The 140,534-nt window shown below is 48.6% G+C and overlaps 6 protein-coding genes across 23 annotated transcripts in view; 2 read left to right on the top strand and 4 right to left on the bottom strand.

Annotated features, from left to right (window-relative positions):
• The window catches only part of Bcan (brevican), an 11,999-nt gene extending 11,032 nt beyond the window's left edge, over positions 1-967 (bottom strand). For both annotated transcript variants that reach the window (XM_075978639.1, XM_075978638.1), the window contains exon 1: positions 696-967. The gene's annotated coding sequence lies outside the window, so the exon portion shown is untranslated. The remainder of the gene's footprint in view (positions 1-695) is intronic.
• Positions 968-28,136: 27,169 nt separating this feature from the next.
• Positions 28,137-34,373, bottom strand: Hapln2 (hyaluronan and proteoglycan link protein 2). 12 transcript variants are annotated; one of them, XM_075978635.1, is made up of 8 exons: positions 34,241-34,372; positions 33,756-34,050; positions 31,121-31,229; positions 30,542-30,895; positions 30,321-30,437; positions 30,025-30,207; positions 29,337-29,633; positions 28,137-29,299 (listed from the first exon to the last, which is right to left on the bottom strand). In XM_075978635.1, the coding sequence occupies exons 3-7, from the start codon at positions 31,206-31,208 to the stop codon at positions 29,350-29,352; spliced, it is 1,026 nt and encodes a 341-aa protein (XP_075834750.1). In that variant the 5' UTR covers positions 31,209-31,229; positions 33,756-34,050; positions 34,241-34,372; the 3' UTR covers positions 28,137-29,299; positions 29,337-29,349. The 12 variants fall into 12 exon arrangements, with proteins under 12 accessions (XP_075834750.1, XP_075834743.1, XP_075834744.1 ...); XM_075978628.1 differs by having other exon boundaries at positions 28,603-29,633; positions 30,542-30,934; positions 33,756-33,810; positions 33,941-34,050; positions 34,241-34,373; XM_075978629.1 differs by having other exon boundaries at positions 28,603-29,633; positions 30,542-30,934; positions 33,756-33,813; positions 33,975-34,050; positions 34,241-34,373.
• A 3,476-nt stretch (positions 34,374-37,849) lies between these two features.
• Positions 37,850-55,681, top strand: Gpatch4 (G-patch domain containing 4). 3 transcript variants are annotated; one of them, XM_075978618.1, is made up of 8 exons: positions 37,850-38,020; positions 47,551-47,899; positions 50,105-50,236; positions 50,836-51,002; positions 51,097-51,183; positions 53,697-53,779; positions 54,037-54,087; positions 54,275-55,681. In XM_075978618.1, the coding sequence occupies exons 3-8, from the start codon at positions 50,158-50,160 to the stop codon at positions 55,074-55,076; spliced, it is 1,269 nt and encodes a 422-aa protein (XP_075834733.1). In that variant the 5' UTR covers positions 37,850-38,020; positions 47,551-47,899; positions 50,105-50,157; the 3' UTR covers positions 55,077-55,681. The 3 variants fall into 3 exon arrangements, with proteins under 3 accessions (XP_075834733.1, XP_075834734.1, XP_075834732.1); XM_075978619.1 differs by having other exon boundaries at positions 47,815-47,899; positions 54,275-55,514; XM_075978617.1 differs by having other exon boundaries at positions 37,913-38,020; positions 47,815-47,899; positions 53,980-54,087; positions 54,275-55,224.
• Positions 55,682-55,784: 103 nt separating this feature from the next.
• Naxe (NAD(P)HX epimerase) lies at positions 55,785-57,847 on the bottom strand. 2 transcript variants are annotated; one of them, XM_075978620.1, is made up of 6 exons: positions 57,636-57,845; positions 57,439-57,547; positions 57,225-57,335; positions 57,029-57,142; positions 56,256-56,403; positions 55,785-56,040 (listed from the first exon to the last, which is right to left on the bottom strand). In XM_075978620.1, exons 1-6 carry the CDS (start codon positions 57,797-57,799, stop codon positions 55,838-55,840), a joined length of 849 nt encoding a protein of 282 aa, XP_075834735.1. In that variant the 5' UTR covers positions 57,800-57,845; the 3' UTR covers positions 55,785-55,837. The 2 variants fall into 2 exon arrangements, with proteins under 2 accessions (XP_075834735.1, XP_075834736.1); XM_075978621.1 differs by lacking the exon at positions 57,029-57,142 and having other exon boundaries at positions 57,636-57,847.
• Positions 57,848-58,498: 651 nt separating this feature from the next.
• Positions 58,499-72,507, bottom strand: Ttc24 (tetratricopeptide repeat domain 24). The gene is given in 14 exon segments (XM_075979211.1): positions 58,499-58,632; positions 62,545-62,609; positions 66,720-66,816; positions 67,769-67,792; positions 67,795-67,862; positions 67,971-67,987; positions 68,963-69,061; positions 69,375-69,485; positions 69,604-69,748; positions 71,171-71,354; positions 71,545-72,021; positions 72,024-72,073; positions 72,075-72,276; positions 72,480-72,507. Coding segments are annotated over 14 exon segments (1,701 nt in total).
• Positions 72,508-81,486: 8,979 nt separating this feature from the next.
• On the top strand, positions 81,487-129,923 carry Iqgap3 (IQ motif containing GTPase activating protein 3). Of its 3 annotated transcripts, none has more exons than XM_075978615.1 (38): positions 81,487-81,565; positions 84,038-84,125; positions 87,905-88,061; positions 88,495-88,572; positions 91,554-91,630; positions 92,111-92,178; positions 92,266-92,379; positions 92,847-93,025; positions 93,421-93,499; positions 94,269-94,432; positions 95,210-95,297; positions 97,713-97,876; positions 98,593-98,750; positions 99,819-99,940; positions 100,014-100,177; positions 102,076-102,166; positions 102,842-103,009; positions 103,086-103,225; positions 103,305-103,475; positions 106,143-106,226; positions 106,376-106,447; positions 106,542-106,611; positions 115,829-116,037; positions 116,653-116,805; positions 117,162-117,325; positions 117,582-117,806; positions 118,475-118,615; positions 120,645-120,729; positions 120,911-121,143; positions 121,364-121,496; positions 121,585-121,687; positions 122,227-122,353; positions 123,506-123,593; positions 124,161-124,373; positions 124,697-124,863; positions 125,055-125,156; positions 125,577-125,685; positions 129,073-129,923. In XM_075978615.1, exons 1-38 carry the CDS (start codon positions 81,529-81,531, stop codon positions 129,184-129,186), a joined length of 4,899 nt encoding a protein of 1,632 aa, XP_075834730.1. In that variant the 5' UTR covers positions 81,487-81,528; the 3' UTR covers positions 129,187-129,923. The 3 variants fall into 3 exon arrangements, with proteins under 3 accessions (XP_075834730.1, XP_075834731.1, XP_075834729.1); XM_075978616.1 differs by having other exon boundaries at positions 102,845-103,009; positions 125,052-125,156; positions 129,073-129,323; XM_075978614.1 differs by having other exon boundaries at positions 125,052-125,156; positions 129,073-129,323.
• Positions 129,924-140,534: the final 10,611 nt, after the last annotated feature.

Raw genomic sequence — 140,534 nt, 5'->3', positions numbered from 1 at the left:
GTGTTCACAGCTGGCGATCGCTGGAGCTTAAGTGATGGGGAATTTCCTTCTCTCAGGTCCTGCCATGTCCTTCCAGGCCAGACCCCCCTGCTAACCAGAGCCGTGGCCTTCACTCTTGGCTGGGCTGTGCAAGCTGTAACTAGGATTATCGCTTTGAAGTAAGAAGGGAGTCAGGTTCTGAGGAGAAGGGTTGCTGGAGAGGCCAGGCTGAGCCACTCTCCGTGGGAGCAGTAGCTACTCACACTCGTCCTCCCTTTTACTCGTTTCGGGACAGCAGGGGACTAGAGGGGAAGCCTGAGGTCAGGGGATCCGATTGTCCTGGGACAAGAGTGGCTCCTGTTCGAGGCTCAAGCGCTCTGACCCTTCCCGGAGGCACCGGGGCACCCTTGGCTGCTCCGCACAGCTCCTTCGCTCAATCGCGCACTGGCTCCAGCAGGCTGCGCGGCAGAGGCAGGGAGCTAGCGGCCAGTACAGCACGCTGTGTGCCTGCCCTAGGATAGGCGCCGCCGACTGCGCCCTCGGGTGCGCGGGGACCTCAGGAAGCTACGGCGGGCGACCATCCCGGTCGTCCACAGCAGCCAGGCCAGCTGCGCGCCCTTACCCAAGCCCGAATTCTCAAGCTCAGAGAGGTCAAGAAACTTGCCCAAGGTCACACAGCAAGTAAGAAACTGGCAGGGCCCGGCCTCCGCACTCACCTTGTAAAGTCCCCTCGGTACACCGTGCGTCCCGCAGCCGCGGCCAAGACTGCGGCTCAATGCGCGGGCGCGAGCAGGGCCGGGTGCGCGGGACGCAGATGGGGGCGCCAGCCCGCCGGGCGCCGCACAAAACCCCCTTTCTTCCCACGCGCCCCGCCTTCTGCGCCGTCCCCACTCTAGCTGCCCCCGCGGGGGGCTCTGCGCGGTCACGGGACCCGTAGTCTTCTCTGCGAGGGTTCCGGGCGACAGCAGCCAGAGCGAGGGAGGACAAGCGAAGTAGGACAAGGTTCCGCGGACGGGAGCCCAGGACTAACAGCGGGGAGGGCAGAAGGGGTGGGGAGGGAGCAGTGGAGGGAGCTGTGGCTACGCAAAAAGGCGAGTTAGAACACGGGAGAGACTTCTCATTGGTTAAAGGGAGGAGGGCCGACTCAAACTTCGTAGCTCAGAGGATGAAGGGATGATGGGAGCTTTGCCCAGGGAAAGAGGGCGCTGGCGGGTGAAAATGGAAAGCCGTATTCTGAGGTCAGAGAAGGTGCGAACGACCACAGCTTCCCCTTTGAGGAAGCTTTGATTGGTTTATACTCCCTCGGTGCTTCCTCTCCCTCCGCAGAAGAGGAGCTGGCTTTGCAGTCATTGGCTAGGCGGAGGTGGGTCAGCAGAAGTACGGGCTAGCCAACGCAAGTCAAGAAAGTCTAGGGTATTGATGGAGCAGACGTCACAGGTTGCAAAAGCCCACGTGCAGAGCGAGAGCCTGCTAGCCTGGTGCCCGGGGTGGGCCTGAGGACTGCCAGTTGCCTGCCCCCACTTTGCCCATTGCTTCTCCCTTCTTTCCCAGGCTCTCCATCCTCTCCCGCCTGGGACTCTAGGCAAAGCCTTGGCACCAGCTGTAGGCGACTCAGCCAGATCCCTGCCCCTCATTCCTCTGGATGCCAGCAAGGTCAGTGTGGGAGTCCCGGCCTCGTCATCTCCAGATCCCCAAATGCACCCTGCCCACCTGTGACACCTTAACCCCCAACCCAGGGGATGTTGTAACAATTCCCTAACCATGCCCCACCCCATGCTGTGGACTTAGTTCCAAAACGCCTTCAGAACCTCTAAAAAAACAAAGTCCTCTCCAAACTCTTAAAAGTTTAAAGAAAGAGTTCCAGCTCCTGCCGCCCACTGTAGGGACAGAAGAACCTTGGAACCGGAGCAGAATCACGCAGGGAGACAAAGGACAAAAGCAAGACAACAAAGCAGGGTTCCTGAAGACGCCAGCCAGGACCCGGCCGGGTTGGAGGTCCTAAGACTAGCGCAGTCGTCAGCCGGGAAGGACTCTGGCTCTGGGTCCAGGTGTCTGGATTGCATCTGTGTGGCTCAGCAACACATGGGCTTACAGGGCTGCAGGTCCACCAGGTGGGGCCAGGAAACCAAGGGATTGAAATTCAGTCCAGTTGATGTCTCAGATGTAACCCAACTTTTTTCCCAGGCAAATTTGGTGGCCAGAGAAGACAGGAAAAGAGGTACTCCCCAACGTCCCCGTGCCCCCACCCTCGAGCTCATAGTAACCGGTGCATACATCTTTGTGCCTGAGGGAGAGCTGCTCCTGGGGCAGGCTGGAGACTGCTGTGGGCAGATTCCTGAGACCAGGGGAAGCCAGAAGAGCAGATTGTTAGGAACACCCTGGCCTGGGGAACCCTGCTTCTGCTTCTGTCTGGGCTGTAAACCCACCCACACCCAGCAGGGCCTCCAGCATACATGTGGAATCTTTTCCTACATCATACACAACCTTACTAAGGTCTGTCTGAAGGATTCTGTCTAGGGGCTCAGCAGCCCACTGTGGGCTGGGCCTTCATGAGGGAGCCCTTTCCAGAAGGTTGGCATTATGAAGGCCTCCTTTGTTGCCAGCTCAGGACATTTACACTGAAGTCTATCCAGACTCAACTCTAACCGTTGCCGATAAGTACTTTCCCTCCAGTTTTGAAGTCTTGACTCATAGCCATCTGAGGGGCAATTGGACCCATGCCTGCTGCTGTGTGCAGCCCTTTAGGTCTTCGACATGGTCCTGGCACTGGCAGCAACAGAGCCAGTTTTCCTGCACAAACCCGTGTCCTAGCAACAGGGAGTGATAGTTCACAGAACCTCAGAGGTCTGGGAGAGATGGTGAAGTGCAGTGTTACAGGGGTTGGCTGGTTGAACCAGAAGCTGCTGGCCTTGGACTACTGACCAAGGACTCAGGAAAAGAGTGAGGAGGAGGCCAGGCCTCCTTCATACCCACATGGTGCTGCTGGCTGTCTCCCAGCCTGTCTGGAGACGTTTTCAGGCTCTCTTGAAGAACCTGTGATCTTCTGTCACTTTAACTCCCATATTGGCCAAAGCTGTGGCCTGAGGTGTGAACAAGCTGTCCCCAAAGTTCTTGCCTTCCAGGCACCTCTTCAGCACTGGCTGTCACTGGGTGTCCATCTGAAGTGGCCACCAGGAGGGCTGTGCAGGCTTGTGCCCTCTCCTGCTTTCAGGCAGCCCCCCTCAGGGCCCCAACACCTGGCTTCTTGGTGGGGAGGGGCTGAGGGCTGGCACGGCTGTGCTCAGAGAATGGGGGCTTTGATAGGCTTAGAAGAGGGCCAGGAAGTACAGAACCAGCTTAGAAATGCGGGGGGGGGGGCGGGGGGGGGCTCTGAGATGCCACAGCTATCGGGAGAGCTGGAGCTGGAGGCTCTGCGGTCAAGCATCTGGCCACCAGGGTCAGCCTCAGAGAGGACCACCAGCAGCACCTTCCCTGCAACCTCTTCCCTCTGTGATGCTGGGGCGTGCACCTTCTCCCTGAGCCTCGGTGTCTCCTCGTTTAAGATGATGCCCGCACTTTGTTGAGTGGTCTTTTTAAAAAAAAATATTTACTTATTATGTATACAATATTCTGTCTGCGTGTATGCCTGCAGGCCAGAAGAGAGCACCAGACCTCATTACAGATGGTCATGAGCCACCGTGTGGTTGCTGGGAATTGAACTCAGGACCTTTGGAAGAGCAGGCAGTGCTTCTAACCACTGAGCCATTTCTCTAGCCCCCATGTTGGGTGGTCTTGATGTTTGAATATAACAGACTTTCTTGGACCACCGGCCCCCAAATCATGGCACAGAGACTTATTGTGAGTTATGAATATTCAACCTTGTCTTATGCTTGACCCACTAGCTCTTATAATTTTAACTTGTTTCTCTTCATCTACATTTTGCCTTGGGGCTTTTTACCTTTCTTTCATGTTGGGGACTGCAGATCACCAGACCCTGAATTTCTTGTTTTCCTCTGCTCTGAGCAGCAGGGGGAGTGGGTTCTGATGAGTCTGCAGCTGAAAGATCCCGAGAGCTGGGGCGTGGCCAGAGCCCTATAGAAGCCCCTGAGCACAATAAAGAGGGCATTCTTAGCATTCATGTCTCAAGGATGTTTGCATGGCCCCATATGTCTGTCTGTGTCTGTGTGTATGTTTTTAAACTTTCAGCCTAGTTCCTGTAGTGCATAGTGAGAAGGGAACATAATGGAATGGGGTAGTTTTATAGTGGAGGCCCCAGCGAGATCGCCCTCGGGAATGGTGAGGGTGGGTTAAAGATGGGGATGTGTGTTTGAGTAAGTCTTTAAAGAGACTGAGTATAGACAGATTATAAGCCATGAAAGGATGGAATCTGCACAGAGAATTAGAATTATTGAGTTTTCTTTTTGTGTTTTGACTGGAGAAAGAAATTTGATACTGAGAACTGCTAAAAAGAAGACATCTTGACTTTAAAATATGGGTCTAAGGATATGTTGCTTTGGAAAAGAGGTTCTGCTTTTATTTCCACAGAAGATGAGGACCTGTGGGTTTCTTCTAGACTAGTATGGTTTGATGGACCAAGACCCCCTGAAATGTCGCTGTGAATATCCCCAAAGAAACAGTGCCCCCAAACAGCAGGAAGTAGTCTGAAGAGAGAGCTACATCCAAATTTCCTAAATGATTGTCTAAATGGGCTACTGTCCGCCATTGTGAGCTCGCCAAGTGGTGTGCAGGCATGCAGGTGGCGAGCTGGGTGGGGGGAGGAGCTCCTTCCACTTCCTGGAGTCCCCGCAAACAGAGAGGCAGCTGCTGGAGCAGAGCTTTGCTGTAAGTGCACGCGGAGAAGCCCAGAAGTGGCTGCACTTCCCAGCTCTGCGGTTCTGGGCTCTGTGTGTCCAAGAGTTTGACCTGAGGGACCTGCTGCCTTGGCCCAGTTGGTGCCTGGCCTGGTGGAGCTGTCCTGGCCAAGAGAGACTTTGGGACAGTAGCTGTGTTCGCTCCAACTTATTGCTATGATATTTGTGCCATAATTATATAGAAAAAGGGGATATGCTGGGGACTGCGGACCACCAGACCCTGAATTTCCTGTAAACAACTTGTTTTCCTCTGCTCTGAGCAGCCTGCAGATGCTCTGAGCATGAGACCCTGAAGGCAGGGGTGTGGGTTCTGATGAGTCTGCAGCTGAAAGATCCCGAGAGCTGGGACGTGGCCAGAGCCCTATAGAAACTGTCCCCTAGACATTCTTGTCTCAAGGATGTCCCCATGGCCCTGTCTGTGTGTCTCTGTCTGTGTGTATGATTTTAAATTTTCAGCCTAGTTCCTGTAGCGTGTAACAATTAGGTGCAGAACGGAACGGGTGTCATTTTACACTTCCATATTGCATGTCCTACCTTCCTGCTTCCTCTGTGTCTGGCTGCCTGTCTGGCTGACCCTGGGCAACTCCCCCTTGAGCCTAGATTCCTCCTCCTATCTTTTCTTTCTTCCTTCCAGCCCCACCTATCCCTCTACTTGCTAGCTATGGCCATTCAGCTTTTTATTAGGCCAATCAGGTGCCTTAGGCAGGCAAGGTGAAACTAATGCAGCACCTCTTTATATAGTTAAATAAATGCAGCATAAACAAATGTAATTCAATCTTTACATAAACAAATATCCTCTGTTCCGCAACATTGGAGCATGTATGTGTTTTTATTTTGATTTTATCCTGTGTGTGTTCACGCTTCTGTGAAGGTCCCCATGAGCCCAGAAAAGGGTAGTGGATCCCTCTGAAGCTGGAATCATAGGTGTTTGTGATTTACATGGTGTGGCTGCTGGAAACCGAACTTAGTCCCCTGGAAGGACAGCATGTGCTTTTGTTTGACTTCTGACTTTTTTTTTTTTTGAGACAAGGTCTCTATGTAGCCCTCGCTGTCCTAGAACTCATTCTGTAGACCAGGCTGGCCTCAAACTCACTGAAGTCTGCCTCCCCCTGCCTCCCGAGTGCAGAGATTAAAGGTGTGCGCCACCACCCCCTGCAGCAAGCACTCTAACAGTAGAACCATGTCTCCAGGCCTGCACAGAATGACTGTGGCCAGGACGTCACATTCTTTTGTACACTCACTGAGTAGGGAAGGAAGCAACAGTCTGAAGGCATACTGCATGCCTTGTGCCCGTGTCAGGGCATGCACTATGGGCCCATGAACAGTCACCAATGGTGGTGGTGGTTGTGGAGACCCTGACAGGGCTGCTTCTCCACAGAATGGTGGCCCTTGGCACTCACCAGCTATTTGGGGGCACATTGATTGACAGGGATCTCTTGATCTGGAAGGGAGTGTGGTCTGCACTCACTAGAGCACTTCTTGAGCTAGAAACTGTCCTGACTGAGCACCTTGCCCAGTGTGACCAGGGCACAGAGGAAGTGGTGTGCCCCTGCCGGCTCTTTTAGATCATGGCCTCTGAGTAAGCGCCTGGAGCTGCCAGCCCAGCACACTCTACAGCCTTTCTTTCTCTCTTCTCCCTTCTTCCCTCCCCCCCTTTCTGCCCCCCTCTCTCTTTCATGTGTGTGTTACTAAAATTCTTTCCCAGGGGAGACATATACAACCCAATGACAAACTGAGGTTCAATTCCACCAAATTTCATTTTGGGGAGCCAATGAGTTTATTGGGTTTACTTACAGAGCACAAGCGAGGGCAACTTCTGGGAGTGTGGGTGCAGCCTCATCCCGTCTGCCCTCTTCTCAGACCACTGGCAATGGTAGTGAGGTGAGGGTCTCCTGCCCCTCAGGCCCCCAACAGTCAACAAGCCCAGCTGGGATGGGCATAGCTGAACCTGAAGGTGTTATTTAGCTCAGAGGACAGTCTTGTGCAGCAGTGTGTATGTGTGTATATGCATGCATATGTGTGCGTGTGTGTGGTAGTGTATATGTGTGCATATGTGTGCATATGTGTGGTAGTGTATGTGTATATGTGTGCATGTGTGTATATGCGTGCATATGTGTGGTAGTGTGTGTATATGTGTGCACGTGTGTGTATATGCGTGCATATGTGTGTATATGTGTAGTAGTATATGTGTATATGTGTGCATATGTGTGCATATGTGTGTATATGCGTGCATATGTGTGGTAGTGTGTGTATATGTGTGCACGTGTGTGTATATGCGTGCATATGTGTGTATATGTGTAGTAGTGTATGTGTATATGTGTGCATATGTGTGTATATGTGTGTATATGTGTGTATATGTGTGCATATGTGTGGTAGTGTGTGTATATGTGTGCACATGTGTGTATATGCGTGCATATGTGTGCATGTGTGGTAGTGTGTGTATATGTGTGCATATGCATGCATATGTGTGTACATGTGTGTATATGCATGCATATGGTGCATGTGTGTGTATTGTGCATATGTGTGGTAGTGTGTGTGTATGTGTGCACATGTGTGTATATGCATGCATATGTGTGCATGTGTGGTAATACAAGGTCAGTGTTGAGTGTCTTCCTCTATTTCCTTCTACCTTGTTTTTAAGATAGGCTTTGTGGGGCCAGTCAGGGTGGCACACACCTTTATTCCAGCACTTGGGGGAGGGGACAGAGGCAAATGTGTGTCTGTGAATTGGAGGCCAGCCTGGGAGTTCCAGGACAGCCAGCTACATAATAGAGACAGCGTGTCTCAAAAACAAAACAAACAAAAGAGAGCTAGGCTTGTCACTAAACCCAGAAGTAGGCTGGTTGCCAGTGAGCCCCAAGGGCTTTCCTGTCATCACCTCACTGACAGGATCACAGAAGCTCAAGGCTTTTTTGTAGGTGCTGAAGATCCAAATTCAAGTCCCCATGCTTGGATGATGAGCATTTTACAGCTGAGTCACCTGCACACCCAACCCTCCCCTCCCCATTCCATCTTTCTGCCTCTTCCTCTGTTTTCCCCTTTTGAGGCAGGAGTTCTTCCCTATATAACCCATCCAGATGGGTCCCTATGAGTTTGGGGTGAGCCTGGTTTGCCTAGACCAGTTGGGGTTGCATAGAGAGAATCTGTCTCAAAAATGAATAGATAAATAAGAAATTCATTAAGCCACTGCCTTCACTGCCTTGAAGCATCAGGGACAAGACAGATGGAGTCAGCATGAAGCACAAAGGGCCCAGCACTCGCATGAGAAGAGAAGTGTCTCAATGCCATCTGGGCTCCTGTGCGGCTTAGCTCTGGTGTAGGTACTTGTCTGGGTCAAGGGCAAGGCAGCACTGCTAGACCAACACCCCTGGAAGGTGACTGCAGTCTGCGGGGGAGCTGTCCGGCCATAGCTGATGTCCTTTGCTGCAGAGAAAAGATCTCTAGAGGAATTATCCAGTCTCCCCGAGTTCTCCAGTGAACCCGTGCCTCTCTCCTCTGTGCCGCTTTGACTGACTATCTGCCCCATGGCCTTTCTTTGTTTCTCTTTCCCAGTGAGACAGGGTTTCTCTGTCCTGGAACTCACTTTGTAGACCAGGCTGGCCTCGACGACTCAAACCCACAAAGATCCAGCTGCCTCGGCCTCCCTAGTGCACCACCATGTCTGGTACTTGCTGTCATTTCTTCAACAAATACAAATCTTTTTAATGTGAGTGAGTATTTTGCAGGCATGCACCATGTGTAGTACCTTCCAAGGCCAGAAGAGGGTGGCAGAGGCCGTGCAAATGGAGGAGCAAAGGGTTTTGAGCATCCTGTGGGTACTTAGACTAGAGCCTATGTCCTCTGAAATGCTAAGCCAGTAGTTCTCACCTACTCTTTTTTTTTTAATTATTTATTTATTATGTATACAATAATCTGTCTGTGTCTATGTCTGCAGGCCAGAAGAGGGCACCATACCTCATTACAGATGGTTGTGAGCCACCATGTGGTTGCCGGGAATTGAACTCAGGACCTTTGGAAGAGCAGGCAATGCTCTTAACCACTGAGCCATCTCTCCAGCCCCTCTCACCTACTCTTCAATACAGTCCTCAGTTGTAGAGACCTCCAGCTGTAAACTTACTTCTCCTCCTCCTCCTCCTCCTTCTTCATTTGTTTATTATGTATACAGTGTTCTGCCTGCATGACAGAAGGGGACACCAGGCCTTATTACAGATGGTTGTGAGCGACCATGTGGTTGCTGGGAATTGAACTCAGGACCTTTGGAAGAACAGTCAGTGTTCTTAACCTCTGAGCCATCTCTCCAGCTCCCTTCACTGCTACTTCTTAACTGTAATTCTGCTACTGTTGTGAGCTGTAATGTAAATAGCTGATATTCAGAATATCTGACAGGTGACCCCCATAAAAGGGTCATGACCCACAGGCTGAGAAACGCTGTGCTGAGCAATCTCTCTAGTCCCACAAAACATGTTAAATTTCAGCTAAGGATCTTGGGATAGCAAAGTGGGCAAATCTCAGGGTGTATCCTTCTGAGGGACAGAAAAGAGGCAGCTGCCATGCACAGAGGAGGCAACGCTGCCCCAGAGATAGACCTCTGCGCACTTTGATTGTGACTTCTGTGGTTCTTAGAAACGTCTGTGGTCATTTGAGAAACCACAACAGACTTCCAATGGGGCACTTCATCACCCCGGCTTACTGGCGGTCTGAGCACCACAGAGGACAGAGCAGGCTATCAAATGGCATTGTAAGGACACTCGGCTAAATCTAGAATGTGAAAACTGGAGGGGGAATGGCCCAGTTTTGTTCTGTTTTTTCCCCTTCCTTCTCATCTGTGGTGTGGTGTGTAAATGTGTGCACACACGTGTGTGCACTCATGAATGCATGTAGGGGCAGAGATCCGTGTGGGGCATCTCTTCTATTGCTCTCTATCTTGGCTTTTTTGGAACAGGGTCTCTCATTAAACCGGAGCCACCACATTGCCTAGACTGACGGAGCTGCAGGGAGCCTCAGGGAGCTGCAGGGAGCCTCAGGGAGCTCACGTCTCCACTCCCACAGACATACCATCACACTCAGCTTTTGTGTGGGTATTGGGGATGAAGACTCAGGTTCTCTGAGCCATCCTCACCATTTCCTGCTGCCTCTTTAGATAGGGTTGTATGCAGTCCATACTGACTTTGAACTTGCTCTGTGACCTTGGATTCTGATCCCACCTTTCCTCTGAAGTGCTGGGATTACAAGCGTGCACCACATTCAACTCTTCTTTTTTTAAATTTTTTTAAAATATTTATTTTATTTATTTATTATGTATACAATATTCTGTCTGTGTGTATGCCTGCAGGCTGGAAGAGGGCACCAGACCTCTTTACAGATGGTTGTGAGCCACCATGTGGTTGCCGGGAATTGAACTCAGGACCTTTGGAAGAGCAGGCAATGCTCTTAATCACTGAGCCATCTCTCCAGCCCCTCAACTCTTCTTCTTCCCTTTTCTTTCCTTTTTTCCTCCTCCCTTTTAGAAAATTAAAACCTTAATATAGGGCTGGACGGTAGTGATACATGCCTTTAATCCCAGCACTCGGGGGGCAGGGGCAGGTGGATCTACAGAGAGAGTTCCAGGACAGGCTCCAAATCTACACAGAGAAACCCTGTCTCAAAAAACCAAAAATAAATAAATAAATAGTAAAATATTTTTAAAAATTAATATAGGGCCAGACAGTGGTGGCACATGCCTTTAATTCTAGTACTTGGGAGGTAGAGGCAGGTGGATCTCTGTGAGTTTGAGGCCAGTCTGGTCTACAGAGAGAATTCCAGGACAGTCAAGGCTACCAAAGAAATCAAAACCAAAACAAAACGAAAATATAGACTCTCACAAATAGCCTTAGCTGGCCTTGGACAGAGATCTGCCGGTATCTGTCTCCCAAGTACTGAATTAAAGGCATTTGCCACATGCCCAGCACCTGGTAAGATCTCTTGACCAGTACTGATGCTGTTGCCCTGAAGGAGGGTGGTCTCTCTCTGTCTGACCTGCTGGGGTCCAGGATCTTGGTTTTCTGGGGTATAGCTTCACCATAGACCAGCACTTTGAACGCTTAGGATATGAAGAGGGGTGGCTTTCAGTGTGCCCCAAAATCCAGACTGTTCTCCCTGGTGCTGACAACTGGTGTGGGAGCTGGTGCTGTTTATCAAAGAGTTTGGGAAAAAGCTCCAGCCAAAATAAGGTTGTGCTCTCCCGCCCCCTAGTGGCCAGGAGAACCTCAGGGGGCATGGCTAGGAATCCACCCAGTGCTCTTTCCTTCCTTTCTTCTGCCCAGATGACTGATGGCATTTGACTTTGGTTATCTTTTAAATTTTTTTCCCGACACAGCACCTGGCATTGTAGCCCAGGCTAGCCCAGAACTACTTATGCAGCCTAAGCAGGACTCTACTCCAGAAAATCCTCCTCTTCAGATTCCAGAATGCTGGGATTCCAGGTGTTGACAACTCGGTAGCAGCCTGAGGCCCCTTAACGTGAGGAGCATCCCTCACTGAGGAAGCAGAAGGCCTGGGTGAGGTGGTGACCTTTGGGATTTGGTCTAGCTGACCCTGAGGGGTATGGCTCTGGAAAATGATTGTCGGAGGGAGTGAGCTGCTTGTTGGTTCCCAGCTGCTTAGCCCCGAATAACCACACAGAAACCATATTCATTAAATCACTGCTTGGCCCATTAGGTCTATCTTGTTTTTTTCTAACTCTTACATATTAATTTAACCCATTTCTATTCATCTGTGTATCGCCATGTGACGATGGCTTACGGGCAAACTTTTGAGCAAAGTTTCGGCATGTCTGACTCTGGCGGTGGCTCCATGACTTCACTCTAACTCCACCCTTCTTTCTCCCAGCATTCAGCCTTGCTTTCCCTGCCTACCTAAGTTCTGCCCTGCTATAGGTCCAAAGCAGTTTCTTTATTCATCAATGGCAATCACAGCACACAGAGGACTCCCACATCAGATGAGGATGAGGAGAACTGATACTGTAATCGTCAGTAGTCACTCATTGCTACCGGCAGTTGTGTGCACCAGGCATTTACTGCCCAGCCCGTGCAGTGTCTTAACACCCACAGCGTGAACAGCAGACCAAGCTGAGGAGACCAAAGCCTGGCTATTCACTGTATGACGGCTATTAGAGTTTCTCTGAATAGCCCTGACTGTCCTGGGACTCCCTTTCTAGACCAGGCTGGCCTCAAACTCGCAGAGATCCTCCTGCCTCTGACTCCCAAGAGCTTCATGTGCCACCACTGCTCAGTGGGATGAATTCTTTTTAGTAATTATAGCAAAATAATTTAGTTGGGATCACCCTGGGAAACAGTTTTAAAGAATTTATTTATTTATCATTTGTATTTTATGTGTATGAATTTTTTCCTGCATGTATGTATGTGCACTTTGGGTATGCCCGGTGTCCTCAGAGGCCAGAAGAGGGCACCAGATCCCCTGAAACTGGACTCAAGGACAATGTGAAGTTGCCACGTGGGTGTGTGAATGAAACTTGGGTCCTCTGCAAAGACAGCAAGAGCTCTTAATCTCTGAGCCATCTCTCCATCCATAAAGCAATTTTACAAGATATCTCAAGCTCAACATAGAGACCTCCATCGATCGCCCAGCCAGGTTCCTGTGGTGTGTGTTGCTGCTGGAACAGCAAGTGCATTCTTGAACCACATGCAACATTTTCATCAGTGACAGGCCATGAGTACCATAAATGTAGTGATCCTGTAAGATTCTGCTGGAGCTGAAGAGAAGCAGAACCTGCAGAAGAATTGCAGACCTCAGCAAGCTCCTTCACTCGGCTCTCGGAGCTCAGAAATTGTAGGATGTGGTGCAATAAAAAAAAAAAAATTCTTGGTACAGCCAGGCGGTGGTGGCGCACACCTTTAATCCCAGCACTCAGGAGGCAGAGGCAGGCGGATCTCTGTGAGTTCGAGACCAGCCCGGTCTACAAGATCTAGTTCCAGGACAGGCTCCAAAACGACAGAGAAACCCTGTCTCGAAAAACCAAAAAAAAAAAAAAAAAAAAAAAGAAAAGAAATTCTTGGTACAATATAAGTGCAATGGAGAAGAAACTGGCCAAGCACAAATATAACAGCAACACAGCAACTGAACTGAAATTAGGTTCTCGGATGCGAATTCCAGAAATTCATACAATTGTATGCTAGCTTCATACTGGCCAAGTAGGATCCTTCCATCTCCATCTCCATCATTTGGAACTGCAGTTGTGCGCCGCATTACCTGGTTTACATGGTGCTGGTATCAAACCCAGGGATTCGTGCACGCCAGGAAAACACTCTACCACCTGAGATACACCTCCATACCTATCTCCCTTTCAGTTTTAAAGGGACTGCCTTGCTGTTTCCATAGCTACCACATCATGCTACATGCCTAAAATGCACAGAAGCTGAAAACATTGGTTTGTTGGGGGTATTATGTTAAGGTATGTTACTTGTATGTTGCATTTGTTTAACTGTGTGGAACTGTTGTTACTTTGCCTGTCTCAAATACCTAGTGGCCCTAATAAAGATCTGAATGACCAATAGCAAGGCAGGAGGAAGGTAGGCGGGGCTGGCAGGTAGAACAAATAGAGAAAACTGGGAGATGTTCAAAACAGTAGCCTGAGAAGGCGGGGGACATGCGGGGCCAGCCATCCAGTCACAGAGCAATCCATGGAGTAAGAGTAAGATTTACAGAACTACGAGAATGGGAAAAACAGAGGCCGAAGGGGAGACAAGATTATAATTAAGAAAAGTGGGCAAGAAACAAGCTAAGGGCAAACAACTCTAAGTAAGAATAAGCCTCCGTGTGTGATTCATTTGGAAGCTGGGTAGTGGGCCCCGCAGAAGAGTCCAAAGAGCATAACATCATATTACTACATTGGTTAGACACAGGCACAGTGACACACACCTGTAACCCAGCAATGAGGCCAGTTCAGATACATAGTCAGTCTGAGGACAGCTGAGCCTACAAACAAAACAAAACAGAAAACAAACAAACCCCCAGAACAAAATAAAACAACAAACCAAACAACTTGTCTCGAAAAATATAAAATATTTTCCAACACAGATGGGTCTCCATAGTAGACAGAAAGGGTTTTGTTTTGTCTGACACAGGCTGGCTGACTTGCCTGGGCTGAAATCAAAGGCATGCACCACCACTCCTAGGCCCTGGTAGAGAAATGTTAACGGTACCTTGTCTGTTCATGAGCAAAGTCGGGTTTTATTTGTTTAGTTTTGGTTTGAGAAGAAGTTGGGAGGCAGAAGCAGGTGACAGCTTCCTCTGAATTGAAATATTCCAGGCTTCTGAGACTCAGGAAGTAAACATGCCTCATAAATCCTTCACAGGCCCCTCTCCAGGTTCCACAACAGTGAACAAACCAGGGAAGCCGAGAGTCACGGGCGGGGCTGCTGCAGGCTCCACAGAGAGCTCCCGGGATGCAGCTTTGTCACACATCCTGGCTTTTTGACGAATGCAGCTGCCACTGAGTGGCGCCTATTCTTGTAAGTGACCACAATCAATCCATTGGTTTGCCAAGGAGGCCTTAGTGGGAATTTGGTTCTGGTCTGTTCTTGGTGAACCCTCTGAGATGAAGAAGGGCTTGTTCAATTCTCCCCAGGAGGTCACACAACAAGGTCTCACTGGTAGGCTGGCCTCTAATTCTTGCTTCAGCCCGGGCACTGTACCTGGTCACAGCCAAATTTGGAAAAAAAAATAACCATGAGAACGTTTCGAAAACAGTTGCTCTCCTTAAGAGCCTGAGTTCGAGGCCAGCCTAGCCTGCTAAGCGAATTCCAGGACAACCAGGGCTACACAGAAAAACAAAACAACAACAACAACAAAAAGAGCCTCAGTCACGTGGGAGGCAGAAGCAGGTGGATCTCTGTGAATTTGGGGCTAGCCTGGTCTACATAGAGAGCTCCAGGCCAGCCAAGGCTACATAATGAGACTCTGTCTCAAAACAAAAAACAAAACAAGCAAAGCAAAAAAGCTAATTAAAATAAGTAACTAAACCTCAGTTAATCCCCAGGGACTCCACAAGAGGGTGCTGTGACCACAGGACATGTCCACTGCTCCATTGCCCCTGAAGACCTTCTGTGGGAATTTAAAAACCCCACGGAGAAGTCATAGGAGGTTTATTGGAAGAGGAAAGAGTTTATTGGAAGAGGAAAGAGAAGGAGCAGAGACCCGTCGCTAGGGACAAGAGTGGCAGGAGAGAAAGAAAGAGAAGACCTATCCTGCCAGGGCCCCAAGGGCAGGCCAGTACAGATGCCTGAATACTAGCACCTTCCAAGGGACAAATGAAAGGCAAGGAAGGCAAGGTTGAAGATGAACTTGACCCTAGGTGGGCCATGGCTAATACATAATTATGTCTTAGTTTTAAACAAAAAATCTAAAGAATAAAAACATCGAAGAGGAAATAAATATTTATATAATAATATAATAGATATAAAAAGAATAGGATATGAATTATTTTTTGTACAGTTATAAGATGTACTTGTGTTGTAACCCAAGTGTTATGAAGGGGTGAGAAGGCTAGTCTAGAGGCTGGGAATCCAGGGCTGCTCAGTGAGATTCTGTCAAAAGGGGGGGGGTAGTAAGCTAAGGTTAATTTATTATTGAAACAAAAAAAAGCCAGGTGGGGGTGGCACAAGGGAGGCAGAGGCAGGCGGATCTTTGACTTCAAGGCCAGCTTGGTCTATAGAGTGAGTTCCAGAACAGCCAGGGATACACAGAGAAACCCTGTCTTGAAAAACAAAAACAAAATAAAATTTTCTTATTATATTTATTCATGTGTGGGTTGGTGCGCTATGTTCAGGGCTCATGTGAAGATCAGAGAAAAACTTTGGGGACAAGCACTCTCCTTCCATGTAGGTCCCAGAGATCAAACTCAGGTACTTAGCAAGTAACTTTTTTGGGGTTTATTTGTTTGTTTTATTGATTTTTATTGAATTCTACATTTTTCTCTGCTCCCCTCCCTGCCTCTCCCCTCCCTTTCAACCCTCCCCCAAAGTCCCCATGCTCCCAATGGGGATCTTGTCTTTTTTTACTTCTCATGTAGATTAGATCCATGTATGTCTCTCTTAGGGTCCTCATTGTTGTCTAAGTTCTCTGGGATTGTGGTTTGTGGGCTGGCTTTCTTTTGCTTTATGTTTAAAACCACTTATGAGTGAGTACGTGTGATAATTGTCTTTCTTAGCAAGGACCTTTATGTGAAGAGCCCTCTCAGCTACCAAGGAAACTATCTTTATCAACTTAGCATAGACTGGGTAGAGTCACAGAGTGTGTCCTGTGAAAGACCCTTGGAGAGGACCTTTTTTTCGGGGAGACCTCCCCAACGCCAAGGAACAGGCTGAGACTGCATGGATGCAAATTGCAAGAGGTTTATTGAGTAGACACAGGTACCTGCGGGCAGCAAGATCTCTCGGAAGACCTGCGCACCTGCCAACTGGAGGGCGGGCTTTTTATAGGGAAGAGCAAAAAGCAAGCTTACAGAAGCAAAAGCGTGGTTATCGGAATGCGGCGGGGGGGGGGCATGAATGGTTTCCTCTCTCAGCATGGATGCCTGGCAACAGTCATCCTGTTCCTATCTTATTGACATCCTGCCTTGCAGTCTTCCTATCTCATAGACATCCTGTTCTCTCAAGCACATGGGATGTTCTTACGAGAGCAGGCTGGCTGCTGATCCGGAGAATTTTTTTAAGCAAACAGGACGTTCCCCCTGGAGCATGCTAGCTGTGGGTTTTGAGGAGGGGGTCTGTAGGGTCTTTCATCCTGGACCTTCCCAGCCCTTCCTTGCTCGTCCACTGGTTGACCAAGGACAACTCCTGTACCTGGATATTCCGTTCAGGGTGAGAGTCCTGAAGAGATTCGCCATGCTTTTACCATAGCGTTTAGAGATGAATGGCACTGTGTCCCAGAGCTTGCAGTATTGAGTACAGCTCTGTCCAGCTCACAGCTTAGGAGCACCAGGCTACTCCATGTAGCTCTGTGTGGGAGGCTGTATCATCTGGGCTGTGGAAATAAATTCTGCCATGTTCATGAAAAAAAATCATCCGAGACATTTCTCACAGCTTATTGGCCCTGGTCAGCAATCAACTGTGTGTATAAAATCTGCACATAGGGCGGAGGCGGCCTCCGCAGGCGGCCGGCTGGGACCGGCTGGGACTGGCTGGGACCAGAGCGGCAGGCGGCGGGAACCGTCGTGGCAGCAGAAGCAGGCTGCAGGGACCTCGCGCAACACCGAGAGCAGATCACCCCACTACAATTAAATCAAAGAGGTAGGCCTTCGGTTGGGGAGGTCCCTGGCAAAGGAGGAGCCGGGTCCTATTCCTGAAGACCCTTCTGAGGGGTGAGAGGGATCTTGGCCCCCGGCAGGAACCAGGAAACAGAGCGAGGCCATTTTGTAAGAGGAGCCCCTGGCCAGGAGGGAAACCTGAACTAGTTTTAACAGACCCCTTAGATACCATCGATAGGAGGAGATGGGCAGGCACCAAGGCAAGATTTCACCCAATAATCTGAAAAACAGCATGAAAACACCAGAACCCAATGATCTTACAACAGAAGGTCTTCAACACCCTAACACAGAAGAAGTGGAAAAAATTGACTTTATGAAAGCAATAGAGTCCCTTAAAATCTGCACATATCCATGAATTAATGATCCCACTGGAACAGATTCAATGCAATGCCCATCAAAATCCCAGCAAAATTCTTCACAGACCTCAAAAGAATGGTACTCAACTTCATATGGAAAAGCAAAAAACCCAGGATAGCCAAAACAATCTTGTACAATAAAAGAACTTCTGGAAGCATCACAATCCCTAACTTCAAACTCTACTACAGAGCTACAGTACTGAAAACAGCCTGGTATTGGCATAAGAACAGACAGGAGGACTGTCTAAGAAACAAGCTGGACTCCATTTTGTAATCAGGAACCATTCTGAGTCTGCAGCTAAATTGTTTCTGTCTTCTGTAAAACTTAAGTCTCTGTTTCTCAGAACTGTGTTGTGCTCAACTCCATAACCATGAAACATTCTGTAACAAAAGCTCCAGGAAGATTTCCCTAACTGCTTTGTAAAATCCTAACTGCCTGGTTTGCTTGCAGAACCTCCACCCTGTGGTTTTGCCCTATAAAAGGAATTTGAGAGGGCTGGAGAGATGGCTCAGCAGTTGGCAGCACTGGTTGCTCTTCCAGAGGACCGGGGTTTAATTCCCAGCACCTACGTGGAAACTCACAACTTTGGTTCCAGAGGATCCAACACTCTCACTTGCATGTAGGACACCAGTAAACCTAAAATAGCAAACTGGCTCATCACCGATCTCGTGAGCCCTGCCTTATGCGAGACAGCTGCTGGCTGCTGTGCACATAATATACTTTGATTTGATTTGGCCACAATTTGTGGTTGGTGGTCGTCTTTCATCTTTGTGATTAACATTGCTTTCATTTCTATTTTTCAGTTATAAAGACATAGATGAGTTAAGTGAAGAGCTACCCAAAACCAACATTTTATGAGTTCTCTTAGATGTCTGGTTTTTATAATATTCTGCAACTTGATGTTTTTGTAAGTTGCAAAATACTTACTAAGCTTTTCATGTCTGCCCCATTTGCTGACACAAACAAACTGGTTATGCAAAAACAAATCAAAACAAATGCTTGTCTAAAACCTCTCAATAACTCCAGCTGAGTTGGCTTAAAAGAATTGCAGTTAGACGTAGGCTCATATTTCTACATGGTATGGCGACCAGAATATCAGGCCACAGTTTGCACCTGCAGCACAGGAGGTGGTCACCCAGCATTTACAGACAGGCTGTCCCCAGGGTCAGGATATGCTAATGTTGTTATTCTCCTTCTTTGTAATTTGGAGGATGCCTGGGATAGAGAGGCTAATTCAGCCTATGTGATAGATCTGGCATACAGAGCAGGAAGATGGGAAGACATGACAGAGTGGGCATAGAAAGATGTGAACATGTCTAAAGTCATTCACCTGGTTACCTAGGAAACAGAATGCTAATGAATTTACCCTCAGTTTATGTTTTGGTATAAAGGTTGTTTGGAGAATAAACCAAAATCCTGTTGAATTTTCAGGATGTGAACTCAGGATTTCGTGAGGGATCACTGAGAATTTCCCTCCTGATTAAGCCATGTGAGCTGTCTCAATTATTCCCACGCCTCCCCTCTGGTCTGGAAAAATAATTTATGGTCTGGGCTGGCACTGGATCATGACAGCTGGACTTGTTAAAAGTTCATATTTTTGGAAGAAAGGGAAAGGAAGGCTGTTCCATTCTTTTATGTTGTATTTGTTTAACTCTGTGAAGCTGTGATACTTTGCATGTCTAAAACACCTGATGGTCTAATAAAGAACTGACCAACCAATAGCAAAGCAGGTGAAAGGTAGGTGTGGCCAGCAGGATGAGAGAATAAGCAATAGGAGAAATCTGGGGGCTGGAGAGATGGCTCAGCGGTTAAGAGCATTGCCTGCTCTTCCAAAGGTCCTGAGTTCAATTCCCAGCAACCACATGGTGGCTCACAACCATCTGTAATGAGGTCTGGTGCCCTCTTCTGGCCTTCAGGCATACACGCAGAAAGAATATTGTATACAAAATAAATAAATAAATAAATAAGTTTTTTTTTTTAAAAAAAAAAAGAGAAATCTGGGAGGAGAGGATCAAGGAGAGGAGGAAGCTAGGAGCCAGGCACACAGCCACACAGCCACACAGCCACACAGCCACACAGCCACACAGCCACACAGCCACACAGCCACACAGCCAACCATAAGAGAAAGGTAAAAATCAAGAGGCAAAAGGCAGATGGGATAATTTAAGGAAAACTGGCTAGAGACAAGCCAAGTTAAGCCTGGGCATTCATAAGAAAACAATAAACCTCCATATATTTATTTGGGAGCTGGGTGGTGGGTCCCTCAAAAGAGTAAGAAGCAACCAACTACAACAGGCAATGCCATTGGACCTTCACCTGAGCGTCCAGCCCTTCTCCCAGCTGGTTGTACAATTTGGCCTTAATTAATGAGGCCTCAAGGGTCTTTTGCTTTTGTTTGTTTGTTTTTGGATAAGCTAGGGGATATGGAGTAAAAAGTAAGAATGGACAGGAAGGGCCCTTGTGCAGCAATGGAGAGACTAGGACTAACACTGGATAAAAGTCCGAGGAAAAATGGAGACTGCCTGGTGAAAATATGCAAAACAAATGATAAATTTAGTTGGTACCTTTATGTCTCATGATATTTTTATAAATAAAATTTGTATGTAAGGCTAAAATGGCTAAATATAATCACAGTAGCTCTCTCGGTACTTCCTCTCATTTACAAAGATGTTCCCCATCCAAGGTCCTCAATATCTTTGAAGCTCTTGGTGAAATGTAAGCTTTCTCCCTCTCAAGATCTCAAGGGGCCAAGGGTTAGAAGCTGAAAACACTGAGCAGAGAAAAAGCTATTTTAAAACTCACAACAAAAATTAAATATAATTAATTAAGAGTCTATGTGTAGGTAATTTTAATTTGCTACAGCATGCTATATATGAAACTTGAATTCAATTCTTGCTTATGGAAATAGAGTAGAAATAAACAGTAAATAAATGTTAAAAACATGCTTTAAAATGTAAAGAATGAGGTCCTTGTGGTGGTTTGAGTGAGACTGGCCCCTCAGCTCGTACATCTGAATGTTTGGTTCCCGGTTGGTGGACAGTTTAGGAAGGATAGGAGGTGTGGTCTTGTTGAAGGTGTGTTACTGAGGGTCACTTTAAGGAATCAAAAGCCCCTGCCAGGCCCAGTTGTTCGCTCTCTCTCTCTCTGTTTTCAAATTGTAGATTGGATGTGAGCTCTCAACCATGCCTGCTACTATACTTCCTACATGATGATCATGGACTTATCCTCTGAAACTGTAAGCAAGCTCTGAATCAAATTCTTTCTTTTGTAAGCTTTTAAGCTGTCTTGGTTGTGGTGTCTCTTCACAGCAATAAAACAGTAACTGAGGTTTTGTGTGTGTGTTTGTGCATGCATGTGCATCTGTGTATGTCTCCTAAGTGCTGAGATTAAATGCATGTGCCACCATGCTGGAATTGATAGTTTTATATATATATAAAGGGTTAAAATATTTTGGATAAAAATAAATTTTGTATTATGAAATGGAATTTTGTCCTAAGAATGAGAAGTAGATGACTACAAAATCATGAATGCTTAAAGCCAAGTCACAGAGGGTTTGAGTAAGTTATACAAGGCTTATAGAGAGTAGGACTTAAGAATTATGGATGTTAAGCCGGGCAGTGGTGGCGCACGCCTTTAATCCCAGCACTCGGGAGGCAGAGGCAGGCAGATCTCTGTGAGTTCGAGACCAGCCTGGTCTACAGAGCTAGTTCCAGGACAGGCTCCAAAACCACAGAGAAACCCTGTCTCGAAAAAACCAAAAAAAAAAGAATTATGGATGTTTGATGATTAAGATTCATAAGCTCAGTTGGATAGTGGTGGCACACATCTTTAGTCCCAGTACTAAGGAGGCAAAAGCAGACAGATATCTGTAGGTGGAATTTTCTGTCTCACCTGTTAGCTCCCAAATAATAACACAGAGACTTATTATACTATAAATGATTGGCAAATAGCTTAGGAATATTACTAACTAGCTCGTACAACTTAAATTTACCCATATTTCTTATTGATATTCTACCATGTGGCTCAATACAGATGAAAGACCCTAATTTCTAGGGTTCAGGGAAGGATCCCCCAGACTCAATAAGCCACGCCAATGGATGCAAACAGCAAGAGGATTTTTTATTGTCAAAGGCACCTATGGGTGACTCAGTACTCTCATGAGACTGAGCCCCCCCCCAATAGGGTCTCAGGGTTACATAACGGGGAAGCATAGCAACAGCAACATCATTGGTCAATTCAAATTAACATATGGGGTGGGTCAACATCAGGACCAAAACAAGTCTAGATCAAGCCAGTTTCTGCCCCCTTGGGTTTTGATAGATTACACAAAGGACTGGGTGTTTTTCCTTTTTGGCAGGTGCAACCGGTCTCAAGACTGCTTCTGCCGCCCACAGATATTCTGTTTTGCCCTGGCCTAGTTGATCATAAAAACATCTTAAGTTGGAGACTAGGATTGGGGTCTTTCATTCATAGCCCAGCATGTTCATCTTGCTTCTCCCTACGCCTCCTGAAGACTCTGCCTTTCTTCCTCCCAGTACTCTCTGCTTGTCTAAAAGTCCTGCCTAACCTCTTCCTGCCTAGCTATTGGCCATTTAACCCTTTATTAAACCAATAAGAGCAACACATCTTCACAGTGTACAAAAAGATTATTCCACAACCTATTTTTGTGAGTTGGAGACCAGCATGGTCTGTAGAATGAATTCTAGGACAGCCAGGGCTGTTACATAGGGAAACCCTGTCTTGAAAAGCACAACAAAAATAAAATAAAAAGAGATTTATTACCTTTTAGGGCTATAATGAACTATTCATGCTAAAAATAAATGAATTAAAAATATGTGCCTTTCTAACTTAACTAAGCTTTAGATTTTTTGGAGAAATTGAGTCATATAAAAGTGTTGTAGTACGGACAGTGGGGCTGCGTCCCCAGCACCGGCCACCCTCATGGCTTATGCCCCAAAATAATTACATGGAAACTGTATTCATTTAAACACTGCCTGGCCCATTAGTTCCAGCCTCTTATTGGCTAGCTCTTACATATTGATCTAACCCATTTCTAATAATCTGTGTAGCCCACGAGGTGGCTTACCAGGAAAGATCTTAACCTGCGTCTGTCTGGAGTGGGAGAATCATAGCGACTCCCTGATTCAGCTTCTTTCTCCCAGCATTCTGTTCTGTCTACTCCGCCTACCTAATTTTCTGTCCTATCAGAGGCCAAGCAGTTTCTTTATTACTTAACCAATGAAACAACAGATAGAAAGATGACCCTCCTCCATCATAAAAGAACTGTGAGGGGCTGGAGAGATGGCTCAGCAGTTAAGAGCACTGCCTGCTCTTCCAAAGGTCCTGAGTTAAATTCCCAGCAACCACATGGTGGCTCACAACCATCTGTAATGAGATCTTGTGTCCTCTTCTGGCCTGCAGGCACACACACTGAAAGAATATTATATACATAATAAATAAATAAATATTAAAAAAAAGAACTGTGATATTTTATAAAAGTAGACTATAGAAGGATCAGAAAAATGATGTTCCCAGTTTCTCCATAGAGTTTATCTATGCTTTAAATTTATTTTGATGTCAAGTGCTCAATTCAAAATTATAGTTTTGAAGGCTCAAAATCTTAAGGATAAGATTATAAATTCCAATCTTATGAGAGTTACTAAATTTATTGTAAACTGTTAAAGGTAATTAAACCTTAAAAGATAATTAATCCAGGCATGGTGGTACACACCTTTAATCCAGCATTGGGAAGCAGAGGCAGATGGCTCTGAGTTCAAGGTCAGCCAGGTCTACAGAGCAAGTTCCAGGACTGCCAAGGCTACACAGAGAAACCCTCCAAAGATAATTATCTTATAAATGATAAAATATCTTTTTTTTTCTTTTTGGTTTGTTGAGACAGGGTTTCTCTGTGTAACAGTCCATGCTGACCTCGAACTCGCTGACATCTGGCGCCTCCGTTGCCCGCCTATGATCAAATATCTTTAATGTGCTCCAAATTGTGTTTGTAGTTTAGCTAAGTATAAATGTGACTCATCTACAGAGAGAAGCATGGAAGGAGAGACCAGTTTCTGTTTCCCATTGCATAGTCTTCTGCATATGATGTCAGTCAGGCACTAGCACATGTAATCAAAGCAAGTTTAAAGTAAACTTAACGGTTATTTAATATAAAGTAATAGTCAAACTCAAGAATATTTTAAAAACAGGTTATGAAAACTGAATGCTTAAATGAAATAGGTTAAATTATAATACACTTGCATGGCAAAACATCCCTAGACTCAAGCAATATCCTTTTCCCTGGATGGGACACAGACCCCATCAGAGAGAACTGCAAGCTAGCATCATTACAGAAGGATGCAGGAATTTATACCCACCTGAGTGTGCTGCTCCTGCCTCTGGCTGTGTAGGCCAGACCTGGAAACCTTCCTCCTTCTCTTTAGGGAAGATGAATTACTCTTCATGTCTCACATGATGGGGGTGGACTCACTCCCCCTGGAGAGGACATTGGAGCCTACATTCACATCTTAAAAGTCGCCAGTAACAGAGAGACAAATAGCAATAACTCTGCTCACAATGTCAAACTGACATCTGAGGTACTGTGGATGAAGGAAGCTTGTACTAAGCCTGTCAGTCACCTGACTGGCATGGGACCTGCATGCTAGTTTGATTGGCCATGCTTCCTACTCTGGCTTTCAATTTTCTTCTTAGGATTCAATTACTGGATCCTGCTTGAAGTCTCCAGTCTTCATATGACGTAATAACAAGACAGGGGTTCTGCCACAGAGCCAGTCAGCGTAGCAGGCCAGCTGTGGACACTCATTTAAGCATTAAGTTACAGGTGTCATCTGGAAGCAATCAGGAATGGGTAAAGAAAACCACACTGGCTGAGAAGAGCTGTGAAAGTCCCCCAGATCAGCCTCCCGGAGCCACTTCCCAGAACACCAGCGACCAGCGAGCTCTCCAGCCTGCTCCTGTTCACAACCGGGAGCCAGGGGGCTTCCCATAGCAAAGCCTAAAATATCCAACAGTGGACATTTGGAGACAGATATTGTTAGATTTCTGAGGCAGCATAAAGAGACAGAGGCAGAAAGAAACCAGGCTGACTTTGGCAGAAGAGACTGCTTTTTCAAACAACAATGGGTGGACATTCTCCTGAGGGCAAGGAGGTGTATTTAAAGAGAAAAGGGAACATTCGGAGTATATAGAGGTGGGGTTGTGGAATGGAGACATTAAATGCTATCTGCCATTGAACTGTTTGTCCAGACAAGGATGTGTGAGCTTCAAAAACTGCCTTGCTCGGCTGCCAGGAAGTTGGTGATAGTGGATGAATGTGTTAGACAATAGCAATGAAAGGAGGAGGGCTGGAGTTCCAACAAAGCCACAGATTTCAGCAAATACTAGGGCAACTGAGAGCTCCTTGCTCGGAGCCTAGCAGAGGCTATTAGCCTAACCCTAACCCTAACCCAAACACCAGCCCCAACCCTATACCTAAGCCCCAACTTGACCCCTAACCCCAACACTACCCCTAACCCCAGTTCCAACACTACCCCAACCCAACCCCAACAGTAAACCTAACCCGAGACATAACACCAACTCAAACCCCAGCCATAACCCCAGTCCAAACCCAAAACCCAGCCATAACCCCAACCACAGCCATAACCCCAGTTCTAACTCCAACCCTACCCTTAACTCTAACCCCAACACTAATCCAAACCCCAATCCCAACCCTACCCCTAACCCCAACAGCAACCCCAACCCTGAAAGACCCCCATGGCCATGTGTACTATGTTAAACTTTGCTGAAATTCAGCTGGGCCCCCTATCTAAATTGTCAACCTGCTACAGGGTGTTTTATCTGGCTTTATGGTTTTTCGGGGAAACTCATCCCCAGGGTGAGCTAAGCCCGCCAATTTGAGAACCAATGAAATGCTATTGCTAGACAAGCCTCTTATGTAACTCCTAAATCCTTATAAATACATGATGTGCCCTCAGCCTGACTTGCTCAGTAACTTAATTGTAACTTAGTTGCTGCAGCATCCTCAGGCGCCTGTGTAATCAATACAGACACCTCTTGCTGATTGCATCTGTTGGCCTGAATTATTGAGACTGGGGGATTTCTCCCACCACCCTTGAAAACGAGGGTTTTTCAACCCTAACCATAACCCAACACCAACCCCAATCCTACCCTAACCCCAACCCTGCCCCTAACCCCAATCCTACCCCTAACCCCAACCCTAACCCCAATCCTAACCCTAATAGCAGTGGTGTAGGGCCCATGGGTGTACCCCTGCTCCCAGGTTTCATCTTGAAGACAGTTTCCGGTCAGCCAGCTAAACCATCCTGTTTGTTCCCGCGCTCCCTCTGCCCCCCTCCCAGTGATTAGCTACAGGGCATTGTTTACTCCACCTTGGGTGTGGTAATTTCCCACCTGCCTGAGGGACATTCCTTGTGCAGCAGCTAGGTATTTAAGGTTTTCCCTAAATTTGAGTAAATGGCATTCTGCTGATCTCCTTTTGAATGACGCAGGTCTCTTGTGTGTTCTTTCAATCTCCAGACCCTTGCCTGGCTAGCAAACGGTACAGTGGTGCGCAAACTGTACCGAGAGTAACACAGACTCAGGTGTTACCATTGGAGGCCACGCTGGGATATCAGGCATTACACAGCGGTTGTTCAAGGTGTATTCCTCAGAGACTATGATGCCCCTTTCTCTCTTTGAAATGGCTATCAAACTCCATAAGGATCCTCTTCGATGCCCATCTTCCTCTCGAAGTAGATTGGTGCCGCTAGGAGCAGACATGTCTCATTGTCATGAAAAGTCCTAAGTTATTAAAATGTTTTAAAATTCCATATTCTGCAGTCTTTGAAAGATATGAAGAATGCCTATTTAACTGAAATATATCTCTATATATCTAGAAAATCTAAGTAATATGACTACAAACTTGACTATTAGTTATGATTATCCATCAACAACCTATATTTCCTAATTATACATTTCATTTTTTTTTAATTTATTTATTTATTAAAGATTTCTGTCTCTTCCCCGCCACCGCCTCCCATTTCCCTCCCCCTCCCCCAATTAAGTCTCCCCCCAGCCCGAAAATATACATTTCATTTTAAAAATGAACTACACAATCACAATACCTTAATCAAGATCAGAAATACATATACATATAACAAAATTGACCTTAAATCTCTATCAATAAAGCAAAATCTATACTAATGCAAATTATTCATATCTATATCATATCCCCCTTTAAATGTTAAAGAACGTTTTATAAACCATATTTGGGAACATGGGCGCAGTTTTTTCTCTCCAAACTGCTTCCTGCTGAATGGGGGTGTCGTTAATTAGGTCTTTCATGGTATAACCTGTGTGCCAGGGTCATCTCAGTTGGCAGTTGAGTGAAGTAATTTTTTGAGGGTGTTCACATCAACCTTTCAGGAGGGCGTGGTCTATCATACCATATCAGGATAAATGCAATCCACAAGGTCTGATCCTCTGTGAAAACAAAAGAAGAATCTCTTTTCCAAAGTATCATATCCTTAGATCCAAATTCTGAAATCATACCTTCATGATATCCATTCTGGTTCCACTTGGCAGCCCATATAATGAAATGTCTCTCTGTACTTAGCTCCTTCACAGTCAAAAATTTTAAAGAAAACACAATGTACATAATCCAGACTCTCTGTAAATTTTCCATTTTTATGTGGCTTATTTTTATTCTATCACTTTACTTTATTCTGTCTCTTTAAAGACTTTACCTTTTTTTCTAACATTAACTTTATTTTCTATATTCTTTTTCTTCTCTCTCCCAAGCCTACGTACATTCATCCAACAGTGTGACTCATTTAGTGGTCTGAATCTGTCCTATTGTGAATCTGCAATTTTTTACTATCCAGGAGCATTTCTCTTTGAACAGTAATATTAGCCATAGTGCTTCCTGTAGGGCTAATCCTGACAGATCCCCAGGCCTGGACTCTGACAAAATTTTATTACCTCCGCTGTGTCTAGAAATAATAGGTTTAGATAGTTTTTATCTGATTTCTTTAATAATTCATGCCTTGGCCCTTAAAAATAATAAATAAAACAGAACAATAATCCCTGGTCCCATAGGCTGGCTTCATTGGAATCTATGATCAACCACCTCACTCCTGGCTCCATGGATCTGCTTGTCCTTGTCCTCTGAGGTCTAACGATTGGGAACTGCGTAATTCACTGGCTGTCCCAGTACCCACTCCTCCATCAAAGTCAACGACTGAAATGTAACCTAAGTAGACGAATGTGGGACATAAGACTACCCTGCCCTGGCTCCCTCTTGTGTTTGCTCAAACACTTGTCAGCCCCCACCCACCACCTCCAACAGTCTTGTCTAACACACGGGATTTCCCTGACTCTGGCCACAGTCCTGATGTATTTTAACCAAAATAATTAGTGTTTATAATAAATGAAGAAGGTATAAGTAAAAAATAATGGCTAAGTTATGCACAGAATACTATGCTCTGCCAAAAACAGATGTTGCAAGGCCATTCTCCCTGTCACCCCACATCGACGTCCCCCCTCCGGCCCCAAGGGACACGCACTGGGACTCGAACCCACTCTGGATCACAGGCCAGAAAGAAAGGACTCGTTTGTCTTAATCTGCATGGTTGCCTGTATCTTTCTCGAATGGATTTATTATAGAATGTATGTGAACCATGTGTTTGCCTAGTGCCGGGGGAGGTCAGAAGAGGGTGTTGGCTTCCCTGGAGCTGGAGTTACAGATGTTGTGGGTTCTGGTCCTAGGAGAGCAGCAAGTTCTCTTAACTGCTGAGCTATCCACGGGACTTTACTATCTTTTTTTTAATAGAATTGCTTTTTAAAAAATATTTATTTATTTATTATGTATACAATATTCTGTCTGTATGCCTGAAGGCCAGAAGAGGGTGCCAGACCTCTTTACAGATGGTTGTGAGCCACCATGTGGTTGCTGGGAATTGAACTCAGGACCTTTGGAAGAGCAGGCAATGCTCTTAACCACTAAGCCATCTCTCCAGCCCCCCTATTTTTTTTAAAGAATTTTTGTTTTGTTTTGTTTTTTGTTTTTCTTTTCTTTAAAAGAAAATTTATTTATTTACAGATGGTTGTGAGCCACCATGTGGTTGCCGGGAATTGAACTCAGGACCTTTGGAAGAGCAGGCAATGCTCTTAACCACTGAGCCATCTCTCCAGCCCCAGGACTTTACTATCTTTAATTGTACACTTTAGCTGGGTAGATCCTAGCACTCAGGGAACAGAGGTAGACCGATCTGTGTGAATTCAAGGCTAGACTGGTCTACATGGTGACAGAGGACAACCGGGGCTATAATGAGAGACCTTGTCTCAAATTAATTAACTAATTTACTAATCAATTAAGACAGGCCTTGGAAACACTTCTAGGTACACTTAAAGGTATGCTTAGACCCACCGAATGTCTGTTCTGTAAGGCCTCAGCAGTTTGGGGAGTTTGGAGTGCTTCTGGCAAATTTGAATGAGAAATCTTTGGGTGGCTGGCTAAATCTAACGACAAGCCCGGCTTCTCCCGAGGATGGCCAGGCCTGCGAGCTTTCCTCTCCTAGCTCTTGATGGCATCTCGTCACAAACCCTTAATTTTGCTGGGTCACAGAAGCAATTAAACCTCTCCTCTAGATTGTAGACGTGTTGTAGGGGCTTTGGGTCCAGGGCCAGATCCTCTCACATACTCCAAGCCTCCAAGCCCTACAGCTTATGGAACACAGAAGAAGCCATGTTATTTTATTGGTAAGTTAATGACTGGGACGCCCCTCCGCCCGGGAGCCTGGAGCGCCGCGCTGGCTCTTTCTGTCGCACGTGGCAGGGGCAGTGCTCTCACTTCTCGGCGTAGCAGTAGGTTCCGTAGGCCGCCTGCTGGGGCCGGGGGAAACCGAAGCTGCGCACCCCGGGGTCGGGGAGGCCCCCGCAGCGCGGCCGCGGCGTGGTGATGGGGAAGCGAACGCTGCCGTCCGCCAGCCAGCCTCCATCGCACCGATCCAGCCCCGAGAACTTCCAGGCAGCGTAGAGGTGCCCGACCTTGGCTACTACAGCTCCCCGCCGCCGGCACGCCGCGTGGGCTTCAGAGAGCGTCAGTCGCCCGGGCACGAAGAACACCTGGCCTGGGAACGAGAGCGGGTGACCGATTGCCCCAAGCAGCGGGTCTGGAGGGGGACGGGACAGCGAAGCTCGGGAAATGGCAGCAGGAGAACCCTGGCAAAGCGGTGCTTGCGGGAGCCCAGAGGAACGCGGTCTGGGACGCTCCAACTCTCCCCGCCCAAATTCTCCTACTCCGCTAGGTTCGCCGCGCTGGGCTCCGGCCCTAGACCCGCCCCCCACCCGTCCTCCAGGCCCCGCCCGTGCACGACATTGGACGCTGGCCAGCCCCCGCCTGGCTTACAGGTCCTGCTTTCACTCCCGGGCCGAGTCCTGCCTCCTGGCCCAGGCCCGACCACGCCCTAGCTCCAGGATGGAGTCCCCAGACCGGGCACCGCCTGCACGCAGCTGGCTCACCTGCCAGCGCCGAAGTGAAGCAGAAGGCGTCGTAGCGGTCACGGCTGCGATCGCGGGGCCCGTAGCTGCGGATGCCTGGCCGCCCATGACCGCCACACGGGGCGCGCGCGTTGAGCACAGGGTAGCGCACCGAGCCCTCCAGCAGCCAGCCGGCGTTGCACCAGTCCAGCCCCTCGGTCCACGCTGGCGGAGGAGGGGGCGGGGAGAAGGGAAGTCACCGGCGCAAGCCAGACTCGAGCAAGCTTGCTGGGACCGGTGTGCAGCCCGGGGCGGTCAGTCGGGGCTCCGGTGCTCACCCTGGTACAGTTGACTATAAGTGGCCAGGCGTCCGTCCTGCTCCTCGCACGCCTGCTTCGCCTCGAAGTAATTGAACTGGTAGCGGCCCCGGCTGGGTTGGTACGGAAACACCACACCTGGTGGGTGGAGAGCTCGGGTAGGGCGGTTGGGTGCGCAGAGGAGCGCCGGCAGGGTGGCCCGCACAGCTAGGGAACAACAGTGCTGGAACAGAAAAGCTCACCCTCCAGGCGCAGGGTCAGTGCCACGCTCTCGTCCTCAATGCCATTGATGAGCTCGCAGCGGTACCGGCCCTCGTCCTCCAGGCGCACGTTCTTGATGACCAGGGAGGCGTCCAGTCGATGCCCCCTCCGCATGCTGGCCCGCCCTCCCAGGTGCCCGTAGCCTCGGGCGTGCAGTCCATTGGTGATGAGGATTATCGTTTCTCGGAGCTCCCCGGGCTCCACTTTGCTCCAGCGTACCTTGTAGCTGGGAGGCGAGGTGCCCAGGACGCAGGGCAGTGTGGCCGTGGCCCCACGACGAGAGTGAATGACCTCGTGGATGGGGAGCAGAAGGTAGTGGGGACCCGGATGGGGGGCTGAGCAGAGGGGCCACAGTGGCAGGCCTCTTATCCTCCCTGCCCCAAGTGCCCACTCAGACCTAGTCCCCAGAAGCTTTCCTGGGGGCTCACTGGCACCACCCTCACCTTTCCTCACGGATTCTCACTCCCTAGATGCTTTCAACGGCTGCTCTCTTTAGCCCTCCATCCCCTGAACCCTTTCCCAGTGTCCTGGTTGGGGGCTGGGCTGGGCTAGGGTCTTACCCGGGTTCCCCAGGGCTTGGTGAAAGGTGGTGAATGCCCAGGGGAGAAGGACGCAGCAGAGTGCATGGAGAGGGATCCGACTTGACATGGCGGTGTCAGCAAGCGCCGTCTGCGGGGCACAAACGACAGACACTCCTCAGTACTGAAGGAAAAATGGGGAGAGGGGCAGAGATGAGGATCAGCTTCCTGCGTTTGTCCAGGGGAGGTAAGAGGCTGGTGGCGGGTTATCTCAGCCAGGAAACCCTGCCTTAGCATCTCCTCCCGGGTTCCCTCATCCCATCTGCTTCCCAAGCCTGCCTTTGGGATTTGGCTCTCTGAATTCATTTGGCAGCGTCGCTTTCTACCCCAGAGTCAAAGTCAGTATGATTTCTCCTGCTTGGAAGACTGGTTCTCCTCGTGCTTCTGCTATCTTCTTCACACAGTTTCCCGGACTCTGGCTCCAGCCTGCCCGGCGCTGCTAATGTCTATTCCCCAGTTCGACTCTGCACTGGAGTCCAGGCACAATGGACGTAAGAGGCATCAAAACTGGGCCTTATCTCTGGAAGTCTGTCTCGCTGTGGGCATGAAGTCTATTGGACCAGACACGGAACTTTTTCCTTATGCCCTTATCACTGGCTACACTAACTGGGTTGGATAGCAGGGGACACACACTGGTAGGCCGTGTCCCAAGGGTTTCCCGTTGCAGAACATAACACTGTAGAATTATGAAAACAGTTCAAGTGCAGCAGTCAGTCTGCCTGTGCTGTGGGTCCCTGCCTCCTTTTGTAGTTTCTATTCTTACCACAGTGAGCTTTACAAAAAAATGTGGGTTGATGACCCCTTGACTTGTTTTTATTCAGTCACAAATTGGGCTCTTTCATATGCTTTTTTTCATATATTTATTTTCCTAATAATTTATTTTATTTGCATTGGTGTTTTGCCTGCATGTATGTCTATCTGAGGGTGTCAGATCTTGGAGTTACAGACAGCTGTTAACTGCCATGTGGGTGGTAGGAATTGAACCTGGGTCCTCTGGAAGAGCAGTCAGCACTCTTAACCACAGAGCCATCTCTCCAGCCCTCTTCCATATGCTTATTGCATAACCTTAACTGAGGAACAATGCCAGCCTCAGTGTCCTGAGTAAAGTGGTAACTGTAGCGTGCTACCTGTGGTGGCTAGTCCTCACGGCAACCTGAATGGATTAGAGTTGCCTCTGGGCTTGACTGTGAGGGCGAATTGAGGGTGAGGCCCACCCTTAGTGTGGGCAGCACCACCCCAGGGGCAGGAGCACCAGACAGAATAAAAGGAAAAACCTGTGAGCCTAAATCAGTCTTTCCTAAAGCTGTTTCTGCTGCATATTTCGTTCACAGCGACAGTAAGCATAACTAACACAGTGCACAAGCACTGGGCTCCAAAGACCAGTTTGTAGCTGTAGAAACAGATTTGTTACATTAAGAGGTTGGCTCAGAGGTTGGGAGCACTTCCAGAGGTCCTGAGTTCAATTTCCAGCAACCACAGGGTGGCTCACAATCATCTGTAATGAGATCTGGCGCCCTCTTCTGGCCTGCATGCAGACAGAACACTGTACACAATAAATAAATCTTAAAAAGGAACTTTCCATCAGGTGGTAGTAGTGTACACCTTGCACTAGGGAGGTAGAGGCAGATGAATCTCTGAGTTTGAGGCCAACCTAGTCTACAGAGCAAGTGGTAAGATGGCCAGGGCTACCCAGAGAAACCCCATTTCAACACCGTCACAGTCAAAAAAGAAAAAAAAAACTTTCCAATAGGAGCTGGAGATACCTGAGTTTGGTTCCCAGCACCCATGCCAGGCTATTCACAACTGCCTGTAACTCCAGTTCCAGGTGATCTGGCGCCCTCTTCTGGACTCTAGATGTACCTACTTTCATGAGCACACACACACCCTACCACATACATACAGACTAATAATTAAGGAAAAAACAAGAACTTTCTAATAGTAAAAATGAAGTGCCATAGTAGCACACCTTTAGTCCCAGCACTCAGGAGGCAGAGACAGGTGGATCTCTGTGAGTTCGAGTCTAGCCTGGTATACACAGAGAGTTCTAGGACAGCCAGGCCTACTTAAGAGAGACTTTTCTCAATTAAGGCAAAACACTGTGTGGGACAGGAGTTCATATAGGACAACCTGGTAAGTAAAAGTGGCCTTTACTTTTGGAAGCTGGTGAGATGGTTCCATGTGTATAGGCGATTACCACCAAGCCTGACGACCTGAGTTCAATTCCTAGCAACCCATGTATTTAAAAGAGAGAACTAGCTCCCACAGGTGCCCTCTGATTCCATTCGCACACCCTGGCACAAGCACACCACACCTGAACACAAAATAATAAAATACAATAAAATGTTTCTAAAATAATGGACCAAGTGTGATGTAGGTTAACCCACCATCAGCATACTTGAAGTGCAATCTGATCTAGGCACCTTACTATATACTGTGTGTTTATTCTCTGGAGGTTCAGGGAGGCAAAAATAAAGCCACAGGGGCAGTCCCAGAGCTGCGAAGGGAGAATTTGCTGGGGCTTGAGCTCTTGGCCACTGGTCTAGAGTTCTGTAGTTAAGAGAAGCCCACATATACCATTTCCACACCCCTTGTAGAAAGAAGCCAACACAGTGCCTACCTGAAAAGATGACCTCTCCTCAGAGGAAGGAGGAGGTGCTTATCAGCTTCCTATCCTGCTGAAGAGGGTGCAGTGGAGGTGCTGTTGAGGATGCAGGGGTTCGAAGCACCCCAACGGCCTCAGGACTTGGGCATCTGGTCTCTGACTCCTTTGATGCTTTTCCAGGGCTTGTTTCCTGTGCTCACAGAAGCTGGATGCTAGACCTGTTCCCCAGCTCACACTAAGCAGTGGTGACAGGATCAGTGGCTCTTGCTGTCTTGGTCAGGTCAGGATGACGGAGGACAGAGCCGATCTCCTAGAAGAGAACAGAGAGCAGGCCTGCAACTCCTCCTGTTCTGGGACCAGGGGTGGGACAGACCCCGCAAGTGCACGAGTGTTGGTCCAGGCGGGGAGCGGACGAGCCCTAAGTGTGAATCCAGCTCTGCATTTCCATATGGGCCTCATCCGAACAACAAAACTGCCCCTCCCTCCACCAAAGCCCTCACCTGTGCCCTCCGTGGCAGGCTACATATGGCCTTTTGGAGGAGACTGTCAAAGTGGGAATCAGACTTTCAGAACGTCCAGCTGCTTTAGGGCCCTGAGCCTTTCTGTCTGTCCTTTCCTTTTCTGTTCCCACCCCAAGGAGAACACAATTTCCCATTGTCTCTGTCTTTCTCCTATTGTTGGGTAACAGGGCTCTTTTATTCATCCCTTGGGTAATGGCATGGAAATGTCACCAGCTGGGGATACGGGATGTGGGATGCAGGACAGGCTGGCACAAAGCACCGGAAAAAGGCCAGGGTGGGTGGTTAGCTCCGAGCAGAGACTAACATCCAAGGAGGATATAGGGGATGGCTGAAATGAGGCACCCTCAGAACTCCAAACTCCGGCATTGTCAGGAGAGTATACGTGATGGGGACCACCTCCGACATTGTCAGGACAGTATACGTGATGGGGGACCACCTCCGACATTGTCAGGACAGTATACGTGATGGGGGACCACCTCCGACATTGTCAGGACAGTATACGTGATGGGGGACCACCTCCGACATTGTCAGGACAGTATACGTGATGGGGGACCACCTCCGGCATTGTCAGGAGAGTATACGTGATGGGGGACCACATCCAACATTGTCAGGACAGTATACGTGATGGGGGACCACCTCCGACATTGTCAGGACAGTATACGTGATGGGGGACCACCTCCGACATTGTCAGGACAGTATACGTGATGGGGGACCACCTCCGGCATTGTCAGGACAGTATACGTGATGGGGACCACATCCAACATTGTCAGGAGAGTATACGTGATGGGGACCACATCCGACATTGTCAGGTAAATATATGTGATGGGGGACCACATCCGACATTGTCAGGACAGTATATGTGATGGGGGACCACCTCCGACATTGTCAGGACAGTATATGTGATGGGGGACCACCTCCGACATTGTCAGGACAGTATACGTGATGGGGACCACCTCCGACATTGTCAGGACAGTATACGTGATGGGGACCACATCCGGCATTGTCAGGACAGTATACGTGATGGGGACCACCTCCGACATTGTCAGGACAGTATATGTGATGGGGACCACCTCCAACATTGTCAGGTGAGTATACGTGATGGGGACCACATCCGACATTGTCAGGACAGTATACGTGATGGGGGACCACATCCGACATTGTCAGGACAGTATATGTGATGGGGGACCACCTCCAACATTGTCAGGTGAGTATACGTGATGGGGACCACCTCATCTGCTCCTGGGAAGGCACGCGCGACTCTTAGCAAGGTGGAACTGTGGAAGCTCCCTGGTGTTTTTCTTATTACTGTAGAGGTACGAGTGTTGCTTTGGATGTGTGGCAATGCCCGTCTATGTGCCCACAGTGCCCACAATGCCCTAAAAGGCCAGGAGAGGGCATCACTGTGTGAACCACAACTTGGGTGCTGAGAATGGAACCTTGGTCCTCTGCAAGAGCAACAAGTGCTCTTAACCACTGAGCCATCTCTCCAGCTCCTTGGGAAGCTCCTAAAACTGAGGGCATGTGAATAGGCAGCTTCTCCTTCCTCAGCACAGCATAGTCTTTGTTTACATTTTCAGGAGAACTGGTGAGATGCTCAGGAGGTAAAGGCACTTGCTGCACAAACCCAGCAGCTTGAACTCAATCAGCAGGATGCACAGTGGGAAGGTAAAACTGACTCTCAAAAGCTGTCCTCTGGCCTCCACGCCCAAACTCAACCTGCAGTCCCTCGTACACAATAAAAACAACAAAAACTTAAAATTCTGAAGAGGCCAAGTATGGTGGTTCACATCTTTAACGCCAGCACTTGAAATGCTGAGGCAGGATTGCCATGAGTTTGAGACCAGCCTGGGTTATAGAGTGAAATCTTCCTTGAAAACAAATAAAAGCAGGGTCAGAGAGAGGCCTAGAGAGGTTGAGAGCACTGGCTGCTCTTCCAGAGGACCTGGGTTCTATTCCCAGCACACACACGGCTCACAACTGTAACTCCAGGCCCAAGGGATCTGACCCCCTCTTCTGGCCACTATAAGCACCAGGCACACATATGATGCATGAACACACATACAGGAAGACACCCACACATATGAAATAATATTATATATAATTTCCTAAGAGGGAATCTCTTGGGCAGAAATTTACTTCCTCTCCAGTTTTCCTGGTCTGCCCTCCTGGTGAAGTCTACTCCCACAGAGTTACAGTTCATGTACAGTCGTACAGAGCTGAGGTATATACCTGGAGTGGTTCTCACCTGTGTACAGACAGGTTCCCGTTGAATTCAGATTAAGACCAAGACTCCGGGCTTCTACCAACACAGAGGACCTGCCCCCCACGACAGTTATTTAAAAGTCTTTTTCAAATAGCTTCTCCTTCTTTTTTCTCAGATTTTATTATTTTTAGCTGGGAGTGGTGGTGCACGCCTTTAATCCCAGCATTCAAGGCAGAAGCAGGTGGTTCTCTGGAGTTTGAAACCAATCTGGTTTACATAGAAAGTTCCAGAACAGGTAAGGTTACATATAGAGACCCTGTCTCAGAATAAAATAAAAGATATTATTTATTATTTAGTCATGCATGTATCTGTGTACAGGTAAGGACAGGTGAGCAGCTGAGGAGGCCAGAAGTGTCAGGTCCTACAGGACAAGAGACAAGCAGTGTAAGCTCCCCGTTGTGGGTACTGGGAACTGAACTCAGGCTCTCTGCATAAACACTTCAGGCTCCCAGCCACTGCGCCACCTCTCTAGCCCCTTCAGATGGCTTCTTAGCCAACCACACCTGGTAGCTTCAAGGTCTTAGTGTTGTCTACTTTTAAAACAGAGCCCAGACGGGTAGAGATGAGAAAGACTATACTGCCCACCAAAGCTGATTTACAAATTAAACTTTTCACCTTTTTGTTGTTTGGTGTTTGAGAGAGGATCTCACTGTGTACATTTGGCTGGCCTGGAACTTGATGTGTAGAGCAGGTTAGCCTTGAACTCACAGAGATCCGCCTGCTTCTGCCTCCCGAGCGCTGGGTTTAAGGGCGTTCGACAGCACACCCAGCCTCCCCCCACTTTGTCACCTTACATGTATGTGGGTGTTTTACTTGCATGTTTCTGAGCTCCACATATGTGTCTGCTGCCTGCACAGGTCAGAAGAGGGCGTCAGACCCCCTGGAACTGGGTTTTGGTACTCGAACCCGGGTCCTCTGGAAGAGCAGCCAGTGCTCTGGACCACTGAGCCATCCCTCCGGCCCTCCAGTTTCTCTGCTAACACTTCTCTCCTGGTCTCCCTAAGCCTGATGAGTTCCCAGAATATCGTTTGGGAAAACCTGACAAGAGGCCCAGCCGGTTACACACTCCTCAGGGCCAAGCTGACCACCCTTTTCTAAGCCGCCACACCTCCTACCCCCAATCCTACTGCTAAGCCCTACTGGGACCTAGCCATCCCTCCCTAGTGAGGAAACAACTAGCCCGCTGTCTCAGGGTTCAGGACAGCCCGATCCTGTGCATCTGATTGGCTTCCTCCCAAGGCAAACAGAGGAGAGAAGCCAGTCTAGCGCCACCCGGGAGGGGCTTCTCCTCCCCGAGGGAGCCGCTGGCGCTGGCTCTTCTCTAATTGTGCAAGGAGATTCTCCAGCATGAAAGGGCTGAGCGTGGCCTCTCGGAACTACTACTGCAGAAGGAGGCCTCTAAGGAAGACTGAGGAAAGAGCACCTGCTGAACCGCCCGGTTGTGTGTTCAAGGCTACTTCCAGTTCAGTGCCCTGGGCCCCGGGAAGAGGAAGCAGGTAAGTGCTCCGACTTAGCTTATATTTCTGTCCGCAGCTTCCAACTTGGTGGCCTTGGTCAAGTTAAACTTGGTCCCAGTTTACCACCAGGGGTGTGTGTGACTGGCAGGGTCCCCTCCACTTCTCTAGGTGGCTAGATCTTGCCACATTAAAGGGTGAGCCTGAAAAAGAGCCCTGTCATGACAAAATTAATAAAATCCTATGCTTTTGCATTGGCTGTGGTGTGTGAGATGGTCTCTGGGGGCGACTCCTTCTCGGTGTTTGGATGCCAGAGTCCAACATTTGGTTCCCTGACCAGGAATCGAGTCACTCCCAGACACACTCTGGACGGACCCAGTTGGAGGTATAAAGAAACGAGCTAATTTTTATGTCTGTCTGTTTATGTGTGTGTTTCTGTTTCTGTGTAATTGTGAATCAGTAACTTGAGAATTGTACTTGCGCAGGGTCTGTCTGTATTAAAACGGGGCTAAGGAAAGAGGCAGACATGTCCTGAGATCCCTTGCCCTAGCCCTGAAAGACGTTTCATGGGCATTTATGGGAGGGAGCTAATCTCCAGGGGAGATGTGATCCTCCATCTGTATTTTTGGGTCTGTTGCCGCGTGGCTTCTGATTTTGAGTCAATGTCTGTCTTTTTGTTCTTATGTATTTTCAGTTCTACACCAGAATGGTGATGAGAGCACCAGCTTCTGGTTTTGAGTTTATGTCTGTCTCTTTGTATTTTTGTTTTTGTATGTCGATTTGTCTTTGTTAAAATCCACCTGCAGGAATTCAGAACCTGGCACCAGCCCCTTGGCCATCATCAGTTCCCCTGATTCCAAAAGTATCCCCGCTGCTGAAAAAAAGTGATGGCTGCCCATCCCCGAGCCTTTTGTCTTCTCTCTTCCCTGTTACAGGAACAACAACAACAAAAAAAAACCCAGAATCCAGGCACCTCTGGTTCTTCCTGATATCCAGCCAAGCATGGCAGACTTCTCCCTCCTCCTCCCCCAGAGAAAGCACTTCGTTCCTGAACAGCCCTGCTGGTTGGGCCCTAGCCCTAAAAACTTCGGTACTCAGCATCCACACTGGGACAGGAAAAGGATGAGAATGACTTCCCAAACATTTCCCCTTCACTCAGTAGCAGGCCAATTGCAATACTGCCTTTTTCTCCCTCTAATCTTTACTTATAACCCTTCCTTTTCTCGGGACCCTCAGGCTGTGACCAGGCTTATAGAATCTGTTCTGGTTAAGCATCAGCCCACTTGGGATGATTGCCAGCAGCTCTTACAGGTGCTCCTAACCACAGAAAAAAAAAAAAGAATGTCCCAAGAGCTGACAGCAGGCCAACCCAATTACCGGACGAGATAGAGGATGGGACTTCAATACTCCAGCTGGTAGGGAGCAGCTCCGTCTTTATCGCCAAAGTCCAATTGGCGGGTCTAAAAAAAGGGGGGGGGGCTGCAAAGCACCCCACTAATTTGCTAATTTGGCTAAGGTAAGAGCAATAGTACAAAGGTCTGATAGTACTCCTACAGGGTTTTTAGAAAGACTATTGGAGGGGTACAGGATGTAAACCCCTTTTGATCCCATGGCAGCAGATCGCCAAGCCAATGCAGTGATGTCTTTTATAGGCCAGTCAGCATCAGACAGCAAGTTGCAGAGAATGGAGGGACTGCAGAGATGCTCCCTCCAGGACTTAGTAAAGGAAAAAATTAGACAGATAGGGAGGCAACAGAAGATGACAGCTGCAGAGACTGCGCACCTCAGACAGAGCAGCCCCTGAGTGGCCAAATGCGGACTTCAGTGAGGAGGAGTGGCCCTACAGGGCTTTGGGCTCTTCCCAAAGCTGCAGCTGAGCAGAAGCGGGTCAGAAAAATGGAAAACAGCGCCAAGCACAGCCAGCTACTAAATCAGTCACCTAAGGCTCTGCCCACCTGAGAGGCCTATGCAGCGGCCACCGTGAGAGTACTAAAATTCCCCCACTTGCTAACCAAAAAAAAGTCTAAAATCACAATCACTTTCACAAAAAAAAAAAAAGAGCTAACCGGTTAACAGGCAATACTTAGGGTTTATGGTTGTATGATCCAAAAAAAAAAAAAAAAGACATAGGGATTCTGTTCACCCTGTGAGTTGTTGTAACACCTCCAATGACCATAGTACTAGGGCCCAACCCGGTATTGCCTGACCAGGACCAGCTAGCCCCTGCTGAGGTAGCCCCCCCTTGCCAGGGCCCTGGGCCCCACTCCTAGTGCTAAGAACCCTTCTGCAACCCCTGCTTCACTGCTGGCAAGCTCTAACACAGGCCAGCGACTGTTTAATCTGAGAGTGGGAGCCTTTTCTTTGCTAAATAGTACTGACCCCAGCTTGACACAATCTTGCTGGCTATGCTTGTCAGCAGGACCTCCCTAGTATGAGGGAATAGACTCATCTGGCAGTTTATTGATCTATGATGGTTTGTTAATCTCTGTGTACAGATCCAATTGGTCCTCCAAATTTACTAATATCTCAAGATTGAGATATTTGACCAAATAAGTGAAAAAAAATATAAGACTTTAAAACAGTCCTAAAGCCATTTTTGACAATTCTGAATCCTCTCAGCCTCTGTGCCATAGTGCTTCCCCTCCTCCCCTGGGAACCAAGGACCTAACAGCTACACTCGCACGTACTCAGTTCCTGAACAATTACCCATATACGTATGTTTTGGTTCGGTCCCCTGGGAAATGGGGTCAAAATTACCTCTTACCTCATCTGATCTGGCAACAGCTCTCCAGTCAATTATTGGTAATAGCCCTTTCGAATAAGCCAATCAAAAAACAACCCCACTTGCTTCTATGGCCCCTTTAAAAGTAGACTGTACCAGCTATTCGAGGTCCCTCAGCTTCCCGAATGCTGAGGGACCCTGTCATGACAGAATTAATAAAATCCTCATGCTTTTGCATCGGCTGTGATGTATGAGATGGTCTCTGGGGGTGACTCCTCGGTGTTTGGACGCCAGAGTCTCGAAAAAAAAAAGAAAAAAGAAAAAAAAGTGTGTTGTAGCAGGGACAGAAGTTAGAGTGTTCACAGGAGGGTGAGAATAAAGCATACAGATGGCAAAGGTCCAGAACACAAGACAGCCATTCGACAACAGTGTGGATTCTTGTGGTACACTATGCAAGGGAGGCAATCTCTGTAATATATAAAATATAAGCTGGGCAGTGTTGGCGCACGCCTTTAATCCCAGCACTCGGGAGGCAGAGGCAGAAGGATCTTTGTGAGTTCGAGGCCAACCTGGTCTACAGAACACTATACATAGTAAATACATCTTTAAAAAAAAAGAAGAAGCTGGAATTTCTCTCTGTAGACTGGAGACAACCCAAGTCCTCATTAAAAACACTTCATTAATAAAATAAGATAGACTGTTAGTACTAATGTCATTTTTACTGAGTATATAGTTAAGAAAGCAGGACAGTTGTACCCTTAGTGGAAGAAAAGAACAGGCAAGAAAACCATCCCAGGAATCTTTGGCAGGCTTTGTCAAAGGTGTTAGGAAGACTGAAAGACGGAACTCTGGTGCATGGTCCAGCCAGTTGTACGAATGCATTTTTTCTACTAAACAATCACACCAGTCGGGTGGTAAGCTTATGAACAAGGTTCCTTTGTATGTAGACCCACGTATGTCAGTCTAGGAGACACTGAGGATAAGTAATTTTGCTTCTCTGTTGTTGGAGACACTTAGGGTGTGGGTGCAGACTCTGAGATCCTCCACTGGGCTGTAAGAGACACGAGCAATTCAGCTTCTGTATAGATGAAGAGATTTACATGGTTCTTCCCCCGTGCATCCTTGTCCTGTAATGAGGTGAGCATGCAACTTGCTCCATCCAGATAGCAAGGAGCGGGATGGGTGTTCCTAAGGCAGGGCCATGCTGTGCTGCCCCGCCTTTTCTAGAGAATTCCTAATGCAGGGGAAGAAACCAGACCTCCAGTGAGCCTGGATCCCTGCTCTCATCCCGGAGACCTCTTCAGAGAACCACTTGTTTACATTTTGCTTTCAGAGGTCTGGGGAGAATAGGGTCATGGAATTTATTTGGCATTGAAGAATGGGTTCAAGCCGGGCGGTGGTGGCGCACGCCTTTAGTCCCAGCACTTGGGAGGCAGAGGCAGGCGGATCTCTGTGAGTTCGAGACCAGCCTGGTCTACAAGAGCTAGTTCCAGGACAGGCTCCAAAACCACAGAGAAACCCTGTCTCGAAAAACCAAAAAAAAAAAAAAAAAAAAAAAAAAAAAATGAAGAATGGGTTCAACCTAGCAGACTGAGGTGAGGGCGCCTACGACTGACTACTCTTAGTTGCCAACTTGGTGAGCTCCAGACTAAATCATCTGGAAGATGGACCTCTGGGTGTGGCTGTGGGGGCTGTCTTAATCTGAGAGATCTGTGTACAGGGAAAGGGGACTGAGAAGCAGATTTCATCAGCCTTGCTTTCCAATTGTGGTTGCCATATGATCAGCTGCTTCAGGCTCCTGCTTGCCCACCACGACATATTTTATCCTTTGGGACTGGAACTGTGAGACAAAATGACGTATGCTAGTCAGGGTTCTCTTTTTTTTTTCCAAGACAGGATTTCTCTGTGGCTTTGGAGCCTGTCCTGGAACTAGCTCTGTAGACCAGGCTGGTCTCGAACTCACAGAGATCCGCCTGCCTCTGCCTCCCAAGTGCTGGGATTAAAGGCGTGCGCCACCACCGCCCGGCTTGTCAGGGTTCTCTAGAGAAACAGACTGATATAATGAATATATAAATGTGTGTGTTTATTAAAGTTGCTCACAGGTTGCGGTCCTACTATTCCAACAATGGTTGTCTCCTGATGGGAAGTCCAAGAATCCAGTTCTTTGGTCCGTGAAGCTGGATGTCCCAGCTGTTCTTCAGCATAGGCTGAAGAAGTGGGTGCTAATGCCAGTGAAGGAATGAACTTTCCAGTAAGAGCAGGAGCAAATAGGAGAAAAGCAAGAGCTTCCTTCTTCCACGTCCCTTATGTGGGCTGGCACCAGAAAGTTGGTTCAGACTTAAGGAGGGTCTTTCTACCTTAAATCCCACCTCAAATGATCCATTCAAGGAAAATCCCTCACAGGTGTACCCAGAAACTTGGGTTTTAGTTAATTCTAGATGGTCAAGTTGACAGCCAAGAACAGCCACCCCACCCTCCAAGCTTGTCTCTGTAAATGAATTATGTTTGTACTTAGCATGACTACAAACATAGCTCTGATCATGAGAGAATTTATCACTTATAAGGCAGCTGACCATTAGCTTTCATCTCAGCCATCTATAGTAACTCTCATGAAATTAGAATTTTATAATCTGTTACAATTTTTGACCTATAAGTGGATGGGCAGGGGATAGATAGGAGTTGAGTGGGGAGGAAACAGGAGAAGAGGAGGGAGGGATACTATGGTTGGTATGTAAAATAAATGAAAAAATTTAATTACTAAAAAAAATTTCATTTTTTTTTTCAAGACAGGGTTTCTCTGTGTAGCCCCGGCTGTCCTGGAACTGACTGTTTACCAGGCTGGCCTCAAACTCACAAAAATCCACCTGCCTCTGCCTCCTAAGTGCTAAGATTAAAGGCGTGCGCCACCACCACTGCCTGCCTAAAGTTACAATTTTTGAATTGAGGTTCTTTTAGTATCAAGTAAATTTTGAACCTCATTTCCTAGTCCTCTTACGTTGTGTTTTATAAAATATTATAGCATTTAAAAATATATATTTAAGCGTAATCCTAATTAGTTTTAATCATAAAATCTTCCAGAGTCAGATATTGGGGTAAGAGCTGAAAGCTCAAAGAAGAAGCAACCATGATCACCTTTTACCTCTCCAACTCCTTAGACCAAAAAGGGCCAAGTGCCAGTCTCTGGCCTGCTTTATCACTTCCTGTCTGTCTGCACAGACCTTTAGACCTCTGGGGTTAACTAGTGGCTAGCTCATCCTCTGATCTCCAGGCAAGTTTTATTTGTCCGAACACAAACAAATATCACAACTTTTTGTCTAAAATAAAAAAGCAAAGGTTATAACTAATACAGAAAAACTATATACAATAAGTATAATAACTATATATAATATATACAGTCAAGAATTACATTAACAACGTCCAGTTCATTAATATTTGACAATTTTATAGAAAATACTCCATGATCTATTCTAAGTGTTAGGGAGTCCAAAGTGTTTTACATAATTTATTTTTTATCCTTACAGTACCAATTCAAAACTATCTTTTGAGGTCTCTCAATCTTACACACTTTACATCTCTTTAGTGAGTTTCTTCTCTGAATCTATTAACAAGAAAAACTATAACTATCTAGTCTTCAACTCCATCAGAGACCTGAGAAGGAAATAATATTACCTGAGTAAACAGGAAGTGCAAACAAGTGACTTCCAAAAACTGTCAGAAATGACAAAGAGCTGACTGCCTGGGCAGTCACCCAGGGTTCCTCTGCAACACTGGGCCATCCATCTTTGGCCTACAGGCCTAAGCTGTCTGACAGACTTTCTGTGAAGCAGGATGTTCTGAAAGGCTATCCTACCTTGTCTTGGCAAAGTTTGGTACTCACTTTCTTTTGCGTCCTGCTTGTCCAATTAGGACAGCATACTGCCAGAAGTTTAGGTGAGATACTCTCTTGCCCAGTACTTTAGCCATAGGTAAAGTAAACTCCTGTGGAGTTTCTTCTTTGATGCGCATTATTTTCTCTGCAGTAGATTGGTGCAGGAGCAGACAAGCCTCATTGTCATTAAAATAAAAGAACCTTATATAACTATAACATCTTAAATGCCGTATTTTGTAGATCTCTGATGTGTTTAAAGACCTCCTGCCTATCTAAAATATATCTCTGTTTGACCTTGAAAACATACTTTACATGACTACAAGTTCAAATGTAATCAGTGACTAACACTAACTTGTCTTCCTATATTATCCTAAATAGTCTGTAATAATAACTTTTTTCAGCTTTCCTGGCTTTGTCTTTATTTGCTATTTTTTTTTCATTTTTAGGACAAAGTTTCATCTCATCGTAAAAAAATTCACTCTTATTCAAAAGATTTTAAGCCTTTTTTCCAAAAATACAATCTTATAATTTTATATTTGTTGACATTTTTCTTAAACCTATTTATTGTTTCTTTTTATTTTCTTAAACCAGAGTTGAATCCAAATTACACATACAGCATGTTGTAGCAAATTAAGATCACCTATACATAGACTTTTAATTATTAACCTTTTTGTTACAAGTTTTAGGTTAACTTTTTCCCTGGTTGGAAATTTTTTTCAGTTTATTAAACCATCACCCGTGGACACACAGATCCTGAGAGGAAGGAAGTTTATTTTTCAGCAAGAGTTCCAAAGATAACCATGGGCTTGAATAGGAGAACATTTTTGTTTAAAAAAAAAAAAAGAATCAAGAAGAAGGGGAAGCCGGGCGGTGGTGGCGCATGCCTTTAATCCCAGCACTCGGGAGGCAGAGGCAGGTGGATCTCTGTGAGTTCGAGGCCAGCCAGGTCTACAAGAGCTAGTTCCAGGACAGGAACCAAAAAGCTACGGAGAAACCCTGTCTCAGGGGCTGGAGAGATGGCTCAGCGGTTAAGAGCATTGCCTGCTCTTCCAAAGGTCCTGAGTTCAATTCCCAGCAACCACATGGTGGCTCACAACCATCTGTAATGATATCTGGTGCCCTCTTCTGGCCTGTAGGAATACACACAGACAGAATATTGTATACATATTAAATAAATAAATATTAAAAAAAAAAAAGAAACCCTGTCTCAAAAAATCCAAAAAAAAGGGGGAAATTCATAAAGTTAGGTATTTGTAATTATATTTAGTTGTTTTAATTTTTATATATATAATTTTCTTGATTATTTTCCATTTGTTGTAAGAAAATTTCCCAAAGGGAAAGTGTTAAGCCTCATCCAGTCCATATAACAGCATCACCACTGCTGCAGGGCTGAGCTCTCTCATAAGCCTAATCACATACAACAGCTAGGAGGATAGGAGGAAAGACTGGCTACTCAGGTGAAGAGCTGATGACCTTGTCAGCCTTGAAGCCCAGTTGTGATTTTTTTAATGTAATATATATTATGTAATATATAAGAAAAATGTATGTATAGATAAATGTAATATATATTTTATTATCTATATTTTAAATTGTGTGTGTGTGTGTGTACATACAGCGTTCTGCCTGAAGGCTAGAAGAGGGTACCAGATCTCTGTGAGCCACCATGTGGTTTCTGGGAATTGAACTCAGGACCTCTGGAAGAGCAGCCATAGCTCTTAACCTCTGAGCCATCTCTCCAGCCCCAAGTTGTGATTATTTTAATCAGGCACAGCTGAAATTATTGAGTGATTTTTTTTAAGACCCAGGGTCTTTTTCATCCATAACCAGTTGGTGTGTGTCTGCAGATGGAGGCAGACAACCTGAAAAACACAGCAAGTATTTTTTTCTCTTATGAGAACATTAAGTTGCCAATAATAACCTACAGACCATCAAACAGAAACCATAAAAACTCAAGCAAGACTATCTTAGTCTTGTGGTTAGAATCAACTAACACAAGGTAAAAAGGAGTTCCAAGAGCAGCTTCAGGGACTTTTCCCAGACAGAAAAACATGCCTTGCATAAAGAAACTTGCTGTGCATGCCGCCGCCATTCTGAAGCGGGGGTCCTGGACTCGTTGGCTGTCAATATTGCTGCAATGCCTAGTTCTTCGTTGGGGCAGAGAAATGGAGGGAGCACGGGGGGGGGGGGGGGGGGGAGGCAGGGAGATGGCTGTCCTGTTTCCATTTTGAAGTTCTGGATCCATGGTTCCCAGAGTCACTATTCCCCCTGTGTTACAGGCTGTCCCAGCTGAGACATAATCTTTTTGTCTGTTTTGTTTTTCGAGACAGGGTTTCTCTGTGTAACAGTCCTGGCTGTCCTGTAACTTGCTCTATAGACCAGGGTGGCCTCGAACTCACAGAGATCCACCTGCCTCTGCCTCCCAAGTGCTGGGATTAAAGGCGTGCGCCACCACCCGGCATAATCTTGACTTTATGACTCATTTCCCAAGGACTCGGGGAGGCTTTTGGGGGAAGGGAATAGAAGTTAATTAGTCCGTGCTCTGGGAGAAGTTGCAAAGCCGAGTTGCAGGGATCAGACGTATTAGGATGTGTTGGGAATTATGTGGTGGGAGGAGTCTCAGATCCTTCTCCCTTCTGTCTTATGAATTTATCTAAATCAATTTAGATATTAAAATAGATTCTTTCAAACTGGGCCAGTGGTGGCCATTGTCCAATTGAGGCCAGATTTGGACTGGGAGCCGAACAAGTATGGCTGATCTCAGGTCTCCTAAATGGAGATTTTTTTTAGATTAGCCCATATAGACACTAAGGATGTGTAATTTGGAACCCAGGGTCGGTGCGGAACCAGACATCTGGAGGCATTCCTCGGGTTTCTGATAGACCAAAGGTGCATGGAAGGTAGGAGGGGCGTCCCCAGACGAGGATACTTTTAAGGAGTCAGGTTCTCCCAGGCTGTGGAAAACTCTCATAACTTTCACCTAAGTAAGTCTTGCAGGCGCTGGGGAGAATTCCTGGGACTCTCGATTGAGCGAGCTTTGTGTGTGGGAAGCTCCCAGAAGCATCGACCCCGCAAGTCTCAAGATGAGATAGATCGGTCCTTCCCCGAGCCTCTGTGGCCTAACGAGGGACCTGAAATCGGACTGAGAGGAGGACGCTTGCACTTTAGCCAGGAACTCAGTTTCCGTGGCAACCAGCTGGAAGCTTGGCCTCTGACAGCCCGGGCATCTCTATGGTTTCTGTGTCCTAGAAGGACCGAAGTGCACTTCCGGGAAGATGGCGACGCCCACGCCGGGCGTGACACGTGCTTCCACGGAGAGGATCGCGCACTGAAGGTAAGGGGTTTGCTTCCTTAGGGGCAGGAGCGAAGGCGGAGATCCGCCAGTAGTTCCACCCTGCGGACTGCTGCTGTGGAGAAAAAGACAGCGGCCAGCCTTTTAGGCTGCTGCAATCGGGTGGCTCTGGCCATCCCTGCAAACTGACTGGAGAGGGGACAGTGCCTCAGTGCGCTTGCAGCCTTCACAGATCTAGCTGCGTCTGCCTACGCCTGACTATTCCTACTTGCGTTACTCAGTTCTGTCCAAAAACATTGAACGCGTTCTTGCTGTCAAGGGCTGGGAAATAAAAACGTCTCCGACTCCGGGGAGTATGGTTTTGAATTACTGTGTCGAAGAATAGGATGTGGGAAGTCTTACAGAGAGAGAGCATAACAAACTGTAAGAACCCAAAAATAGCAGCTTCTGAAATTCCTCACTATCAGCCAATTTGGTTTCAACGAGTAACTAAAGTTATCAGTGCCCGATTTCTTCTTCATAAATTACGGATAAAGAGTACCTTCTCCTACGATTGTTGGCAGGCATAGAGAATCCATGTGAAGCAGTTAAGAGCAGGCTGGTGTTGAGTCAGTGCACTACAAGTGTGGAGTATGATTGTTGTTGTTAAAATAATAAAATGATTTCTGAGAGGTTTTAAGGTGACCTCAGTATCTAAATTTTACTTGTGTTTCTATATCAAGAAGCAAGGTAGCAATTGGAAGAGAGAAACTGGCCGGTCTCTAACCCTGGCCAGCAGACCCTATCTAAAAAAAAAAAACAAGGGGCGAAGGGGTAGGGCCACCTCACTCTTTCTGTCGCTGTGCTCAAGGTTCAGGTATCACTTGGGCTTTATATAACATCCTTTCTGGTGGAAAGGCGGATAGATATGTGGTTTGTCCTAAATGTGCCTCCTCTTTATACGTGAGATGCCTGGTAGCCCTAGCCCCCCATTAAAAGGTTTTGTGAACTTTGCTGGCTTTTAGCTGTGCAGAAGTTGGAGAACGTTCCTAGCCACTGGAGTACATAGGGTATATTCTCCCCACAGAGCAATGGTATCACTTGTATGGTACCTGGGAAATCACACGGTCTGTGCAGTCATAAGAAAGAGGATTTATGAGAAGAGTTTTACCTCGTGGGCCTCAACCCAAAGGGGTCTGGTTTTGAGAGCCAAACTTACTGTTTGTGTGAAGTAGGGTCTCACTATGTCCCCTTACTGGCCTGAAACTCAGTATGTAGATGGGTTGGCCTCTCGGTCTGAGATCTGCTGGTCTGTTTCCTGTGCACCACCACACAGGGCTGCCAGGACTGCTTTGCTTAATTTTTTTAAAGTTTATTTTCTTATGTATACAAGTGTTTTGCCTGCTCGTATGTATGTACGTCTGATGCATGCCTGCTGGCAATAGAAGGGTTTGGGGAGTTGTGAGCTGCCTTGTGCTTACTGGGAACCAAACCCTTTTCTCTTCAAGAGCAGCAAGTGCCCTAACCACTGAGCCATCTCTCCAGGCCCCAAAACTGTCCTTCTATACATCATATAACTTCATTGTCTCTAACAGTTGGTCCTTATCCTGTGCGTTAGCGTCACTGCTACGGAAAGAACTGCCACAGATTTAGTGGCTTAATTCGATAAATAATAACTCTAAAAAGAATTTATATGTGTGGGTGTTTTGTCTGCTTGTATGTCTGTGCCACATGTGTGCCTGGTTCCCAGAGATCAGAAGATGTTAGATCCCCTGAAACTGAAGTTTGTGAGCTGCCTTGTGGGTGCTGGGAATCAAACCCCGCTCCTCTGGAAGAGCACCCAGTTCTCCTAACACTGAGCCGTCTCTCTAACTTGGGGGCTGTTTGTTTGTTTACTTATTTATTTATTGAATGTGTGTATGGGCGTGCATGTATATGGAGGCCAGAGGTCAGCCTTAGCTGTTTGTTTGTTTACTTATTTATTTATTGAATGTGTGTATGGGCGTGCATGTATATGGAGGTCAGAGGTCACGGTGCCCTTTTCTTTTTCACTCACTTAGGGTCTCAGATAACACAGGCTGGCTTCAACCTTTCTATATGGCTCTGGATGATACAAACTTCTGGTCCCCTTGCGTCTGTATTCCAAGTGCTAGGATTATACGTGTGTGCTATAGGATGCTGTGGGTTGAAACCTGGGACTTTATGTGCATTAGACAGGTGCTCTGTTGTCCAGGCTGCGTCTCCAGGGCTTTCTTTCCCTATTCAAAGGATGGTACCACGTCTTCCCTGGTGAGAATCTGAGGACAAAGACTCTGCCCACCATGAGTGTCACCCCAAAGGTCAAGAGTCGCGGGATGAAGTTTGCTGAAGAGCAGCTGCTAAAACATGGATGGACTGAAGGTGTTTTAGGGCCCCTTCCATATCCCCCCAACTCCCTTTCTTCTGCCCCATGTCGGTTCAACCAGAGGAGAAACTAGTTTAAAAAATTTAGAAGCGGGGCTGGAGAGATGGCTCAGTGGTTAAGAGCATTGCCTGCTCTTCCAAAGGTCCTGAGTTCAATTCCCGGCAACCACATGGTGGCTCACAACCATCTGGAATGAGGTCTGGTGCCCTCTTCTGGCCTGCAGACATACACACAGACAGAATATTGTATACATAAATAATATAAATAAATAAATATTTAAAAAAATTTAGAAGCATACATTTTCTGACCTATTGGAAAAAGAAAGAATGGATGAAATTCTCATTCTTCAATAATGGGGGATAATGAGGTACAAATAGTTGGGCAGATTGGAGGAGGCAGTAGAAATACGACAGAAAAAGATCATCCTGGCTCAGATAGAGGCACTTGTGGTGCAGTGTTAGAAAGAACAGAGTGAGGAGATTCGGAAAGGTTCATAGTAACCCAGTGATCAGTGAAAGGCACGGCAGTTGGCCCAGGAGGACTTGCTGCGGGCTCAAGGCAAGCTGCAAAATAAACCACTCGCTGTCCTCTGCAGGCAAGGGCCTGGGCCGGAACGAGAATGGCATCACCCAGGCCCTCAAGGTGACGCTGAAGCAAGACACCCATGGGGTGGGACATGACCCTGCCAAGGAGTTTACAAACCACTGGTGGAGTGATCTCTTCAACAAGACTGCAGCCAGCCTGGTGGTGGACACAGGGAAGGTATGAGCTTGTCAGGTACACTGAAGAATGAATGTGTCTGGGGTACCACAGGGAGGTACAGCATGCTGCTTTCTCAACCGATGCTTCCCGACAGGACGGAGTGCAGATCAGGCGTCTTTCCACGGAGACCACCCAGCGTAATCACCCCAAGCCCAATCTGCTGTACCAGAAGTTTGTGAAGGTACCAGAATGAGAGGTGCAGTTCTTTACTGGGTCCCCTATCTCCCATGGGGCCTGATCCTTATTTTACGTATGTGACCAAAAGGGTGAAACAGAATGCTGAGGAACCCATAGACGGCTTTGAAAGGAAAAAACAACCCGGGCTTTCCAACTTCTTTACTGCAGCTGTAGAAAGCCAGCAGTTAGGAGCACAAACCTGTGCTCGGGGCTTCCTTCCCAAGCTTCTACATCTGTTGGCATCTAAACTCTTTGCCTCTGGTCTGTTTCCAGTACAGTTAGTCTCAAACTCAAGAGATATACTTGCCTCTGCCTCCCTAGTGCTGGGGTTAAAGGCATGCACCGCCGCAGTCTGGTTCCACCCTTTTTGACGAGATGGGCTTGAATGGCTGTGATTTATCCCTCTCGGCTCACTCCTACCTGTCTCTCTGGGACAGAAGCAGGTCTATTGCTTCTCCTTCAAGAAGCTATGTTCTTCCTCCTGCCCTTTCTCTGCCTGCTAACCGTTTCTTGACTTTCAGACTGAGATTATACATAAGCACCTTCTAGAAACTACTCAAACCCTGGCCTGAGCTATCTGTGGGAAGGGTAACATTTATCCTAATTGCTCATGTAATTACATTTGGACTAGATTCGTCTCATTCTTTTTCTGTTTATTTTTTGTGCATGTATACATGTCCACACATGTATGGGTACGTGTGTGCAGGTGCTCATGCGTGTATATGCATTATAGAGGCCAGAGGCTGACTCTGGGTATCTTCCTTGACTAAACTAGGGTCTGTCACTTGAATCCACCTCTTGCGTGCTGGGATTACAGGTGGGTAGCCATGCCTGCCCAGCATTGTGTGGGTGCTGGAGATCCGCACTTAGGTCCTCACGCTTGCACATCAAGTGCTGTTACCAGCTGAGCTGTCTCCCCGTCTGGACCCATTCACTGTCCTTCAACTCAGTCCTGAGCTACATGGCCCATAAAGGTTCTGTTCATCTACTAAACAAAAATACTGGGAATAGGAGTGCTGCCTTTTTGGTGAGCTCCTGGCACCTACTCCACTATGGAAACTTAACTGGAAACACTTTTCCCTACGTGTGCTACAGTCAGCCGTCTGTGAGCCAGAGAAGCCCTGGCTGCTATGTCATGGTCTGGCCAGCCAAGACCTAAATTGTTTCTCGAACCATAGGAGAGGCGTGGGAATAATTGAGGCACACACAGCTCACATGGCTGTATCGGGAGGGAGTTTTCAGGGATCCCTCATGAAATCCTGAAAATTCACCCACGTTTATTCTCCAAACAGCTTTTATACCAAAACGTAAACTGAGGGGAAATTCATTAGCAGTCTGTTTCCTAGGTGGCGGGGAGAATGATTCAGGTCACTCCACACCTCTCTATGTCCATTTTGTCACGTCTTTCTATCTATGGCTGCTCTGTATGCCTGCTCTGTCACGCAGACTGAGTTAACACCTCCTTTCCCAGGTAACCTCCCAAATTACAAAGAAGGAGCAGAGCGAGATCAGCATATCCTGACCTTTGTTTAGGATGGCCTCAGTTTGTCTGGAAAGGCCGGGTAACCACCTCCTGTGTGGCAGGTGCAAACTGTGGCCTGAAATTCTGGCCGCCATACAGTGTAGAAATGTGGGCCTGTATAACATGGGCCTACAATCCACTCCTTATTAATTTTAATAAAACCCGTGCTTCTGCCACAGGACAGATGATGGCATCTGCCTTTGGAAAAGAGGCATCTTAATTATGTGAGCTCCTGTTTGAGGGATCTGGGGAGAAGCTTCAAACCCATCTCTGAACAAAAGAGATTAGGGGAGAGAGAGAACTTTTGGGTTCTGTGTCTTGGAGCCATACTTTCTTGTCAGGAGAAATCATAATGTTTTATGAATAATCATGCTCCTAAAGACTATAGTCTCCTATTTAAAGGAGAGGAGGATCACCTGAGTTGAAAATGGTTTTTTAGCTGGTTTAGAGCTTCTCTGAATGTTTTACATTGTATCAAAATCTAAAATGTTTAACATATGCATTAAACCCACACATTTATAGGGCATGTCAAACTTTTCTCAACATCTTATAAGCAGTTATAAACATTATCAGGTCAATACCATAATTAACAATAAATCCAAACATTTATAGAGCCTGTCAAACTTTTCTTAACATTTTATAAGCAGTTATAAACATTATTGGGTCAATACCATAATTTTAGAGTGGGAATTAACAATAAATCCACAATTTAACATATCACAGTCTTTTTAAATCCATATTAATCAAAAGACAAGAAAAGTTTTTTTCTGATGGGTTTTTCTGGCCGCCATACAAAGTAAAAATATGGGCCCGTATAATACGTTCCTACACTGCTCCACTTCCCAATAACTGTGGCCCATCTCCTGCCCAAATTGAAATACACAGGCTGCACAGCTCTGCAAGGGCACAGTGGTGAGTTGTAGGGCTTCTTAAAGGGAGGAGAGTTGGTAACGGTGTTGTTGGCTTCATCCATCTCCATGGTCCTTTCCCTCCAGACAGCCACACTGACCTCAGGTGAGGAGAAGCCTGACAGAGCGAGCAGCAGTGATGACAGCCACGAGCCTCTGCCTCCAAAGATGTGAGACTGTTACTTGGTATTGAGGGCATGTGGGAGGAGAGACCTTGGCATCTTAAGAGGATAAACAAGTAAGCCTAATGCTTGACTGGGCTCCTCGAAGGGAGGTTGTAGAATTAATTAGACAGGATATTCTTTGTATTCTTAGTACTTCAAAAAAGTACCAGGTTTTGAATAAGAAATAGTGAAAATGTATTTTTTAGACAGAAAAAAATCAAGCCTTTTCACCATCTGTTTGTGTTTGTCATCTGCCCCTACAGTCTGACTGATGAGATGCTACTCAAAGCCTGTAAGGGGCGAACAGCACACAAGTAAGTTGTGGTCGCCCTCTGGGTTTCCCGTCTTTTCTGCCTATGCTTTACAATAGCCGGTGCCACCTCTGAATTATTTCCATTCCAGGGAAATAATTGCTGTTGTTGATGCATTTGTGTTTGAAGTTAGGCAGCTGCCCTTCCCTCTATTCCTAACTTTTTATGCTGACTTGGACCCATCTCTTAGGGCTGCCCGGATTGGAATCACAATGAAGGCCAAACTTGCTCGCCTAGAGGCCCAAGAGCAGGCCTTCCTGGCTCGGTTCAAAGGCTCAGAGGATGTGGGCACCTCTCAACCACAGGCTGACAGGGAGCCCTCCCGAAAGAAGAAAAAAAAGAGGAAACAGAGAGAGGAGGAAGAGGCTGTAACACCTGAAAAGAACGTAGGTGAGGCACTTCTAGAATACACTGACCAGAGTGTTAAGAAAAGCAGGAAGAAGAAACGGAGGCGGAAAGAAGAGAAAGAGGGAATGGCTGTAGAAAGTGAGGAGGAAGAGGCTGAAGGAGAAAGTGGGCCTAGAGAGCTGAGCACAGTGCAGTCTGATCAGTCATCTAGGAAAAAGAAGAAAAAGAGGAGGCAGCACCATGAAGAAGAGGGGGAGATGGAAGTCTGTGATAAAGGAGGCAGAAATGTGACAGGCAGGCCAAGGGCAGTGGACAGTGGAGCAGGCACAGACCCATGGAGAAGCAGCAAGAAGCTGCAGCACTGTGGGGAGGACTTGGACACCCAAGATGAGGAAGGGAAGGATGGCCTAACAAAGAGAGAGAGAAAGGTCAGAAGAGGCAAGAAGAAAAGACAGAAGTGTCCTGAGGAGGTGGTCTTGGATGTAAGCGATAAAGATGATGATGGCAGGACTTGGGAAGTAGAGAATGAAGGTGAGAGAAGTCAGGCACATCCAAAGGAGAGAGCTGGCATCAACACTGACCAGAGAGCCAAGAAGAAGAAGAAGCAGAAGAGGGACCGGAGGTCTCCAGTGCAGCCCTGCTGATTCCTCTTCAGGGGTAGCCTGGGTTTGCCCCTCTGCAAGCAGCTAAGGAGCACCAGTCCGCTGAGGGGGAGACATTCCCTGAACAATATCCTGTCCAAAAAGTACAGACCCTGGTGCCCAGCTAAAGGATGATGGAAGAGAAATTAGGATAGGAGTTTCTATTTGAAGAAGTGTCTCTGGTAAAAGTCTAAAAATGTAGACGTATGTGAAAAGACTGTTTTGGTTTTTTGAGACAGGATTTCTCTAATATAGCTCATGCTTTCCTAGCACTCAGAGATCTACCTGCCTCTACCTCAGCCTGTACTAATATACCCTGCAGAATGTCTTCATTTGTAAATACTGTGAAGATTAAGAAAAGCATACATTTGGATGTATGGGCTGGGTTAGCCTTCCAGACTGCCTGTTTCTAATCATAATTAAATGAGGTCATTCCCAGTTAACATCATCATTTCCAGCATGTGACGTTCTGAAAACAAATTAGACGGCCCTTGGAGACTTTTGAAGAAGCTCTGTTACCCTCTTGGGGGTCTCGCTACAATGATAAGCTGAGTTTGTTCAGAGGTATCATCTACCTCCCTGCGTATCACAAACAAGTAAGAATCTTTCATTCCTGGGTATGGAGTTATTTTCTATTGCTTACAGACGCCTGGTCTGTTTTCGCAAACGAAGCGTAGCCTGCTGATAATTATTAAGGCCAGAAGACTCCGGTTTGAAGAGAGACGGCACTAAGCCTTTATTAGAAACCTGCCCGTCCACCTCCCTTACTGTAGACGGTAGACACACTCTGTGTCAGGGTAGGATGGGAGGTTTAGCTGGTACTTCTTTTCTAGAGCAGGTGGTACAAAACGTCCCCCCAGGTAATGATACCGGCCAGTAAAATGGGCTGCAGACTTCTTGGGAGCTGTCAGTGAGATGAGTAAGTCTGGGTGGATTCCTCCAGGGTTTCCTTTCTCTACATCCCATCCTGAAGAGAGAAGGTGGTGAGGAAGTACTATCAGGTTTGGGTTTTCCCACAGGGTCAGCATGAACTCTGCTCCCCAGCCCTAATGTGGGGCATGGAAAGGTACATTCAGATTATTTTAGATCTGGTCTCTACTGTGGGTCAAGAATCCAGTACTCTGGGTACCAGCCTGAAGACAGGTGGAACACCAGACCCCCACACCATCTGGGTCCCAGCACCTGAGGGAATGTCGATGCTAGCGATGGGCACAGTAAGTCCACTCAGGACACTCAAGATGCTGTGGAATGGCTCCCGAACATCACCCTTGAAGCTGAAACCAAAGATGGCGTCCACCACCAGTTCATACAGCTCATCAACCATCATGGGCTGTAGGGGAGCAGAAGAATGTCAGGAAGAATGTATTGTCACATAGGAAGGGCTGTCCCTGCACCCACAGACTACAGAGGTATGGAGATAATTGCTTCCTAAGGTGCAGACTGCGGCCATTCTGAATTCAGGCATATGTTCTATTCTGAGTGCCTGCCTGCTTGCTTCCTCTGGAAGGAAGGGGCTGACAGTGTAGGGAGCCTGAGCCTGGAAACCAGAAGGGACCAATTCTGCCTTAGCTTTGCCTTGCTCCGATTCTGTGATTCTGGGCAAACCACTTCTCTGCATGTCAGTATCTCCATCTATAGAGTAAGTTAATTCTTTAAGTTTCAGATTTCCCACCCCTAAATCCATGCGTCTACAGAAAAGGCATAGGATGAGGCCCTGAGAGTCAGGTCTGTGATAACTGCACGCTGGGGGAGACACTGACTGCAGAACAGGGGTGCCCGGAGCTGCTAGTGATGGGAAGTGCTGGAGCACACACTATGGAGGGGCTCCTGCACCGCTGCTACTCGGACAGCAACTTTTATGGCGGGCAGACATTAGGCAGGCCAGCTCGGTCTGAAAACATGAAGGGAAGGGCAGAGGCAGTACTTACTGGGGAGATGAGGTATAAGCCACCTACCTCTGGGGGCATCTCACTAAGGAAAGGAATGTCCATTTTCTGACACTGGGTCACTAGCCCAGTGAAGAGCGGCTTGTTAGGTCTTTTGGGGTAATAGATAGTTGGCTGGTAACCCTGGTTGGAAAGGAAAGTAGCAATTCAATCTCTGATTCCAGACTGCTTATACCTTTTCACAAAGGCTAGCTCATATACTCACAAAAAGTTTGAGGTGTCGCGCGCAGACCAGGCCGTCCCCTCCATTATTCCCAGGACCACAGATGACCAAGACGGTAGGGGGACTCTTGGACATGGACGTGGGGGGATAAGCCTGAAGACAGAGGCGCAAAGGGTCTGGCAGTCACGGCCCTCTGCTCCACCGCGGGAGGCCTCCCCACCCATTCCTCCCAAAGGCTTTGCACCACGCCACCTACCTTGGCAATGGCCGTGGCACAGCTCAGCCCGGCCAGCTCCATTAGTTGATCCACGCTGAATTGGTATTCGTTAAATAGCTCCTCGTCCACGGCCCGCGCCTCCTCCTGGCTGAGGGAAGTCCTGGCCTGAGTCCGCCGTCGGGGCGCTGGGGGCGCGGCCTGTCCCGCCCCGCCCCCGTGGGAGAAGGTGGCCGTACCTCAGGTACTTCACCGCGGCGCTCGCCATGGTCTCCGAGCCCCGGCGCGGCGTCCCCCACCAGGCAGGCCCTGCAAGGCACACACTCTGCTGACCTGCGGCCCAGGGCAGGCGCGAGCCCACTGCCAGCAGCCCGACGCCCAGCAGCGCCCGCAGCCCGGACATTCGGCAGGCTGCACTCCGCCCGGCCGGCGCATGCGCACGGCCTGCCCGGCCCCCAGCGCCGTTTGCGTCCAGCCGTAGGTTCCGTGTCCCAGGCGTACCGCGCACCTTCGTTCCGCCTGGCATTCTCGCCTTTCCCGGTCGCTACAAGAGTTCAAGCCTAGGTACAGATAGGCTTTGTTTATTACCTAGCACTCTCCTCGAACTCTTCTGCCTGCAGCTTCCTTCGTGGGAGGTTGGCATTACACGTATGTACCATTGTGCCCAGCTCTTTTTTTTTAATTAATTAAAAGGTATGGGGGCGGGAGTGAGGAGGCGCGATTGGCTGGAAATTTAGATTACTCGTCTAACTACTTCAAGTCCAAGGTCTTATTCAGAACCTCACTAGCTTTATTTTCTGATTTCACTAGTCTGTGAGTGGCTTCACTTTTACATGTTACTCAAGACTCCTTACAGAATTGCTGGAGAAAATAAAATTTAGTCTTAAGCTGTTTGTTTGTTTGTTTTTAGTTGGCTTCTGTGTAAAGTTTTTCCGGCCCAATAAGCCTCTCTACCGACACAATAATCCAAATCAGACCAAATCAAACTGAATTAGAAAAAGCCTAGGTTTAATGGATATCAGGTCCCAGGTGGCCCTCGGGATACCTGCAGCGTTACCCTAGGCTTGGAGAGGGTGATGGGAGTCACCACGTCTGGGCCGCGTCAATCCTCTGCAAGGTGAGTAGTTCGAAGGCTGGCACAGTCTCCCTTGCCGATGTTGGTGAGGCTGAACCTCCACGGCGTGGCATAGAGGATGAGCCCACACGGGGGCATTGTGATTTCCAGTGTCCAAGTTGCTGGAAGATAGGGCATGGCCCCGTAGGTGGCAGAGGGCCAGGGCAATATCGTGCCAAATGGTCATTTAGGAGGATGGAAAAGTCAAGAGTTCCCTCTGGTGGCCACTGTGTCCCACTGTCAAGGTCATACTGAGGCCAACTCAGTGCATAGAGAAAGCCATTTGGGACAGACTGTACGGGACGTCCCAATTCATAAAGATTTTGTAAAAGGCAGCCTGGGGCGATAGAGAATCCAACTTCGAATTGCAAGAGCCCATTTTAGAAGTCTATGCCAAATCTTGGGACTCAAGCCTGTCGCAATGTGTCCACTATGACAAGGTTCTTGAGTCAAAAGGTGGGAAGTTGAGGGGGTTCATAAGAGATGTGTGGCAAATGACTCTATCCACGTAGTCCACCTCAGCAAGAACCGCCTCGCTGCTTGCGCTGGCACCTGGCACAGAACAGCCGGAAAATCGACAAACATAAATAAATGGTCCCTGGACCCTAGAAGCATGTACTCACAAAGGAGAACTCACCAAGACAAAGCTGATCTTAGCCTGGTGAAGTGTGCAACACGTGGGCCTGGGCCAGAGGGAAAACACCCACACACACACCATGGGACCTCCAAATGTTACGTATTTTCTAGCCCTACAAACCTCTGCCAAGGCAAATAATCTCAATAAGATCAAATCAGATCAAATTAAAATTACCCAGGTTTAAAGGGTGCCAGCACTCCCAGGTGGCCCCGGGAAAACACGGGGAGGGGGATAGGAAAACCAAAATGACCACCTGAGAGGAAAAGCAGAGACCACTGTTTATTCTCTGGGAGCAGTTTAAATAGCCTGTGGGAGTGGCTTGGCCCTCCCTGGGGAGAGGTCACCATTTGGCTAGTTTTCTAGGTGGAGTTTGGACTGAGGCAACTCCCAGAGGAGGGGGGTTTGGGGTGGAGTTCTTTGCCCAGTATTCCAAAAATGGATGCCAGGGGGCTGGGATGAAGCCCCTGACTCTTCGTATAAAGGTGCCAGGGAGCTGAGGTGATGTTTCTGACCAAACAGTCACCATTTGGCGGGCTTTCTTGGAGGTGGAGTCTGGACTGTGCAACTCCCAGAGGAGGGGACTTGGGGTGGAATGTTCCACCCTAAATATGTTAGAATGGATGCCAAGGGGCTGGGTGACACTTGCAACCAAGTAGGCTGGTTTTGTTTTTGAGTGTTTCTGGTGTGGGCAGGTGCACATGAACTCAGGGGCCCACAGGATCTCAGGCGGCCTAGGTTGCTCTTGAACTTTTGCTGCCAAAAATGTCTGATCCTCCTAATTTCACCTCCCACTTGCTGAGATACCAGGTCTGGGCCACAATGGCTGGCTCAAAGCTTGGTGATTCTGAAGACCAAAACACAACATGAAACATGTTTCTTTGACGTAGATAGTATGTTGACACGTGCCAGGTGCTGACATGAACTAGCTCAACTTCACAGCAAGTCTTTTATTCCCATTTCAAAGGCAAGAAATACGACCTGGCCTTTGCTGGAGAGGTTGTGGAGAAAGGGGTACACTCATCCATTGCTGGTGGGAATGCAAACTTGTGCAACCACTTTGGAAGTCAGTGTGGCGGTTTCTCAGGAAATTAGGGATCAACCTACCCCTGGACCCAGCAATACCACTCTTGGGAATATACCCAAGAGATGCCCTATCATACAACAAAAGTATATGCTGAACTATGTTCATAGCAGCATTGTTTGTAATAGCCAGAACCTGGGAACAACCTAGATGCCCTTCAATGGAAGAATGGATGAAGAAAGTATGGAATATATACATATTAGAGTACTACTCAGCAGTAAAAAACAATGACTTCTTGAATTTTGCATGGAAATGGACGGAAATAGGAAACACTATCCTGAGTGAGATAACCCAGACCCAAAAAGATGAACATGGGATGTACTCACTCATATTTGGTTTCTAGCCATAAATAAAGGACACTGAGCCTATAATTCGTGATCCTAGAGAAGCTAAATAAGAAGGTGAACCCAAAGAAAAACATATAGGCGTCCTCCTGAATATTAACCTTCATCATGCGATGAAAGGAGACAGAGACAGAGATCCACATTGGAGCACCGAACTACAACCCCAAGGTCCAAATCAGGAGCAGAAGGAGAGAGAGCATGAGCAAGGAACTCAGGGCCATGAGGGGTGCACCCACACACTGAGGCAATGGGGATGTTCTATCGGGAACTCACCAAGGCCAGCTGGACTGGGTCTGAAAAAGCATGGGATAAAACCGGACTCACTGAACATAGCGGACAATGAGGACTGCTGAGAAGTCAAGAACCATGGCACTGGGTTTTGATCCTACTGCACGTACTGGCATTGTGGGAGCCTAGGCTGTTTGGATGTTCACCTTACTAGACCTGGAAGGAGGTGGGAGGTCCTTGGACTCCCCACAGGGCAGGGAACCCTGATTGCTCTTTGGGCTGATGAGAGAAGGGGAGTTGACTGGGGGAGGGGGAAGGATATGGGAGGCGGTGGCGGGGAAGAGACAGAAATCTTTAATTAATAAATAAATTTTTAAAAAAACTAAAAAAAAAAAGAAAGAAAAAAGAAAAGAAATACGACAGCGGCAGTGAAGGTGGGTGCTGGGATCTGAGCAGGCAGACCTACAGTCTGAATGGAAGACAGGCAGACCTACAGTCTGAATGGAAGACAGGCAGACCTACAGTCTGAATGGAAGACAGGCAGACCTACAGTCTGAATGGAAGACAGGCAGACCTACAGTCTGAATGGAAGACAGGCAGACCTACAGTCTGAATGGAAGACAGGCAGACCTACAGTCTGAATGGAAGACTTATCCTCTATCACCCAGTTGCAGAAACATGTAAATGAGGGCTTATCCCTTCTGATTTCATCCCGATGAGCTGTGACTATAGAATGAGACAAAGTTTCCCACCCACAGACATGAGACAGCCAATGAGGGCTGTTTCCATGAAGGCAGTCCCTGAGTCCAGTCCTTTCTGTTCCTGCCCTGGAGCCTTTGGGTTTTCCTTTTGAAATCCAAATCAAGACTCACATGGATTGAGTCCCTGCTGAGCCCCAGAGGTTTTGCATCTATAATCCTTTTTAATCCTGCCAAACTCACAGTGGAGTTTTAGTCTATCATAGATAAGCATATTCAATCAGGTAACACAATCATGGTTGGTTACCTGACCCAACAACACACTCTTGTGTGGCAGACACTGTCATTTACCCCTTAAAACCCATTTTCCTCTCCTCCTTTGCTAGCAGATTTCCTGATTTTCATCTCTTTGTACAGCAAAACCCTACATTCTCTTGTTTCCCTCCAACTGGTAAGAATGGCCATAATTAAATCTTGACCACTTATGAACAGAAATGATGTCTATCCAACTTCCATAAAGTACTCCCAAAGGGGGAGGCTGTTATTTTGTTTGTTTTGGAGACAGAGTCTGACCATGAGCCCTGACTATTCTGGAGTTCACTCTGTAGACCAGGCTGGCCTCAAATCAAAAGATCACAGAGATCTGCCTGTCTCTGCCTCCCATGTGCTGAGATTAAGAGTGTGCACCACTATGCCTGACTTCATAGTGTACTTTTTTTTAGATTTATTTTGATTTTATGTGTATTGGTGTCTCACCTGCACGTATGTCAGATCCGCTGGAACTGGAGTCACAGACAGTTGTGAGCTGCATGTGGGTGCTGGGAATTGAACTCAGGACCTCTGGAAGAGCAGCCAGTGCTCTCAACCTCTGAGCCATCTCTCCAGCCCGTGGCCAGTGCTCTTAACCACGAGACATTTCTCCAGCCCCACTTCTTTTCTTATACTGGCTGGGATAAAGGTATGAGGCTTGTCTTAGGGTTACTACTGCTATGATGAAACATGACCAAAAATTAAGTTGAGGAGGAAAGGGTTCATTTGGCTCACACCTCCACGCCACACTCCATCCCCATCATCAAAGGAAGTCAGGTCAGGAACCCAAAGGGGCAGAAACCTGGAGACAGGAGCTGATGCAGAGGCCATGGAAGGTGCTGCTTACTGGCTTGCTCATCAGGACTTGTTCTTCCTGCTTTCCTATAAAACTCAGGACCACCAGCCCAGGGATGGCACCACCTACAATAGGCTGGGCCCTCCCCCCATGAATTAAGAAAATGCCCTGCACCTGGACCTAGTGAAGGCATTTTCTCAATTGAGGTTCCTTCTTTTCAAATAAGTCTAGCTTGTGTCAAGTTGACATAAATCTCTCCAGCACAGTGCTATCATTGGTGGAGCAGCTGACAGACCTCTCCAGCACGGGGGGGGGGGGGGGGGGGGTGGAGCAGCTGACAGACCTCTCCAGCACGGGGCGAGAGGTGGAGCAGCTGACAGAACCTATCCAGCACAGTGCTGTCATGGGTGGGGCAGCTTCTTTGTTCTCTCCCTATGGCCTCGTGCAGGTGCTTCATCACTGAGGTACTTCCCCAATCCCTGAAACAGTGATGAGGCAGAAACCCCATGCTAATGCAAGAGTTGGGGCATACAAATGTGTCCGCAGTTAAGAACCCTTGCTGCTGTTGCTTGGCAGTGGTGCACGTTTTTAATCACAGAACTCAGGAGGCAGAGGCCAGCAGATCTCTGTGAGTTCGAGGCCAGCTTGTCTACAAGAGCTAGTTTCAGGACAGTCAGACTACTGTCTCAAAAACATATAATCAATCAAACAAACAATATCAAAAGAAAAAAAAAAGAAACCAAGGACTGGAACACCCACCCAGCAAAGATAGGTGTAACGGCGTAAATGAATGCAGACAGATTGTAAAAATATATAGAGCTTTAATGGGGAAATAGACTTACAGAACCACCGTTCCCGCGGAGACCAGGAAAGCAGAAGAGAAGAGCGAGGAGGGAAGACTCCGCTTTTTTAAAGAGAGAGACCACACCCCAATGGGCTGGTATCTCAGCGGCTACTGGCTGGAGGAGTGGGAGGACCTCCCGCAGCAGATGGGCATTAACGCCTAGCATAGCCTTGACCATCCTGATGGGACTGCAAACTTGTGACTATAAAAGCCAGTGTGACGCTAGTGTAAATATAGAAATCAGCTATGCCACTCTCAGATACACACCCAAAGGGCTCTGCATCCCAGCACACGGACACTTGCTCATCCATGTTCACTGCTGCTCTACTCACAATAGCCAAGACATGGAAACAGCCAGGATGTCCATTAACAGATGAACGGATAATGAAAAGGTGGTAGATTTACACAATGGAATATTATTCAGCTGTTAAAATATGAAATTTGCAGGTAAATGAACAGAGCTAGAAGAAAATCATGTTGAATGAGGTGACCCAGACCCAAAAAGTCAAACATGGTAAGTCGTCTTAGTTAGGGTTTACTATTGCTGTGAAGAGACACCATGACCACAGCAACTCTTATAAAGAAAACACTTAGCTGAGGGTGCATTGCTTACAGTTGATCACGAAGGGAGCATGGCAGCGTGGTGCTGGAGTTGAGAGTGCCACGTCTTCCAGGCAACAGGAAAAACCCACCACCACAGTGATGTACTTCCTCTAACGAGACCACACCTCCTAATAGTACCACTCTCTTTGGGGTCACTTTCTTTCAAACCACCATATATGTGTTCTCTTATATGTGGGTGTTAGCTCTTAAGCCTTCAATAGGTATATCAGTGTAACCACAGAGGTTAGGTATAGAGTAAGGGACGAGGTGGGGGGAGGATCTTCTGGGAAGAATCCCCCAAGGAAGGGGAAATAGAATATATAGTAAGAGAGACTTCGGGGAGACAGGAACAGGAAGATCAAACAGAGCAGGAGAGAAAAAGGGAGAGACAGTAGGGAGGGACAAATGACACCAGGGGTCACCTGAGTAGTCACATAGAACCCAACTACAGCAGAAGCTTCTTCAATATAAACATATATGAAAGAAATCCAAATGGAATCCCCAGATAGTACGGAAGACAGAGCCCCAACAGACACCTTTGACCCCCAAATGAAACCTGTAGCACCAAGAGTGGGTTACATCTGACTGGCATTGAACTCAGAGATCTGCCTGCCTCTGCTTCCAGAGTGCTGGGATTAAAGGCTGCACCACCTCCACCCAGCCACCCAGCCATATTCTCCATGGTTTTATACAAACCCTAATGGTTACCTGTCACCCGCGATTTCCAGTTTGTTTCTCTTTATTTTTAGATTTATTTATTTTATTGTATGTCTGTGACTTCCATGTGTGCCTGGTGCCCTCAGGTCAGAAGATGGCCTTGGTTCCCTAGAGTTCTGGATAGTTGTGATCCACCATGTGGGTCCTCTAGAAGAACAATGAATGCTCTTAACCGTCCCCCCCACCCCTCCGCACCCCAGTACCCCCAGTTTGCAAGTGGAGAGCCAGATTACTCTAGGTGCTTAGGGTCTGAATCACTTTGCATGTGATTCAGCAGCAGCTGTTTTGAAGTGTCTAACCTTGGCCTGCAGCAGTGCTGGAGTAATTGCTTGCTCACTTAGCATGCGCCCTGTTAGGCTCTCAGTCCCTGACTACAATAAGGAAAGTGACTTAGTTTGAATGCGTCTTTGTAGGACACAGATTCCTTCCACACGTCGGCCCTGGATTCACACTTTACACTAACTCCCAGCAGCCTGCGGGTCAGCTCAGGTGGGGGTGGGTCTGCTCGGCTGGTTGCACCACTGAGTCTGTCTCAGGGACTGTTCGTGTGACTGGAAGTTTAACCCTTGGCCTTTGAGCCTCCTTTCCCTCATCTTTGTTTTGTTGTTAGATTTTTGTTTTGTTCTGCATTTTTTTTTTGAGACAAAATCTCACTATATAGCCCTGGCTGGCCTGGAACTTGCTATGTAAACCAGGCTAGCCTCAAACTCACAGACATCTGCTGGTCTTGGCCTCCCTAGTGTTGTGGAATAAAACATTTGTTTAACTACGTAAAGATGTGTTGCTGTTTTACCTTGTCTACCCAAGGCACCTGATTGGTCTAATAAAAAGCTGAATTGTCAGAGCTAGCAAGTAGAGGGAAAGGCGGGGCTGGTGGGCGGACAGACAGACGTGGTGGAAGTAGAAAGCAGGACAGATTGTATGCAGATGAGGTAAATGAGCCTCAGGCAGCACATAGATCAACAGAAGTGGCTTAGTTTAAGTTAAAAAGAAAAAAAGCTAGCTAGAAACAAGCCTAAGCTATGACCAAACATTCATAACTAATAAGTCTCCGTGTCATGATTTGGGGGCTGGTGGTCCAAGAAAGCCTGCTACACGTTAGTTGTTCTGTTATTTTTTAAGATAAATCTCACTATGTAGTCCAGGCTGGTCTTCAAGGGGTGATCGTCCTGCCTCCTTCTGAGTGCTGGGATCATGCCAACTCTCTTTCCCTCACATGCTCCTGGGAGGAGATACCTGTAAGTGCTTAGGCTGTGGTGTAGGCCTGATAAATCTCACATCATTATTGCCGCTATGACCTGGGGTGTCCTGCAGGGGGCAGTAGTGGAGTGTCTGTTCTTTCATCTATGGCATTCCTATCTCCCACACAGAAAAGGAGACTCGGAGGTCAGTGGTCCCAAAGTCAGCTGAGCTAGGGAGTCACTTTTAGAACTGACAAAGGCCTTAGTAGTTCTGACACCCTAATCCAGAAAAGCAAGGGTCGGTGTCTACCAACCATTTATAGTTATAGACTCCCCAGGAGGAGCAAAGAGAAACAGACCTCGGTCTGCCTGCTCAGGAATGCTCCTTCCCCAAAGCCCCTAAATGCATATATTGAGAAGTTCCTGCTGGGGTAAGACCTGTGGTCAGCAGGCGCAGGTCACATGATCATGTAGAAGCCAGAATGGCTGCATGTCCTCTGAGGGTTCCTTCTGAGGGTTTCCTTGGTCCACATGGATGGCCTGACAGAGGCAGAGGGGCCTGCCATGGGGCAATGGGGAAGCACAGGAGGCAGGCTCCCTGTGTGCAGCATCAGGACTCTGCTTTTCCCAGGCCTGCAGGCAGGCCGTGCAGGAGCCAGGGATGCCGCCAAACACGGGAGCCTTTCTCCTCTCAACCTTACAACCACACACAAGTTATCCTTTTCTTGTGCGGTCCATCCCCCAGCCTCCACCCCTCCTCTAGGAACCTACCTATCGACTTGGAGCTTGTGGGGTGCTCTGATGATGGGGTGTTCCACTCCACTGGGACTGAGGCCTCCAGATGGAAGATGAACTGTGGCCCCTAAGCCTGGTGGAGGGGGTCAGATACATTTATTCCAGCCTCATCATGACCAGGACAGCACAGTGGGAGAGAGGAGGCAGGCTGGGGTCAAGCGGGGTAGATGTCCAGGCATGAATCGGTCACTTCATGAAGGATGCCTTGTAAGGACCAGATGCTTGATAAACACGGGCTGTCTACTGACAGCGGTATAGGCTCCTGTGTCAGAAGGGAGCACACTGAAAAGAACATATCAGTTGTTCAAGCCAGCTCACCAAGTAGTAAGGCCTTTGGGACAGTCTAATAAGAAGCAAGGCCCAGCATGGTACCTGACATGGAACAGTATCGACTGAGGTTTCTGTCCCACCCTGTCCTGCAGTCGTTCAGTCCCAAAGAAACACACAGAGGTCCACATTAATCATAAACTGGTTGACCCATTAGCTCAGGCTTCTTATTAACTCTTATAACTTATATTAGCCCATAATTCTTGTCTGTGTTAGCCACGTGGCTTGGTATCTTTGTCAGTGAGGCAGTCACATCTCGTGTCCTCTGCATCTGGGTGATGACTGCAGGCTGACTCTTTCTCTTCCCAGAATCCTCCTGTTCTCATTGCCCTGCTTCTACTTCCTGCCTGGTCGCCCCGCCTATACTTCCTGCCTGGCAACTGGCCAATCAGCATTTTATTAAACAAGTGCAAGAAACCAATGTTTACAGGGTAAAAGCATTGTCCCCCAGCAGAGTGGGCTCTCCATCCTAAGGTGTTAGGAAATGAAAGCCAGAGGGCAGGAGGGAACACACATCTGGGCAGGGCTTGGGGGAGATGGACCAGGCCCTGGGGAGACAAGCAGAGATGTGGAAAGGCTGCTGCAGGGGTCAGCAACCTGGGGAGCCAGGGGATGGGTGGCAGGCCTGGGTGGGGGCACCAAGAGAGAGAGTTCTGACTGCAGGAGTGGGCCGTGTTTTTCCCACTCCCTCCACTCACGGTCCTGTCTCTGAGGTTCTGCCAAAGGGTCATGTTCACCAGCCCCTCCACCTCTTTCTCCTCATAGCCCTCTTCCAGCTCTTCGTCTTCCCACCTACCGAAAGGTTTTCAGGGACAGAGAACTGAATGTGACCCGGCTGTGGGACAGCCCAGTGGTCAGCTCTCCACCTCTGGCCAGCAAACCCTTGCACTTGGCCTGAGCCTTCCCGGAGCCGAGGGCTAGGGGAAGTACAGACTTTGGCATGGAAAAACATCACTACGTGGCTGTCACACTGTCCTTCCAGCTGCCTTCAGGGAGCCACAACATCCCGGCCACAGACCTACTTGCTGGAGACAGCCCAGGGGGGTTCTGAGATCAAATTCTGACATGAGTCCTTTGATCTATAAAGGCCCACCTACTAAATCTTATGAGACAAACCAGGCTTGCTGACTGAACCATAACCTGACCACTACCCCGTCATGCCTGAAGCCCTCTGGTACTGTCAGAGTTGGTGAAAGACCTTAACTGGAGCCCAAGTCTTTTGACTTTTAATCCAAGCCCCTGCCTATTCCAGGATGACTACCTCTGCCCCCCAGTGTGGTAACTGAATTTAGGGCCTCTGTTGTGGGAAATCTGATCACACTGTAAACGCTAAGCTTGCATTTGCATTAATTAAATAAAATCAACCTTGGGTAAGGAGGCTGAGTTATCAACTAGTTGACAGAAATCAGAGAGTCATAGGGTATCTGTGAGACAATAGAGAGGTAGGTGCACAGGAAGTAGTAGGGAGGGATTTCCGCTTTGGTGAGCAGAAGGATGCTCCAGGCAGAGAGGTCAGTTCTTGGGGTGGGGAGTTTCCTAGGGAGAAAAGCATTTGGAGGACCTGTGGAGGGAAACCCATCAACAATTCAGCTCCTGGGGCTTTCTTGGAGCACCACCCCCTCCTGTGGCCATTTCGGGAACTGCACCCAATGACCGATTCCCAAGTCTTTGCACCCAATGGATTTATCACTCAGTCAGTGTAAGCTGTTGTGGTACAGCCCTTGTGCAGACACAATCTCCTCCCACCTCCCTGCCCCACCCCCACAACCTGATATACATACATCCTTCCTGCAAACCCAAAGGCAGATGAACACAGGAGCAGTTAAATGTAACATCCCAGCATTCTTTCTGGGCAACTTGCTCCCACTTCCTGGTCTCAGGTGTCATATTACCAGGATATGAGCCTGGGCTAGCCTCTCCTGAGCCAAAAAGGCCCTCCTGGCACCCACCAGCCTGGCCACAAGCCGCTCCTGCACAGAACCTGGTTCATGCTGGGGAAAGGGGAAAGTGGGGGAGTGAGAATGGACTGGGCTGTGCAATCCGCAGGAGGAGGAAGGGGACAGAAAGAGAGTGCAAGAACTCCGGTTGCCTTTTTTTTTTTTTTTTGTGCCCTGACCCCATGCCCTTGAGTCCCGAGCCCTGAACTGTGGACAGACTGCCTCTTCCTCCAAGTAACAGCCCAGGACCTGGAATGGATGGTGTTTCTAGTGAGGTAGGGCAAGGAACAAAGGCCGCGGGGGCAGCCAGAGACAGTTTCTGGATGTGTAGAGCAGGAAGAGCCGGGGCCATCATGGAAGGTCTCACCTGACACTGGGCCAGCGCTCTCTTACAGTATTTCACGGCCTGGTCATGTTGTCCGAGTCTGGCAGAAGCTTCCCCAAGGCCGTCACAGGCCTGCCCTGTCCCTTCATGTCCCTAACGAGGAGAGGTTGAAAGATCGTTTCGTGTTCCCTGTTCCACAAACCCTTCCAGCATGTGCACCCTGTCTTTGCCGCCCCCTACCCCAGTTCCAAACTAACCCTCCCATTCTTACCAGTCTCTTGGACAGCCGCAGGACATGGAAATAGCTGTCCCAAGCAGCCCTGTGGTCTTCCAGTTGGCTCAGTGAGAATGCCAGGCCGCCCAAGCTCCGACGACCCTGAAACCAGAACGTATCCATTTGTATAGGGGCTTGGCTGCTGGGGCAAGGGAGGTCCCAGGTTCCTAGAGCCCAGCCTCAGTACCGCTAGGTGACCCATGCTCAGTACCCCTAGGTGACCCACAAAGGCCTAGGCTGTCCGGGTTTAGCCTCTCTCACCTCAAGCATTTACCCCAAATGCCTCCCTGGCCAGTCAAAGTTAGATTGATATTTGAAACAAACAACAACAATAACAAAACCAACATAAAACCACTTCTTACTATGTAGGACCTAATGGTGTAATTCACAGAAATCTGTCTCTACTTCTAGAGTGTTAGGGTTGAAGCAGCGATTTTCCACCATATCCTGCAAGGAAAAAAAAAAATCTATTTAGGGAGGCACCCAGGTCATATTTACAGTCCCACTTACGTGGTGTGGAGGCTGGGTTTAATTTTTTATTTGTTTGTTTTTGTAGTGCCTGGAATGGAATCCAGGGCCCTGTGTATGCCAAGCAAGCACATTACCACCAGGCTACACCCCCGCTATCTATTGTTTTAATTTCTCCACATTTATTTTGTAGGTGTGTGTGCACGGGTGGAAGTCCGAGGACAACTTCCGGGAATAGGTGCTCCCATAGGTGCTCCCTTCCTCAGCGTGGGCCCGGGGGAGTGCACTCAGGCTGCTGCTTCCCTGCTGAGTCACCTCACCAGCCCCTCATAGTCCCATGTTTTGTTTTTTTAAGATTTACTTATTTATTATGCATACAATGTTCTGTCTGCATGTGTGCTTGCAGGGCAGAAGAGGGCACCAGATCTCAGTACAGATGGTTGTGAGCCACCATGTGGTTGCTGGGAATTGAACTTGGGACCTCTGGAAGAGCAGCCAGTGCTCTTAACCTCTGAGCCATCTCTCCAGCCCTCATAGTTCCATGTTTATGTGTAGAATCTGAAACTCAGAGATAGGAAGTCACACTCAATGGAGGAGATTCAGGGCGGCACTTCTGGTCTCTTAACCTCCAGGCCGCTGAGCACACAACCTTCTGCTCTGTCCTTTCTCCCATCTCAGGTAGTCCCAGAAGGTCCCAAAGATCAATCTACCCAAGGCTACTGGGTGTGCAGCTGTACAGATATGGCACCCAATTCACTGCTCCAGGTTGCCAGTCCCCTCCAAACCCTAGGGCACCACCAGGCCCATTAGAAACTTACTCTTTTTCTTTGTCGACAGATACCATGTACCCCAAGCTGGCCTTGGGTCTGATGTGTAGCCAAGGACAATTTTAGGCTTCTGCCTCTCTTGCCTCCACCTACTGAGTGCCAATATTACAGACAGACACCACCACACTCGGTGTATGGAGTTCTGGGAATCAGTTCAGGGCTTTGTGCATGCCAGGCAAGCGTTCCGGCTGTACATATTCCCAGTCCTGAACCCTCTTCTTAACCCTTTACTCTTGGCCCCACTCTCCGGTCCTAGACACCCACCATACAGCTTGGCCGCCTTGGCTTCTTGATAGTGGCCAAGGACATTGCAGGTCACTCCAAGGTTCTGAAACACTGTTGCCTGGTCTGCTGGCTGTTGACACCAGGGTAGGGCCTGCAGGAAGGCCTCTACTGCCAGAGGAAACAGTTGAAGTTGGAAGTGAGCCATGCCTAGGAGCATAGTGAGCAGCCCTGGAGAGCACAGTCACTGACAGTCAAATGAGCCATGATGAAGGCTACACAGGTCCACTCCTGACCTGCTCCTCCAGCCTCCGGTTCCCTCCCAGCACTCAGGGCACCTCCTCAGACCCCACACCTTCCTTACTAAGGCTCACCTAGCAGGCCCTGAGCAGTGCTCTGGTCAGCATCAGCATCAGCTCACAGTGCTCCCCCATCAGTGCTCTGGTCAGCATCAGCATCAGCTCACAGTGCTCCCCCATCAGTGCTCTGGTCAGCATCAGCATCAGCTCACAGTGCTCCTCCATCAGTGCTCTGGTCAGCATCAGCATCAGCTCATAGTGATCCTCCAGAGCATGCATCACCTGCAGCGCCTCACTCAACCCACGTTGCCCACTGCTCAGCATGCATCTTACGGCAGCCACCTGAGCCAGGGCTGCATCCCAGTGCTGGCCTGCATGAGCATAGGCCTGGCTTGCTTCCTGTAAACTGCAGGCTGCTTGTTTAGGCCATCCCAGGGCCTGACAGCACGCTCCCATTTTTGCCTGTGTTTCCCCATGGTCACCCTGGGTCTGGTAATGGCCCAGAGCCCTATGGTACCAGTCCAAAGCTTGGGTCAGTTCACCAAGCGCCTGATAAGCCAAAGCCACATTGAAGCACTGGTCAGCACGACACCAGCTTTGGACTTCTCTTCAGGATGGGCTCTCAGAAGTAGCTCAAGTCCTATGACCGGAGGCAGCACCCAGATTGAAGGCGCAGGCTTGAAGAACAGAGCTGTCTCTGGAAGATGGGACCTTGGAGGCTAGCAGGAAGGTCTTCTGGAAGCTGCCCAAGGCCTCCTGAACCTGACCAGCCTGCAGAGCTATGAGGCCAGCCCTGGTGAGGGTCTGGACATTGGTTTCTTGCTGCAGCCACTTTCTTTTCTCCTTTTTCTTCCCACAGTTTGACGATTTGGGCACAGGCTCAAGCTTTGGGTGGCTGTCCTTGGGGACAGGGGAAGACCTAGGGTTGACACCAGAGAACAGAGGGGTCAGCGTGTCAGCCTCTGCTCCCCCCTCTACCCTTCCAGTAGGATCCCTTAAAGGAAATTTGGGTCTACCTCTGACCTCAGGGGACTAAGAAGTTCTCCGGACTCTTACCTTGCCTCCTGTGTCACACTGGGCAGCATTCTGTCTCCCATTTTTCATAGAACTCTTCCTCTGTCCTTTGTCAGAGCTTCAGTGCTCAGACCCCTTCTGTGAATTAATCCCCCTTGCTACACAAACCAAACACCAAACAAGCAAAGGTCCCGACAAACTTCTGTAATTTCATAGGCCTTTTCTCCCCAGTCTTCCACCAACCCCAACCCCCAGTTCTGAGGATTGAACCCAGAATTCAGGACAAGCACTCTGCCGCTGAGCTGCGCCACTGGCCCCATTTATCACATAGGGTTAGCAAGGGTGACTCTCTTGTCTTCTTCTAGCCTGGGAACACATGGAACAACTAGATTTCAATGAAAGTTTACTAAAAGGGGCTGGAGCAATGGCCCAGCAGTGAAAAGCACTTGCTGCTCTTGCAGAGGGCTCGAGTTTGGTTCTCAGCACCCACATGATGACTAACAACTGCTTATAGGAACAAAACAAAGACTCAATGAGACAAAGAGTTGGTTCTTCGAGAAAAATCAACAAAATAAACCTTTATCCAAACTAACCAAAAGGCAGAGAGAGAATATTCAAATTAACAAAATCATAAATGAAAAGGGGGACATAACAACAGACATGGAGGAAAAACAGAGAATCACCAGGTCATAGTTTGAAAACCTGTACTCCACAAAATTGGAAAACTTAAAGGAAATGGACAACTTTCTAGATAAATATCACTTACCAAAATTAAATCAAGACCAGATAAGCAAATTAAACAGACCTATAACTTCTGAAGAAATAGAAACAGGGGGGCTGGAGAGATGGCTCAGAGGTTAAGAGCACTGACTGCTCTTCCAGAGGTCCTGAGTTCAATTTCCAGCAACCACACGGTGGCTCACAACCATCTGTACTGAGATCTGGCACCCGCCTCTGGCGTTCGGGCATACATGGAGGCAGAATGTTGTATACATAATAAATAAATCTTTTTTTAAAAAAAGAGAAAGAAATAGAAACAGTCATCAAAAGTCTCCCAACCAAAAAAGCCCAGGACCAGATGGTTTCAGCTCAGAATTCTACAAGACTTTCAAAGAAGAACTAATACCAATACTCCTCAAATTATTCCATACAATAAAAACAGAAGGAACATTGCCAAACTCTTTTTATGAGGCTACAATTATCCTGATACCCAAACCACAGAAAGACATTACTAAGAAAGAGAATTACAGACCAATATCATTCATAAAAATTGATGCAAATACTCAATAAAATACTGGCAAATCAAATCCAAAAACACATCAGAACCATCACCATGATCAAGTCGGCTTCATCCCACAGATGCAGGGATGGTTCAACATACAAAAATCTGTCAATGCAATCCACCATATAAACAAGCTGAAAAATAAAAACCACATGATCATCTCATTAGATGCCAAAAAAGCTTTTGACAAAATACAACATCCCTTCATGATAAAGGTCTTGAAGAGAGCAGCGATACAAGGAACATACCTAAACATAATGAAGGCAATATACAGCAAGCCAACAGCCAACATCAAACTAAATGGAGAGAAACTCCCAACGATTCCACTGAAATCAGGAACAAGACAAGGTTGTCCACTCTCTCCATTTCTATTCAATATAGTTCTTGAGGTCCTAGCTAGAGCAATAAGACACCAAAAGGATATCAAAGGGATACAAATTGGAAAAGAAGAAGTCAAACTCTCACTGTTTGCTGATGGTATGATAGTTTACATAAGTGATCCTAAAAATTCTACCAAGGAACTTCTACAACTCATAAACACTTTCAACAATGTAGCAGGGCACAACATTAACTCAAAAAAATCAGTAGCCCTGCTGTACACAGATGATAAAAGGGCTGAGGAAGAAATCAGAGAATGAACACCCTTCACAATAGCCACAAATAGCATAAAATATCTTGGAGTAATTCTAACCAAACAAGGGGAAGACTTGTATGAAAAGAACTTTAAATCTTTGAAGAAAGAAATTGAAGAAGACATCAGAAAGTGGAAAGACCTCCCATGCTCTTGGGTAGGCAAAATTAATATAGTAAAAATGGCAATCTTACCGAAAGCAATCTACAGATTCAACGCAATGCCCATCAAAATCCCAGCAAAATTCTTCACAGACCTTGAAAGAATGGTACTCAAGTTTATTTTGAAAAGCAAAAAACCCAGGGTAGCCAAAACAATCCTGGGCAATAAAAGAACTTCTGGAGGCATTACAATCCCTGACTTCACACTCTACTACAGAGCTACAGTACTGAAAACAGCCTGGTATTGGCATAAGAACAGACAGGAGGACCAATGGAACTGAATAAAAGACTCGGATATTAATCCACACCCCTTTAAACACCTGATTTTTGACAAAAAAATATCAAATGGAAAATTTTTTTAGCAAATGGTGCTGGCATAACTGGATATCAACATGTAGAAAAATGAAAATAGAACCATATCTATCACCATGCACAAAACTCAAGTCCAAATGGATCAAAGAACTAACATAAAGCCAGCCACACTGAACCTTACAGAAGAGAAAGTGGGAAGTACACTTGAACGCATTGACACAGGAGACCACTTCCTAAATATAACCGCAGCAGCACAGACCCTGAGAGAAACAATTAATAAATGGGACCTCCTGAAACTGAAAAGCTTCTGTAAAGCAAAGGACACAGACAACAAGACAAAACAACAGCCCACAGAACGGGAAAAAATCTTCACTAACCCCACATCAGAGTCTTATCTCCAAAATATACAAAGAACTCAAGAAATTGGACACCAAAAGATCACGTAATCCAATAAAAAAAATGGAGTACAGATCTAAACAGAGAGCTCTCAACAGAGGAATCTAAAATGGCTGAAAGACACTTAAGGAAATGTTCAACATCCTTAGTCATCAGAGAAATGCAAATCAAAACAACCCTGACATTCCATCTTACACCTGTAAGAATGGCCAAGATCAAAAACACTGATGACAACTTATGCTGGAGAGGTTGTGGGGAAAAAGGGAACACTTCTGCATTGCTGGTGGGAATGCAATCTGGTACAACCCCTTTGGATGTCAGTGTGGCGATTTCTCAGACAAGTAGGAAACAACCTTCCTCAAGACCCACTAATACCACTTTTGGGTATATATCCAAAGGATGCTCAATCGTGCTACAAGGACATGTGCTCAACTATGTTCATAGCAGCTTTGTTTGTCATAGCCAGAACCTGGAAACAACCTAAATGCCCCTCCACCGAAGAATGGATGAGGAAAATGTGGTACATTTACACAATGGAGTACTACACAGCAGAAAAAAATAATAACAGCTTGAATTTTGCAGGAAAATGGATGGAGCTAGAAAACATTATTTTGAGTGAGGTAGTTCAGACACAGAAAGACAATTATTACATGTACTCACTCATAGGTGGTTTTTAAACATAAAGCAAAGAAAGCCAGCCTACAAACCACAATCCCAGAGAACTTAGACAACAATGCAGAGACTAAGAGAGACTTACATAGATCTAATCTACATGGAAAGTAGAAAGTAGAAAAAGACAAGATCTCTTGAGTAAATTGGGAGGTCCATGGGGACCTTGGGGAGGGGGTGTTGAAGAGGGAAGGGGTGAGCCAGGAAGGGGAGCAGAGAAAAATATAGAGCTCAATAAATATCATGGGAAAAAAAGATAATAAAAAATGTATCACAATGAAAAAAAATAAAGCCAACAGTAGACAAGAGGGGGGCTCCCTACAGTAAAGAAACATCTCACAACTAAGGAAACAATCAGCTCTGGGAAACCCCAGAATTGGCAAGAATCTTTCCAGCTAAGACATAGGGCTAATATCCATAATATACAAAGAATTCAAAAAACAAGAGTCAAAAAACCAAATGACCCTTTCAAGAAATGGACCTGGAACTTGAATAGAGAGTTCTAAAAAGAAAAAAAATAATTGTCTAGGAAATATTCCCAAAATTGTTCTTTCTCCCTAGTAATCAAGGAAATGCAAATCAAATCAACTTTGAGATTTAATCTTACCCCAGTCACAATGGCTAATATCAACTGTGGGGGCTAGCCATGAAAAGCTAAGTACTGACAGGTCAGCCAAAGGAAGTTATTTATGTCCAACCATTATCACCTGCCAGAGTAGAACTCAGCCCTCATAAATTTAATAAGAGGCCAGAGTCTCAGTAGTTTACCCCGAAGCAGGGTTGCAGGAAGAACCATAAACTGAGATAACCAGACCACTACACAGGAGCAGACCTTTCAAAGGAAATGCCTGACATTCCAACTGCTGTAGATAGGATCACCTGCCAGCACACCTCACCAGGACACCCCTAGACAAATGTCAGCTGATCAGGGGTCCTGAACCTCAGAGACCTCTCACCCCCACCTTTACTATTATAAAAACCCAACTCTAACTGAGCTCGGGGCTCTCCAGTTATTCCAATACGTTGGACATGCGGAGAGACCGAGTTTGCAAACTTGATTAAAATAAAGGCTCTTGGCTTTTACATATGGGGCTCGGTTTCCTTGTTGGCTTTTGTGGGGACCCACGGATTTGGGCATAACATCAACAACACAACCGACAACCAGTGCTGGAGAGGGAAAAGAGAATCCTCATTCACTGTTGGGATTGGAAACTGGTCACTCTGGAAATCAGCATGGGAGTTCTCACAAAGCTAAAATTAAGTCTACTGTATGACTGGGCCATACAACTCCTTGGCATGTGCCCACATGACTCGACATCACACTCCACAGCCGTGTGCACTGCTCTGTTTACAATAGCTGGGAAATGGAACAACCTCACAATAACAATGTGGTACACACACACTGTGGAACACACACCACTACTCAGCAGTGAAGAAACATAAAATCATGAATTTTTCACATAAATGGATAGAACAAGAAAAGATCTTATTGAGGGAGGTAGCTGTGACCCAGAAGGACAAACACAGCATGTTCTCTCTCACCAGAGGTTCCCGGCTCCAAACCTTCAGATGTGAGAACACAGCCTGAAATGACCGCAGACACCTGGAAAGGAAACAGGACCATTGCCAGGATGGGGGTGGGGATACCGGGGTTGAGGAACAACAGAGAGGGGAACAGCAGTGTACAAGTGACCTGGCCAGGGGCTCTTTAGGGATGGGGCATTAAATACACAAGAAGGTTTGGGAAGAGGCCCAGGGGATACTGTGGAAGAAGGGGTAGAAATGTTGTAAGAACCAGAAGTTCAGAGAGTTTTCTGGCAGATTGTGTCTTCTAGGAATGCCAGAAGCTACACCCATAAAAGCTCACCGATATAACTAAGCAAACATGAGCTGAACAAGGAGACTCCAACGGGCATGCCAGAATGAATAGGGGAAAGCCCCTGAGGGCTCGCCCTTGTACAAAGAACCGTAGGCAACCGAAGAGGGCTGAGAGCAAGAGACGGCCTCTCTCTCTCTATATATATATATATATATGAAGAGAGAAAGGATTTGTATTAGCTCATAGTTCATCATGGTATGAAGCCAGAGCAACAGGAGCTTAAAGTAGCTGCATCTCCAGTCAGGAAACAGTGAGGGACAGATGCAATGCTTTCTGCTCAACTTCACTTTAAATAGTCTGGGATCTCCTGTCCAGGGAATGGTACTTCCCACAGTTTAAGAAGGTCCTCCCACGTAAATGACCATAATAAAATACCCACACACACACAGGTGTGCCTAGAGGCCTAGCTTCCAGGTGATGCTGCCAAGTTGACAATTAGTAACAACCATCATAAAGCCTTTTCAAATATCTGCTGTGAGGCTTGAGTCCTGCCTGTCCACGCAGCTTGTGTGGCCTGAGGGGAAGGGAGAAGGGAGAAATGCAGGTCAGAGAAGCAAGCACACACCGTGCCCACCCCCTTTCTCACTATAGATGTTATCTTTGTCTTCATTAGTGAAGCCATCTTATCTGTCCCCTGCAACACTGAAGCAGCTTCCCAGTTAGTCTGTACCCAGTCTCACTGTCTCCAAGCCCTGGCTGTCATCTTCTCTAAAGCCTAAAACCGCTCTGACCTGCATCTAATGGGCGGGGAGTTGCTCACCAGCCCTGGTTTCAGTGCCGTGGCAAGGTACCTGAGGTGTGTGGGACGTATCCTTCTCCCTGAGACCTTTCCTCCCCATCACTAAGATAAGTTCAGTGTCCCTAATATTCTTGCACATTCTACTGCCACTGTGTGGAATGCCCCTCTCCTTTAAGCTGTAAAGTCTTCCATTTTCAACTTGGATTATCAGGCGCCAGAGGCTCAGCTCTACGCTGCCACCTGGAGCTGCCTGAGTTCTTTTCAGAATCCGCTACAGGTAAAGCCAGGGTTCTGATCTTGCTGCAGAAAGGAAATTGCAGGACAAGTCAGAATGAAACAGAATTGGAGTTTTATTAATAAGAGTTCTGAACACAGATGTAAGCACATCTGATAATAGGGGAAAAGAGAGCACCCACCCAAACATGGGGGTAGGCTTCTGCGTGAGTCATGCTTTTTGTGTCTTTGTAATAACCATAGATCAGATTTCGGTGTCGTCTGAAGTTACATCTGAGAAGGTTGCCAAGGAGCTTAAATAGGCTGGTTGTCAAGGTGCACAGGACAAAGTCACATAGGGAAGGGAAAGCCATAGGCAGACATGAAGATTGCACAAGACAGTTGAACCATGTTTTTTACTGTAAACAATGATCATATTCTTATTTGCCAGATTCCCAGGAAAGGGGCTTGGCATTTGTGGGAGGGGCTGCCCAGAGCACTGCTCTGTGGGAACCTGCAGAAGTAAGCCTGCCAGCAGGCAAATATGCCTGTTGTCTTGTACGGCAGAACCTTCAAAGGGCACACTCTTTATTCCCAGGTTCTGGGCTCCAGGTCAAGATAATGTAGCTGACTTAGATGCCCCTTAAAATTCAGCAGTTACCAAAGGCGCCACAGGATGGGATCCTTAAGGGACCTGGGGAACCCTTGGGCTTTCATTCCACACTGCAGGGAATCTCTGGAAAAGGAAGAGTAAGGCCCATGGGAAGATGCACATGTGCTTAGGTCTTAGTTGTCTTTCACTGTGATTTTGACGTTTTCCTTTTGGCAATTTCATATGTGTTGTAATCATGTCCACTCTTCATATTGTATCATTCTTACGTGAAATATTTCTGTATAAAAAGAATATTATCTTTCTAGGTAGTCATCTCACCAGTTTTGTAAGTAGTGTGGACAGTCTTTTCTTACAGGTTCTGTGTAGGACCCAGCCTTGACAGGCTCAATAGAGGCCTGGAGACCACCCAGGCACCACCCAGGAACAGATCATCCAAAGGAAATTCCTAACGTTCCACCTGTTGTAGATAGGATCACCTGCCAGCACACACCCAAAGCTTTTCACCAGGACACCCCTAGACAAAAGTCATCCAATCAGGGGTCCTGAACCTTAGAAATCCCTCACCCCCACCTGCTACTATAAAAGCCCAACCCTAACTGAAATTTGCAAACTTGGGTAAGAATATAGGCTCTTTGCTTTTACATACAGGACTTGGCCTTCTGGTTGGTTTTGGGGGGGACTCTGTGATCTGAGCATAGCATTATGTATTTTTATTTTATGTGCATTGGAGTTTTGCCTGCGAATGTGTCTGTGTGAGGGTATCAGATCCCCTGGTGCTGGAATTACATATGGTTGTGAGCTGCCGTGTGGATGCTCGGGGTTGAATCCAGATCCTCAGGAAGAGCAGGTAGTGGTCTTAACGCCGACTTAACTCTCAGCTGGTGAGAGATCTCACCCAGACTCCAGGGGCCCTTTACTCTTTTGGCTCCCACAGAGGCTTATGTTTAAGCCTGGCTTGTTTTTAGCCAGCTTAAATTATCCTGTCTACCTTTTTCCTGTGGGCTTTTCCCTTTTTCTTTTCTTCCCTTTTTTTTTTTTTTAAGATTTATTTATTTGTTTATGCAGTGTTCTGCCTGCATGTATGTCTGCAGGCCAGAGGAGGGCACCAGATCTCATTACAGTGGTTGCTGGGAATGAACTCTGGACCTTTGGAAGAGGTTAAGAGCCATCTCCCCAGCTCCCCCTTCTCTTTTCTATATACTATTCTTTGTTGTTGTTGTTGTTCTTGTTGTTGTTGTTGTTGTTGTTGTTGTTGTTGTTGTTTTCGAGACAGGGTTTCTCTGTAGCTTTGGAACCTGTCCTGGAACTAGCTCTTGTAGACCAGGCTGGCCTCGAACTCCCAGAGATCCATCTGCCTCTGCCTCCCGAGTGCTGGGATTAAAGGCGTGCGCCACCACCGTCCGGCTCTATATACTATTCTTTACTTCTTACTCTGTGATTTGCTGTGGTCTCTCCTACTTACTTCTCTTGCTCCCAGATCTCTTCCTAGATTTCTCCTATTTATTCTCTCTGCCTGCCAGCCCCGTCTATCTTTCTCCTGACTAGCTATTGGCCTTTCAGCTCTTTATTACACCAATCAGGTGTTTTAGGCAAAGTAACACAGCTTCACAGGATTAAACAAATGCAATATAAAAGGATGCAACACATCTTTGTGTCATTAAACAAATGTTCCTTAGCATGAACAATGTAACACATTTTCAACCAATATTCCACAACACCATTCCCAACCCATGCCCTTCTGTTTAGATCTATTTTCTGTCTTGCCTCGAGATCAGCTAAAGCCTTCATTAGGAAGGCTCTCAATGGTCCTCTCCCTCAGTGCTGTACTCACCTCCAAGCTTTTTGATTTTGTGTTTATCACTTGTTACAACAGCACTCTCTAGAGAGCATGTATACCCCTGTGTATAACACCACATAGCGTATAGGGAGTCCCAGGAATTCTATAGGAAGTGGGACGCGTTAATGAAAGAAAGGGCAGCGGCAGGGACTATTTGAAAAAGCCAGTTGAGCATAGAAGGAGCCAGGCAGAAATTGCAAATCAAGGAACTGCCCCAAAGCTAGCCCTAGTCGTCCCACCTGAGAAACTACGAAACCCAGGATTCCGTGCGGTATGACCGGAAGCGTCCTCTCTCGGTGTGACCGCGGTGAGGGCTGGTGTCCTAGAGGCGGGAGATTCAAAACTGGCAGGAGAAGAAACATGGAGCCGTGCGCTGCAGGCCGGGCTCGGACAGCCTGTGAGTGCGGCAAGGATCTCAGGAGGGTGGAGTGGGGGTGCTGCTGGTGGGGCTTGGCCTTCGCGGGAGGGGCTATGGGCTGCTGGGGAGTGGGCTGGTGTGCGCAGAGTAACCTTCGAAGGGAGTGCTCCTTTTTTCCCAGGTTCTGGGGCCCCAGGGTCGGGGAATGTAGACCATTTCCATGGCCCCTTAACATTCTGCAATTCCCGTTTTTGTCAAAAGGTGTCAGAGGTTGGGATCCGCGTTGAGACAATACCTCTCAAACTACTTTGGTTCCTAATCACCTGGCCGCTTGTTTTAAAATGCAGAACCTGGAGGACCGGCTTGGTGGCGCACTCCGGCAATTCCGGCTGTTGGAATTCCGGCAGGACGTCAAGAGTTCATGGTCATTCTGACCTGGGCTGCCTGAAACACTTGCTTTCTCAGAGAAACCCGGGTTCCTCGGAAGGGTTGAAAGGATCAGTGGAATGAAAAACAAAACCTGCTTTCTTTACCCTTCTCCAAAATCCGTGTCCACCTATCTCATTAGGGAATGCAGCTTCTAGATAAACCATTTTGTGGTGGTTGTTTTTTTTGTGCGGTTTTTTATTTTTTGAGACAGTGTGTGTGTGTGTGTGTGTGTGTGTGTACACGCGCGCGCGCGCGGTCCAGGCCCCGCCCATTCCATCTTACCCTAACTCATAGCTCTGAGGTGAAGTCACTCACTTACTGGTTTATTTTCCATTCTTGAACAGCCAACTCTTGTTCCTTGTAAACTCCCTCAGAGGAACTCATGAGTTTTCTGCCGTTGGCCAGTACTTTCAAAGCTGTATTTGGAAGTGTGTGTCTGTGGGTTTGAACTTTTATAACTGCCAATTCAAATAAGCCCAGCCCTTCCTGAAATCATAGAGCAGGATATCCAAGATGAGGCAATCGGGTGAAGAGTAGAAGACAAATCGACCAAGCTGTCTCTTGGATGTTCTCTGAGCTCATTTGCTGTGTGTGCAGGCAACTTTTCCTCACCCTGTGTATTGTGTTCCCCATGAAGAACAGAGCAATAGAGACCATGGCTAAGGCAGAATAGGAATGCTATCCCATTTAAGACATTCCCTGTTCTTGAGTTTGGAGGTCAGAGTGTTATCTACATTTTGTTTAACTTGATCATCACTTTCCTCCTCAAAGGGGGTATAGAAAAAAAAAGAATAGTGCTGGGTGGTGTTGGCGCACGCCTTTAATCCCAGCAGGGAGGCAGGGGCAGGTGGATCTCTGGGAGTTCGAGGCCAGCCTGGTCTACAAGAGCTAGTTCCAGGACAGCTAGGACTGTTACACAGAGAAACCCTGTCCCAAAAAAAAAAAAAAAAAAGATAGTAATGTTACCTTGTGATCTTTTAAAATTCTCTTTGTCTTTTCATTTAATCTTAAGCATATAGGGTGGATCCCTCTGTTGGGCCATCTGTCCTGCTTTAACCTGCTTGCTATTTATTCTACGACGCTCAGATAGAATAGTTGGCTTCCTCTGCTAACCTGAGATCTTATTCACTGTCTTTTACATTGCTGGATGCCTAGGGCCAGTGAAGGCCAGAAGAGGGCATCAGACCCCTGGAACTGGAGATACAGACAGTTGTGAGCTACTACATAGGTGTTGCGAATTGAGCCCAGATCCTTTGCATCTGTCAGTGGTCTCCACTGCAGAGCTTCTCTCCAGCACCCATCTTTATATTCCTGTTCTTTTCTTTTTGAAGACAGGGTCTCACTGTGTCGCCCTAACCAGCCTGTAACTGACTCTGTAGACTAGGCTGGCCTTGAACTCAGAGATCCTTCTACTTCTGTCTCCCCAGAGCTGGAATTAAAGGTGTGCACCACACTGGGCTTGCATTTTTTTAAGATTAGGGATTCATTAGCCCAGGGCCCAGCAGAAAGTATTGAGTTATTGAGTGGATGAATGGCTGCTTAGTCAGCGTCAGCCAGGCGTCCAGGGTGCAACTGCGGCAGCAACGGAGAAGTCAGCCCGCAATGAAGGGGAGGACGAAGCTAACCTGGATGCGCTCTGGATAATCGCTGGTGGCACTGAAGGGCCTTCTTGAGGCAGACTCGGGAAAGAAGAGAAAGACGGGAAGATGACTGTAGAGGAAGGAAGGAAGAAAATGTCTGGTAGAGAAGGATGCTCCCTGTTGATGGGTACTCTGGGAAAAAGAACTGGGTATGGAGAGTGCTTCTGTGCCCAGAAGGGGCTGCCTAGGGAGTATGTTCAAAAGCAGCTTCAGAGTTGAGCTTCCTGTCTTTTTTGTTCTTGTTTCTTAAGATTTATTTTATGTTCATTTATGTGCATGTATGTGTGTGTGTATCTTGTGCATATGGGCATCCACAGACGGCAGAGGAGGGCATCGGTTCCTCTGAAGCTGGCTGGTTACAGGTAGTTGTGAGCTGCCCAGTGTGGGTGCTGAGATCCTTCTCTAAGGCTGCATTCCCTGACCACGTCTCCTCACACTTCAGATGAACGCCTCACAGCTGAGGAGATGGATGAGCAGAGGCGACAGAACGTTGCTTATCAGTACCTGTGCCGACTGGAGGAAGCCAAGCGGTAAGCAGGGTCCAGGAAGATGGGCTCCTATTGGTCCACCTTTCCTACCTCTCATAGTCCAGGCATTATCTCCAGAGCAAATGCAGACAGACAAGGGGCTGTGGTGTGGGAAGGGGCAAGTTAAAATAGTTTTGTCATGCCAAGCATGCGTACCTATAATCTCAGTGCTTAGGGTGGAAGAGAACAAGAAGTTCAAGGCTCACTTAGTGCGAGCATGAAGACCTGAATTCAGACACGTTAAAAAGTCATACATGGCAGCATGTGCCTGTAACCAGTGCTGGGGAGGCACAGGCAGGCAGATCCGTGCAGTTAGCTGACCGGCGACCCTCGCCAATTAGTGAGCTGTAGGTTTCGCGGGGGAAAGTGAGAGACCCTGCCTCCAAAACACAGGATGGAAAGTATGTCAACCTCTGGCCTCTGCATGCGTACGCTCACACACAGAGTTCAAAGTCAGCCTCCACTGTATAGCAAGTCCGAGGCCAGTCTGGACTTCATGAAACCCTGTCTCAATACAAGACAGAAATGAAAAATAGCATTTTCTGTCTTAAGGCCAACCCCAGCCATTACGTTCTTTCCCCATATCCTTCAACAATATATAACTCTGCAGTCTTTGCCTACCACGCTGTCAATGCCCAGCCAAATTACCTGTGAGTCCTTGGGAAATCAGAAACCAGGCCATTTTCCAGTTTTAAGCATTGTCTAAAAGGTAAAAAATTTAAGCTGGGCGGTGGTGGCACACGTCTTTAATCCCAGCACTTGCGAGGCAGAGGCAGGTGGATCTCTGGGAGTTCGAGGCCAGCCTGGTCTACAAGAGCTAGTTCCAGGACAGGCTCCAAAGCTACAGAGAAACCCTGTCTCGAAAAAAACAAAATTAATTAATTAATTAAAAAATTTGTCTTTATATAACAGAGTACCATGTACAATGAGTACGTACAGTGAACATTTTAAATTAAAAAGAAGTAAATCTATTAAATTAAAAAGATTCTAGCCAGGCAGTGGCGGCACACACCTTTAATCTCAGCACTTGGGAAGCAGAGGCAGGTGGATCTCTGAGTTGGAGGCCAGCCTGGTCTGCCGAGTGAGTTCCATGATAACCTGGGCTACACAGAGAAACCCTGTCTCAAAACCACCACCCCCTCCCAAAAAGAAGACTCTAAAATGTTTGCACGTGACACTGCCTCTTCGGCCTGCACCAGCAGGAGCACCTCTCCTTGTTTATTTCTTCTGTCCCTGACCTTTTCAAGAAACTGGATCTCTTTTTCTGACCTTCTGGCTTCATTTGCTTCTTACGTCGTTCAGCTCTAAAGCCCATATTTCCTATAAATGGATGTTGGCTCTCAAAGACCTGACTGGTTTCGGGTTCGATGGCAGACTTGGTGGGGGCATGTGCATCACACGGTACCAGGGCCTCTAGCAGTGCCACGTCTGACGTGGGAGTCCACGTGATGCTGATCTCAAGCCCACGATTTCCCATTAGCTTTCACCGTATGACTTGCTGGTCCTCACTGGAACCCACTATTGGGTATGCTGGGTGACTGCTGGTTCTTTGCTTGTTTGTTTGTTTGTTTGTTTTGTCCCCCGGTGCTAGAGAGAACCCAGGACTTTATGGAAAAAATGACTTTTTTCCAATGCTATCATGTCTTCTTCATTAATTAGTTGCTGAAATTCTTTCTTAAAGGATTTCCCAAGCTGGGGAGACGGCTCAGTAGGTACTTGCTATGCAAGCTTGAGGACCCGGCACTCATGTAAAAAACCAGGCATAGCTATGCATGTCTTGGCCTCAGAAATGAAAAATTGGAGGTGGGTGGATCCCAGGAGCTCACGGGCCTGGCAGCTCCAGGTTCAGTGAGAGACCCTGTCTCCAGGCAGCAGGGCGGAGAAGGGCGGGATGCGGCAGCCTGAGTGTGAGATGTGCACTATTCGTCCCTGCACACACTTAGAGACCACACAGAGCACAGACAGGACTTCCTCCATCATCTGAGAGTTGTTGGGTTACATTATGATTCAGTTTACCCAAGAGAGGCCTGGCAAATACATAGTGAGTGTGTTTCTGTGTTTGGTGTTGTTGTCTCCGTTTGTATGGACAGCAGAAGAGGGGGTCAAGTGTCCTGGTGTGTCACTCCTTAAGACAAGCTGGAGCTAGGCTAGTGGCCAGCATACCCCAGCCATCTTCCTGCTTCCCCGTATAGTATAGTACTGGGCTTACAAGTCCTGGCATCCATGCCGAGGGTTTTATGTAGGTGCAGGGGATTTGAGCTCAGGCCTCTATGCCTGTGCAGCAAACACTCAGCTCTGCTGAGTCATTTCCCTAGGCCCCTTTTCTTTCCTTTCAAAAATTTTAAAATTTATTTTTATTTATTATTATTATTATTATTTTGTCTTGTTCTTTTGAGACAAGATTTCTCTGAGTAAGAGTCCTGGTTGTCCTGAAATTTGCTTTGTAGATTAGGCTGGCCTTGAACTCACAGAGATCCTCCTGCCCTTGCCTCCCAAGTGCCGGGATTGAAGGCGTGCACCACCACCACCCATTAAATTTTTTAAAAATTTAATTTAAATGAATGTGTATGGGTGTTTTATCTGAATGTAGGTCTGTGTACCATATGCATGCCTGGTGCCCTTGGAGACCAGAAGAGGGTATCAGATCCCCTGGAACTAGAGTTACAGATAGTTGTGAGCCATCATATGGTTGCTAGAATCAGACCCAGGTCCTCTGGAAGAGCAGCCAGTGCTCTTATCCACTGAGCCATCCCTCTTTTCTTCCTATTCTTTTCTTTCTAAAATAGTCTATTTTACTGTTTTCCAAAAAGAAGGTGAGGTAGAGCAGATGAGAAAGCAGTCTGGGTGTGATGGTCACACCTTTAATCCCAACACTTCCGCTGCAGGAGCAGGTAGGTCTCTGAGTTCAAGGTCAGTCTGGCCTACTGAGGGAGTTCCTGGACAGCTAGGGCTACACAGAAAAATGCTGTCTTGAAAAAGAAAGAAAAAGAAAGAAAGGAAGGAAGGAAGGAAGGAAGGAAGGAAGGAAGGAAGAAAGAAAGAAAGAAAGAAAGAAAGAAAGAAAGAAAGAAAGAAAGAAAGAAATCAGGTGTCCAGCAGGGAGAGTGTGGAGCAAGGTATACTTGACTCTCTTTGGGAACATATCTGTAGACCTCAGTATCTGGAGAGTCTCCCCAAGGAGTCTCTATGCTTGCTCAGAATCACCAGCTCGCCGAATCTAGCAGCTGTCCGCTGAAGCCAGCGGTACCACTGATGTTGGCCTCGTTTTGCAGAATGCGATTGGGTTTCAGAGCCGAAGTGAGGGAGATGGGTTGGAAAGTGGCGTCCAGTCCTAAGAGGTGCAGTTTTTCTGTCTCTTGAGTTGTTCCTCTTCCATCAACCCACAGAGCCCCCAATACCCCTTTTATCATCAGAACCGAATTGTGAACCGTGCAGATCATTCCATCAGACACGAGCTTTCTGTGTTTAAGTTTTCAGAATCATGCAGAATGAGAGAAGTGGCAGATTCCATTTGGTTTGAGTCAGGTATGTAGCCAGACAGAGTGAGGGTTTACCTTACATTACAGTCTGGTTGAACCTCCCTAAAAGCAGGCAGGTATGGAGACTCGGGGAGTCTTTCCAGGGTGAATAAGGAAAGGGTTGACTTGGTTAGGCTTCTAGCAGCTTGGGGAAAGTTGGGAACTGTGAGGCCATAGGAAGAGAGGGGGATTTTAGGTAGGTAGGAATAGTGTGTCGAGTCACTTGAGGGATGGGCGGGTCCTAAGCAGGCTCTCTGCTCCCAGCTGGATGGAGGTGTGCTTGAAAGAGGAGCTTCCTTCCCCGGTGGAGCTGGAGGAAAGCCTCCGCAATGGAGTGCTGCTGGCCAAGCTGGGCCACTGCTTTGCCCCCTCTGTGGTCCCCCTGAAGAAGATCTATGACGTGGAACAGCTGCGGTACCAGGTGGGCACAGCGCAACGAATCCCCTGCCATCTCCCTCCTAAGATGCCCCTTCTCACAGCCGCGAGGGCATGGTGACCACGTAACTTAAAATTCCATACGTGATCACTTTCGCAGCTAGAAAGCAGTACAGTTGTAGGAATTCCCTAGTGTCTCTGCCAGGTGCTCTGCTGACAGGGAGGGTACTGCTGCATGGGCCTTAAGATGCGTGTGTCCTGTGCCAGCTTGGAAGCCTTACAGCACTGCCCTCCCTGTGCCAGCCTTCCCGTTATTCAGCTGGCTCACCCAGTCCCGGTGCTTTCAGCTGTTTCTCTGTCCCATGGGGCAGGGGATACACAGGGTGGGGTCCTTTAGCTCTGTCTACCCTTTACCCATTAATCTTTAAGATAGGGATCCCTGAGAACTGTAGAACCATTCTCTCTTTTCTCCCTTTCAGGCAACTGGCTTGCATTTCCGCCACACAGACAACATCAACTTTTGGCTTTCTGCAGTAGCCCACATTGGTCTGCCTTCGGTAAAACGGGGTGCCAAGATGCTTATCTGTCTGCTCTAAGAGAACAGTTCTTGGGCTCTGTGCCTTCCCTCCCTGTGGCTCCTGGGCTGAGGAGCGTCACTTCTGTCATGGAGTGAACGTCTGGGTAGTGTGGATGGGCTCATGTTAGCCAGACGTTTTCCCACCAGAATTTCAGAGTGAAGCAAGAACCTGCCACATCCCAGGTGGGAGACCTCAGACTAGAGCTTTAGGCCCAAGACCCTACGGTATTTATGCTCCATGTCCTTTCCCGTTGTCTCTCACCTATAAAGTAGGTGTGGTAATTCCCACCTGTATGTTGGTAAGAGAATTGCAGGGCCTATATAAATTCTCTTTGTAAAACATACAAATTGCCGGGCGGTGGTAGCGCACGCCTTTAATCCCAGCACTCGGGAGGCAGACGCAGGCGGATCTCTGTGAGTTCAAGGCCAGCCTGGACTACAAGAGCTAGTTCCAGGACAGGAACCAAAAGCTACAGAGAAACCCTGTCTCGAAAAACAAAAACAAAACAAAACAAAAATAAATAAATAAAACATACAAATTGAGGCTAGGCAGGATTCTGCAGTGTATCGGCCCTTCTCTGTGTTCCTTCCCTGGTGAAGGTAACTATAAAAATTAGGTGAACTGGGCAGTGGTGGCGCACGCCTTTAATCCCAGCACTCAGGAAGCAGAGGCAGACAGATCTCTGTGAGTTTGAGTCCAGCCTGGTCTACAGAGTTTATGTGCAAATCAATCCCACACCAGTTATGATTTAAAGGGTTATTTATTTAGGGGGATAAAACTCACGAAACGCCAACCGTCAGGAAAGGAGCCTAGTCGCCCAAGCAGGACCAACGCCAGAACCAAGAGAGCAGGCCACGGCTTCCTGCTCTTTTTTAAAGATAAATAGACCACGCCGCAGTGGGCTGGTATTTCAACAGCTATTGGCTAAAGGAGCGGAAGGCGCTCCTGCAGCACAGAGTGAGTTCCAGGACAGCCAGGGCTACACAGAGAGACCCTGTCTTGACAAAAGATGAGGTAAGAGAGCTCAGCGGGTAGAGGAGGCTTGCTGCTAAACCCAGCAGCCTGAGTTCAATCCCCACGTGCCACATGATGGGTTTTGACACCCACCTACACGCACGCACACACATGCACACACACACACGCACACACACGCATACACGCACACATGTGAGTGGAAAGAGCAGCAAAGACATTTTGGTGTTTGTGGTGGTGCAGATCTGTAATCCCAGCACCTAGGAAGAAGCTGAGGTGGTGAGATTGAGGCCAGCCTGCATTATATAGTGAACCCTTTTCAACAAAAGGAGAAAGGCTTGTCCTAGTGGACAAGGAGATCTTTGTGAACTCAAAGCCAGTCTGGTCTACCTAGTGAGCTCTAGTCCAGCCAGGGCTACATATAGAGACCAAGTCTCCAAAAAAAAGGAAAGGAAGGAAGGAAGAAAGAGGAAGAAAGAAGTGTTAAGAGTACAACTGCTCTTGCAGAGGGTTCAGACTGAATTCCCAGCCCCTACATCAGGTGGCTCACAGCGGACTGTAACTCCAGTTCCAGGGTGTCTAGTGCCCTCTTTTGGTCTCAGTGGACACCTGCATACAGATGGTGCCCATACAGACAAGCACACACACATACATAAATAAAAAATAATTAAAAGAAAGAAAAAGGAGCTAAAGAGATGGCTCCATGGTTGAGAGCACTGGATGCTCTTCCAGAACTCAGCTTTGATTCCCAGTCCTCACACAGTGGTTTACAACATCTGTAATTCCGGTCAGAGATCCCATGCTGTCTTCTGCTCTCTGTGGGAACCAGGCACATGTGATACACAAACATACATGCAGGCAAAACACCCATACACACGTTTAAAAAAGAACTTAGTAGGAAAAGAAAAAGACAGTTTAGGACTGGGACATAGCTCAGTGGTAGAGCCTTGGTCAGCATGTGATACCCTGGACTCCTCCAAGTTCTACAGAAAAAAAGCTGTTATACAGGGAAACACTGTCTCAAACAAACACACAAAAACAAAAGGCGAAAAGCTGAGCTTCCTGGTGCATCTTCCAGAATAGGGAGAGTAAGGCAGGGGGATTAGGAGTTTCCAGTTAGGGCCTGGGTTGTTCAGATTTGATGGTAGCTTGGGTTACACAGTGAGACCTCATTTCAAAAAGAGTAGAGAGGGACTAGAGAGGTCACTTAAAGATTAAGTGCTCTTACTGTACTTGCAGAGGATCCAGGTTCAATGTGCACCCCAGTTCCACTATTCCCCTCCTGATCTCTGCAGGCGCCAGGCAGGCATGCAGCGCACATAAATACATGTGGGCAGAACACCTGTGCACATAAAGGAAATAAATCTAAATTTAAAAAAAGCAAAAGAGACAGACATTTTGGTGGGAGACAAGCAATGGAGGGATATGTTGTGTTGGAGTGACTGGGACCTCTCTGGCTTTGGGCCCTTGTTAAGCTGAATGTGGTGTAAGGTGTTCTGAGCTCAGGTTTCAGTTCTTAAAGGGGCTTCTACAGTTCAAAGGCCTCTATGGGCCTTGGCAATGCATGCCTCGTTGGGCCCTCCCTGGGAGCATGGTCAACTCCTGAGCACTTCATGTATGTGCTGGAAATCTCAGGTCAAGGACCAGGCTCATGGAGGCTGAGTGTCTGAGGCCTGTTTTTCCTGGAGACTACAGCCTGCATTCTGTAGCCCCTGAGGGCTCATCTAGTGTCAGCTAACCCTGGACACTCTGTGACTGTGGGACTGGCTGTGCCTTGGCTTAGTAAGCCTTTTTTACACTGGACTGAATGGGAATGGTTATAGAAATGACTTAGAAGCCAGGGCTGTTGGTGCTCACAGCTCTGATTGGAGAGAAATGCGTTGCTCATCCTGAGCCTCCCCTCTCATGCCAGCTTGGAAGCCTTACTGCACTGCCCTCCTCTGTGCTGTTCTTCCCGATGTGCAGCAACTGTCTGGTTTCTCCTCTAGATCTTCCTCCCAGAGACCACAGACATCTATGACAAAAAGAATATGCCTCGGGTGATCTACTGCATCCATGCTCTCAGGTGAGACCCTGACTATAGTCAGCCAGTTCCTCCAGGGCAGTGTACATAGAAAGGAGGGAGGGCAGTCAAATCAGCCAAGTGGGGTGGGTGAGATTTCAGGTCTGCGTGGGTGTTTACGGTCATGTGTTTGTGTGTGAGCCTTGTAAATGAAGGCACAGCAGGATCAAGTCCTTAGATTGTGACTGGGATATGAATGAATCAGAACCAGGGCCATCAAGAGTATCACGTGCAAGCCTCCATTCCTGGCCTCTGCGGCTGTCTCGGGTCCCATGCAGTGTGTTCTCTGTAGAGCCTTCACAGTTACAGACTCCTATGGCGTCTTGTTTCTTCTCTTGTCTTGGCTGCTCATTCCTGGGTGCTTGAGTGACTTGAGGGCAAATGCTAAGTGCTCTTCACCGCTGTAATTTCACACACCTGTCGTGGACAAGGCGCAGCAATCAGTACATCCCAGCATGTTCTAATGTCTTCCATTCTTCCCAGTCTCTTCCTCTTCCGGCTGGGATTGGCCCCTCAGATCCATGACCTGTATGGGAAAGTGGAATTCACAGGTGAGCCAGCTCCTTCCTCTTAGCCATAGACTAAGTAAGGACGTGGGGTTCTGAGCCTAATGAAGAACACCTCTGATACTATTGCAGCCGAGGAACTCAGCAACATTGCCTCTGAACTGGCCAAATATGGCCTGCAGTTACCAGCCTTCAGCAAGATCGGGGGCATCCTGGCTAATGAGTTTTCAGCCGATGAGGCTGCAGGTAGGGCTGTGCCCTAAAGTAGGACCTGGGGTCATGGGGCGGGGGCGGGGTGGGGAACGGGTGTGGGGTGGGATGACAACAAGCCTCACAGCCCTTGGATGGACCCTGGATGGTCCCTGGCTGTGCTCTGACTGGGCCCTGGCTGGGCTCTGGCTGGGCCCTGGCTGGGCTCTGGCTGGGCCCTGGCTGTGTTCTGGCTGGGCCCTGGCTGTGCTCTGGCTGTGCCCTTGCTGTGCCCTGGCTGGGCCCTGGCTGGGCCCTGGCTGGGCCCTAGCTGGGCCCTAGCTGGGCCCTGGCTGGGCCCTGGCTGTGCTCTGGCTGGGCCCTGTTTGGGCCCTGGCTGTGCTCTGGCTGGGCCCTGGCTGTGCTCTGGCTGGGCCCTGGCTGGGCTCTGGCTGGGCTCTGGCTGGGCCTTAGCTGCCCTGGGCCCTTTCTGGCTTCTTGACCTTGTTCTCTTTCCCTCCAAGTCCATGCAGCTGTTCTTGCCATCAATGATGCAGTGGAGCGAGGGATGGTGGAGGACACTCTGGCTGCCTTGAAGAATCCAAATGCTCTTCTGGAGAATATTCGGGAACCTTTGGCAGCTGTCTACCAAGAGCTGCTGGCCCTAGCCAAGGTGGAGAAGGCTGCCAATGCCAGGAACCATGTAAGGATATACATTTGGGATATAGGCGCTGCCAAGTTGAGAGACCTGGGAGTCTCCAGTGGAGCTAGGACTGCAGCCTGTCCTGTCTTGAGTTCCGAAGATCTTCCTGTGAGTTTAGAGAAGTAGAAGAGGAAATGAAGTGATGTCTATTGAACAAGAAGCCTGGGGAAGAGTCTAGATGGCTGAAGTGGCTCTGGCATGAAGCCTGAGCTGAGATTAGACGGGGGAGCCCACAAGCTGGTTGGCTTAGCTCTTATTGCCAGGGTGAGACCCACGTTCTCCTCAAAACCCTAAGGTCCTTGGGCCTGGCCATTGGTCTACTGCAGAAGTGCGTGTGACAGGATGGGGGACGATCGAACTGTCTCCACGTCTCTTTCTACATCTTGCTTTTGCAGGATGATGATCAGGAACAGGACATCTATGAGTCCTGCCTCACCCAGGCAGAGATCCAGGGCCACATCAACCTTGCCAATGGTAAGAGATGACTGGGAGAACCTGGAAAACTTTGAGATGAGAGGCAGGCAGATCTCTGTGAGTTCGAGGCCAGCCTGGTCTACAAGAGCTAGTTTAGGAAAAAAAAAACAAAAACAAAAGAACAAAAACACTTGGAAATGGCTGGTTTAATAAGCTCCATGGCCTTATGTGAGCCAGATCCTGCCCTAGGGAAAGATCACTGGCCAGGGCGTATACACCCTCTCCTCTGGCCACAACAAAGAGGTTCATATCAGGGAGCTCCTGTGGGAATGGAAAATTACAAAGACAGGCAAATGGACAGGTCTTTCAGCTCCCCATGCTGGGGGTGGATATTTGGATTAGGGTCCTTCAGGAGGGAAGTGTAGCTGGGAGTACCACACACCTGTGATTCCAGCAGTCAGGAAGATGAAACACTCAAGGGCTCTCAGGGCTGTACTGTGAGGCCTTCTCAGAATAAAAGGAAACAGGAAGAAAGAAAAGAAGAAAGTGTGAGGATTGATGGGATAGGAAAGATGGTGGACAGAGGGGCAACCTGAAGGCTCACAACAAGGGGACATTTGCCTCCTAGGATCAGGGTATTCTCGGGGTCTGGAACAGTGAGATGGGGGTGGGGAGCTATGAAGACCAAGAGGAAGATGTAGGCTGGACCTCATGAGCTCACTGTGTCAGGTCAAGGAGAGAGGTAACTTTTGGGAGGCAGAAGATTTCCAGGTCTGCCTGGGGTGGTAAGAAGAGGGCTTCACATACCTGGACCTGTGCTGTTTTTCAGTCCAAGGGGCTCTGGAAATTGTTGACGATGCTCTAGAGAGACAGAGCCCCGGGGCCTTGCTCGAGGCCCTTCAAGACCCTGTCCTGGCCCTGCAAGGGGTGAGAAGAGATTTGGCTGACTGGTACCTGGAACAGCTGAGTTCAGACAGAGAGCAGAAGTCACAGGTCAGGCTCTGTGGGAAATGGCCTCGTGTGCATGTCATCACGGACTCCTTCTTTAAATGGTTGACTCACTCCACAAAGCACAGTGGACCAGGCTGTCTGGTCTGCTTAGAGTCCCTCGGACTGAGAGGGAAGGACCAGGCCTGCTTCTCATTCCTGACTTGGGGTCTTGACTTATTAACTTTCTTTGCAATGCTTTGACCCCTCCCACATTTTTCATGTGTATGTGTCTCTGGTATGAGTGTATGTCTGTATGTGTGTTCACTTCGGGGAGGGCCAATGTGTGAGCTTGCGAAGTGTGTGAGGATGTGCATAAGAGGCCCAAAGCTGATGCCGAGAATCATCTGAAACCACTCCTCCTCCACCTTATTCACTGAGGCAGACTCTCTTAATTGAGCCCAGAGCTCACCAATATGGCCAGTCTCACTAACCAACTTGACCAGCCCATCTCTGCATCTAAGGCTGGAATTATAGGCAAGACTTGTGTGGGTTCTGGAGATCCAAACTCCAGTCCTCTTGCTTACATAGGAAACACTTTAACCAGGGAGCCATCTCTCCAGCCCTTAATGTGTTGACTTTCTGTTTGATGTTATTTATACTTGCACCTAGTCTGTTGTTAGGTGTATGCTGGACTGAAAACAATGGTAATAAAGACAGAGTACTAGAGATGGGTAGGCCAGGCCCTTTTACCTGAAGGGAGGGCAGGACTGAGTCCTGGCAGCCCCTCATGCACATCCATGGCCTGGGGGCTTCTTCCATTGCACCTCTGCCCTCTTGCAGGAGCTGGGCCTGGTGAGGCTTCTAGAAAAGGAGGAGATCCAGGCCGGGGTGGCTACGGCTAACGAGAAGGGTGATCGAGAGCAAGCCAGTAAGTTGTCTCCAGGAGGCTTGGGCGCTGCTGGCTCTTGGTAGTGTATCTTGCCCCTTTTCTGGTCTGTGGATTGGATGAGGCAAACTACTGTCTTTACCCTCCATGTCCTCTGCCTTCTGCACCCCCCGGAGGGACACATCAAATGAAAGATAATGATATTTGCTGCCAGCTTGGACTAGACTCCTTCTGGGGAGTTCGCCTATAATATTGTTTCTGCCTGTTTATATTTCTTTGGCTTCTGAAATGTGATTTCTCAGGTAAGGAAAGCAGTTTCTAATTCAGTGTCCTTTAAAAAAACATTGTATGTAGGACTGGAGAGAAGGTTCAGTGGTTAAGAGCACTTGTTGCTCTTGCAGAGGATCTGGTTCAGTTCTTAGTACCCGCATGGTGTCCCACAGTTATCTGTCACTCCAGTTCTAGGGGATCCAAACTAGATCCGAGGCCTTTTCTGACCTCTGCAGGCTTGAGACACGTGGTACACACACAACCTGCAGGCACAATAATTTACACAGATGATAAAGGAAACCTAAAAAAATTTAAACAAACAAACAAAAAATATATATATATAATACTAATTCAAGGTATGAGTGAAGACCGTTAGTTGCTGGGTCAGCTACCGGGTCTGTGGTTTTGCCTCCATGTCAGGTTTGAGGTCTTTAGTCACTACCTCTGAGTAACTGCGTCCTCCCCCAGACTGCTCCTGGCTGCTGCCTGCCATGTGGCCCTACTTCATTCCTGGGATCTGGTACTGATCTCGCAGCAGAAAAGCTTCAGCTCTCCGTTCTTGGTTTGTTGTTGTTTTCTAAGATAGGATCTTACTGTGCGGCTCAAGCTGGCCTGGAGCACAATGTGACACTGTTACCTCTCTCGCACACACCCGTGCTCACCCCGAGTGCTGCTGTTACAGGTGTGAGGCCCCACACCCAACTATTGTATGTGCATATGTGAGTGTGTCAGATCCTCAAGAACTGGAGTTAGAGACAGTTGTGAGCTGCCATATGGGTGCTGGGAATTGAACCTGGGTCCTCTGAAAGAGCAGCCAGTGCTCTTAACCACTGAGACATCTCTCCAGTGTCTCCCCACACACACACACACCATTCTTTTTTTATTTATATGCGTGGTAGTTGGCGCATGCCTCTAATCCCAGCACTCAGGAGGCAGAGGCATGTGGACCTCTGTGAGTTGAAGGCCAGCCTGGTCTACAGAGTAAGTTCCAGAACAGCCAGGGATAAACAGAGAAATCCTGTCTTGAAAAACAAACAACAAAAAAGATTTATTTAATTTTGTTTTTACATATTTAAGTCTATGCATTTGCCATGTATGTTTGTGCCGTGTGCATGCATTGCCCATGGAGGTCAGAAGTAGAGGCCTGGAACTGGGTTCTGGATGAGTATGCACCCCTGTGTGGGCGCTAGGAACTAAACCACCCCTCGCAAGAGCAGCAAGTGTTCTTAGCTGCTGAGCCATCTCTCCAGCCCGGCTCTTTTCATTCTTTATCCCACACTTGGTTCCATCCCCTGGACTTGACCTGGCAGCTGAGACCTTTTCAGCTCCCGCTTCACCCGGTGCAGCTGAGCTCCTCCTTGCTTCCTTCCCAGGCCCTGGCCTCTGGGCCTCTGAGTGACATTTTCTCCACCAAGCAGAAACGTCTGCAGAGCTGTCTCCAAGGCTTCTCCTCCTCAGCACTGCCGTCACCCTGGGGTGGGACCGCTTCTAGCATGGCCCCTGCAGCTGGGCACTGTCGGTCTCCTGGTGTCCTTGTCCCTCCCCAGAGGCCATGTGCTTCTTGGCATCTTACTGGCCCCAGAGCATGTGAACTAACCACACTGGTGTGCCATGGCCCCTTTGGCTTCCTCCACCGCTGTAGTGTAAACGGAGCTGGCTCTATATTTCTCTGCACCATCACTAAGGTTTGGTCCCCAGAGCCCGTTGACTTACTTCATCTTAGTTATGCACCACTGCCAGCTGTCAATCTCGTGCTCGCTGCTGCTGTGACAGCCACGTTCTGCTGCATTCTAAGCCATGCAACTCCTGGGCCCAACACGTTGCCTTTGCCTTTCAGAGAGCCCCCCTACTCACCCCCCGTCTGTTTTTAAAGACAGGATTTCCCTGTAGCCCTGGCTGTCTGGCAACTAAGTAGACCCAGCTGGCCTCAAACTCACAGAGCTCTGCCTGCCTCTGCCTCCCAAGTGCTGAGATTAAAGGAGTGAGCCACCACCGTTTGACCAGAGCCTCTCTTTTAAACACCCCATCCGCCTTTCCTCTGGAACATATAGGACTGCGTTTTGAATCTAGTAGAATGACTTTCTAGAAGTGTTACAAAGCCATTTCCCAGCAGAGCCTGGTTGGTAAGGACAGCTGAGCTAACAGGTACTCTCAGCCTGTGTGATTTCTTGCTGTCCTCCCCGGCAGTGCTCCAGGCAGTGTGGAGAATCAACAGAGCCATCCAGAGGGAAGTGGCCTCTGACACCGTGAAGGAGCTCATGTGCCCTGAAGCCCAGCTGCCCCAAGTGTACCCCTTTGCCTCTGCTGTGTACCAGCAGGAGCTGGCTGTGCTCCAGAAGCAGCAGCAGGGGGTAAGTCCTGGGGGTCCTAAGCAGCTAGGAGAATGGCCAGAAATTAGGATGGGCAGGGCTGCTTCCCAGGAGCATCATGGCAGCCAGTGGCGGTGCACACGCTCGGCACGGACCGCAGCCCTGCCAGGTAGGTGCTGGTTCTCTTTAGAGGTAAGGAGAGGGTTGCAGGCGTAGAACACCTGCCTGTCCAGCTGTAACCGTGAGGCTGCCCCACCTCACTCCTGTCCACACAGCCCTTCTGATAGCAAGGCCTGAGCCTCATATAGAGTCACCATGTCAACTGCGGGAGTTAGAAGTCACATGTTGAGTGTGGGCTCTGTAGTCAGGCGGCTCCATTTAACCCATATTGCTAGCTATGGGCTTGGCTGGGAAATGCGATTATTAATGGTACCTACCTCATTTGGCTTGTTATGGAATAAGATGACACCATGTATGGTCTTCATGATGATTTGTTCACAGCAAACATCCCAGATATAAAGTGTGAATGTTGGTGAATGAATGTGTCCCAGGTGTTGAGCATGAGCAGTGTCAGTGGGTGAATGTGGCCCGTGGCCCGTGGCCCAGGTGTTGAGCATGAGTAGGGTCAGTGGGTGAATGTGGCCCGTGGCCCAGATGTTGGGCATGAATGGAACTTGGGGATGGAGATGGATGTTGGAGAGCTTGGGGCAGGCAGGCTCCAACAGTTCCCCAGCTCCTCTCAACTCTCTCCTCTCTAGGAGCTGGGCCAGGAGGAGCTCTTTGTGGCTGTGGAGATGCTCTCAGCTGTGGTTCTCATTAACCGTGCTCTGGAAGCGAGAGATGCCTGTGCCTTCTGGTCCAGTCTGGTGAACCCTGCTACTGGCCTGGCCCAGGTAGAAGAAGAAAATGCTCAGCGGTGAGTGGGGAGGCTCTAGCCACACGCCAGAAGTGAGGGGATGGCATGGGTGTGGCTGACTGGACGGTAGCCTGTCTGATTCCCATTCTTGGCCCCTCCTGTGTTTCTTCCCAGTGGGGAGCACATGGTCATCCCGCTTCCTTTCCATTTCTTTGAGCAAATGCTTGGGAAACTACACTGCCATTCTAGGTGTTGAAAACAGTGACTAAAGCAGATCCCTGCTCGCGGCAAGCATGCACACAAGCAGGAGTCATGACTGGATAGGCACGGAGCTATGGGGCCAAGCCAAAGGGGGGTGCAGCTTTCCTAGTCACGTGATGAGGAGGGTCATGCGGAGAAGGACCTAAGGAGCCTGAGTTCTTCCCATGCCGCTCTTCAGGACAGGAGAGTGTCCTAGGTGCACTCACAGGACGTCAGGACACGCTTGGAAAGAGCTCAGGGGTAGAGCACTTGCATGTCTGAGGCTCTGGGGTTAACATCCCAGTATTCAAGAAAAACCTAAAAACAAAGACTACCAGGAAACCAGAGTGACCAGATGGAGTGGACTAACAGAGCAGCCCATGTCCTCAAGCGTGGAAGGAAGCTCTGGGGTGTTCAACAAGGAAGGAATCCTTCTGACCTGCTTTACCAAGATCCTTCTGGCTGTGCCGAGACTCTGGCACGGGGCCTGGGCCAGGGCAGGGCGGCAGGGCTGGGAAGAAGGTGCCAGCGTGCGAATGTATTCTGAAAGCAAATTGACGGGACTTGGTGGCAGAGGGAACGAGTGGAAGATGACTCAACAGATGTTTATCCAGAAGGGACTGGCTGAGGCACAAAGACAGACCGAGGGAATGCGGAGTTCAGATGAGACCCTGTTTAGTATAAGTCATGAAAGGCTTGAGTGTCTGAGGTCTGGGGTGAGAGTCCGGAGGGAAGAGGGCTGAAGCTTGAGCTCCGTGCGCCGCACAGGGGGCTTGGAACGGTCTGTAAGGGGAGAAGAGGTGGCCTGGGAAAGACCAGCCGCGGCTGTGTGGGCACGCCGCTCGCACCGACGCTCATGCTGCTGCTCCTCCTCCTCTCTGCTGCTAGTTACTTCGATGCCCTGGTGAAGGTGCGAAAGCTACGGGGGACGGACAGAGCCTTCCTGAGTTGGAATGACCTGCAGGCCGCTGTGTGCGAGGTCAATGCGCAGGTTCAGGAAGAGACGGATCGTGAGTGCCCCTCAGACAGTCTTTCCCGTGGTCTTGAGTTTGGGGCTGCTGCTCATCCAGATGTCTTCCTCAGAGGTCCTCGCCATCAGCCTCATCAATGAGGCTCTGGATCAGGGCTACCCTGAGAAGACTCTGTCTGCTCTGCTGCTTCCAGCGGCTGGCTTGGAAGATGTCAGCCTTCACGTTGCACCTCGGTATCATCTCCTCCTCGTGGCAGCCAAGAGGAAGAAAGCCAAGGTAAGGTTAGGAAAAGATGGCTGGGTTAGACACTAGAGCGAGAGGCTCAGCCTTGGCCAGGGTGGTGACCAGCCTGGTGGATACAGACTCTGAACAGGAGAGGCACAGGCAAGATTTGATTGTTATGACAAAATGTGGGAAAAGAGCAGGCCCGGGAATCAGGTGCCTGGACTCCCCACTCTGATTCCCCAGCGACCACCTGAGTATCCCTGGGGTGTGTGTACTTGTCTGTAAAACGCTACATCCTCTGCCCTTGCACCTCGTGGTGCAGGTCCAGTGAGCTAAGAGTGGAACAGGGAGATTTGAACTGACACGCTGAGGTTTGTGGCAGCAGAATGAGGCTGAGACCTGGCCCAAGCCGGATGAGCTTGCGTCCTGCAGCTCCTGTGCAGCGTCACCCAGCCTCCCTGCGCTGCCGTGGCCCTGCAAACCTGTGACAGCATCAAGCTTATCCCACAGTTGCTGAGCTTGAGTGAGTACCACGGCAGGACTAGCTAGCATTCATTGAGTTATCACTTTGTGCCAAGTATTGCTTGGTCTGCCTCGCAAGTTCTGATCTATGAAGCCTGGACAGAGTCTGAGTTCAGTTCCCAACACCCACATCAGGGGGCTCACAACCCCAGATACAGGGGATCTAGTACTTTCTTCAGGGCACTTGCATTCATTCACATGTACACACCTCCACACGGATACATATGTAGACACCTAACTAAAAATAAAGTCCTTTTGAAAAACTAATTCATGCTGGGCGGTGGTGGCTCATGCCTTTAATCGCAGCTCTTGGGAGGCAGAGGCAGGCGGATCTCTGTGAGTTTGAGGACAGCCTGGTCTACAAGAGCTAATTCCAGGACAGGCTCCAAAGCTACAGAGAAACCCTGTCCTGAAAAGGAAAAGAAGGGCTGGAGAGGTGGCTCAGTGGTTAAGAGTGCTGACTGCTCTTCCAGAGAATCCTGAGGTCCTGAGTTCAGTTCCCAGCAACCATATGGGGGCTCACAACCATCCATAATGAGATCTGGTACCCTCTTCTGGCCTGCAGGCAGATATGCAAGCAGAATATATACATAATAAATAAATAAAATCAATGGGGCTGGAGAGATGGCTCAGCGGTTAAGAGCATTGCCTGCTCTTCCAAAGGTTCTGAGTTCAATTCCCAGCAACCACATGGTGGCTCACAACCATCTGTAATGAGGTCTGCAGGAAGAATACTGTACACATAATAAACAAATAAATAAATAAATAAAATCGAAAGAAAAAGAAAAAAACTAATTCATAAGATAAGTCTTAGGAACAATACCAGATAGCTCACACCTGCAGTAAGTCTGAGGTTGGCTTGGCCTTTTAGAAAAGAAAAAAAAAGACAGGCAGGCAGGTAGGCACCCGACACATAGTGCTCAATAAAAAACTCTGTAAGAGTCCATTTCTGGTGAGGAGAAGAGCACATTGAGCTGACCATGGCAAGCTCAGGCTTCCTTGCCCGGTGTGCAGTCTTCCTGCCACTGGAGATGTGCAGCCAGGAGACGCAGCCAGGACCAGGATGGGGCTAAGGGCAGTGAGCTGAGGTAGAGGGGGATGGGAAGGGCTGCAGGGTTAGTGCTGGACACTGGGGGTATGAAAGCTGTGGAGATCCCTGAGGCCAAGCGGAGCCTTCTGAGCCTGGCAGCCATCCTAGGGGGCCAAAGGGTCATGATTCCACAGGACAGGGAGGGGGAGCCAAGAGAGCCTTCCCTGCTTCATCAGGAGTATAGCCATCCAAGCCTCCCCCCCCCCCCAGGGTCATGGCTCCTCAGGGCAGAGAGAAGAGAGCCTTCCCCCCCCTGCTCCGGTGTACTTTAGTTCCCTGCTGGGCTTGTAGGGTTTTGTGTTTTTTTCATCTTTTTTTTTTTTCCCCAATCTGCCAGGTGACAGGAGATCCCGGGGCTGTACTGTGGCTGGAGGAGATCCGCCAGGGAGTGGCCAGAGCCAATGAGGACACAAGCACAGCTCAGAGAAGTAAACAACCAGGCACTGGGAAGGCAGAGTGGGGCCCCACCCCATCTCACGTTAGCCATGGGAAGCATCTTAGCTCGACCGGCCGAGAGCAACTTGGGGAGGAAGGGGTTTATTCTTAGTCCTCCACATCCCAGTCCATCATCGGAGGAAGTCAGGGCAGGAATTCAAGATAGAAACCTAGAGGCAGAAACCAAAGCAGAGGGCATGGGGGGCGCTGCTTGCTGGCCTGCTCCTCGTGGCTTATTCTATTTGTTTTCTTATACATGCAGGACCACCTGTCCACAGGTAACACATCCACAGTGGGTTCCACATAGAGCATTAATCAGGAAGATATACCACAGGCCAATCCAGTGGGGGCATTTTCTGTTAAGATCCCTTCATCCCAGCTATGTATAGATTCCTGGCAAGTAGACTGAAACCATCAAGCTGAGAGGGCAGGACAGAACTCGTGCAGGAGGGTGCTTTGACCACAGGGTGGATTTCCTGGCACACAACTGGATAGGAAATGCCAAGAGTTTAGGACTTCCATCCCACAGGAGCCCTTCCCTAACGGCCACCTCGTCCCCTCCACCAGCCATTGCAGCTGTGTGTCTCCTGAATCCAGCCCCACTAGACAGGACAGGGCTCGTGGGAGGGACTCCAGAGGATTGACTTTTCTCTCCTGATGCCCATCAGCAGCCCTTGGTGTGGCTGCCATCAATCAGGCCATCAAGGAGGGCAAGGCAGCTCAGACGGAGCGAGTGTTGAGGAACCCCAATGTGGCTCTCCGAGGGATCGTTCCTGACTGTGCTGACAGCTACCAGCAGGCCCTGGAAGGAGCAGTGTCAAAGAAGCGACGTCCTGGTAGTGGCCCTGGCCTAAGCTTCTCTGCTGCTTTTCCTCCTCTGATCCCTCCTGGCTCACTTGAGTTTCTGTTCAGGGGACACAGCCTTCTGGGTTCGACACGACATGAAGGACGGCAGTGCCTACTACTTCCATCTTCAGACCTTCCAGGGGACCTGGGAGCATCCTCCGAGCTGCCACCTCAACACCTCCCATCTAACCTGGGAGGAGATTCAGGTAGGCAGAGTTCCTGCCTTGGTGGGGGATTGTGCATGGGGAGAGGCTCCTACCCACCCAAGGCCTTCTGTCTCTACAGTCAGTCATCACCAAGGTCTCCGCGGCCCATGACCGCCAACTGCTCTGGAAGGCCAATGTTGGCTTTGTCATCCAACTTCAGGCTCGCCTCCGCGGCTTCCTTGTCCGACAGAAGTTTGCTGAGTGTTCCCACTTCCTCAGGACCTTGCTTCCAGCCATCATTAAGATTCAGGTGGCAGCTTTGGCTTTTCCCCGTGCCTGAGAAGATTGGAGATACAGGGTGTCCACCCCCTTCCCTTTCCCTGGGTGGGGTTGGGATGATTCTTGGCCCTCTGAGCAATAGTGAAGGAAGGTGTGGACTCTGGAGCCAGACTAGTGTGGTTAGAAGCCCAACTCTGGAACCTGTTAACCATGTGGCCTTGTAATTACGCTATTCTTTCTTTTTCTCTTTCTTTCTTTCTGTGCCTCAGTTTACCCCCCCACCAACGCAAATGTCAGTACCACTTTCCAATGTAGCAAGGGCGGTTTAGTAAGACAATGTCTAGAGAGTTTTTGCAGAATGGGAGCAGGAAGTAAGCACCAGTTATTGGCATAATCGTCAGCATTGGGGAAGAGGGGAAGACTGAAGTGAGATGCAAACACTTTCCCTGGAGCAGAGCTGTGAGGGGTGGCCCTGGGCTAGACAGACGGCGAGTCCATCTATCCCCTTCCTGTGGAATGGTAGCGCTGTGTTGTCCTCTCTAGTGGGCATTCCATTCAGTTCTGTCCTGTGCGTGGCCTGTGGCGTCTCTGGGGCTGACCTGCAAGTGACCAGGCAGGGCACTAGCACTCCATGAGCGAGAAACAAGGGCGCCTTCCCTTGTCAGGTGTGGTGTGGAGAGCCATGGGGTGCTGGCAGTGTAACCCCTCTGCAGACTTTACCTTCAGAGCCCGCCCCAGTGTGCAGGGCAAGGTTGGGAGATGGGTGTGGAACCCACAAGTGAATGGCCATGGAGTTTGGCTGGCATCAGATGTGACAGGAAGGACACAAAGGGAGAATCGTGAAGCTGGGGCTGGCTAAGCGTGCAGGAGTAACTGACGGCACAGGCTCTGGAGTTGGCCTCCTGGTTAAGGCCCGGGCACCCTACTCAAGCCCTTGCACCGTTCTTTGCCTTCATAGAGACACTTGGTTAATGCCTTGGATGTGAGGAGTTAGCAGGAAATTGCTTTCGTCACTAGGTATGGTGGGGTCCCTTGGTGACACCCCATTAGATGCTGGTGTCAACATTGACCCCATAATTCAGTAATGGAGTGCCCAGGTCACAGACTCCTCTGATTGCAGCCCAGTGCCTCGGCTTTGGGAAGTGAGGCAGCCTGGATGCCCTGAGACTCAGCTTGCTCTTGAAAGCTCTGACCATCACTGGATCTCCACAGTTCTCAACACTGACTAATCCAGATTGGAGTCATGTTTTGGTTGTGTTTTATTTTACATTTATATGTTTAGTGTGTGTGAGCATGCACGCTCGCGCATGCACACGCACATGTCATGACATACGCTGAGGTCAGAGAACAAGTTACAGGAGTTAGTTCTCTCTTTCCACCATGTGGATCCTGGGGACTGAACTCTGGATGTCAGGTCTGACTACAAGCACCTTTCCTACTAAGTCATCTTACCAGCTCGGGAAGCATGTTTTTAGGGAAGAATTTTGTCAGGGCTGGCAGTGTGGGAACATGGTTCATTCTTTAGTGAGTGGGGGCTGGGGACAAGGTGTATTCTCTAGTGAGCAGGGGCTGGGGACATGGTGTATTCTCTAGTGAGCAGGGGCTGGAGACATGGTGTATTCTCTAGTGAGCAGGGATTGGGGGGCATGGTGCATTCTCTAGTGAGCGGGGGCTGGGGACATGGTGCATTCTCTGGTGAGTGGGGTTGGGCATGGTGCATTCTCTAGTGAGCAGGGGCTGGGGACATGGTGTATTCTCTAGTGAGCAGGGGCTGGGGACATGGTGCATTCTCTGAGTGGGGGTTGGGCATGGTGCATTCTCTAGTGAGCGGGGGCTGGGGACATGGTGCATTCTCTAGCATTCTCTAGTGAGCGGGGGCTGGGGACATGGTGTATTCTCTAGTAAGCGGGGGTTGGGGGGCATGGTGTATTCTCTGGTAAAGCTGGTGTCCATGCCTTTTATTTGAGTTTCTATGAGGAAGTATCAGGGTACATAGTTCTAGTCTTTCTCATAAAGCTGGCAGGTCTTTGAGAATAGGGCCAATTTCTCTTCTCCACACTTTCTCTCTTAGTTGCTGTTCTGTTGCTGTGAAGAGATACCATGACTAGGACAACTTAGAAAAGCATTTGGCAGGGGCTGGAGAGGTGGCTCAGAGGTTAAGAGCACTGGCTGCTCTTCCAGAGGTCCTGAGTTCAATTCCCAGCAACCACATGGTGACTCACAACCATCTGTAATGAGATCCGGTGTCCTCTTCTGGAATGCCAGCAGAACAGTGTGTGCTAAATGAATAAATAAATAAGAAAAAGAAAAAAGAAAAGCATTAGGCTAGGGGCTTGCTTACAGTTCAGAGGGTTAATCTGTGCTCATCAGGCCTGCATGGCGGCAGGCAGGCGGGTGGGCAGGCGGGCAGGTGGGCTTTGAAGCAGCGACTGAGAACTTATATCTGATTCATAAGGCAAGGTGGAGAGAGTGATACCATACCTGGTGTGAGGTTTTTAAAACCGCAAAAGGCACACCTCCAACAAGAACACACCTCTAAACAGTCCATCAGCTGGGAACCGAACATTCAGAGATTTGAGCCTATGGGAGACATTCTCATTCAAACCACCACAGCATCTTAGAGAGCCCAGGGTAAAGCTGTCCCCCTGGCCTCTTGAGCCCAGGGAGGTTTGCTAGGGTTCCCTCTTCTGCTTGGCAGGCTCATTGGCGGGGTTATAGACAACGAAAGACTTACCAGGAGCGGCTGCAATATTTTAAAGCCAACATGGATGCTATCATCAAGGTAACTATGGTGGTCTGGGTGGCTCCTTCCTCTTGAGTGACCCTCGGAGTACTTTTCTCATTCTCTTGCCTCCTCGTGGCCCTGGAGCCGATCGGGTCTGAGCGTGGGTCTCAGACTGACAACTCTGAAGGCAGTGTCTTTTCTCTCAGATCCAGGCCTGGGCGCGAATGTGGGCAGCCCGGAGGCAGTACCTCAGGCGTCTGCGATACTTCCAGAAGAACGTGAGAGTTGCCCGTCGTACCTGCCTTTACTCATAGATGGGAGCCCAGAGAGCAAAAGGGCGGTCAGTCACCTGTTCTCTTGTGCCCGTGGTAGGTTGACTCCATCGTGAAGATCCAAGCATTTTTCCGAGCCAGGAAGGTCCGTGATGACTACAGGATGTTAGGTATGCTGGGGAGATAGAGACCGAGAGCCAGACAAGCCTAGGTGTCCCTCTTGGGGATGCACAGCAGGCAAGGGTACCACAAGTTGTCTGAGGTGTGTAGCGTTCCCTCCTTCCAGTACCAGGCAAGACTCTTCTACCAGGTACTTTCTGAGCAGGCCTAACGTATCCATCCCCCTGTGGTAGGCACTTCCCAGCTCCCAGCTGTGTCATTTCCTTGGTCCAAACTCCCACCTCCTGGCCTCTAGTATAGACACACGGGCCTCGTAATTTTTCTGCTAGGGAAAGAACAAAGAAGTAGAGGATCACTAGTTTCCTGCCCTCTGCTTTTCATAGTTGGGCACACATGTAAAGTCTTAAGGAGGTGTGTGTGTGTGCGCACATACATGTACATATGTGTATGTATGTGCACACATGCTTGTATGTATGCGTACACACACACACATGGAAACCAGAGATTAATGTCAGGTATCTTTCTCTATTGTATGTATGCGTATACACACACACACATGGAAACCAGAGATTAATGTCAGGTATCTTTCTCTATTGTATGTATGCGTATACACACACACACACATGGAAACCAGAGATTAATGTCAGGTATCTTTCTCTATTGTATGTATGCGTATACACACACACACAGAAACCAGAGATTAATGTCAGGTATCTTTCTCTATTGTATGTATGCGTACACACACACACACACGGAAACCAGAGATTAATGTCAGGTATCTTTCTCTATTGTATGTATGCGTACACACACACACACATGGAAACCAGAGATTAATGTCAGGTATCTTTCTCTATTGTATGTATGCGTACACACACACACACACGGAAACCAGAGATTAATGTCAGGTATCTTTCTCTATTGTATGTATGCGTACACACACACACACACAGAAACCAGAGATTAATGTCAGGTATCTTTCTCTATTGTATGTATGCGTACACACACACACACACAGAAACCAGAGATTAATGTCAGGTATCTTTCTCTATTGTATGTATGCGTACACACACACACATGGAAACCAGAGATTAATGTCAGGTATCTTTCTCTATTGTATGTATGCGTACACACACACACACACACGGAAACCAGAGATTAATGTCAGGTATCTTTCTCTATTGTATGTATGCGTATACACACACACACATGGAAACCAGAGATTAATGTCAGGTATCTTTCTCTATTGTATGTATGCGTACACACACACACACATGGAAACCAGAGATTAATGTCAGGTATCTTTCTCTATTGTATGTATGCGTATACACACACACACGGAAACCAGAGATTAATGTCAGGTATCTTTCTCTATTGTATGTATGCGTATACACACACACACATGGAAACCAGAGATTAATGTCAGGTATCTTTCTCTATTGTATGTATGCGTATACACACACACACGGAAACCAGAGATTAATGTCAGGTATCTTTCTCTATTGTATGTATGCGTATACACACACACACATGGAAACCAGAGATTAATGTCAGGTATCTTTCTCTATTGTATGTATGCGTACACACACACACATGGAAACCAGAGATTAATGTCAGGTATCTTTCTCTATTGTATGTATGCGTATACACACACACACAGAAACCAGAGATTAATGTCAGGTATCTTTCTCTATTGTATGTATGCGTATACACACACACACACAGAAACCAGAGATTAATGTCAGGTATCTTTCTCTATTGTATGTATGCGTATACACACACACACAGAAACCAGAGATTAATGTCAGGTATCTTTCTCTATTGTATGTATGCGTACACACACACACACACAGAAACCAGAGATTAATGTCAGGTATCTTTCTCTATTGTATGTATGCGTATACACACACACACATGGAAACCAGAGATTAATGTCAGGTATCTTTCTCTATTGTATGTATGCGTATACACACACACACAGAAACCAGAGATTAATGTCAGGTATCTTTCTCTATTGTATGTATGCGTACACACACACACACATGGAAACCAGAGATTAATGTCAGGTATCTTTCTCTATTGTATGTATGCGTACACACACACACACATGGAAACCAGAGATTAATGTCAGGTATCTTTCTCTATTGTATGTATGCGTATACACACACACACACAGAAACCAGAGATTAATGTCAGGTATCTTTCTCTATTGTATGTATGCGTACACACACACACACATGGAAACCAGAGATTAATGTCAGGTATCTTTCTCTATTGTATGTATGCGTACACACACACACACACGGAAACCAGAGATTAATGTCAGGTATCTTTCTCTATTGTATGTATGCGTACACACACACACACACACGGAAACCAGAGATTAATGTCAGGTATCTTTCTCTATTGTATGTATGCGTATACACACACACACATGGAAACCAGAGATTAATGTCAGGTATCTTTCTCTATTGTATGTATGCGTATACACACACACACATGGAAACCAGAGATTAATGTCAGGTATCTTTCTCTATTGTATGTATGCGTACACACACACACATGGAAACCAGAGATTAATGTCAGGTATCTTTCTCTATTGTATGTATGCGTACACACACACACATGGAAACCAGAGATTAATGTCAGGTATCTTTCTCTATTGTATGTATGCATATACACACACACACATGGAAACCAGAGATTAATGTCAGGTATCTTTCTCTATTGTATGTATGCGTACACACACACACACATGGAAACCAGAGATTAATGTCAGGTATCTTTCTCTATTGTATGTATGCGTATACACACACACGGAAACCAGAGATTAATGTCAGGTATCTTTCTCTATTGTATGTATGCGTACACACACACACATGGAAACCGGAGATTAATGTCAGGTATCTTTCTCTATTGTATGTATGCGTATACACACACACACACGGAAACCAGAGATTAATGTCAGGTATCTTTCTCTATTGTATGTATGCGTACACACACACACGGAAACCAGAGATTAATGTCAGGTATCTTTCTCTATTGTATGTATGCGTACACACACACACACACGGAAACCAGAGATTAATGTCAGGTATCTTTCTCTATTGTATGTATGCGTACACACACACACACACACGGAAACCAGAGATTAATGTCAGGTATCTTTCTCTATTGTATGTATGCGTATACACACACACACACATGGAAACCGGAGATTAATGTCAGGTATCTTTCTCTATTGTATGTATGCGTATACACACACACACACGGAAACCAGAGATTAATGTCAGGTATCTTTCTCTATTGTATGTATGCGTACACACACACACGGAAACCAGAGATTAATGTCAGGTATCTTTCTCTATTGTATGTATGCGTACACACACACACACACGGAAACCAGAGATTAATGTCAGGTATCTTTCTCTATTGTATGTATGCGTACACACACACACACACACGGAAACCAGAGATTAATGTCAGGTATCTTTCTCTATTGTATGTATGCGTACACACACACACACACGGAAACCAGAGATTAATGTCAGGTATCTTTCTCTATTGTATGTATGCGTACACACACACACACACGGAAACCAGAGATTAATGTCAGGTATCTTTCTCTATTGTATGTATGCGTACACACACACACACACGGAAACCAGAGATTAATGTCAGGTATCTTTCTCTATTGTATGTATGCGTATACACACACACACATGGAAACCAGAGATTAATGTCAGGTATCTTTCTCTATTGTATGTATGCGTATACACACACACACACATGGAAACCGGAGATTAATGTCAGGTATCTTTCTCTATTGTATGTATGCGTATACACACACACACACGGAAACCAGAGATTAATGTCAGGTATCTTTCTCTATTGTATGTATGCGTACACACACACACGGAAACCAGAGATTAATGTCAGGTATCTTTCTCTATTGTATGTATGCGTACACACACACACACACGGAAACCAGAGATTAATGTCAGGTATCTTTCTCTATTGTATGTATGCGTACACACACACACGGAAACCAGAGATTAATGTCAGGTATCTTTCTCTATTGTATGTATGCGTATACACACACACACACATGGAAACCAGAGATTAATGTCAGGTATCTCTCTATTGTATGTATGCGTATACACACACACACACGGAAACCAGAGATTAATGTCAGGTATCTTTCTCTATTGTATGTATGCGTATACACACACACACATGGAAACCAGAGATTAATGTCAGGTATCTTTCTCTATTGTATGTATGCATATACACACACACACACACGGAAACCAGAGATTAATGTCAGGTATCTTTCTCTATTGTATGTATGCGTACACACACACACATGGAAACCAGAGATTAATGTCAGGTATCTTTCTCTATTGTATGTATGCGTACACACACACACACACGGAAACCAGAGATTAATGTCAGGTATCTTTCTCTATTGTATGTATGCGTACACACACACACACGGAAACCAGAGATTAATGTCAGGTATCTTTCTCTATTGTATGTATGCGTATACACACACACACGGAAACCAGAGATTAATGTCAGGTATCTTTCTCTATTGTATGTATGCGTACACACACACACATGGAAACCAGAGATTAATGTCAGGTATCTTTCTCTATTGTATGTATGCGTACACACACACACATGGAAACCAGAGATTAATGTCAGGTATCTTTCTCTATTGTATGTATGCGTACACACACACACATGGAAACCAGAGATTAATGTCAGGTATCTTTCTCTATTGTATGTATGCGTATACACACACACACATGGAAACCAGAGATTAATGTCAGGTATCTTTCTCTATTGTATGTATGCGTATACACACACACACAGAAACCAGAGATTAATGTCAGGTATCTTTCTCTATTGTATGTATGCGTACACACACACACACATGGAAACCAGAGATTAATGTCAGGTATCTTTCTCTATTGTATGTATGCGTATACACACACACACACATGGAAACCAGAGATTAATGTCAGGTATCTTTCTCTATTGTATGTATGCGTACACACACACACACACAGAAACCAGAGATTAATGTCAGGTATCTTTCTCTATTGTATGTATGCGTATACACACACACACGGAAACCAGAGATTAATGTCAGGTATCTTTCTCTATTGTATGTATGCATATACACACACACACACGGAAACCAGAGATTAATGTCAGGTATCTTTCTCTATTGTATGTATGCGTATACACACACACACGGAAACCAGAGATTAATGTCAGGTATCTTTCTCTATTGTATGTATGCGTACACACACACACACACGGAAACCAGAGATTAATGTCAGGTATCTTTCTCTATTGTATGTATGCGTATACACACACACACATGGAAACCAGAGATTAATGTCAGGTATCTTTCTCTATTGTATGTATGCGTATACACACACACACGGAAACCAGAGATTAATGTCAGGTATCTTTCTCTATTGTATGTATGCGTATACACACACACACATGGAAACCAGAGATTAATGTCAGGTATCTTTCTCTATTGTATGTATGCGTATACACACACACACACGGAAACCAGAGATTAATGTCAGGTATCTTTCTCTATTGTATGTATGCATATACACACACACATGGAAACCAGAGATTAATGTCAGGTATCTTTCTCTATTGTATGTATGCGTACACACACACACACATGGAAACCAGAGATTAATGTCAGGTATCTTTCTCTATTGTATGTATGCGTATACACACACACACACACACGGAAACCAGAGATTAATGTCAGGTATCTTTCTCTATTGTATGTATGCGTATACACACACACACAGAAACCAGAGATTAATGTCAGGTATCTTTCTCTATTGTATGTATGCGTACACACACACACACGGAAACCAGAGATTAATGTCAGGTATCTTTCTCTATTGTATGTATGCGTACACACACACACATGGAAACCAGAGATTAATGTCAGGTATCTTTCTCTATTGCTCTCTACTTTATTTTCTGAGACAGGGTCTCACTGAACCTGGAGTGTACTGATTGACTGGACCTGATGGCCAGAAAGCCCCCAGAATCCTCCTGTCTCTACCTCCCAGACTGAGATTACAGGCATGTGCCTTCATGCCTGGCTTTTCCCATGATGTAGGTCCTTCTGTGTGTGCAGCAAGAACTTTCCAGTACAGTTCTGTCTCCAGCCTCGTCCTTGTCCTGCAAGTCCAGACTCCCAGCCTTGCTTGGGAATTAGCGCATTGGTCCATCTCGTGTTCACTCTTGATTCCTGGAGCAGGAGGCCATTTCCTTTCTGTGCTTCTCATTACACAATCCTCCTCCCTCTGGCCATCAGCGTGGGTGCTCTCCCTCACCACCATCTAAAGCCTGCTCTGCCTGCCTTTTATCTTTCTTCCTTCCCTTCAATTCTGGGGAAAATGTTCTCCCAATGCTTCCTCCTTCCTCAGCCCTCAGAATCGGTCACTTACTTAGCTTGGTGGCTTCTGTGTTGAGGATTCCTTCCTATCAGAGATGCTGTCACTCGTGATTTCTGCAGTCATTTTAATCTACTAACCCTGAGTGTAAGTCAATTCCATTGGCTGATCTTGGTGTCCATGAGGTTGCAGCATGCTCCTCGGTGCTGACTGGACTAGATTGTCCTGACCATGGCTCATGTTCCTCGGTGCTGACTGGACTAGATTGTCCTGACCATGGCTCCATGGAGCTGAGCAGTTCTGCTTCTTGTCACTCTTTTGCTAACCTCTGTGATTCCTATTGCCTGAGGTCCAGCATGGCACCCCTCCCTTTGTTTCCCTGAACCTCCCACACCTTGTCTTAGATTCCTATGGCTGTCATAAACACCATCACCAAAGCAGCTTGGGAGGAAAGGGCTTATCTCAACTTACTCTTCCATGCCACTGGAGGCAGGAACTGAAGCAGACGCCATGGAGGAAAGCTGCTACTGGCTTGCTCCTGACTTGCTCAGCTTGGTTTCCTATATACCCTAGGACCGGAGCACAGCAGATGGGGCCAGTCTGATGGAGGCATTTTCTCAGTTGAGGCTCCTTCTCAGACGACCCTACAGCCAGTCTAATGGAGGCATTTTCTCAGTTGAGCCTCCTTCTCAGACGACTCTACAGGCCAGTCTAATGGAGGCATTTTCTCAGTTGAGCCTCCTTCTCAGACTACCCTACAGGCCAGTCTGATGGAGGCATTTTCTCAGTTGAGCCTCCTTCTCAGACGACCCTACAGGCCAGTCTAATGGAGGCATTTTCTCAGTTGAGGCTCCTTCTCAGGTGACTCTGGCTTGTGTCAGATTTACACAAAGCAAACTTGCCATCCTGTGTGGTACTCCGAGCACACTGCCTTTTCGGCTTCCCTGGCCTCTGCGGCTGCCCTTTCCACTTCCCCACCAGAAAGCAGGTGGCCCACACAGCCTGTGGTCGTTTCTTTGCCCTCCTGTAGGAGTGGAGTCCATGTCTGTTTCCCAAGACCCTCCCGCTTGCCCCCTCAAAGCATCGGCCATGCAGTACTTAACAGCGGCCATCTGCCCAGATACCTTATAAGATTCCCTCTAGCCACGGGGCCTGGACTCATTCAGCCTCCAGATCTGACTGTTTCATTCATTACCAACTGGGTAACCTAGAGCAAGTTACCTGCCCTCTCTCTGCCTTTGGAGGCTCAGCCGTAAGATGGACACAGCAGTTGGATGTTTAAAAAGCATTTAGATTTGGAGCTAGAAAAGTGGCTTAATGATTAAGAGAACTGGCTACCCTTCAAGAGAACCCACAACTGTCTGTCCCAAGGGACCTGATGCCTTCTTCTGGCCTCTGTATAGTGCACAGACACACATGCAGGCAAAACACCCATACACTAAAATTTAATGAAAATAAAACAAAGACTCAGGCCTGGTGGCCCCTGCCTGTAAGTCAACACTTGGGAAGCAGAGAGGAGAATCCTGAGTTCGGGGCTAGCTGGGGCTGCATAGCAATACTGCCTGAGCAGAGCCAAACCAGCAAAAGGCCATGAGACACCCTGCCTCTCTCAGTGAGCATTCTGTGTATTCTCTTGTTTCTGTGAAGCTTAGCTCAGAGGCTTCTTTTAGGGTTTTGTTTATTTGGTGAGTTTGTTTTGTTGGGTTTTTTTGAGACAGGGTTTCTCTAACTTTGGAGCCTGTCCTGGAACTAGCTCTTGTAGACCAGGCTGGCCTCAAACTCACAGAGATCTGCCTGCCTCTTCCTCCCAAGTGCTGGGATTAAAGGCTTTGCACCACCACCGCCCAGCTGTTTTTGTTTTTTTCTGACCTCTCCATTATAAAGTTGGCCTCCTTAGCTACCTGTACCCCAGTCCAACTACAGACACTCCACACAAGTGCTACATGATGCTGGCAGGGCTAAGTGGTGGCTGACAGGTCAGGGGCGTGAGGAAGCTGGTCTGCCCAGCAGGAAGGGGAGCAGGTGGGTGATGCAGAATCCAAGTCAAATAATCCCAAGCTAAAAGTATTCTAAGGTTTTCTTTATTAAGGGGGAACTCACGGATCACAGCGAGGAAATTAGAGATGGGTTCTGACGTCCAGGTGTGGCTTGCGAGGAGAAGAGAGGGGGAGCTAGGCAGGACTGCAGCTTTTTGGTCCCCTAAGTCACGCTCCAACCTGGTCCAGCCTCTTAAAGGCCATTGGCTGAAGGAGGTTCTCCATCACCTCCCCCTTTTGTCTAAATAAGAGAGTTCCAAACCCAATACAACACTATATACAATAAGAACAGATACCAAGTATAAAAATTAGAATTACAACCAGCATAAACAATATTAAGCAAGGAGCATAAGCTAAATGTTTTAATAATCATTTTATCCTAAGGAGTCTAAGTCTTTTATTAGAAATGGCTTGGCTAGATCATAAGATGAAGGTAACTACAACCATCTAATCTTCAATTCCATCAAAGGCCTGAGAAGGGAGACAATATTACTTGAGTAGGCAGGGAGTGCAATCAAGCAGCTTCCAAAATGTGCAGTAGATGACAGAGACCACTGGCTACCTGGGCAATCACGCAGTCTCATTTACAATGTTGGAGCAACCAACTTTGGCTAAGGCCTCAAACAAGGGTGCCTTCGGGGAGCATCACAAAACACTGAGGCCTGGTTTGGGGGGAAGTCACTGGAGAGGCCCATGGGTGTGGAGCAAGAGCCCAGGGTAGACATGGGGCAGCTGCTGCCCACGAGGCTTTGCGACGCCTGCCTGACCCACGTCGCCCATCTTGCCAGTGCACACACGCCACCCGCCCCTCTCTGTGGTACGCAAGTTCGCTCACCTCTTGAACCAGAGTCAGGAGGACTTCTCAGCAGAGGCGGAGCTGCTGAAGCTCCAGGAAGAAGTGGTCAGGAAGATACGTTCTAATCAGCAGCTGGAGCAGGACCTCAACCTCATGGACATCAAGATTGGTCTGCTAGTCAAGAACCGGATCACCCTGCAGGTGAGCAGCCCCTGGGTTACCCCTCCCCCAGTCCAACTGTTCCTGAGAGGGAATCCTTACCGTTCTTCAACTAGTAATTTAGTCCTTTCCGAATGTGTGTAGGTTAGCACCTGGCCGGTGCCAGTGTCCTCAGCCCTTGAGGTCTGCCATTGGGCATGTGTGGTGCAGAGCCCCATGGGTACGGTGGGAGTGGCTGACTGCTGACTTCTGGTGCAGGGGCTGTAGGTGATTCGCTTACCTGGAAGTCTGTTTCCTCTTTAGCTCTCTGGAATCAGGAGTTGCTATGTCCCCTGGCAGAATGCAGAGACAGATATGAAAACTCTATAAATTACAGATGAGGAGTAGCAGGTTGATGCTGCTGCTGTGGTGTCTCCACCCCAAGACCCATACATTAGTCAGAAAGAATGGTAGCAAAAGCACAAGCAGACGCAGCCTCTCTGCCTGGCAGCCCCGAGCCCTCTGAAGATTCTCCTGTGAAAGCAGAGGTGCCAGGAGCAGTCGTGGGGCTTTCTCCTCCCACAAGTCCTGGTTCTTCCAGACACTGAGTCTGCACCGCATGTGTTCATGGTTGGTACCAGTCCAGACTGTTGGGTTTGCCCCTACCCCAACATCCAGGACGTAGTCTCCCACTGCAAGAAGCTGACAAAGAAGAATAAGGAGGAGCTGTCAGACATGATGATCCTGGACAAACAGAAGGGATTAAAGTCGTTGAGCAGAGAGAAGCGGCAGAAGCTGGAAGCCTACCAGCACCTCTTCTACTTGCTGCAGGTGAGCGGGACTCCAAGGAGAAGCCTTGCGTAGGTGCAGCGCAGTGGTAGAGCACGTCCCTTGCATGCATAACACTGAAAAAACAAAACAGTTTAAAAGCCAAAAAGTCTCCATCACCTTCTGAGCTTGTTCTCTTTGCTTTCTCCATGGCCTGCCTACTGCCCTGTTGCCGGAGACAGAGCCTAGCTCTCCCCATTTGTATGGAATATTGCCAGTGTTCTGAGAAGGCGATACTTTCTCCACATCAGGACAAACCTTTGTAACCCATCTGATCGCCAAATCCCCAAGAGCATCTCCTCTGCCTCCCGTTGTTCACAGACTCAGCCTATCTATCCTCTGCCTCCCGTTGTTCACAGACTCAGCCCATGTATTTGGCCAAGCTGATCTTTCAGATGCCGCAGAACAGAACCACCAAGTTCATGGAGGCTGTGGTTTTCAGTCTGTACAGCTATGCTTCCAACCGCCGGGAGGCCTACCTTCTGCTCCAGCTGTTTAAGACTGCACTCCAGGAGGAGGTCAGGTACGTTCTCCTGACACAGGGGCAGGGGTGGGGATGGAGACGGTGGGTCAGAGACATTCTTCTCTCCAACTCATAGGAAGAATGTGAGACAGCGCTGGAGCGGGATGGTGGGGGATGTGGGCTGACCTAGCAGGGTGACCAGACAGCAGGACCTCCCTTAGGGAGGGTACAGAGTAGACTTGAACAGGCAAAACTCTGGAAAGGGAAACACAGCTATGTCCTCAACATATGAGGCCAGTAACCTATTGTACCACAGGTCAAAGGTGGAGCAGCCTCAGGATGTGGTAACAGGCAACCCAACAGTGGTGAGGCTGGTGGTGAGGTTCTACCGCAATGGGCGGGGACAGAGCGCTCTGCAGGAGATCCTGGGCAAGGTTGTCAAGGATGTGCTGGAAGACAGGTCAGTCAGCATCCACACAGACCCTGTCCACATCTATAAGAACTGGATCAACCAGATGGAGGCCCAGACCGGGCAGCGCAGGTGAGCCAGCAGGAGGGGGGGGCAGCGCAGGTGAGCCAGCAGGAGGGGGGTTCAGGCTTTGATCGGGTCCCTAGGCAGATCTGTAGGGAAGCCTCCATGTGTTTGAAGGTGACATACAAAGGACTTAGAGCAGAGATGACGCAGGCCTACAGGAGATTTAAGCCCTGGCTTTCTCTGTTCCCCAAGCTGTCGAGGATGATTTGCTAGTAGAACCTTGGTCTCTGCTTTTGAGTCTGACATTTCCCCTGCTCTTTCCAGCTGCTCTGTGACTCCTGAGTCCTCTCTCTTGTGTGAATCCTCACTGCTGCAGTCCTTCTCCCTCTCCTCCCCCTCCTCCTCCCCTGTGTATCCTCACTGCTGCGGTCCTCCTCCTCCTCCCCCACCTCCTCCTCCTCCCCTGTGTATCCTCACTGCTGCAGTCCTCCTCCTCCTCCCCCTCCTCCTCCTCCTCCCCTGTGTATCCTCACTGCTGTGGTCCGGCATCCCTATCACCCCCAGCCACCCCCTGCCTCCCGCCCCAAGTGCTGCCTTTTTCTGGCCCTTGCTCTTGGTACATGGGTCTGTCTTGAGCCTCACTGTAGAAAAGTGTATCTTAGAGAAGAGTTGGTGGGGAAAGTCTGGGAAGGCCACAGAGGGACTCCAGTTTTACCATCTCTCTCTGCCCACAGCTGTCTTCCCTATGACATCACCCCTGAGCAGGCTTTGAGCCACTCTGAAGTCCAGAGGCGATTAGACATCTCCCTACGCAATCTCCTCACCATGACTGATAAATTCTTCTTCGCCATCAGTTCATCTGTGGATCACATTCCGTATGTGTAACCACTCCCCCGGGGAAGGCCAGTCTGGAAGGGAGAACAGAGCAAGTGATATCTGAAGAAAAGGGGCAGGAAAAGAGGAGGCGGGGGTGTCTGCAGGGCTTCAGATGTGTTAAAGCCCAGCCAGGGGGCCAAACTGGGAGGCTACAGCTGGGTCACTGGTCAAAGAGAAACCCAGTGTGTTGTCAGGGAGAACAAGTAAAGAAAAGATGGGACTCTTTGGCCCACAAAGTCACAAAAGGGTAATATTCCAAACTGCTAAAGTATCTCATGATTATAATCCTTCCTCCCATTCTTTCCTTCCTTCTTTCTTCCTCTCTTTTTCTCTCTCTTTCTTTTTTTCTTTCTCTCTCTTTCTTTCTTTCTTTCTTTCTTTCTTTCTTTCTTTCTTGCTTGCTTGCTTGCTTGCTTTCTCTCTCTCTCTTCTTTTATTTTTTAAGCCAGGATCTCTACATAGCCCTGGCTGTCCTGGAACTTGCTATGTAGTCCAAGCTGGCCTCAAACTCACAGAGATCCACCTGTTTCAGCTTCCCCAGTGCTGGGATTAAAGGCGTGTGCCTCCACCTCCTGGCTTGGCCCTTTTATTTTAAAGGTTTTTCTTTAGTGTGTATGGTGTTTTGTATGCATGTGTATCTATGCACTGTTTGTGCCCAGTGCCCTCAGAGGCCAGAGAAGAGCAACAGAGCCCCTGAGCCTGGAATTAGGTTGTTGTGAGCTGCCATGTGGATGATGGGAATTTCTCTGAAAGAGCAGCCACTTATTAACTACTGGTCCATCTCTCCAGCCCCCAGTTCTCTTCTTTCTTAGAAACTGGCCAATAACTTGGAGGCAGAGACAGAGTGGTCAGAATTACAAACAAACCTTATTCTTCTAAGTTTGAGTCCAGCCTGAGCTACATGAAACCCTGTCACAAAACAAACAAACAGGCAAACAAAAATCCTTCAATAAGAGTTTTGTTGAAAACTATTTGGTAAAACCAGGTGGTGGTGTAGCCTTTAATCCCTGCCCTCAGGAGGTGAGGCGGGGGATCTCTGAGTTTGAGGCCAGCCTGGTCTATAGAGTGAGTTCCAGGACAGCTAAGACTACACAGAGAAACCCTGTCTCAAAACAAATGAATTTGTTTAATAAATTATGAATGGGTGTGTGTCATCTAGATCCAGCATCTAGCCATGGGCCTTGGTTCTCAGCGTGAGGGTGGTTGAGCGCCAAAGGGGAAGCAGCCCCAGACTACAGAGCAGAACTGAGGCTTCACAGCCAGGAATAAGGAAAGATCGTCTGACATCTAGAAGAGAAATACACAGGAGTTATCAATCTGCTGGAGCTGGGAGCTGAAATAGCTTTTCGCCAAGTCTAGTTTTGCAGTAGCAAACCCGTCACAGGAGTGACAGAGGCGCTCAGCACGCTGGAGTAACCCTGCTACTTTCCCAAAAGCCCTGCGAGACTAAGTGCCCACTCCAGCCTTCCCTGCCAGGGGGCAGGATGCCGACGGGAAGGACATGGCAGAGAGTAGATTTTTAGCAGGTAGGCAGGCAGGCCCTGCCCCAGCCCAGACACGCTACTCAGGACCTCTGGGAGCTGGCAAAGTTGACTGCCTCAGAGCCTCCTGGACTGTCAGGTACCCAAGAGGCAGAATAACTCGCCTCTGTAGGAAGGTGAGATACACTGTAAGCAGAGGTGGTCTGTGGGGGGAAGTGGGAGGGCCCCAGAAACAGTTCTTGAGCTGTAGCAGAAGGCACTTGGAAGGCAGAGGTTGAAGCCAGCATGTACTGCAAGACCCTGTCTCAGAAACAAGGAGCATAAGGCGGGGAGAGATTCAGGGCCCAACAGGGCCCTGTTCCTGGTATTGACACAAGACAAGAGGAAGGACAAAGGCTCAGGGGCCGCACTCCAGCGGGGAGCACCAGCAAGTAGAGGGAATGTGTGTGGACCCTGGTGTAGCTGAGATGGAGAGAAGGCAGCCAGGCTCATACTGAGTCCTGAGACGGAATCCGAAGGGCCACATGCAACCTGATTTGTTCCTCAGGTATGGGATGCGGTATATGGCCAAAGTCCTGAAGACAGCCCTGGAGAAGAAGTTCCCCAGTGCCACAGAGAGTGAAGTCTATAAGGCAAGTGTCGTGTCTCCTCTGCCACCTCCAAGACTCCTTTGCCCAGTTTGGCCAGTGATCCCAAGACAAGCAGGATGACAAACTATGCTCTAAACAGAGTCTGGCTCACCATGTGGCATGTGGAGCTGTGACTATCAGGGTAGCTTCTAGGACTTTCTAGAAGGTTCTCCTCTGCACTCAGGTGGTTGGGAACCTCCTGTACTACCGCTTCCTGAACCCAGCTGTGGTAGCGCCTGATGCCTTCGACATTGTGGCCATGGCAGCGGGAAGCACAATGGCCGCCCCACAGCGCCATGCGCTGGGTGCTGTGGCCCAGCTCCTACAGCATGCTGCTGCTGGCAAGACCTTCTCTGGGGAGAGCCAACACCTTCGAGTCCTGAATGGCTACCTGGAGGACATGCATCTCAAATTCAGGTCTTGGGTCCTGGCGCCCCGTCCCTCCCTCCACCCTCCCCGGCCTCTTCCACTCCTCACGGCTCACATTCTACTCCTCTCTAGAGTCTGAGGAAGAAACTCCCAGAGACACAGGGAATGGGGGCCTCCCAGGGGACAGAGGGAAACCAGATAAAAGCAGGGCAGAGCTGAGCCTGCCAGCAGACCCACCCCACTCTGACACGTGCTCTCTCTGGGACAGGAAGTTCATCTACAGAGCCTGCCAGGTGCCAGAGCCAGAGGAGCGCTTCGCCATAGATGAGTACTCAGATATGGTGGCCGTGGCCAAACCTGTGGTGTACATCACTGTAGGGGAGCTGATCAGCACGCACAGGGTGAGGGGTCAGCCCCGGAGGGAAGATTCCTGACCCCAGTGCCAGGCCTGGCTCAATTCTGTACCCTCTTTCCTTCTACCATCCACAGCTCTTGCTGGAACACCAAGACCAACTGGCCCCAGATCACCAAGACCCCCTGCACCAGCTCCTAGAGGACCTTGGGGAGCCACCTTCTATCTCTGACCTCATGGGTGTGTGCCTTCTTGGATGGCTGTCAGCAGGCAGCTCATCATAGGGACTCCTCTGTTTTCCCTATGACTCTGAGGAACACAGACTCACAGCCTTGTATGGACAGTACAGATATTGATGCTACAGGAGGCCAAGCTGTAACAATGACCAATGAAATCATATATAAGAAATGTGGGGGAGAGCCTCTTGGGTCCTACTGCGTCTAGACATCTAGCTCTAGGGCTCTGGGATGAGAGGAACAAGAGGAGTGTGCCACGCAGCGGAAGGGCAGTGTTGGTGGGATGCCACGACTCCACACTGCAAGCCCCAGCTGGCACCCAGGTTGAGATCGTACAGAGGTCCAGTGGTAGTGACTCAAGTCCTTTCGTAGGTGTCGAGGCTGAGGGCATGGGACAGTGGAGGTGGCTCCCCGAAAGGTGCTGTAACCCCATCCATAGGTGTCGATGCTGAGGGCATGGAATGGTGGGGGTGGGGTGGCTCCCCGAAAGGTGCTGTAACCCCATCTTCGTGTGCCTGTTCCACTCATCTCTCCACATCTCAGGTGAGAACACAGCCACAGATGGGCAGGTAGATCTGAGCAGGCTCGAAGTGTCCCTGACACTCACCAACAAGTTTGAAGGGCTGGAGGCAGATGTTGACCACACCAGCAACCAAAGCCTACTTCTGAGGTAGGTGTGGGGGCTCTCCCGGGGCTTTGTAGCCTGCTGCCTAGACGGTGGTTCCACTCAGAGATGGCCATCATACTTCTTATTGCCCTCCCACCCCCCTGTTCTAAAAGTTCTCACTGAAGCCTGCGTCACGTTTGCCTCGCTCAGAATAGAATCAGCCCTTCTTTGGCAACCTCTCAGCCTTTTCCTTGGAGTCACAGCTGAAGGCGTGGGGATGACTGGGGTCCTGGAGCCGAAGGTGTCTGCAGATTGTACTACTGCCCAGACTCTTTGGTTTATTTGCTTTTTGAGACAGAATCTCCCGTTGTGGCCTAGATTGTCTCTGTAGCCCAGGCTCGCCTCAAACTCCAGTTAATCTTCCTATCTTAACTGAGATTGCAAACATGAGTCACCATGCCTGGCTCGACCAAATGCTCTTTAGGTTTGCATTTCACCGTGGGTACAGACTGCTTCAGGTGGGGAGGGGCTCAGGTGGAAGCTTCCTCTAAAGTCCACGACTCAAAGTCACAGCCTGTGGGAGGTGGGAGGGACCAAGTTGTCATGCCTGCCCTAATGATGGTCAGACAAAAGCTCAGACTTCTTTCTCTGTGTGTGCATGATTGAGGGAAGTACATGTCATGGCACATGTGTGGAGATCAGGACAGCTCTGTAGAAGATTTCCATCTTCACATGGGTTCTGGGGATGGAACACAGACCAGCACATCTACCAAAAGCCGTCTTACCAGGCCAGGCCAGGCATTCAGTCTTCACACTTCTGCAGAAGCCAGTCAGGAAGGACCACACAGCACTGGGCTGGCTACCTGGGCAGTTAGCAGCGCCATCTCCCTAAGGCAGCTCTACCCTTCACACACTGTCAGCGAGACAGCCAGAGCGGCTCCTGTTCTGTCAGCAAAGGTCTTAGAGTCGGAAACACAAGCAGAAAGCTACCCAGAGGAGAATCAGTCATGGGGACCTACAGGAGAAGATGAATACCTGGGCTAAGGAGGCCAGTTTGAGGGAAGGTGTTCTAGGGGGTAGCGCCTCCCCTGGACTGGCTCACTCTTCATCCTGGGCATCCCTAGCATCCCAGACCTGGGGCAGGGTCCACTTACCGTTAGCTCTTTGGCCACCCCGTCCAGACCCCTCCTGAACCTCACCCTGTCTTCCCTTTAGTACCAAACAGATGCTGGCTGACCTCATCCAGTTCCACCCTGGGGATTCCCTCGAGGAGATTCTGTCCTTGTCAGCTCCCAGAGAACAGGTGAGTAGCCAGGACAGCAGCACACAGCTAAGTCTTTAATTCTTCTCTCCCTTCACATTGCCTGTTCCTCCCCCAGAGGCCACAGGCTGAGGGGACAGCCTAGGCAGCCCACTTCCTCCCTGCACAGGGCTGGAATTAGCAGAGTGCTGAGGGGCGGTCTGTTGAGAACCACATAAAGGAATTGCTCTGGAGAGTGGTGGAGGAGGGTTTGGAGGCAGGAAAAGATGTCAGGTGGGCTCCCTGTTGGAATAAGACAACGCCAGGAGTTCCCTGAGTAAAGGTGGTAATGCCACACACAGGCATATCCCAAAACAGCTAGGCAAGCTCCAATAACCTCACGCCCATAGGGCGCCTCAATGGGGTGGGAGGCTGGCAGCAGCAGTGTCTCCTTGACCTGTATGTGTCCTTTGGAATCACCGTGTGTGATGGCCTGTGTGTTCTCCACCTTCCCACTCCCCGCCCCACCCCAGAAGCTAGATGCACAGGGTCCCAAGCTCTGGGGTTTGTCCTGATCTGAAGTAGGAGAGCAGGGCCCAGAACCTCCTCAGCATCTCTGCCCCCTCCCAGGAAGAGGCCCATCATCGGCTGATGTGTTGGCGCCAGGCTCATGACACCCAGAAGCCAGAGTCACTTCGACGGCACCACTCCATGATGGCACACTCCCTCCTGCCACTGGCAGATAAGCAGCGACGTGTCCTGCGGAACCTGCGCCGCCTACAGGGCCTGGGGTTGGTCAGGGCCAGCGACTGCTATCAGGGACTGGTGGATGAGCTAGCCAAGGTGATAACCTAGGCCAGGACTACAGGTGACCTCATGTAGAGCCCCTGTACTGGCTTTCCAAAGGCAGACTTCTCCCTGGTAGCTGGGAAAGGAGCGCTGAGTTTGTCCCCTGGCACGTTCTTTGGATTGTCTCTTAGATAAAACAGCTCTCACGGTTGCCTTTTCCTGGTGCTGGGAATGGAACACACGTGCTTGGCCGACACTCTACCCTAAGCCACTCCTGCCCCAGGCCCTTTCTGTTTCCTTAGCCATCTTCACAGTGAGCTAGTGAAGTGGTCTAGGCCTCAGGAAGGCTGCCGACATGCTTCCTGTCCCATGTGCAGGACATCTGCAACCAGCGTAGGCAGCGGCAGCGGCGGAGGGCAGAGATACTGAGACTCCGGGCCACACTGAAGGGCCTCGAGGCCAAAACCACCTTCTATGAGGAACAGGGTGACTACTACAGCCAGTATATCCAGGCCTGCCTTGACCACCTGGCCCCCAGAGCCAAGTAGGTGTTGTGAACCCTGCCCTCACCAGAACCTGCACCTCTGCCTGCCATCACCCCCGGTCAGCACCGCGTGCCCCCCTTGCCTTCCACAGCAGGGAGGCTCCTCAGGGCCTGGCATCTTCCTGCCAGCCACCAAGAGCTGGCAGCCAGTATTGAAAGTTTTTCAGACAAACTCTCCTTCTTTTAAGCAGGAGTTCTGGGAAGGGGAAAAAGCAGCCGTGTCTTCATTACACAGCCGCCCAGCTCCTGGAAAAGGGCGTCTTGCTGGAAATTGAAGATCTCCCTGTCTCTCAGTATGTGTCTTTGGGGGGCAGAATATCAGACCCTTTCTGTCTCGTGGGAGGGAGACAGAAAGGCTGGGATGAAGCTCTGAGCAGGCACTGGGTTGGAAGGAGGAGGAAGTTGCTTGCTGAAAGAAGGTGGGGAGATGGAGCATCTTCAGGCAGACAGGAGAGCAGCAGACATGTTATATCTCTGGTAAGGATGCTGGGAACGCTTCCTGGAGATGAGGCCAGCTTGGTAGGGCCAGGCAAGTGAATAAAGATTAAACAGGCAGAAGTCAAACTGGGAGACGATAGAGAACAGGCCGCCAGCAATGGGGCGCAAGAAGCCTGGGCTGTCAGTGGCACCCACCACTGCCCCAAGGAGTGGCTGCGGGAGTGGGGATAGGGCTCTGAAAAGAGGAGTCCCATGCTGACTCCTTTTCCTGACAGCTTCAGGAACGTCATCTTTGACATCACTCCTGGAGATGAGGCGGGAAGGTTTGCCGTAAACGCCAAGTTCTTGGGTGTGGACATGGAACAGTTTCAGCTCCACTACCAGGTGAGACCCTTCCACAGGTAGACCCAGGTCCATGGGAGGTGGTCTGTAGTCCAAACACCTAAAAGATTGAGGCAAAGGATCAAAAGTTCAAGACCCAGGGCTGGCATGGTTCAGCTCACCATACCACTTACCTTTTTATGCCTATGCTTGCATCTTTTTTTAATCGTTTATTTAACTTTATTTTATATGCATTGGTGTGAAGGTGTCAGATGCTCTGGAACTGGATCTTCAGACAGTTGTAAGCTGCCATGTGGGTGCTGGGAATTGAACCCGGGTCCTCGGGAAGAGCAGTCAGCTCTCTTAACCACTGAGCCATCTCTCCAGCCTCCTATGCTTGAATCTTGATTCCTAAGGCCTACCTACATGGTGGAGGGAGGCAGAGACTCCTGCAGGATGTCCTTTGGCCTTGGTACATGTCCTGTGGAGTGTGACCACATATATGCACACACACACACACACACACAAATAAAATTAAGTAAATAAATATAAAACAAAAAACATTTCTTTTGGCCGGGCGGTGGTGGCGCACACCTGTAATCCCAGCACTTGGGAGGCAGAGGCAGGCGGATCTCTGTGAGCTTGAGGCCAGCCTGGTCTACAAAGCGAGTTCCAGGACAGGCTCCAAAGCTACAGAGAAACCCTGTCTCAAAAAACCAAAAAAACATTTCTTTCCATTTCAAGGCCAAACTTGAAGTACAGCATTGGAGGCCAGCCTGGGGAACTTAGTGAAACCTTGTTTCAAAGCAAAAGTAAAGCTGGAATGGGTGCAAGCCTTTCATCCCAGCTCTGGGAGGCAAGGGCAAGTGAGGAGCTCCAGGCCAGCCATGACAGCATCGTGAGACCCTGTCTCAAAGTAAAGACACAGTAAAGATTAAAGTTAAAAAGAGCTGGGGATATAGCTCACCGGTGAAGTACTCGCTTAGCATACGTGACGCCCTAGGTGTCAGCTCCTGGTACTGCCGGCTTTATAACCCCTAGTCACTCGGTAGCATTTACCCATTTTATAGGCTCAGAGGCTAAAAGGTTAAAAAGCTGACCTCAGCCCTAGCTAATATTCAGGGAAGCAGTGATTTCATTTTTATTTGCAACAAGGTTTGGTGACCTTGAATTATGATTTTCTTGCCCCCTCCCAAATGCTAGGATTACAGTATGCACTACCTTACCTGACTTATGGGGTACCAGGGCTTCACACATTTTAGGCAAGTACTATTCCAACTTACACCCCCAATCCTGTATTTTTAAAGTCTTGTTACTTTTACATGGGTTCTGAGAATCCAACTCAGGTCCTTGACAAGACTTTGCCAACTCTGTCATATCTGGCCCTATTTTCTGTTGCTGTTGTTGGGGCATTGGGGGGCGTGTGTATGTGGGGGTGTACTCGCATACACATGTGGAGGCCAGATGTTGACATTTCGAGTTTTCCTGTACCATTTTCAGTGGTTCGGCTAGCCAGGGAGCCTCTGGGGTCTGCCTATCTCTGCCTCCCTGGACCGGGGTTATGGCACACACTTCCAGGGAGCTCTCTCTGCCTCCCTGGACCGGGGTTATAGCACACACCTCCAGAGCGCTCTCTCTGCTCCTGGGACCGGGGTTATAGCACACACCTCCAGGGCGCTCTCTCTGCTCCCGGGACCGGGGTTATAGCACACATCTCCATGGCGCTCTCTCTGCCTCCCTGGACCGGGGTTATGGCACACACCTCCATGGCGCTCTCTCTGCTCCCGGGACTGGGGTTATAGCACACACCTCCAGGGCGCTCTCTCTGCTCCGGGGACTGGGGTTATAGCACACACCTCCATGGCGCTTTCTCTGCTCCTGGGACCGGGGTTATAGCACACCTCTCTCTGCTCCCGGGACCGGGGTTATAGCACACACCTCCACGGGCGCTCTCTCTGCTCCCGGGACCGGGGTTATAGCACACACCTCCACGGGCGCTCTCTCTGCTCCCGGGACCGGGGTTATAGCACACACCTCCACGGGCGCTCTCTCTGCTCCCGGGACCGGGGTTATGGCACACACCTCCATGGCGCTCTCTCTGCTCCCGGGACTGGGGTTATAGCACACACCTCCATGGCGCTCTCTCTGCCTCCCTGGACCGGGGTTATAGCACACACCTCCAGGGCGCTCTCTCTGCTCCCGGGACAGGGGTTATAGCACACACCTCCAGGGGCGCTCTCTCTGCTCCTGGGACCGGGGTTATAGCACACCTCTCTCTGCCTCCCTGGACCGGGGTTATAGCACACACCTCCACGGGTGCTGAAGACCCACACTCAGCCCTCACTCACATGCACCTTCTCTGCTGAGCCACACCCTTAGCCCCCTTATTGTTTTAAAGGTATATTTGATTTCTATGTGGGTGGATGAGTGCCTACACCTAGGTGTGTGCCGAGTCCAGAAAGGGGCATCAGATGCCTTGCGGCAGGAGGTATAGACGTTTATTCAACATGGGTGCCAGGATCTGAGCCTGCTCCTCTCGGCTAGACAGCAAGTGCTCTCGTCCCTGAGCCATCTTTCCAGTCCGGATTTGGTTGGTTTGCTTGTTTGTTAAGGTAGAATCTCCCTTTGTAGGTCAAGCTGGTCTTCAACTCAAGACAACCTCCTGTCTCAGCCTCCCAACTTTACAGGGTTTGCCACCACATCCCGTGAATCAGTGGTTTTAATCTTATTTATTTGCTTTTATTATTGTTGTTTTCTCAAGACAGGGTTTCTCTGTGTAGCCCTGACTGTCCTGGAACTCACTCTGTAAACCAGGCTGACCTCAAATGCACAGAGATCCTCCTGCCCTTGCCTCCTGAGTGCTGGGATTAAAGGCGTGTGCCACCACCGCCCGGCCTATTTTTGATTCTTGTATTCGTATATGCATACTCATTCAGATGTCCAGAGGGACCAAAAGAGGGTGTTGGGTGTTGGATCCCCTGGAACTGGGGTTACAGGCGGTTGTGAGCCACTTGATGTGGCTGCTGGGTGTCAAACCCAGGTCTTCTGCATGAGTAGCAAGTGCTCGTAAGTGCTGAGCCATCTGTCCAGACCTATTTATTGGTTTTTGTTTGTTTTTGAGAAAGGGCCTATTCTATAGCCCAGGCTGGCTAAGCTTCTGCCACTGCCCTCTTGGCTCCGCCCCCTCCACATGCGGGAGCTGCAGGTGCCAGCCTTCAGTGCAAGTCTCTGTTATTTGTGAATACGAAACCTGGGTTCAAGCCCTGGCTCCACTTGGCTTAGCATTTGGTCAAATCACTGCGCCTGTTTTTCTCATTTGTAGAGTGGGCTTTCCACACCCTGCTTCAGTGGCCAGTGCTCCTGGCAGCTGTAAGGCTTCATGACAAGTGCTTTATAGGCTGCACCACTCCCAGAAGCTCGTAAACCCCCTCCCTGTTCCTTCCCTCCTAGGACCTGCTGCAGCTGCAGTACGAGGGTGTGGCTGTCATGAAGCTCTTTAACAAAGCCAAAGTCAATGTCAACCTTCTCATCTTCCTCCTCAACAAGAAGTTCCTTCGGAAGTGATGGAGGCTGTGGAGCTGCCCAGCCCGGCCTCTTAGCTTATTGACTGCCTGTGACTCGCGGTTCTCGACCCTTGCCTGCAAATGCTGGTGTTTCTACCCGGCTGAAGTAGGCCTTTCTTCCAGGTCCAGCCGTGTGGCTTTCCCCACATACACGGCCCCATCCCTGTGAACTAGAAACCTGCACTCCTTCCTGGAAAGGCTCTCCGTATTGTGCTGCAGCCCTGCCTAGCAGCAGTCTCCCTTCCTTCCCACAGACCCCAAAGCCATGGCCTCCCCTTAGTAAGCCCTGGGCATTACTTCCCACTACAGCCCAGGACCCTCTGTGCTGTGCCCTCAACAACCCCTAGCCTTTCATCCCGTCAGGACTTGGGTACAGCATTTACTGGTGTCCTCCATGGCAGCAAGGTGCACATCAGTGATGGTCTGTTGCTTGTGTGTCAGTGGGGTCTCTGTGCCCCCTCAGTCACGGTGTCGCTTCTCACTTCTGAAGTCCTTCTCATTCCTCACTTCAAACTAAACCCATTCCATTTTCTTCTCCCTTATATTCAAGTCTCTTGGCGTCAGAGCAGGGAGGCTCCTGGCTCCCGCTTAAGAACTCATTGTCTCGGCTGTTCGCTGTCACCTCAGAGCTGACTTCAGGTGGCTCCATAGATCTGCAGGCCTGCCTTTGCCACGCTCTGTCCACCCCTCTCCTTCCAGCTTCTTGCCCTTTCTGCCAATAAAACCAATTGTTAGCCCACATCTGTCAACCCCTCTGTTATCTCCTGAAGTACAGCTCTCATGTTCTGGGGTACAGTTTCAGAGAACTTGGGGATACCCCCCTTGGCAGCCTTTACCTGCCCTGGGCACATGCCCACTGCCGCCTGCTCAGGCTTGTGCAGTGCTGGATGAGGCATCTCGCTCTCTCTCGTCACCCAGGGGACAGGGAGAGGGAAGAAATGCTCAGGTGATTTTGTTTCCATCTCCCTACTCTAAGAGCTCAGGCCAGGAAAGCCCAGTCCAGACTCCATGACCACTTTACACAGCTCTCACCTGTGCCGTGCCTACATCCAAGTCTCCTTCCCATGGTTTCAGGACGCCGCCGGGGCCTGTGGGGGAGAGAACAATCCACACCTGCCTGACACTTGAACTCCACAGCGTCAACTGGGCACCCCGCCTTTTCCTGGCACAGCCTTCCTGCCTCCACTCCACTTGCTGTCACATTCAGTCTCACTCAAAGCCTCTTCCCCTTGACATGTCACAGTAAAAACTTCAAGTGCTGCCTTGCTCAGGTGACAGTGACATATACCAGAATCCTAGTTTTGACACACACAGTCATTAAATATCTCACACTCACCAAGTAGCTCTGACATTGTCCTGCGCGCACACACACACACACGTCACACTCAGCCACACACACCACTGCTCTGTGCGCACACACACACAAGTCACGCTCAGCCACACACACCACTGTTGCGCGTGCACACACAGACAAGTCACGCTCAGCCACACACACCACTGCTCTGTGCACACACACACAAGTCACGCTCAGCCACACACACCACTGCTCTGTGCACACACACACAAGTCACGCTCAGCCACACACACCACTGCTCTGTGCACACACACACAAGTCACGCTCAGCCACACACACCACTGCTCTGTGCACACACACACACACAAGTCACGCTCAGCCACACACACCACTGCTCTGTGCACACACACACACAAGTCACGCTCAGCCACACACACCACTGCTCTGTGCGCACACGCACACACAAGTCACGCTCAGCCACACACACCACTGCTCTGTGCACACACACACACAAGTCACGCTCAGCCACACACACCACTGCTCTGTGCACACACACACACAAGTCACGCTCAGCCACACACACCACTGCTCTGTGCACACACACACACAAGTCACGCTCAGCCACACACACCACTGCTCTGTGCACACACACACACAAGTCACGCTCAGCCACACACACCACTGCTCTGTGCACACACACACACAAGTCACGCTCAGCCACACACACCACTGCTCTGTGCACACACACACACAAGTCACGCTCAGCCACACACACCACTGCTCTGTGCGCACACACACAAGTCACGCTCAGCCACACACACCACTGCTCTGTGCGCACACACACAAGTCACGCTCAGCCACACACACCACTGCTCTGTGCGCACACACACAAGTCACGCTCAGCCACACACACCACTGTTGCGCGTGCACACACACACACAAGTCACGCTCAGCCACGCACACCACTGTTGTGTGCACACACACAAGTCACGCTCAGCCACACACACCACTGCTCTGTGCACACACACACACAAGTCACGCTCAGCCACACACACCACTGCTCTGTGCACACACACACACACGTCACGCTCAGCCACACACACCACTGCTCTGTGCACACACACACAAGTCACGCTCAGCCACACACACCACATGGAGAAATGTCTCAATAGCTATGCTGTAAAGGTCAGCCCAGGACTCCATCAGTACAGTCCCTGGATCCATCCCGGAGACACATCAGCCTCATCGCTGCCACACTCCTTCACGTGGTAACAATCCCTAATAAGCTCAACGTAATCAATGTCCTTGCCCACTGCGAGGGCCCAATTCGTGGCACAGGGGCTGAGCCTCTGTGGGTGGGAGTGTCAGAAATTTAAACACAAAGTGCTAGCAAGCAGAAAAAGTATTCTAGGACAGGCCAGCCTTGACTATACCCCACATTCAAGCCCCAGGGGCTAAGGATGTGACTCAGTGGCTCTGTGCTGTGGTCTACTACACCCAGGACCCAGGCTGAGTCCTCAACACTGGGAGGAAGGGTGGGTGGTTCAGTAGGTGGTTCTGAGAAAAACTGGAAACTCGCATTTAGAAAGGAATGGTATTGTCTGTTTTGTTTGCTTTTTTGAGACAAGGTTTCTCTGTAGCTTGTTCTGTAGACCATCGTGGCCTCAAACTCACCTGTCTCTGCCTCCCGAGTGCTGGGTTTAAAGGCGTGTGCCACCACTGCCTGGCTCTAAGCCCTGTCTTATGACCTATGCAGATACTGGTTTTTTTTTTGAGACTTGTTTTTTGGCCTTGAATTTTTAATCTTTCTGCCTTAGCCTCCCCAGTATTGAGGGGTGGGGAAGCTCACTTAAAGTAGTTCATGGAATCTAAGTGAAAAACAAAAAAAACTATAGAACTCTTAGAAGAAAACAGACTGAGCTAGGGCTCAGTAAGTAGCGAGCCTGCTTAGAAAGCACAAAGTTCTAGGTTTGATTCCCTGCACAGCACGAAACCAGTTGGTGTGGTATGCACCTGTAACCCCAGCACTCTGAAGGCAGAAGACCGCGTTTGTGTTGAGTGCGTGTCAAGTGCAAAGCCTGGAGTGCACAAGACCCTGACGTGTGTGCATGTCACACGTGCGTGCACACACACACAAACCTGAATTTTCCTTCCTTTGGCTTGACAAAATTTTAAGAAATAAAAAGCAAAGAAGAGCAGGCAAGCTGGCTTTACCAGCCTGAGAAGCGGTGCTCAGGTAGCGATGCACACTTGTAACCCCAGCACTCGAGAAGCAGGATTGGTGCTGCCTGGAGGTTAAAGATGACTTTCAGTTCCTTCATTCCACTTTGTGGATTCTGGGGATGCAACTCAGGTGGCCAGGCTACCCACTGAGCCATCTCACCAGCTACATAGTAAGGCCCTGTCTCAAAAAATATAAAACAAAGATGTCACAGTCAAACCAATTTAAACGCTTTTATTAAATTCAGACACTTTATGCAGCATTTCCCAGAAATACTGGTTCCAGAAACATTAAACCCTTTTATTCTTCTGTTTTGATGTGTCTTCCTGCTTGCTAAGCATGCAGTCTCCAGTTGAGCTGCCAGTCCCAGTCCCTCAAACCCTTGGAAGAGTTTGTACTTTCCCTTCTCTGTTTCACCTTACACAAATGAGCTAGTACATGTACCATCTCATCAGAGAAATCTCCAGGAATACAGAAGTAGAGTAAAACCTACCCCACCACCTTCCTCACAGGTGGCACTGCTGGCAGCCTGGGGCAAACCCTTCGAGATCTTCCTTCTACACGCTTGCTTTCATGGGCATGCTCAGATCATGGCTAGCTGTATGTCCCAAAGTCATGCCTTCTGCATGAGACAGCGGCTCTGGCCTTCACCCTAGAAGCTAGACAGGCTGGTACCCCCGTGACTGCCTTAGCTACTGTATGGCCTGGTCACTGCTATGGTTTAGACCTGGTCTGCATCCTGCTAGGGTTTCTAGATCCCAATTTAATCCCCATTGTGTGGTATTAAGAGGGTGGACACTGAACTTGGGGCATAGCTCAGTGATAGGGAGAATGTGAGGTTCTGAGTTCAATTCAAAGCCCCCAAAAGAAAACAGAAAAGAGGACAGAATTTAATATGACCATGATATTTGGGGTGGGCCTTTGGGGAGTGATTAGGGTTAGATAGGGACTCTTGAGTGGAGCCCCATGAGTGACTTTACAAAAGACACAAAGTCCCTGATATTGCCCTGTGCCACATTGGGACTTCCTAGCAAGAAGGCCAGCATGAAAAGTGGCCAAGATGTCCATTTCTAATCATGAGTAATCCTGACATCCCCACGTGTCCAGAATGGAGTGTGTGTGTACACGCGCGCGAGCATTCTTCATTTCTTTTTCTAGGGTTTCTCTGTGTAGCCTTGACTGTCCTGGAACTCACTCTGTAGACCAGGCTGGCCTCAAATTCACAGAGATTGCCTGCCTCTGCCTCCCAAGTGCTGGGATTAAAGGCATACACTGCCACTGTCCAGCCTGGCCTGCCTGCCTTCCTTCCTTTCTTTTTTTTTTTTAAAGATTTATTTATTATGTATACAGTGTTCTGCCTGCATGTATGCTGCATGCCAGAAGATGGTACCAGATCTCATTACAGATGGTTGTGATCCACCATGTGGTTGCTGGGAATTGAACTCAGGACCTCTGGTAGAGCAGTCAGTGCTCTTAACCTCTTAGCCCCCTTACCAGCGTGCCCCCTTTTATATTTATTATTTAGAGGTCAAAGGGATGGCTCAGCAGTTAAGAGTTCTTGCTCCTCTTGCAGAGACTTAGGTTTGGTTCCTAGCACCCACATGATAAATGACAACTGCCTGTAACCCCAGGGGCAGGAGATCAGATGCTCTCTGACCTCTGTGGATACCGACATGCATGGCATTCATGAAAGCATCCACATAGAGACATAAAATATGTTAAAACTGTGTGTGTATGCATGTGTCTGAGCCACAGTTGGAAGAAGGCATGGGATCCTTTGGAACTAGAGTCTCAGGTGATTTTGAGTCACTTGATGTCTTGCTTGTCTTTTTTTTTAAGGTTTATTTATTTATTATGTATACAGTGTTCTGCCTGTATATATGCTTACATGTCATCTCATTACAGATGGTTGTGAGCCACCATGTTGCTGGAAATTGAACTCAGGACCTCTGAAAAAGCAGCCAGTGCTCTTAACCTCTGAGCCATCTCTCCAGACCTAATGTCTTACTTTTCTATTGTTGTGAAGACACCATGACCAAGGAAACTTACAGAAGAGAAAGTTTATTGAGCTTCCAGTTTTAGAGTATGAGTCCATGGCTGCAGGTAGGCAGTGTGGCCGCAGGTAGGCAGTGTGGCCGCAGGTAGGCAGTGTGGCCGCAGGCAGGCACGGTGCTGGGGCAGCAGCTGAGAGTTCACATCTGATCCACAAGTACCGGACAGGGAGAGCTAACTGGGAATGGTGTCCACCCCCAGTGACACGCCTCCTCCAAGCCACACCTCCTATTCCTTCCCAAACAGTTCCACCAACTGGAGACAATGCACTCAAATCTATGAACCAATGGGGGCCATTCCCATTCAACCACCACATGTGACCTGGGAACTGAACTACCCCAGTCCTCTGGAAGAGCAGCAAGCATTCTGACCCTCTGATTTTTTCTTTCTTGACGATACCTTCACCATGGTGCTTGTGAGGTCTAAGTGTGCTCCAGTGTTGAGGGATATTTGTACATTGTGTGCAGACGTGTCGCTGTGATTGGTGTAATAAAAAAAGCTGAATGGCCAATACCTAGACAGGAGCTATAGGTGGGAATCATAGGGACAGAAAGGATTCTGGGGCTGGGCAGTGTTGGCGCATGTCTTTAATCACAGCACTGAGGAGGCAACTTCTTTATTAACCATTGAAACATATTCACAACACATCACAGAGGCAGGCAGATCTCTGTGAGTTCCAGGAGAGCAAGAGCTACACAGAGAAACCCTGACTCAATAAATAAATAACTCTAGGAAGAGAAAGATGGAGACCCAGAGCAAGCAGGATGTGCAGGAGGAGAGGTGACAGCCATGAACCTCATGGCAGAACATAGATAAATGGGCTAATTTACGTTATAAGAACTGGTTAGGAACAAGCCTATAAGGCCAAGCTTTCACAATTTGGGCACATAGTTCATTATTTGGGCATGATGGGCACAGAGAGACTCGCCACACCAGCACTTCCCCACCATCTCTGCTGTGCCACTGTGACCATGGAAGGCTGGCGCTCTGCCTTGGCTATGGTAAGAGCCGAGCTGGTTTTCCCTGTGGCGCAGGCAGCGGTGAATGGCCAGCCCACTGCGACTTTCTGAGTTCTGTTTTGTTCTGGACACAGAGTCTCACTAGTGGCGGCCTCTCTGCAGTCCTGCTCCCGTCTGAAGAAAGCTGGACTCTAGGCCTGAGGGACTGTCTAACCGTACAGCCACTTGTTGCTGGGTGGACGTGGACGTGAATATACCCATTGGCCTCTCTGATCTTCAAGTTTCCTTGCCCAAGAGGCCTCCAAGCCTGAGTGAACAGGAATGAAAAGAAAAAACACCTAGACCCTTTTAGTCCACAGCTCTTCCTCTCTCACTGCCTCGTGTCCCCTCGGCAGCCAGCCCTGGCTTAGGGCTGGGACATGTGAGACCAGGACTTCCACTTCCCTCTGCTCTTACAGGAGGGGCTGCAGCAGGTGGGGCCATACCACAGTGAACGGCAGAAGACTGGGAGCCAGCAGGTGCCACATACGGGAGCCCACTGTCACAGCAACCTTGTTGAGGTGTCAGCCCGCCGGGTATAGGTACCCAGTACCTCAAGGGGTACTGAGACAGTTTGGCCAGTGGATTCTAGGTTGATTGGTAAAGGCCTGTTAAATAAGCGTGCTCTCATCAGGAGAGAAACTGAGCCAGCACTCTTGAGAAGTAGGAGAAGCAGAAATTCAAGGTCATGCCCAGCGACACATTGAGTTCAGTGCCAGCCTTGAGAGACCCTAAGTAAGTAAGTTAGAAAAATAATAAATCAACCAGGGAAGGTAGTGGTGTGGTAGGGAAACTAGGTTTGCAAAGGCCCAGGGAACCAGTGTCTGCTGTACTACCAAGGGGCCACATCCAGCGGCTTCCGACTCCCACCAGCTTCTGCCTCCTTTTCTTGAGGAGTCATGCTTTGGCTTTTAAAGAGGATGCCTCACCCCTACCTTCATCAGGCAAGCACTCCATCCTGAGTTATACTGAAACCCAGGACTGTCCTAGTCCTGCACAGCCCAGGCTCTCAGTCCTGTTAGTGTCTAAGGCTGGCACCTACGTCACCAAGCTAAGGGAAGGCTCACACACTTCTTCCTCCTTGCTTGCTGAGCTGTGGTCATCCTCACTCTGTAGCTATGGGGAGGCAGGAGAGAGCTATATACTTAGCCCATCCAGCCCTTTCCAGTCTCCTTGCTCACCATCAGTGTCAGGACCCCTCCTATGTGTCTTCTGTTGCTTGGTAACCACACATCCTTCATGTCCTGCAGCAGCACCCTAGTAACTCTAGTGGTGATGCTATAGGGAGAGCCTTGCTGGATAAGTCACTAGTCCAAAATGGCCTAGGTGTGAATTGGGCTGCATCACATCCAGGTCCGGCATCAAGTCTGGCGGCTTAAATCACATCTGGTAAAGAAGCTGCTGGGAGGTGATGGCTCACGCCTTTAATCCCAGCACTCTCTAGGGAGGCAGGTGGATCTCTGTGAGTTCAAGGCCAGCCTGGTCTACAAGAGCTAGTTCCAGGACAGGCTCCAAAGGCCCCAAAGCTACAAAGAAACCCCACCTCAACAAACAAACAAACAAACAAAAAAAGCTGGACAGCGAGTTTAGCACAGAGCCAGCTGAGATAAGACTGGAGGCTGAAGGGACGCGCAGTAGGGTGGGGCAGCTAGCGGCCAGCAGGCTGGAGGAGTGAACTGTAAGTTAGGGCAAGTCGCTTCCTTATAGCCAGCTGACAGTAGACAGTAGGTACTTTTAGTCCTGGGCCAAGTGATCTCACCAAACCCCACTGCCTGATGCTGTTGCAACCTGGAGAGTCTCCCAGCTCTCCTGGGTCCCCAAGTAGAAGGGCTTTATATAGCTCACTCCCTAACTTGGGTTTGAATAATTAAACAGTGTGGACAGAAATAGCAGCCGGACAGTGAAGATGGGTTATTTTGGGGTTTTCTGGAACACAGCGCTCCTGGTGTCATCCAACCGCTACAGAGGGTGGAGCCAGCACCAAGGCTGCCTGGAGATTCCTGTGGGGAAACCCACCTCACTCTTTGGGTTTCATGGGTCATCAGGGCTGCTTTGAGCCAGAGGAGTCTCAGCTTTACTTGGGCCTCTTTTTCCAGGATAAGTTGGTGGCCCTGCCTCCTGGGCTCAGTTGTTACCAGGCAGGAAGTGCCCTCTGGTGTCTGTCAGGCCTTCATCCTTGAAGAGGGTGATAGAAATTGACCAATTTCTATGGATCAATAAGCAGCTGCAAGACAGGCTGAATAAGGACTAGGTGGTTTTGAACCACAAGAAACGGGAATCAGGTGACAGGAGACTCTGCTCTCTCACCACGGGAATGAAGGTCAGGGTGAGGAGTGGAGGCAGAAATAAGGAGAGGACGGCAGCTGGGGTAGGGATGGGGGCGAGCAGGGGTGGGGCTTCACAGAAGAGAATACCCAGGTTGAGTTACTATCTGACCAAAGAGTTCCTGCCTTAGACATTGCATTAAGTATCTGTAATTACACTCATGCCGAAGTCGGATTGCAGATTCAGGCCATCCTGGGCCACAGAATGAGACTGGGGGCTGTGGGTCTCCCGGCAGGAAGCAGGCACAGCCTCCCGTGTTTCAAAGCATTTGGCTAACTGAGGCAACTCAGCTCTCAGAGTTAAAACCTGCCATGATTATACCATGCTCTCTCCGGTAATTTCAGAGTGGGAACATAGTTCAGAATTGGGAAATACGAAAGTCACTAACCTTGTCATTTTTACTTATTTAACAGGCGTGTATTGTGTTGTTTTGTTTTAGATGGTGTCTTGTGTAGCACAGGAAGCTTGGAACTCTTAATGCTGTCCATGTGAAGTCACTGGATGTGGCGTTACTGGAAGGTGACGTCACTGGGATGTGGTGTCGCTGGGATGTGATATCGCTGGGATGTGATGTCACTGGGATGTGCTGTTGCTGGGATTGGTGTCAGTGGGATGTGATGTCACTGGGAGATGGTGTTGCTGGGATGTGGTGTTGCTGGGATGTGGTGTCACTGAGAAGTGATGTCACTGGGATGTGGTGTTGCTGGGACGTGGTGTCAGGGGGAGGTGATGTCATTGAGAAGTGATGTCGCTGGGATGTGATGTCACTGGAATGTGGTGTCACTAGGATGTGATGTCACTGGGAGGTGATGTCACTAGGATGTGATGTCGCTGGGATGTGGTGTCACTGGGATGTGGTGTCGCTGGGATGTGATGTCACTTCATTGTTGTGATGAACCACAATGGCAAGGCAACTTACTAGAAGAAAGCACTTAACTGGGGTTTGCTTACAGTTTTAGAGGGTGAGTCGATCATAATCATGGTAGGGAGTGTGGCAGCAGGCACGTGCAGGAGCGGTAAGTGAGAGTTTACATCCAGACCCATAAGGTGGAGACAGAAAGAAGTGGTGGGGGGGATGGGCCTGGGGTTTTGAAACCTCAAAGTCTATCCCCAGTGAAACACATCCTCTACTTCAGCAAGGTCACACTTCCTAATTCTTCCCAAATAGTTCCACTTACTGGGAACCAAACATATGAACCCATGGGACCATTTTTATTCAAGCCACCACAGTGACTGAATGTCACTGCAAGAGCAGGGTTTTTTTTTCTTCTTCTTCTTTCTTTCCTTTCAAGACAGGGTTTCTCTCTGCAGCCCTGGATATCCTGGGAACTCACTCTGTAGACCAGGCTGAACTCAGACTCAGAGACCTAGCTGCCTCTGCCTCCTGAGTGTTAGGATTAAAGGCGTGCGCAGCCGCCTGGTGCAGCAAGTGTTTTCTAACATCTCTCCAGCCCCATGATCTACTTTTACTTTTATATATTTATGTGTATGGGTGCCTGAGGAGCTGGCATTCAATCCCCTGACTGGAGCTACAAGCCGTTGTGACGTAGGTGCTAGAAGCTGGACTTGAGTCTTCTTCAGGAGCATTGAGCCCTCAACAAATGTTAAAATAATCCATCACAGTTGTGTGTGTGTACGTTCTCACACATCAGCACTTTTTTAACATGTATTTATTATGTATACAATATTCTGTCTGCGTGTACGCCTGCAGGCCAGAAGACGGCACCAGACCTCGTTACAGATGGTCGTGAGCCTCCATGAGGTTGCTGGGAATTGAACTCAGGACCTTTGGAAGAGCAGGCGATGCTCTTAACCGCTGAGCCATCTCTCCAGCCCCCATCAGCACTCTTGTGAAGGTCAGAAGGTAATTTTCAAAAAAAAAAAATAAATAAAAGAAGGTAATTTTCAGGTACCAATTCTTTCTTTCCATCCTGTAGAGCCTGGGAACTTTCCCAGGTTTGACAGCGGGTGCCTTTACCCGTGAGCCACCTTGCTCGCTCTCAGCAAACATTTTTTTAAAGCACCAGCTACAAGCTCCATATTGCATTTGGTGCTAGAAATAAAATTTATCACCTTATTCTCAAGAAGCTCACAGTTTAGTTGGGAAGAGGGTCATTTCAGAGCCCATGTCTAGTCAGGCTTCCAAGCCCAGTACTCAAGGCAGGGGTCAACAGTTTAGGGCCAGAGAGTGCCACCCTGTGAGAGTCTGTCCTAAAAAAGACAGGCACCCCACAATACTCTGCACTACCCCTGAGTGTTTGCCACAAGCTAAGTGTGATCCGTGAACTTCACCGAGGGCTTGGGGACCGCACTGGAGCACACGTGCACACACCAACAATACACTTTATTTTCAAAATTGTTTTTATTGAGCTATATATTTTTCTCTGCTCCCCTCCCTTCCTCTCCCCTCACCTTCTACCCTCTCCCATGGTCCCCATGCTCCCAAATCACTCAGGAGA

This window comes from Microtus pennsylvanicus, chromosome 7, assembly GCF_037038515.1.
Source record: "Microtus pennsylvanicus isolate mMicPen1 chromosome 7, mMicPen1.hap1, whole genome shotgun sequence".
Taxonomy (NCBI): domain Eukaryota; kingdom Metazoa; phylum Chordata; class Mammalia; order Rodentia; family Cricetidae; genus Microtus; species Microtus pennsylvanicus.
Note: the sequence above shows the minus strand (reverse complement) of the source record. Positions and strands in the feature narration are given on the sequence as shown.

Coding starts and splice junctions, on each gene's coding strand:
- Hapln2 (XM_075978628.1), bottom strand. CDS start 31,208: ATGTCAAGTCGGATCCCTCTCCATGCACTCTGCTGCGTCCTTCTCCCC. Junction 30,438..30,541: donor ACTGACCCTGCGCCTGGAGG/GTGAGCTTTTCT, acceptor TCCACCCACCAG/GTGTGGTGTTTCCGTACCAA. Junction 30,208..30,320: donor TTATAGTCAACTGTACCAGG/GTGAGCACCGGA, acceptor CTCCTCCGCCAG/CGTGGACCGAGGGGCTGGAC.
- Gpatch4 (XM_075978617.1), top strand. CDS start 50,158: ATGAGTGTCACCCCAAAGGTCAAGAGTCGCGGGATGAAGTTTGCTGAA. Junction 51,184..53,696: donor TGTACCAGAAGTTTGTGAAG/GTACCAGAATGA, acceptor CTTTCCCTCCAG/ACAGCCACACTGACCTCAGG. Junction 53,780..53,979: donor GAGCCTCTGCCTCCAAAGAT/GTGAGACTGTTA, acceptor TGTATTTTTTAG/ACAGAAAAAAATCAAGCCTT.
- Naxe (XM_075978620.1), bottom strand. CDS start 57,799: ATGTCCGGGCTGCGGGCGCTGCTGGGCGTCGGGCTGCTGGCAGTGGGC. Junction 57,336..57,438: donor GTGCCACGGCCATTGCCAAG/GTAGGTGGCGTG, acceptor CTCTGTCTTCAG/GCTTATCCCCCCACGTCCAT. Junction 57,143..57,224: donor CGCGACACCTCAAACTTTTT/GTGAGTATATGA, acceptor CTTTCCAACCAG/GGTTACCAGCCAACTATCTA.
- Iqgap3 (XM_075978614.1), top strand. CDS start 81,529: ATGGAGCCGTGCGCTGCAGGCCGGGCTCGGACAGCCT. Junction 92,179..92,265: donor TGGGAAAGTGGAATTCACAG/GTGAGCCAGCTC, acceptor ATACTATTGCAG/CCGAGGAACTCAGCAACATT. Junction 124,374..124,696: donor TGGTGGATGAGCTAGCCAAG/GTGATAACCTAG, acceptor TCCCATGTGCAG/GACATCTGCAACCAGCGTAG.